Raw genomic sequence first — 144179 nt, 5'->3', positions numbered from 1 at the left:
GCAACATCTGGACGCATTTTCAGTTGTCACAACCACAGGAAAAGAGAGAATGCTACTAGTATCTAATGCACAGAGGCCAAGGATGCTGCTAAACATCCTACAGTGGGGCTCCTGGGTGGCACAGTCCGTTAAGCCTCTGATTCTTGGTTTCTGCTCAGGTCATGATCTCTGGGTCATGAGATCCAGCCCCGCATCAGGCTCTGCACTCAGCATGGAGTCTGCTTGAGATCTCTCTCCCTCTGCCCCTCCCATTCATGCTCCCTTTCTCTAAAATAAATAAATAATTAAAAAAAAAAATCCTACAGTACACAGGACATTCCCCCCAAATTCAGAATTATCCAACCCAAAATGTCAAGTGCTAAAGCTCAGAAAGCCTGCTCCACAGTAAATTTTCCTCACTGAAATTCCTGTGTGGTTTCTTTCTTCTCATTGTACCCTGACTGATGAAGAGGGTGCAAAAGAAATGAAGGCAGATAAATTAAATTAGATCTTGGTCGCTTTCATCACCAGGCTTTTGTCTTACCAGCTCTATCTTGTCTAGAGAACCCTGCTTTTTATTATTATTTGATATTGCTGAGGAAGTCAGGAAAAACACAAGTGCTGGAGGCTGGAAGGAGAAATCCGGGAAAATTTTTTTTAAATTTAGCTTGGCATGGAATTCCTTACTGATGAATGGGGAACACATCCTTTGTGAACTCCAACAGCTACACCCTGCCAAAGACAGGGAACAGTGGGTAAGGGCATCGTGAGACGGCAGCTTGTGTACTCATTAACAAAGAGAGTTTAACGTGAAATACTAGAAAATAATAAATTCAAGAAATCTAAAAGATCATTCAAAATCACCTCCTATTAGAGTGGGAAAGGCCTTAAAAGACCACCAATCCAGTGGTACCCAAACTAGGAGGAAAATCTGCGTCATCTGGGGTTTTCCAAAGAATATAGCATCAGGGGCCCCATCACATAATGATAATATTAGAGCTTCTGGGAGGTAATAGAGTCCAACTCCTTCATGTTAGACAGGCCCATTGCTGGCCTTTATGAAAGGCAGCCTGTGCACCAGGCACATGACTTGGCAGGTGGAAAATCTGGGTTTTAGTCCCCCTACCTCCTCAGCCAAATTTACTTGTGCAGTGCACAACCTGCATAACTATACATGGGCACTGTAATGTGCAAAATGGAAAAATTGAGACCCACAGGATTCAATTTCATTCTTGTGCTAATTTTTTCTCTGACCCATTCATTCACTCAACTATCACTTATTGAGCATTTGATATGCCAAGCTCTCTGGAAATAAGATGAATAAGACATGGCTCCTGTACTTAGGGAATAGGCAGTGCATCTGGAAGATAACTTTAACACAATGCTTTTGTTTATGTTATTGCATCTCATTTTCCAACAACACGGAGAGATAGGTACTAGTAGTAGTATCCCTGTTATACAGGTTGAGAACCAGAGGATGAGAGACATGTTCAACATCACACACAAAATCCAGTCCTGAGATGCAACCAGAGCCCAAGCCCTCAAACTCCAGTGCAGTTTGTTCCTTTATATAATGTCGCCTGCTCGAGGAAGCCACAGTGGTGCCCTGTACCCCAGCCTCACATGCAGTCTATCCCCCAAATGTGGGCTATCAAGAGTCATTTTCAGGGCGCCTGGGTGGCTCAGTCGTTAAGAGTCATTTTCTTCCCTAATCCACATCCTTGGGCTTTCTTCCTGATTGGGGATACCTGGGAGGTGGGCATCACTGAGAGCAGATGCCCTCTCAGTTCCAGTGACTGCATTTAAGAATGAATGAAATTTCAGGGCAAGGTGGAAAGATATGAAGGTAGTGAATGTGTGTCCCGTTCATGGAAAACATACCCAGTGTTAATCCGTCCTCTAACAAATTTTTTTTTCTTCATGACACTAATCACTAGGTGACTCTAATGCCTAACTGTGGATTTGCTTTTATCACTAAACTGTCAGCTCTTTGAGATGTGCCTGTCTTGTTCAGTTCCATACTCCCAGAAGGAGGATAGTGTCTGACTCATAGCAAACAACGGCTGAACAAATGAAGAAATGAAGGAACGAACGTATTTTATAGAACCTATCCAGTCAGGTCAGCCAAACCATTTTCTGATTTAGGAGAAAAGGCAAAAGCAATGTAGTTTTGTAAATTTCAACAAAAAGCCCATAAAACCCGCTAGCTTTAATAATGCAAACTTATTTGTCAGGAAATGTGAGCGTTTCCTTTCCAAACCTGTACTTTTATAGTTAAGACTTTTTTTTTTTTTGCTTCACTGTCAGTAAAGAAATTTTCTAACCATGGCACAAACCAGTTTATGGTCTGTTTCTTTTTATGTGGATGGTTAAAAAACAAACAAACAAAACAAAACCTCATCATTCTGTGCCATTCTAGTGGTCCAGAATAAACTGTCCAAATCAAATGTGGACAGCACGAATATCACACTAGTGATGTCATACAGAGTCACAAATACTAGAGCTGGCAGAAATCACTAAGTACGTGTGTCAGTCTCCTCTTCTTAAATATGCAAGGAACTGCCAGCCAGGTTGGTTAAGGAAATCACTGAAAACCACGTGGCAAGTTGTACTTGCTCAGTTGTACCCAGAAGGCTCATTTCCTTGGTTGAGGTGTTCACAAATAGAATCACAGCATTGGGCATCGGTGGCACAAACCCACAGCAGTGTGCTTCCATGGAACACAGAGGGAGGAGAGATACGGCCCTAGTTCATCTGCCCTATCTAGTGCCTCTAGTCTCACCACCCAGTTCTGGGAACAAAGCATGGGACTTGAAGCTGAGTGTATCATGTAGATTTGGGTGCAGAACCAACTGCCTCAAAAGTTAGTGGCTTAAAACAAGAAACACGAATTTACCACATGGTTCTAGGAGTTGGCAACTTGGACTGGGTTGAGCTGGGAGGTTCTTCTGGTCTCAGTTCATGAGCGCAACAGCAGTCAGCTGCTGGCTAAGAGGAAGCTCCATTTCTGACGCTGCCTGGGATTCCAGCTAGAGTGATGGGAAGGATTGGGCCACATGCCCGTTATCCTCTGGCAAGCTTGTAAACATGGCAGTGGCAGGATTATGACAAAGAGAAGAAGCACACGACCTGGGCTGAAACTGGCACACCACCCCTTCCACAGCATTCCACTGGTGTGGCAGACCACAAGGCTAGCCTACATTCAAGGAACAAAAGAACAGACTCTACATCAGTGGGAGGAGCTTAAAGTCACACTGCAAAGGCATGGGAACTGGGCAGGAAAGAATGTGTGACTGTTTGGGTTGCCTATGTGGCTCATTTGGTTAAGTGCCTGTCTTTGGCTCAGGTCGTGATCCCAGGGTCCTGGGATTGAGCCCTGCATCGGGCTCCCTGCTCAGTGGGGAGTCTGTTTCTCCCTCCCTCTTCTCCCTCTGTGCTCTCTTTCTCAAATAAATAAAATCTAAAAAAAAAAAAAAAAAAGAAAAAAGAATGTGTGACTGTTTTTGCAATCTCTCACATACCCCTCCCACATGGCCCTAGAGTCTAACATGCTCTCTTCTGCAAGACTCTCAGCCAATCTGTGAGGACACTCATTTGCACCTTTGTTAGGTATAAGCTCATGAACAAATTAGGAATTACTGAGAGGACAGGATATTTAGAATGGAGAGGGTCACCAACCCAGTAGGGGAAGTGGGGCATGCAGAGTCATCTTATATAGTTATGTTGTAGACGTGAAGTCCATACAGCAGTTAAGTGCATGGGTCCTGGAGTCAGCCTGCCTGGGTTTGAATCTCAGAGTGAGATGCACCAGCTACATGACCCTACAAAAATTACTTAACCTTTCTAGACCTCAATTTCCCTGTTTGCAAAATGCAATGACCACAATGGTATTATTAAATAATGCACAGGCTTCACATATAGGAGGAGGTAAATTAACATCTATGATAACTGGCTTAGTATGATTATAACAAAACAAGGAGAGAAGTGTTTTCCCTCCATGCCGCCAGCATTTTTTTCTTAAAGATTTTATTTATTTAATTGAGAGACAAAGAGAGTGCATGAGTGGGGGGGAGGGCAGAGGGAGAGAGAAAAAGATACCCTGCTGAGTGTAGAGCCTGACGCGGGGCTCGATCCCAGGACCCTGAGATCAGGGCCTGAGCCAAAGTCAGATGCTTATCTAACTGAAGCAGTTGGTGCCCCAACAGCCCCAGCATTTTTGTCCTCCGGGTCCAGGCAAAATCTGTTGCCTTGTGGCTATATTGTCCACAAATTGGAGAGTCCCAGGGAGAGGAGAGGTCAATGGCCCAGGCAGGAGTGCAGTCAGATATCCCAACAGGAGAGGATGAAGGAAAAGGTAGCACCCACATCTCCCCCTCGCAGCAACCCTGGAGGTGGCAGGACCAGCCAAGAAGATACAAGTGGAAACGGGGGGGTTCAACCCTAAGCTCTGTGGCATCCAAACTCTCAGAAAAGGGCCCAGGAAAATCCAGCCCCCCAGAGGCTCAGGGGGACCATGACAGCCAGAAGCAATCCCCAAGGGGGGCCTTCCCACAGCTTCCGGACCTTGCGAATTCCGTGGGCTTCTCACACAGCCCCGGAGATGGGGAAGGGCTGCCCTGAAACATAAACCAGGCTGAACTTCTTGCCCTTTCTAACAAGAGGAGAAAGAATCAAGCAAGATTTATTTGATTCAGAAGCACAGAGAAATGTGGATTGTTTCTTGCCCTGCTTCTTTACAATATTGGCCCATGGGTACAATTCACCCTCCCACAGAGCACAAGCTCAGCTAATAAACCCTCAGGCCAGAACACTGGCTGAGGGCTGCGGCGAGGCTCCAAGGCATCTGGGTGTCCTCTACCAGGACCATGGCTGTGCCGCATCCAACACAGGAAGAGAAAACCACGACCCATACATCCCATAGTCCTGCTTCCAGGGGCAGCCTTCTTAGGCCAGCACAGGGACAGGGAAGCTTAGGAGCAACTGGGGGGTCCCGTAGAAGACATGGGTTTAGGGATGAGTAAGTTCAAACCTTAGCTCTGCCACTTGCATACATCTGCCTCCTCTCTGAGCCTCAGTCTCCTCTTCTGTTCAGTCAAGATTGTATCCACATTGCAGGACCATCGTGAGAACTAAATAAGATCATGTATATGAAACACTCGGCGCATATGGGTTTGTGATAAATATTACCAACATCGTCAATAATTTACAGGATCTAAGTAGAAGTGGCGTCTCAGTGCTGATCTCAGCAGACAGAGATCTCTGCCCTCTGCACTCTCCCCACAGAAAATGAGAGTCATCCCTGTCATCACCTTTATTCCTTGGCTTCTGGACCTATCTTCCTAATGAATTGAGCTCCTCAGCACACGTGTTCTCAGGCCTGATTGTACTAGGTGCTCAGTAACTGGTAAAAAAGGGAATAAATGCTGATTTGTCAGTCCAGGATTTAAAGTTCACTGTCCCAAAACCAGACAGAAAACTTTTATTTGGGGATCATCACCACCAACTTCATAGGGTTGTTGTGACGGTCAAAGGAGATGATGTCCAGGATAAGTTTGGCATTACTGTCCTTGGTAGCTCAGAATTTCCCAATAAGTGGTAGCTGTTATCAATTATTAATAATTAATATGTAATGCAATTATTAATATTATGTCATTATTCATATCTATTGCTCGCTCAATTGCCTCCCATTCGCACCTCACCTCCATCCCTTTTGTGAACATTATTAACCTTATGTCCTGGTGTCCAGTACTTATAGATGCATCTTGGGTACACAGAGGTCAAGTAAGATTGACCCACAGCCCCTTGTATCTCAGTTTCCTTATCTAGAAAATAGAGATGATTGTTGGAAACATTAGTCACGGGAGTGCCTAGCACAGCACTCAGAACATGTTCCTCATCAGCATCTTGATGATCTTTTTAAATAATTTCAACTCCTCCACCAGGTAATGCATGCCATGACTCTCTTTTTCACTCATAAGCAAGCCCTCCTCTGTGAGCCATGCTTCTGTGACTCCCTCTTGCCTTTTTTTTTTTTTTTTTTTTGCCCTTTCATTATAAAAACAAGTCATGCTTGGTTGCCAGATAAAACCCAAGCATCACAGTTGATCTATTGCAAGCCTGACAGAATCCAGGCCAGCCATGGAGCAGGACAGGAGGTGCTGAGATCCAATGGGGTCAGCTCTGGAGACAGCAGCTAGGGACCCATTCCAGGTGTCCCTGGGAGGCACCCTGAGCCAGGCCAGGAGCCACCTGGGAAGGTGTGTACCCAAGAAAAGGAAAACAGATGGACTCACTTGGAAATAATCATTTCTGGAAAAGTCTCAGGCTGATGTGACTTCTTTATTTTGCCTGAAGCATCTTTCTGGCCTGGGGCAGTTTTCCAAGCCCTTGAAGGCATATCTAAGCTTTCCTTTGCTTACTGGCTTCTAACAGCATTTCATTCGATTCTCTCAAGATCACCAGTGTGATTTTCCTTTAACTCCAGCTCTCATTTTTGTTTTCCAGGCTTGAGTATGAGTTATGCTCCCTTCCATGCCTGGACCAATCAGTTCCTGACTCCCCTCCCCCAAGTAGCAAGCCCTCCTGCTGAAGCAGGGCTAGGGCCCTCTGCCAAGGGGGGAGCAGCTTTTCACAAGAACTAAATTAAGGCACAACATTCTTTTTCAAAATGAGAAAATCTTCATTAACAAAATGCACACCCTATGTTTTAATTTTCACTCTTAATTGTGAATTTGTTCATGTTAATTGCTCAATAAAACGAAGTAGAGTGGGTCACAGGATGTAGAACCCCGCACTTCCCAGGCTTGCAACACCTAATTATTTCATTTGGTATTCAAACCACAGCCTCTGCACTCAAGATTCTGAGGCCACAAAAACCCACCAGACTAAGCTAATATAAGACACTGGCATCCCCTAGATTCAGTTCCTGAAATTGCATGTTTATTTATGAAGGATATGAAGGATAATTAAATATTTTAACAATTACATTGTGCTTTTTCCATATGCTTTAAATGCTTTACAAGCACCAATTCTTGTAATCCTTGTAATAACTCTATGAGATAGGTATTATTATGATTTGCCACATTTTGCAGATGAGGAAAGCAAAGCACAAAGAAATGGAGTTACTTGTCCAAGGTCACACTGCTACTCAGTGGTAGAACAAGATTTAAATGCGGGCAGGCTGGCTGGCCACAGTGTCTATCTGCATAGCCACGACACTACATTGATACTAGAACTTTCCACTACACTTGGGAAAATGTGAAGGCCACCAGAACACATGGTGAACTCCACCATCTCAAAACATCGAGTTTCAATGACCCCTGCTGGCCAGTCCGAGACAGCACAACCTCAGAGTCAGGTTTAGCTTTGAACCTTGCGGGTCGGTCCCACCTGTTCTTAATCTTGGCTGAGTTTCTTTACCTCTCTAAGTCTCAGCCCGCTGCCATGAGGATCAAAAGGGTAATCCTTGCCAAGCCTTAAAAGCAGTGCTTGGCACACTCTAAGAGTTCAATAAATATTAGCCCCCGTTGTTACTATTATCATTTCGCAGATGAGAACACTGCGGGAAGCAAAGGACTCCCCCAAAGCAAAGCCACAGCTGCTGGCTGCCTCAAGTGGATTCTACTACAGCAGGTGTGGATTCGTTTTGCCACGTGCCCTTCCTGCCCTGCCAGCTGGGATATCTGCTCATTCTAGGGGCACATCAGGGCTCCTGGCCCCCAAGGAACCCCCGAAACCCCACCAGAAACGAAGGCTTTGGAATTCCAGTGGTGCCCCACAAGCCTGTTGCCTGGCAGCTCCTTGTGAAAGCACACGGGTTTGCGGTCACCCGTCAGGCAGTGTGCCGAATCGGTGTTTGTTTATTCCAAGGCAAGAAAGTAAATGCGAACCAGAAAGGGAGAGATGGCCACGAAGGCAAACGAACAGCCAGCAATCGATATAATTAATCTGTTGGAAAGCCAGGCACCAAACTCAAGGGGGTTTGCTGCCAGTTTGAAACATTTATCTTAAAAGCTGAGGCGCACTAGGTCTGCCCAGAGAACAAGTTTGCATTTCAAAGATGCCTTGAGGAGCAGTGGTACCCTGGCCTGCAAACAAGGTCTTTGAAGGTTTGTAATTCCTCAGCTCTGTAAAGGCAGCTTAAGTCTGTCAGAGGTTTCACTGTGTGAGACGGGCAACTTTTCACGTTTCCCACCAGAGACCCCGGGAGTTTCTCCACCCACACGTTTGAGGCAGGCCTGCGGATCATCCTACCACCGGGAGATCAGGGTGTAAGGACGAGACAGAACAGTCACCTTTCCCTCCCGCGTGTATTTCTCCAGGGCTAACTTAGCTTTAGACACAAGAGGCAGTGTCTAGGGCCCACAGCAATGCTTTCAGAGGACCCTGAACATGTTTTAATTCCTTTTAAAAGAAAAAGATAAAAATGAACTTTTAGGTTGTTGAAATGTTTTAATACATGATGTTAATATATATGTTAATATATTTGTCTTTATACTGACATAGTTGGAATATGTGTATGTGTTTGTTTTTTTCTTAATGGAGGAATGGGCTAGTGAAGGAAAAAGTGCCTAGACCCTAGTTTCTCCAAAGGCCAAATGGACATATAAGAAATGATGGTTATAAAGGAGAACGCCTTCAGTTTTAAAATGTTAAAGTGGGGGCACCTGAATGGCTCAGTTGGTTAAGCATCTGCCTTCAGCTCAGGTCATGATTTCAGGGTCCTGGGATCAAGCCTTGCGTCAGGCTCCCTGATCAGCGGGGAGTCTGCTTCTCCTTCTCCCTCTCCCTCTGCCCCTCCCCTTGCTTGTGTGCTCTCTCTCTCTCTCTCTCTCTGTGTCAAATAAATAAAATCTTTTTTAAAAACAAATAAAAAATAAAATGTTAGAGTGAACAGAAAGCAGTGACGTGATGAAGAAATGGCCCTTGGCTACTCAGGGTCAGGGCACCTGCACTGTGAGATGCCCACGGCCACCCCAGAGACTCTGGTCCCCCAAGGTGCACATTCCTAAATGATGAGAATTCGGGGAACTAATAACCATGTTTGGCCCCCCTTCTTTTTGGGGTCTCCTGAAGCAGATACTGTCAGGATACCATCCCTATCCCCAGACCTCTCTACGGGCTCCTGCTGGCCTCTACATGTTAGACGCTGCGTCTCTGCGCTAGAGGAGTTTCTTTTTCTAGAACTGTGGACAGTCAAGCTGCCAGTGTACCCAGCAGGCCAGAGGTGCCGAGGAATTAACACTCCTGGAGCAGCCCTCCTCCAGGGACTCTCGGGAGTCAGTGTATAAATGTCCCAAGTCCCTTACCCCTTGGAGATGGAACCATTGTGAAGTTTGTGTTTGGCACTAGTTTCCAATTGAGCTTCAATCATGCATTGCCATTGCTGGTTTTAATAGTGCACTCAAGGGATTAATACTCAAAATATATGAAGAACTCATACAATTCAAAGGCAAAAAAACAAACCAATTAAAAAATGGGCAGAGGATCTGAATAGACATTCCCCGCCCCCCCCAAAAAAGCACACAGTTAGCCAACAGGTACATGAAAAGACACTCGAGATCACTAATCAGCAGGGAAATGCAAATCAAAATCACCATGAGATATCACCTCACGCTTGTTAGAATGGCTATTATCCAAAGGACAAGAAATCATAGTGTTGGTGAGGATGTGGAGAAAAGAGAACCCTTATGCACTGTCAGTGAGAATGTAAATTAGTGCAGCCACTGTGGGAAACAGTACTGAGGTTCCTCAAAATATTTAAAATAGAACCACCATATGATCCAGCAATTCCACTTCTGGATATTTAGCCAAAGAAAATGAAGACACTAACTCAAAAAGATACTTGCACCCCCATGTCCATTGTGCATTATTTACAATAGCCAAGAGGTGGAAGCAACCTAAGTGTCCATTGACAGGTGACTGGATAAAGAAAATGTGGTACACACACACACACACACACACACACACTATTACTCAGTCTTAAAATATATATATATGAAATCTTGACATTTATAACAACATGAATGGATCTTGAGGGCATTATGCTAAGTAAAAGAAGTCAGAGAAAGACAAATACCATATGATCTCACTTATATGTGGATTAAAAAAACAACAACAACTAAGTTCATAGAAACAGAAAATAGACTGGTGGTTGCCAGAGGTAAGGAGTTGGGGTGGGGGAGGTGGGAAATGGGTGAAGAAAGTCAAAAGGTACAAACTTTCAGTTATAAAATAAGTAAGTCATAGAAACATAATGTACAGCATGGTGACTATCGTTAATAATGCTGTGGTTGCTTATTTGAAAGTTGTTAAGAGAGCAGCTCTTAAGCTCTCATACAAGAAAAAATTTTGCAACTATATATGGTGACAGACGCAAACTAGACCTCTTTTGGAAATCATTTTGCAACATATGCAAATATCAAATCATTATGTTGTACACCTGCAACTAATATAATGTTATGTGTCAATTACATTTCATAAAAAAGAAAATGTCACAATCAGTTGGTTGCCTTCCCTTCCCTGCATCACCTCTCCACCGTCTCTAAACTTTCTTCCTGTGTCCCAGACAAAAACTTGACCTCGAATCCTCAGTTCAGCGTCTGCTTCTGAGAGAACCTGAAGACACCCTCCCTTGCAATCAACCAGTTTATGCTCAAGGCAATGTGACCCACAGGGGAGCACACACAAAGAAGACAGAGCTCACCCAGTCATTCTGTTGCAGTTCACAGCAAGACCTAAATGTCTTTGAAACAGCCTGTGGGGGTTTGCCACACCACCCATCCTCTACACTCTGGAGGATAACAGAGTTTGGAGTCTTATGGAACAGAATGGCATCGTCTGAGGCCTGGGATCTTAGAATTGTGAGCATGTCAGTGGGTCTGCCACCCTTATCTTATATCAAAGATGAATTAAAGGGGTACCTGGCTGGCTCAGTCGGAAGAGCATGCGAATCTTGATCTTGGTGTCATAAGTTCAAGCCCCATGTTGGGTGTAGAGATTACTGGAAAAAAAAATTTTTTTTTTAAAAAGATGACTTAGTACTAGTAAGATAAACTGCCTATTCTTTGCAAACACAAAAGCTTTCCAAGTACTCAACATCTAAACGAGAGGGCATTCAAATATCTTCCTGAGAAAAAGTCACCACCTCACTTACGAGAAAATTCACTTTCCTTCCTCCCTTATGACTGTGGTGGTCAGCTGACCCCTTGTGTGGTGGACTTCTAAATTGATTATATTTTCTTATTTTCTATATTCTTGATGCTCTGGCATTTGAAGCCTTTATCCTGATGAGGATACATCTCCCAGGACTCACTAGTTGCTAGGGCAGCAAACAACTCTCCATAAGTGTAGGTACCTTAAATATGCCCTGTCAACTAATCCCAAGCCTATACTCCCAACTATCTCCTTTATCAAATTCTCACACATCACATCAATATTCTCCCTGCCCCAAATCACCCAAGACAGGTACTCCATAACTAGGGACCACCACTATACTATCTAGTCCTCAATTTACTGAGAGTACCTATCCTGCATCTCCCTATTTCTTCCAGTGAAAACCTCAGTGAAAGTTCTGGACCTTTCCCCCTCTCCTGCCTCCTGACCGATCTGAGTATCCTCCCGTGTGACGCTGCATGGCTTGCTGAGCCTCCTGTTTCTAGACACCTGTGAGTATAAACCTCCTTCTTGACAATCATGCCCACATCTGTACCACACCTGATGAAAACAGATCCCTAGTACAATTTTTAGAACAACCCTATCCAGTGTCAACTTTTATAACTCCGAGAATTGGCCCAAGCACCTGACAATGCTGAGCCAAGCTAGGAAAACCCCCATATTCAAGTGGATTTTTTCCTTTTTAAAGCTTATTTTCCAAAAGCTTTCCCTGACTTAATGTGACAGGACAATTTATTGAGATGGTATATATTTTTTTCCTTCATTCACTTTTTCTCCTGTCCACCCAATTCCCACATGTATTTCCTTGACTTGGAGAATTTTGGAAGAAAGCAGACCCTGGTTAAAGTCAACAGCTTTTCCCCTACTTTGTAAAAATTTAATTAATGGTCATGATTATGCTAGATGTCCCCAAGGGGGAAGGAAGGAACAGGCATTCTGTCTTCAGAGTAGCAAGAAAGATGAAAGAGAAGTTCTCAGATGTACCCAAGAGCTGCAACACCCCAGAGGTGACGGGACATCAGTAGGATCCAACCTCTAGACCAACCTACTGGACCCAACCAGTAGACCCAACCTCAAGCTCCAAGCTTGACAGCAGAGTCCCCAGACTCCAAAGGACCAGAGAGGAGGGACTCGGGGCCACTGAGGAGTAACCAGTGCTTTGGAGCTACCCAAGACCCTCCTGCCACTCAGGACCTTAGAAAGACCCCAGGATAGAAGCCACAATACTCACGAGATAAAACATACCTATACCCTGGGCAGTGGAAGTGTGGAGGGTAATTTAGATTAACTAAATAAAAAAAGAAACTTGATGGGGCATGCCAGAAGGACAGAAGAGCTGTGGCAGGCAAAATAAAGGCCCCCACAAAGACATCCATACTGTAATCCCCAGAAGCTGTGAGTATGTTATGTTACATGGCAAAAGGGACTTGGCAGGTATGATTAAGTTAAAGCTCTTGAGAGAGGGAGTATGATGGACTTAATTGTGCCCCTCCTCAAAATTCATATGTTGAAGCCTTCACCCTCAATGTGTCTGTATTTGGAGAAAGAGCCTATAAGGAGGAATTAAGGTTAAATTAGGCAGGGCCCTGATGTGATAGGATTAGTGCCCATACAAAAGATATCGGGAGGGAGTTCCCATTCTCCCTCTCCCTGCCATGTGAGGATACAGCAAGAAGGGGGCCATCTGCAAGCCAAGAAGAGCACTCTCATCAGGAACCCGATCGGCTAGCACCTTGATCTGATTTCCAGCTTCCAGAACTATTAGAAAACAAATGTCCATTGTTTAAGCCACCAGTCTGTGGTATTTTGTGACAGCAGCTGGAACAGACTAAAGCACGGAGGCTATCTTGGATTATCCAGATGGGCCCAATGAAACACAAGGGTCCTTCTATGTGATAGAGGAAGCAAGAGAGTCAGAGCCAGAGAAGGAAGCAGAAGTCAGAGAGATGGGATTGTTGGCTTTGAGGATGGGAGGAGGCTTCGAGCCAAGGGACGTGGGCAGTCTCTAGATGCCACAAAAGGCAAGGCTAGGGATTCTCTCCCACGGCTTCCAAAAAGGACTCCAGGCAGCCAACTTCTTGATTTTAGCCCAATGAGGCCCATTTTGGACTTCTGACCTCCAGAACTCTAAGATAATAAACTTGCATCATTTTAAGCCATCAAGGCTATGGTAATTTGTTACAAAAGCCATAGGAAATTGATAGAGGAGCCAACCTGAAAGAGCTCCTAGTAGCCAAACATGAAACAATTTGAACATAAATAAATAAATAAATAAATAAATAAATAAATAAATAGCATAGTAATGGATTACAACTCAAAGTATAAAATTAATATATGAATTACAGGAGTCCATACTGATATAAACAACTGAATAAATAAATAAATGGCAAGAAGAGGGAAATCCTCCTTTACAGAATGATTCCAAGTAACAGAAATCGGTAATGCTCCCTCCAGGAGGTGGACCTTAACCAACTCCCTCTGGTAAGTGAGGGCCCCACTCACTGACTGGCTTCCAAAGAACACTGTATGGAAAGGGAAAAAATAGAGAGAGACCTGGCAACATTACCCTCACAGAATGTTCAAGCTTAACTTCACACTAAGTGATCACTTTTGCAACTTAATCACAAGAAATGTCAAACAAACCCAAACTGAGGGGAATCCTACAAAATCTCTGACCAGTACTCTTCAAAACTGTCAATGTCATAAAAAACAAGGGAAGACAGAGAAACTCCGAGCAGAGGAGACTGAGGAGGCACCATGGCCGAACGCAGTATGGTAATCTGGATTGGATCCCAGAACACAAGAAGGCATTCTTGAAAAATTGGCAGCATCTAAATAAAGTCTGCAGCCTCATGAGTAGAGGGAAGGGAAGGAAGGGGAGAGGCAAATGGGTTGTTTTGTCAAACCTGAGTTTGTGGTTATAAAGCTCTACCAGCTACATAAACAACAAGAATGAGAATGAATTATAGTTTACTTTAAAGTACTACTTATAAACTAACACAGAGAGAAAGCTATAGACATGGATATGTAAGTATGCAAGTTATATTTTGTCTACCCTAGGGGCAGTTCATTAACATTTAAAATTATCTACTCAGGAATCCACACCCCAGGGTGGGTGGGGCAGTTAGCATCTGCTGGACTCTATCTAATCAGAGATCCAAACTCTAGAAGCTGCCAGCTCAAGCGCTTCAAACACTTCTATTTAAATCTGCTCTAGAAGATCATTAATTAGCAGATGAGATGTTAGAAAAACTTCTTCACTGATTAAATGAGTGGAGCACAGGGTATGTGGAAGGCTGGAAACACCATGATACAGATACATCCTTGGTAGACACAGGAGAAGCATCTTTTGAGCAGCTGAATAGTTTCTTGTGTCTGGAATCCCATTGGTCCTGTCTGTCTCCCACCTTTGTCTTCTGGACTTTCTTGTCTGTTGATGGATCTGATTAGAAAGTTTAGCTCCCCAGTGATCCATTCATGTGGGGACTTGTCAAAGCACCTAGAAACACAGCAGGCTGTGAGGAGCTCCCAGGACAGTGGAGGGCTGTTTTCATGGCCTCCTGCTTAGTAACCAGTGTGGCAGAGTTTAGAGAGGACATAATAAACCACACAGAAGTGAGGCAGTAAGAGGGAGACCTAGAGCCTCCACTTGCCTCCAGTAATTGGATGCTCCAGATGGTCAATCAAAAAGAGCAGGCAAACTGAATGGTCCAATCAGCTGTTTGCCCCAGGAGGGTTGGAAGGGAGAAAGCAAGGGAAGGGGGAGAGAAAAGAGAAAGGGAATAAAGCTAGAGATGGAGAAAGAAGAGAGAGAGAAGAGGGGAACAGGGGAGGAGGATGGGGGAGGAGAGGAGGGGAGGAAAGAAGGAGGGAAGGAAGGAGGCAGAGGGGATGCAGAGGATGAGCCTTCGAATGGGAAGGGACCAGGGAGAGGAGCAGGTTGAAAAGGGGTACTGACACGGCTACAGACTGGCCTGAATTCTTGGCCAGCAAGGGAGTACGCATCATGTCTGCTGAGCAGCTTTCGCACCCCTTGTCCTCTGCTGCTGCTTCCAGCTTTCTGTTTCCCAGGCACTACTGGCTGCAGGAGGGAAAATTCAGGCCCGTGATAAATCACCCTAGGCAGGAGTGCTAAGACTGACCAATGTTAATAGAGAGGAGCTTAATGGGGCAAAAATAACACACTCCTGTCCCTAACAAAGCCTAGAGTAGGGAGGGAGAAGGAGCCCCCAGCAATAGCACAAGGGAGTCCTCAGTCTTAGAGCCTGAGATATCCAGGCATCCGGCTCCTTAGGAGCACAATTAAGTGTTAGACCAACCGGGGCCCCTTCCTGCCTAGGCCACTGAGCACCCAGGATCTTAACAGCGGAGAGGAGACTAGACACCTCCTTCTAGTTTTTCAGAAAACAGCAGCTGGATTCTCTCCTCCCCCAGGAAGCCTTCCTAGAATGCCCTTCCTTAGTAAATTTCCTCCAGGGGTCTCACACAATTTGCTTTCTATGCTGCTTACATAAAACACTTTCAAGCACTGAGGAAAGCACAGGGATTTAGAGACAATAGCCAAACACTACTACTAAGAACAACAATAATGGGTTGTATATTAATAATGCTGTATATTAAGCACTTACTCTGTGCCACGCTTCACGACAAGCCCTGTCCACATACTGTCTCGGTTAATTTTCTCAACCTAGGAACCTAAGTACTATGAAAATCCCCATGTTAGTGCTGAGGAAAACTGAGTGAACTGAGGCACCCCCCCAACAAGGATCTTTCCCCAGGTCGCAACTAATGGGAAATGTAGCCATGATTCCTACTCTGAATCAGATCCTAGCTCAGCCGCTCACTCTCAGGGTCACCTGGGACAAGGGACTTCAGCTCTCTACACCTGGGTTTCCTCACTGGTTAGGTGTGGGTATTCCATCCACCCAACAGGACTGTAAGGAATGACAAAAACTAACATGCATGATGGGTTGACAGCCTGGGATGGGACAGCCACTTAATAAAAAGTTGTTGAATAAGTAAATAAACATGTCATGCTATTAGCTACCAGAATTGCCTTGTGACATCTCCTGAAATCTTCTCACCCACATTGATTTTTCCAGTCCTCGCCGCTGTGGGTGGCACTGGTCGGGGTGCTGCTCAGCACACATTCCCCAGTGGCCATCGTCATGCTATGTCTTTGGGGGAAGTGATTCTTAACCTCCAAGTCCATGTGTTTGGGGGTGGAGGGGAGAGCAGCATCCATCTTGTTCTCCGCCCCCCCCCCCCCCCCCCCCGCTGCCCCGACCAACCAGAGTCCTCTCTTGAGATTTTTCCAGCAAAATCTAGGGAGGACAAGCCTTCTGCTCTGACTAGGGAGTTCTGAGGGTGAGAGCAGGGGTCTGCTAACAGCTATTTCCCCACAGTACAGAAGGAACCTGAACCAGAAAGAGAAGATAAAGCCTTCATGCAGACAGAGGCACAGACAAAACCTGCCAGCCTGAGTGAGTGCTTGGTCTCAGTTGTCACTGAAGCCAGCCCCATCCTCACCCTTATTGTAGTTTGGTTTCTTGAGCCAAAACAGTCCCCTCTTTGACTGAGCTAGTTTAAAGTTGCATTCCTGTTATTTCCAAACAAAAGGAAGTCAACTAATACAATCACTGAGCTCACGATTCATTCACTTCTTCATTCATTCAACAGATGTCCACTGAGTGCTAAAAATAAGCCACACACTGTGGACACCGTACAGATACTGGGAGAGGCACAGTGAAAGAAGGAAGTAAAGGACACGGGCTATGTTTCTGCTAAATGCAAGAACATATGCTGGGCACATGTAATGCCCTGTTTAAGTATGATGAGAATTCTGCCAAGTAGGTATTCTTGTCCCAATTTTACAGATAATAAAACTGAAGTACAAAGAACGTGTTCACTATTGTGATAACTATTTTTGTCATGAGTTGAGTGTTTACTACATGGCAGGTGTTGTGCTAAATGCTCATATTTACTGATTCACTATATTTTACTGATTCTAAGGGGCCATCACTTAGATGTTAACTGAAAATTTTAAAAAAATGTTACACACTTGATACAGATAAATTGTGTGTTCCCCAAATTCATGTATTAAAGCTCTAACCTCAGAAGGTGACCTTATTTGGAAATAGGGTGACTACAGATGTAATCAGTGAAGTTAATATGAGGTCACACTTGGGTGTGATGGGCCTCTGATCCAATATAACTGGTTTCCAAAGAAGAATGCGCACGGAGAGACAGACACACACAGAGGGAGAACCCAGTGTGAAGGTTGGAGGTAGGATGCTGCAAGCCTAGGAACTCCCAGAAGCTAGGAGAGACTCCCAGAACAGATCCTTCCCTACAGCCTTCAGAGGGAGTATGGCCTTGCCAGTACCTTGATCTTAGATCTTGGGCCTCCAGGACCATGACAGAATAAATTTCTGTTGTTTCAGCCACTCAAGTTTTTGGACTTTGTTACAACAGTCCTAACAAACTAATACCACATTGTTGCTGGGAAGATGCTCTTGAATTATAAGTTGTTAAAATATCGGTCGTCCAATCATGAAATAAGGTAGTTTGGTCTTTGCAACAAACCTACAAGCTATCCCCATTTTACAGATGGAGAAAATGAGGTACTAGATATCTTACCCAAGATTCACATTATGCATTGGTGGAGCCAGGAATGAATGCAATGCTGGATTTTTAAACAGTGTCATATGCTACCTATCAGAGGCCCCCATAGCCACACACACATGCACACATTCACGCACACACACTCCTCTAGATTTGTACTTAGGTCCTCAACTCATAAACCATTTAGAACTACTGACAAAGTTACATCTCCAAATAGGGATGACCATTTGCCCAAGAGGGCCGTTCACTAACTATTCCTTTTCTAACGTCTGTGGCCAAAACCAGTCCAGACTTTGCTCTTTGCTCAGACCAGAGTTGTGTCTGCCAGTTTACATGCTTCCTTGAGTGGTGGAGATTTCCAGGCCATTCCTAGAATTCTAGCCACCATGTATCAAATCAGCATGGACGGTTCCTCAAGGGACCCAGCAGGAATGTTGACAGAGGCCACAGCTTGCCCCCTCTGCACAATGAGTGGGACACAAAATCCCCACAAGGTTTCTGAAGGCTCCCAGATGGCTTAGGGGCCATTTGTGTCATGGTCCGGCAACCCTGTTAAATTCTGGGCATGACTTCCATCCCCTTCATCACATTTCCCGTGTTCTTTTAGTTCTCAAAGGCATCTTGAGGAAAGGGCATCTGTAACACTCCTCAGAGATACTCTCTTTGGTGAGGAATGGGGAAAATGTAAGGACAAATGACGCCAGAGTTTTTGTGTAAGAGTTCATTATAAAGTGCCATGGTTCCATGCAAACAAGGCAGGTCAGAAACTGTCCGTCACCAGCAGGAAGGCTATGTTCCCTGCCGTATCCTTGGTGCCTGGCCGGGAGCCTTGCACACAGCAAGCACTCAATAAACCTCACAGAATTAACAAAGAAAGAAGGATCAAGGATATAAGAAAATAGAAGTCTAAACAGAGAAGCAGGAGACAGAAACAAGCATTCATGAAGCACCTACTACACGATAGGGACTTTCCAGGCAGCTTCCCTTCTTTGAAGGTAACCAACCATTCCAGTTGCCCTCGACTGATTGGGTTCCCAGGATGCAGGACTTTCAGGGCTAAAATCAGGAAAACCCTAGGCGAAGCAGGGCAAGTTGGTCATTCTTCTTATATCATCTCATTTAAACCTCGCAATAATCCTATGACATAGATACCAGGAGCCCCAATTTACAGATGAATAAACTGAGACTCAGGGAGGTAAACTCTTGCCTAAAGCTATATGGAAGGTTGGCCATTTTGGCAAGATTTAAATCAAGATAGGTTTGATTCCAGAGACCAAGCTTACCCAACCAGACCATGACACGAATCCAACTGACTTCATGATTTATTCAAATATCATCCCAGCTTCCAAATACTACAAGGGCAGTAAATCCTGGCTTGCCAACCTTTGAGAACTTGCTAGAATAGAATAGAGCCAGCTTCTGCACCTCACACGATGGAAGTCTTCAATAAATACCTGTTGAATGAATGAACAATCAGTTGGGAAATCTGGGTCCATCTCCTTCCTCCTTGCACTCTACCACCTGCACTGTCACCTGCTCTCTTGGGACTCAGTTTCCCTAAGGTTTTCTGAAATGGAAAGATCTGGAGCCAGCCTTCAAAGGTGGTTGACTCTGGACAAGGAGGAGAGGAGGAAAGAGAGTTCCAAGAGGATAGAATGTCATGAACCAAGGCAGGGAGAAGAGACAGCTGGAGCATGTTCAGGAGGTGTGAGTAAAAAAGAGAATCCGTATCAGAGCAATGGGCCCAAATGGCAGAAGATTCCAGATGTCAGGAGAACGGAGATGACTCCCTGAGGCATAGGAGGAGAGCATTAGACCCCTATTTGTTTAATTTTTCTCATTATTTAAAATTTTTTCTTTTTCTCTACTTATTAATGAAAATAGCATATTACCAAAGGAGAATACATACAATTTATAAGTAACATAAAAATACTAGAAGTTCTCAGGGCTTTTATAGTGGAAGCACAGTCAAAAAAAAAAAAAATGGGAATCACTGCATTTGCTGAAGGGGAGCTTAATATTTTTTAAAAACAGGGAAAATGAAATGGTCAAAGTTTGTACTATCACTTCCTGTTTTCTTGAACTTTACACTCCCCAAAAATCCATTGCACTTTTTCTCCAACTATCCAGTTACTTACTTTGGTATAATGTCTTAAGTTGAACTAGCCACAAATTTATGTTCATTCCAATTATTGGCCAAATACACAGTTGGTTGGGGTTTAATTTGAAGGGTACTAGGCTAGCTCCAACTGGCCAAAAATATTACCCATCCCAGGTGCCAAGGAGATTGAAATTTTCTGCATTTATGATTCTTTTGTGTTTAAACCTGGAAAAAGATATTAAAATAAATTGTTATTTAGAACATGCTGTGTGCCAGTTGTGTGTTAGCCCTGGAATATAAAAAGAGAAAGAGAGAATGAAGAGAAAGAAGGGGGTGGATGAAGGTGGGGAGGTAGATTTCACTGTTTAGGGGGGACACAGTCATGTGAATAATATAACTACAATTCGATGTAATAAGTACCTGATATGTAGTGGGTTTCCAGAAAATAGTATTGACTGAATGAATAGATGAAAAATGAGTTAAAATAAAGGGAAATAAGAAATGTCTTGAAAGCCCAGAGGAGCCGTGCCTGGGTTGGCCTGGGCAGAGCAGGGCAACTCATGAAGCTGGTGGCTGCGGGTGATCCTTGAAGAATGACCCTGCCATGTAGAGGTGATCATGGGACTTCAGGCAGAGGGAACTGTCAATCATCTGGCACCAAAACCTTCATTCTAGTCATCCTAGCAGGATGAGGGGCTGCGACAGGACCAGTTAGGATTGACTGCTGGGACATGTTGGAGGGCAGATGTTTGTTGCCTGACTCTAGAGAGAAGGAGAAACAGAGACACCAAGGTGGCAGACCTGGGGTGTGTTGGGGGACAACATATTGGGAATGGAGAGGTAAGGATGGGGAAAGTAGATCCCAGAAGGAAGAACAAATCTGAGGCTTTGCATTCAGCTTTGACAACTACCATATCGAACCACTAGATGTCACCAAATGCAAAACCCGCTGGAGACTCAAGAGAACAAAGCCAGGAATCTTAATCCTTATGAATTCCTCAGCTCAGCCCCAGCAAAGTCTTAGAGCTAAGGAATACTACACCCAGATCGCTGTAAGTCAAGGAGGACTGATTTTCATTAATGTCGCCAAAGGAGATGCCATAACCTGGTGTCCCAGCATCTCCCTCTCAGGCACACAGTATCTCAGTGAACCCTTAGGACTAGTCCAAAGGGGCAGCACCACAACTCACCCCAATTTACAGGTGAGAACACGGAGAGCCGGACAGGTTCTGACCTACTCGAGTTCACATAGCCAGGAAGTGGCTGAACTAGGATTGAACCCAAGTCTCTCAGACCTTGCATCTGATCTGAACTTGTTCAGGCACACTGGAGTAATTCTTTAATTCATTGACTCCATGATTCTAATATAATTCTTTTTCCTTGACTTTACAACAGCTAATTGGAACAGCTAATAGAGTGGAATGGTAGCCTGATTTACCCCAGAACTTTTTTTAAACTTCTGACATATATTACAATGTTGCACTTCATTTGGGAGGATGAGAGAGGGGTTGTGTGTTTCTGAGCAGCCTATTTAGCGTCTCAATGCTGTTTGGTGTGGAATAGCACTTGTGTGAGGGTATATGTTGTCTGACTCAGGAAATGTATGAAAATGTAGATTGACAGAGAGAAGTGGCATATTTTTTTTTTTAATTTTATTTATTTATTTGAGACAGAGAGAATGAGAGACAGAGAGCATGAGAGGGAGGAGGGTCAGAGGGAGAAGCAGACTCCCTGCTGAGCAGGGAGCCCAATGCGGGACTCGATCCCGGGACTCCAGGATCATGACCTGAGCCGAAGGCAGTCGCTTAACCAACTGAGCCACCCAGGCACCCGAGAGAAGTGGCATATTAAGAAGCCTATCACTCAACCATCAAATGTCGAGGGACAATAATAGTTTGGCATGGAGCGTGGTCCTGCCTGTACCAGAAGAGAAACTGGAAAATCACAGCATTAAAGGAACTTTTGGTGTGCTCATTCCCTCATTCGAACATTTCTCAGGAGCCACAGAAGAGGCCAGGACATGCCCTTGCCCTTACGGCCCATCCCCACAGTGGAGAAGAACTTTAAGTGAATAATCACAGTACAACACATCCAGGGCTATCCAGACACAAAGTGCTAGTGGAGGGGAAAAGAGGACAGAGATGAGAGAAAAGCCATAAGGGAAAATGACTTTATAAACCACTGGATCTGGTTTAAAAGATGAATAGCAATTCAGGTACAGAAGGGAATGCCAGTCAACAGGAAGGGCAGGTGCAAAGGCACAAGGGCACAAGGGCATAAAGAGTTCACAGGATGGCAAAAGCTCTGGTGTGGCTGCTGGGCTGGAAAACTTGGGGAGAGTGGGAAGCTGGAACAGAAGGACACTAGAGAGGGAGGCAAGGGCTAGATCTGATGCCACTAGCCACGAAGCACTTGAAGTTGGGCTGGCCCAAACTGAGATGTGCCACAAGTATAAAATACATAGCAGATTTTGAAGATTCAGTCAGAACAAAGAAAGTAAAATACTTTCTTAATATTTTTATGCTGTTTGCTTGTGGAAATAATATTTGGGATATATTGAGCTAAATATATTAGCTTAATGTATTAACATGAATATCACCTGCTCGTTTTTACTATTTCAATGTGGTTACTAGAAAATTACGATGATATATGTGGCTGGCATTAAAACTCCACTGGACAGTGCTGGGCCCATTCAAGCATGAGAGCATCAAGGGACATCATAAGGGGCATGGGGCTCATCTTGTAGCAGGAGAGAGTCATCAGACGTTTCCAGCAGAGAAGCAATTCAGTACAGTGGATGAGGATTTAGAAACACCCTGGGTGGGTGTAGATGGGCAGAGGAAAGCCGTGGGCTGGGAGGGCACTCGGGGCCATTACAATTTGCTAAATCAGAAATGTTTAGGTCTGAATGAAACAGAGAAAGGAAACTTGGGAGAGCTATTTAGTAGGAAGAAAAATACCTGGCAGGTCCAATTCAGATGACTACCCTGCAAAAAGACAGTCCTTTGGGGAGGAAATTCCTACCCTTCACCAAATCAGAAAATCAAACTCCTTAGCTGATGTAGAGCACAAAGCTGAAAAGATAGCTTTCAGGGCACAGGAGAATACAGTGGGAATGCTTAAGAGAAAGACTTACTCCTCTTTCCTTGTTAAGGATCCAAGAGAAAACTCCAACCTCATTAGGTTCCAGACAACAATACTCAACAGTGTGCTCTTTTATGCATCCCTTCAAGGCTGCTGACAGGAAAAACTGTTGCCATGGAAATGGGCCCAGCCGGGAAGCAGAGTGGGGCAAACACAGACAGTTTCACAGCCTGCTGTGTCCACAAAGCTGACCAGTTGGTAAATATTACACCAGGCACATACCACAGACTCAAAGCAAACAGTAAGTCATCCCAACGCTGTGCTGGAATCGTTCCACAAGGAAATGTTGAACTTGGAAACTGTGTGGCTTGGTTCCCATGTTACAAAGTACCATCTCCCGATACAACAGGGCTGACAACGGGACATCTCAACATTTTGCCATAGTTATGATGAGTATCTTGCAGCATGTGGCCTTCCCAGACTATAAGCACCAGTGGCAAGAGAGATGTCAAGTTATTCTGGAGAGAAGTAGAAAATCAGTGGACAAGTTACCTCCCCCTTTCTAGCAGTCTCAATTATATTTACCTTTAAAATGGGTATTATCTACATGTCACAGGGTCATTGTGAACATTCAATGAGATCAAATAGGTTAATAAATAGCTGTGTAGCTGGTATATAATAGGTGCTTAATAAAAGTTAGTTTCACTTCCCACTAAAGTGTATCCATATAATGTGTGGCATCTAGACCTAAAGATATTCTAGGCATGTTCTGAACACTATATGTAACCATAGGACTATCACCTCCCTCTTTTTAGGCACAATATTTCTGTCATGTAAGCCTAAAGCTGCTTTGACTTTCTCAGTACCTACCACTGAATAAAACAACACTGACTTTTTTTCCTTTTTATTTTTTACATTGACTTCAGCTAAACCACATCTCCTATATTTTTCCCAAATGTAACTGACAAACTGGATTCAAGTTCTGGACTTGTCAACCACCACAGTTAATCCCATTTTATCATATTGAGGCCATAGCTGTCATCTAGCAAGATGGTTTAAAAGCTGTCGTCTGTCCTCAGAGACCTTCCTGTCTGGAACCGCATTTTCCAAAATGTGATCTCTTAACCCCCTGAATTAGAATTGGCTGAGGAGATTGTTTAAAATGCAGGTTCTAAGTGGTAAATGAATTTTATCTATACTAATAAAATTGGATAGTATCTTTGGTTCCTAGGCCCCATCCTAGACTTATCCCATGTGAACATCTGGAAGTGGGGCCCAGAAAACCACATTTTAGCAAACTTCTCAGGCGATATTCAGGACCAATACGATTTGAAAATCAATTCTCCTTCCATTCTTTTTGCATTTCTTAAACTGGTTCTTGGACCACCTATCTTGGAATCTCCTGGATGCCTGTTAAAAATGTGGTTTGTGAACATCACCCACATGTAAGGAATCTTAATCTCTGGACCCAGAAACTAGCAGATGTAACAAGATCTCCAGGTGATTCTTACCTACGCCAAGGTTGAAAATCATTGGCCTGATGAATTATCAACCAGCATGCATAAGAACTGTCTGGAGAGCTTGTTAAAGCCCAGATTCCTGAGTCCGCTTCCAGAGAATCCCAATTCAATAGGTCTGGAGAGGGACCCAAGAATTTATATTTCTAACAGTCTTTCAGGTGATGCTGATGTTGCCAATATACAGATCACACTTTGAGTAACATTGTGTAAAACAGATATTATTCTATATATTTAAAAATATACCTATCTATAGGGCTGCCTGGGTGGCTCAGTCAGTTAAGCATCTGCCTCAGATCATGATCTCAGGGTCCTGAGATCAAGCCCCACATCAGGGTCCCCACTCAGCAGGGAGCCTGCTTCTCCCTCTCCCTCTGCCTGCCACTCCCCCTGCTTGTGCTCTCACTCAAATAAATAAATTTTTAAAAAATATATATATACACCTATCTATAAAAAATCTATTCAGATTCTATTGAAACAAAAATAGCCATGCCTTTGTTTTCAATTGTTAATGTCTTCTAAATTTCTTTTAATCTAGAAAAATGGCCACTATGGATGTTTTGGGGTTGTGTGTTAAATACACATACCTTGACCATTTTAGTCATTTTAAAGTACACAATTCAATGGGTGTTTAGTACATTCACAATGTTGTACAGGAGTCACCACTATCTAGTTCCAGAACTGTTGTATCTCCACAAAAGGAAACCCCATACTCAACAAACAATTACTTTCCATTCCCACGTCCCTTGAGTCCCTTATGACCACTAATCTACTTTTTGTCTCTATGGACTTTTCTACTGTGGACATTTCATATAAATGGAATCACACAATATGTAACATTTTTGTGTCCAGCTTCTTTCATTTAGCAGAATATTCATCTATGTTATCTCATATATCAGTACTTTATTCCTTATTTTGGCTGAGTAATATTGCATTCTATGGATATACCATATTTTATTTATCCATTCATCAGTGGGTGGATATTTCTATTGTTTCTAGCTTTTGGCTAGTATGAATAGTGCTGCTATGAATGCATATGTACAAGTTTTTGTTTGAACATCTGTTACCAATTCTTTTAAGTATATATGTATAAGTGAAACTGCTGGATCATATGATAATTCTGTTTAACTTACTGAGGAACTGCCAAATTATTTTCCATAGGCTGTACCATTTTCCATTCCAACCAACAAGTATAAGAGTTCCAATTTCTCCACATCCTCACCAACACTTACTTTTCCTCTTGTTTTGTTTTGTTTTGTTTTGGCCAACCACTGGGAACAAACTGCTATCTCATTGTGGTTTTGATTTGGTATTTCCCAAACAACTAATGACATTGAGCATCTTCTCATGTGCTTACAACCATTTATGTATCTTCGGAGAAATGTCTATTCAAGTCCTTTGCCCATATTTTAATTGGTTGTCTTTTTGTTGTTGAGTTATAAAAGCTATTTATATATTCTTGATACTAGATCCTAACCAGATACATGATTTTTTTTCAGAGACAGAGATGGTGGAAGGGGAGAGGGAATGAGAGAATCTTAAGCAGCCTCCACACCAGTGCAGAGCCTGATGCAGGGCTTGATCTCACAACCCTGAGATCATGACCTGAGCAGAGATCAAAAGTCAGATGCTTAACCAAATGAGCCACCCAGGTACCCCCAGATACATGATTATTAAATATTTTATCCCATTGTGTTGGCTGACTTTTTACTCTCTTGATAGGCCATACCATTTTGAAGATTAATTAAATTTCAAGATGATGGCAGTACTACAGAAGTTAATAACAGACAAGGGTTTGGAATGTATCCAGTCAAAAGCTCTCCAAAGGAACTGAAGCTCAGAGAGCTACAGTGGCTGTTTCAAGGTCTTCTGGAAACTTACTGGTATTGGAAGGTACTTGGAGAATATTCAGTCCACTTCCCAAAACCCAAAATGCACATGCAAACACATGTACACACATATGATGCCATTTTACATCTGAGATACTAACATCCAACATGCACATGCCAACACATTGACACACATATGTCATTTTATGTCTGGGATGGTAGGGGCACTACAACACACCCATAAAACATTACCTCTTCTCAAAAGTCAAAATGTAATACATCTACAGTGTTTAATGCATTCAGTGTTAAACTTTCAGCACCGGACAATTTTCCACTAAAATTCTGGGGTCAGAGCTTGTAAAGAAAAAGTAAAATAAGTGCTCATTCAGTGGGAATCTGGGATGACTTTATATTAAACACTTCTTATAATTAGGAACTTTTTTTTTTTATAAATTTGTTACCTACTGGGGAAATGGGTTAATAACCATAAAGCAGGCATATCAAATGCAAATAACCACAAGGACCAGACATATAGCATAAAATGTTGAACCCAAAGGAATGGAAGGCAAAAGAGCTGAGTTGCTTATTGTACAACCAAATGTAACTCCTGCCTTGTTGTATTGCCTCTTAAAACACTAGGCATACCAAACAAAATGGCAAGATGAAACACTTCCATTGACTGTGACAGCTGTTACCCAAGCCACCAGTTTATGATTTCTATGTAAAATATTCCTTCCCAGGAACCAAAGATGAAGAAAACAAAGGGAAAATGACCAAGTACTGAATGAGTATCTGTTGGTGTCTGGGGTTGGTCCATTTACTAACCTCAAAGGTGCAGAAGTGGGAAAAGGGTAGAATCAGAGGGTATAATGCTAAGATGCTTACCACAGTATCATCAACCTCAGAGGAGCAACAACCACCTAAAATTATATGTTCATTCATTCCCTATTTCTTTCTCAAAAGGACTTTGGGGAAGCCTCCAACAAAGAGTATAACAAAGTCAGTAAAATAAGTACAGTAATAGTAAATCTAGACAAAGGAAAAGGGGGAAGAGGAAATATGAAACACAGTAGTTCAGATAACATAAAATCTATGAGTAGCATTGAATTTGGCTGTGAGTTTCCTGGCAGATAGGGGTGGGTTAAGGAAACACTACATAATTTTTAGCATCAGGACTAGTGATTCTTCATGAATCCTTAAGAAAGAAAATGGTTTTTTTAATGGCAAATTCCCAAGAACATCCTTAAATAGTTAAAATGTTCCCTAATGGTTTAAACATAAGGATTTGATAAGTGCTGCTAAAAACTGCCAGTTGACCATTAATGCTTTCCTCTACTACTTTGCAGTAGTGAAGCTGATGCAAAACAGACAAACACAAGAAAAAACTGCATGCTGCAGCTAAGAGAAGATCACATTCTGGGAGTCTTGTGGGAGGACTTACAGGGCTCACATGTTCAGCCACACATACCCATCCCCACTAGGGTCATCCTCAAACATCAAGAAGAGTCTACATTACACATCTCTGGGAGTGAAATAATTCCAGAGTTTTAGATAGCTTTCTAGGAAAGGAAAACAGAATGGATAGTCTCCAAGTGAAAGAAGAAAAAGAAAGAAAGAAAGAAAGAAAGAAAGAAAGAAAGAAAGAAAGAAAGAGAAAAAGGAAAGAAGGAAGGAAGGAAGGAAGGAAGAAAGAAAGAAAGGAAGGAAGGAAGGAAGAAAGAAAGAAAGAAAGAAAGAAAGAAAGAAAGAAAGAAAGAAAGAAAGAAAGAAAAGAAGGAAGGAAGGAAGGAAAAGAAAGAGAATGAGAGAGAGAAAGAGGAAAAAAACAAACTCCTCTTTTGGAGAGGAAGAACTGTGCTGAGACATAGAAAAGATAAATCCCTGGAAACAATCCAGTTATATGTTTCCTAGTGAGATGATGTGCCCTGAAGCAATAGGTTGTTCTGTAGCCAATGCTTGGTGAACTAGCAAAGGAAGAGGCTTTCTCCAGAGGGAACTGCTGACTGTGTTAGTTAATAAATCCAACCAACATTGGAAGGTTGTCACACAAATGTATGTGAAAGTGGGAAAGAGGGAAAGTGAAGGTTTAGCAGCAAGAAGTGACCGTGGTCAAGTGGAGTTCTCCATTCTGTGTCTGCTTTCTAATTCCTGGCTTAAAGTTACCAGGTCATAAAGTTTAAGGGATTAACCATTGCATTTATCAAATGTCCTTTATCAGATGCAACAGAAAAGATTCAAGTTAGCTTAAGCAGACAAGGAATTTCCTGATGAATAGGAATCAGAGGAAAACTGGGAGAAACAAAAAGGCTCCAGGAAGCCAGAAACCAGGGCACCTATGAGCATCCAGGTGCAAGCAGTCAGGCCCAGTCTCCACAGGACACAGCATTCTTGATCAACCCAATGATGTGTGCCCTTGCATCATCACTCAGCTAGAGTGAAAGTCCTGGGTGGGAGAGTCTGAGTCAAACAACCCTCCCCTGGCCAGGGAAGGCAGATCACCTTGACCCCTGGTTCTCTAGGGGGGATTTTCCCCTCAGTAGATATTTGGTACTCTCTGGAGATATTTTGGGGCATCAGTAGATTGTCACAACTAGGGATGCTGCTAAATATCCTACAATGCACAGGACATTGTATGTCCTTATGACAAAGAATCCCCCTGCCGCAAACGTCAATAGTGTCAAAGTTGAAAAGCCCTGATCTTGACTGATGGGCCCAACAGGAATATAAAAGGGGTATTTTCTTAACAGAAAGTTGAGGTGCGGGGCGCCTGGGTGGCTCAGTTGGTTAAGCGACTACCATTGGCTCAGGTCATGATCCTGGAGTCCTGGGATCGAGTCCCACATCGGGCTCCCTGCTCGGCAGGGGGTCTGCTTCTCCCTCTGCCCTCTTCCCTCTCGTGCTCTCTGTCTCTCATTCTCTCCCTCTCAAATAAATAAATAAAATCTTTAAAAAAAAAAAAAAAAGAAAGTTGAGGTGTGTAGAGGACATGATCACTGACTGTTCCACTCAGATTCCCCTGAATCCCTTTGGCCAGTTCTGTTTTCCCCCTCCCCAAGCTTTGCTTCTTCCAGCTCCTACCTGCATCTTCCTTCAAAGGACAGTCCTTGGGCTGTTGGGGCCACTTGTAAACTTGACAGCTGGGAGTGCCTGGGAATTTATATCTCTCATGGGCAACTTTTCACTGGGGCTGGTGGGTAGGAAACCCTCTTGTCTCAATCAGATGCCATCTACAGTCCAGAACTGTCCTGGGACCAGGCTGAGGCTGGGACTTTGCTGAGACTGCACATTTGCTTGGCATATCCTCCTGACAGTCCTACTTCCCACTTCCTTAATGGGTTCTCCTGGGAACACTTTCTTAATTACTCATTTGTCCACAAATCTCCTCTCAGGATCTGCCAAAAGGGGAACCTGCCCTAAGATAAGGTGCTATTAACAAAAGAAATGGGGGTGGGGGAAATTGGCAGTCCAAAACAACAGAAATCCACTATAATGATGCAAACTTTTCCTGGGTTTCCAGCTTTCCCCTCACTACAGAACAGATTACTGGGTGGCGCAGGGGTTAAGTGCATGGGCTTTGCAGTCAAGCCTGCATTTGAACCCTGATTCTGCTACTGTATGACTTTGGGTGAATCATTTCCTCAGTTTTTTCTCTTTTCCTTTGTAAAAGGGGCATAATGTTAGGACCTACCTTACAGGGTGGTCTTGAAGATTAACAGGAAAGAATAAGAAGTGTTTATTCTGGCATGGGGTCTTTATGAATACTCATCAAATGCAGATGCTATGATTACTAATAAATGAAGAATCTTTTATTCACTGAAAGCTATTCCTATCAATTAATTACAGCAGAACCAATTCACCTTTAGTGTGAATCCAGAAAATGGGGATTTGTGGAAAGGTGAATCAGACACAATTTGTAATGTAGTGAGTACCTTCAGTTCACTGTTTTTATTCTGAAAGCACTTGGTAACCTTTTGAAAATCAATAAGAGAGAGAGAGACAGAGAGAGAGAAAAAGTACCCCAACCTAGATGGAATTCCATCTAGGGTGGTTTGCAGACCATCTGTGATTAGAATTACATCTTCACAAGCAGAATCAGAGATTTAAGGCTCCAAGGTACTTTCTAATCATTAGCAGGCTGATGTGTTGTAATCATTACTAGTATGTACAGCAAAATCACCACTGCAGCAGAGCATCAGGCATAATCCACACGGATGGCTGGAGCGGGAGCCAACCCACCCAGGTAGGAAGAGAAGATCATAGAGAGAGAGAATTATGATGCTTCACCACAAAAATGAAATGGGGGAAGGCACAGGAGAAACCAAAATGTAGAACCCTGGGGAGCTGAATTGCTAGTTCCTTGTGTAAATTACAGGAGCTGAAGTGCAAGGTTTAGATGAGTGCCTTATGAATGAAATATAAGAGATTACTAGTCTGCAGATAACCAAATTAGATGTTTGCAAGCAGCATAGAAGAGCAAAGGAGAGTAAGCAATCTTCACAGATCTGCAAGCAAAGTCTTTCCAGTGAATTGAAACCAAACAAAGGATATTAACAGCACCCTGGAATGGGGAAAGAAAACAGGTCTCGGGGTGGGCCAGGAAGAAGAGCTCAAACAACTCTTGTTTCTCTGCCTTCTCTGCTGACTGTCTGGAAGTGACATTAGGGGCCTTCAATGAGGTTAAGGAGATACATTCTTCTAAGGCTATGGAACTGCCTGGTACATAGCCACTAGCCACATGTGGCTATTTAAATTTAAATGATCCAAAATTAAATAAAATTTAAAAATCAGTTCTCCTGTCCTATTGACTTCTCTTTTTTTTTTTTTTAAGTAATCTCTACACACAGCGTGGGGCTCAAACTCACAACCCCAAGATCAAGAGTCATATGCTCACAGACTGAGCCAGCCAGGCACCCCCCACCCCCTATTCCATTCATTGGCTTCTAATCCCAGCTCAGTTGAGATAAATCACATCCCCCCAACCTCAGAATCTCATTAGGTAATTAAGAGGAGCTGACAGGGTTTGTGAGATCTCTTACAGCTCCTCTGTTGTCTGTTCTGCAGTCTGTCTTGGAAGAACAACTCAGGAGGAACATGTTTTAAGTGAGGATAGACCTTACATACCTCAATATTTGAAAGCCATGTCTACCTTCAGAGTAGAATTTGTTGCCTCTCTTGGCTCCCAGGGCTCTGCCTCAGCTGCAGTGAGTCCCATCCAAAGTCATGGCCTTCTGGGAGCAGCCCATACCCAGTGACTGAGTGAGGTGGGATAGAAAAGCCTGGCCATTTCTATACTTCATGGACACTCCAATAGGCAGTACTCACTCATGAGCTCCCCTGGATTGAGGGGACTTTGTGGAGCATGCAGGGCAGTTCAGCTTCTCCCTCTGTGGGAGCAATCCCACTTGCTCCCCATCCTTTGCTGTTGACTCCTAACAAACATCATGTGCACCAATAAACATCTCAGGGTCTGCTCCCAGAAAACCCACTCTGTGTCAACATGTATATCAGAGGGGTTGGGCCAATCTGGACAAGTAGAATGAACAGATTGTGTAAAGGTTTGATGATATAATGATAGCAATTAATAGCAATTGTAATAGCTGCTCCAGAAACCCTCCACCCCAACCCGATTTAGGTTTCCATGACTCTTCTCCCAGCGTTAAAGGTGTAAAAATATATAAAGAGACAGGGTGTGTTAGGGTCTGTCTGTCTCTCTCTTACACACACATACACACACACACATGTGAAGTGGGACTTTCTCTGACTTAGCACTTAAAATGTACTAAGAGCTTTACATCTGTTCAACTTTAAACTTTCACAACAAATGTGGAAACCAAGGCTCAGACAAGTGAAGTTACTTTCCCAAGGTCACAAAGTGCATAAGTGTCAGAGTGAGGATTTACACACAGGTAAGCTCCCATGTCTGTGCTCTTGGTCTCTGATGACTCAGAGGCATCAAGAATCCCCACCAGAGCTTATTCAAAGTAAACATGCTATCTACAATCAGCACCCTGACTCCCAGCCATACTGCAAAGAAGCAGAGGATTAAAGGCGTTGTTGGAGAAGACAGAGGGAGGGTAAGAGGGGGATGGAGAAAGGGAAAAGGAAAAAGACAAGGAGGGAAAGACAGACAGAGATGGCTGGAGTTGCCAGTCAGTGGTGCCTCCAAGTAAGGGAAGTGCAACCTTCTGGTTTCCCAAGGTGACACCTGCTCAGGAAATGTCTAAGTCGCTCCTTCCTATGACAGGGAGAACAGAGAATAGAAGAGAGAGATAGTGGCTAAGATTCCTACTGGTTAGGAGCACACCAGTTTCTGCTAGAAGCACTTTTGACCTCAGTTGACTCATTTAATGCCCACAATAGTCCTAGGAGATATGCACTTTCTAATCCCCATTTTGCAGGTGAGAAAAGTAAGGGTTAAAAGATTTGCACACAGTCACACAGCCAGTCAGTGTTCCCCGGAGTTTCCTTTTGAACCAGTTAATTACCTTAAGTTTCCATGATTGGGAACTACCATTGTAGCACACAGTCCAGCCACGCTAGTGCATGGAGGAATGAAAGAAGTGTTGTATTATGAGTTAGGAGATCTGGTTTCTGGTCCCACCTCTGCTCCTAGCAAATTCTGATCTTGGGCAGAATATTCCTATCTCTCAGCCTATATTTCCCATTTATAACATGAAATGATTGCTATAAATGATGAGCTCGTGTAGTAGCAGTAGTAGTAGTAATAGAAGAAGAAGAAGAAGAAGAAGAAGAAGAAGAAGAAGAAGAAGAAGAAGAAGCAGAAGCAGCAGCAATATTAGAGTAGTAGTATAAACAGTAGTTGTAATAACAGAAAAAGTAATAATAGATGCAGTGGTAATAAAAGTAGTAATAGTAGGTTAAAAAAAAGATGGTGGAGGAGTAGGGGACCCTGTTCCAACCGGTCCCTGGAATTGAGCTGGATATCTACCAGACCACTCTGAACACCCATGAAATCAGCCTGAGATGTAAGAAGATGTATCTGGATGTCTACAAACAGAATATAGCAGGCAGTTGATTTCAAGGTATGAAGCAGGGAGCCATGATTCCGCGGGCACATATCAGAAGATAAACGGCAGGGGGAGGGAGCCATGGGAATCCTACACTGCTGGTGAGTGATAGCCTCCTGCCCTGGGGACAGGGCACAGACTCACAGACTGGTAGCGATGGGGAAAGGACTTTAGGGCAGCCCCCCAGACTGAAACCCAGAGTGGCAGGGCCGCGCGTGTGAATTGGGGGCAGCTGGCAGTTTTAGAAGCTCAAAGGGCGGAGATATGCCCCAACCTGGAGGTGAGGACTGGAGTGCTGCTGAGGGGTGCACAACCCAGGATGCTGCAGTTTATAGCAGCACAGACAGAAACAGAGATAGTGTGGCCTGGAGAGCTCACTGAAGAACAGACTGTGATCTCTCTGCTCTGAGGCAGGGTGTTGGAAATGATCTCTTCTGCTCTGATTCTTGGAAGAGACGCAGAAAGCCACCAGAGAAAGCCTCCAGAGAACAAAAGCCCCCCCAAAACTGGTTTTCACTGAACCCATCCCCTGCCAAAGGGAGCAGGGCAACTCTGCCCAAACAGGGTTGCCTGAGTAACAATACGGCAGGCCCCTCGCCCAGATGATAGGCTGGGAGAACAAGAGCCCAACAACCCTAAAGTCCCTATAAAACAGGTGCATCTTGCTTGGGTTGTGGTCAATAATTCGGCCTCCGTACATTCCCTTAACCGCCCCTCAACAGAATGACTAGGAGGAGGAACCCCCAAAATAGGAAAGACTCAGAGACTGTGACTTCTGCCACAGATTTAAAAATGGATACAGATATAACTAAGATGTTGGAGACGGAATTCTGGGTAGCAATTGTGAAGACAATGGTTAGAATGGAGAAATTGATTAATTGCAACATAGAGTCTCTAAGGGCAGAAATGAAAGCTGAACTGGCAGAACTTAAAAATGCTAGTGAGATCCAATCTAATCTAGATAATCTAACAGCTAGGGTAAATGAGGCAGAAGAACGAATTAGTGACCTAGAAGACCAACTGGTAGACAAGAAGGAGAAAGAGGCGGCCAGGGAAAAACAACTCAAAATACATGAAATAAGAATCAGAGAAATAAGTGACACCATGAAACAGTCCAATGTCAGAATTATTGGGATCCCTGAGGGGGTGGAGAGAGAGAGAGGACTAGAAGATGTATTTGAGCAAATCATAGCTGAGAACTCCCTCATCTGGGGAATGAAACAAACATTCATGTCCTAGAGGCAGAGAGAACCCCTCCCAAGATCAAGGAAAACAGGCCAACACCCCAGCATGTAATAGTAAAACTTGCAAATCTTAGAACCAAGGAAACCATCTTAAGGGCAGTTAGGGGGAAGAGATTCCTTACGTACAGAAGGAGGATTATCAGAATAACATCAGACCTATCCACAGAGACCTGGCAAGACATATTCAGGGTACTAAATGAGAAGAACATGCAGCCAAGAATACTTTATCGAACAAGGCTGTCATTTAGAATGGATGGAGAGATGCAGAGCTTCCACGACCAGCAGAAACTGAAAGAATATGTGACCACTAAGCCGGCCCTGCAAGAAATATTAAGTGGGCATTCTATAAAAGGAGAAAGACCCCAAGAGTGATGTAGAACAGAAATTTACAGAGACAATCTATAGAAACAAGGACTTCACAGGAAACATGATGACAATAAATTCATATCTTTCAATAATCACTCTCAATGTGAATGGCCTAAATGCTCTCATAAAACAGCACAGAGTTGCAGATTGGATAAAAAGACAGGACCCATCCATATGCTGTCTACAAGTGACTCATTTTGAACCTAAAGATACATCCAGACTGAAAGTGAAGGGATGAAGATCCATTTTCCATGCCAGCAGACCTCAAAAGAAAGCTAGGGTAGCAATTCTTATATCAGACAAATTAGATTTTAAGCTAAAGTCTGTAGTTAGAGACACAGAAGGACATTATATTATTCTTAAAGGGTCTATCCAACAAGAAGATCTAACAATTGTAAATATCTATGCCCCCAACATGGGAGCAGCAAACTACATAAGCCAACTGTTAACCAAAATAAAGAGTCATATTGATAACAATATGTTAATTGCAGGAGACCTCAATACTCCACTCTCAGCAATAAACAGATCATCTAAGCAGAAAATCAACAAAGAAACAAGAGCTTTGAATGACACACTGGACCAGATGGACCTAATAGATATATACAGAACATTCCACCCTAAAACAACAGAATACTCATTCTTCTCGAGCACACATGGAACTTTCTCCAGAATAGACCACATACTGGGTCACAAATCAGGTCTCAACCGATACCAAAAGATTGAGATGATTTCCTGCATATTCTCAGACCATAATGCTTTAAAACTGGAACTCAATCACAAGAAAAAATTTGGAAGAAATTCAAACACTTGGAAGCTGAAGACCACTCTGCTTAATAATATTTGGGTCAACCAAGAAATCAAACAAGAACTTACACAATTCATGCAAACCAATGAGAACAAAAACACATCAGTCTAAAACCTATGGGATACTGCAAAGGCAGTCTTAAGAGGGAAATACATAGCCATCCAAGCCTCACTCAAAAAAATAGAAAAATCCCGAATTCACCAACTAACTTTACACCTTAAAGAACTAGAGAAAAAGCAACAAACGATGCCTAGGCCACGCATTAGAAGAGCAATAATTAAGATTAGAGCAGAGATCAATGAATTAGAAAGCAGAAACACAGTAGATCAGATCAATGAAACTAGAAGCTGGTTCTTTGAAAGAATTAATAAGATTGATAAACCACTGGCCAGATGTATCCAAAAGAAAAGAAAAGGACCCAAATTAATTAAATTATGAATGAAAGGGAGAGATCATGACTAACACCAATGAAATAGAAGCAATTATTAGAAATTATTATCAACAACTATATGCCAATAAACTGAGCAACCTGGAAGAAATAGATGCCTTCCTGGAAACCTATAAACTACCAAGACTGAAACAGGAAGAAATTGACAACCTGACTAGGCCAATAACCAGTAACAAGATTGAAGCAGTGATCAAAAACCTCCCAAAAAACAAAAGTCCAGGGCCTGATGGATTCCCTGGGGAATTCTACCAAACATTCAAAGAAGAAATAATACCTATTCTCCTGAAGCTGTTTCAAAAAATAGAAACAGAAGGAAAGCTTCCAAACTCATTCTATGAGGCCAGCATTACCTTAATCCCCAAACCAGGCAAAGACCCCACCAAAAAGGAGAATTTCAGACCAATATCCCTGATGAATATGGATTCCAAAATTCTCAACAAAATCCTAGCTAATAGGATCCAACAATACATTAAAAGAATCATGCACCACGACCAAGTGGGATTTATGCCCGGGATGCAATTGTGGTTCAACATCCGCAAATCAATCAATGTGATAGAACACATTAATAAGAGGAGAGAGAAGAACCATATGGTGTTCTCAATTGATGCAGAAAAAGCATTGGACAAAATGCAGCATCTTTCCTGATTAAAACTCTTCAGAGTATCGGGATAGAGGGAACATTCCTCAAGTTCATAAAATCTATCTACGAAAAACCCACAGCAAATATCATTCTCAGTGGGGAAAAGATGAGAGCCTTTCCCTTAAGATCAGGAACACGTCCAGGATGCCCACTCTCACCACTATTGTTCAACATAATACTAGAAGTCCTAGCAAGAGCAGTCAGACAACAAAAAGAAATAAAAGGTATTCAAATTGGCAAAGATTCAAACTCTCTCTCTTCGCAGATGACATGATACTTTATGTGGAAAATCCAAAAGACTCCACCCCCAAATTACTAGAACTCATACAGCAATTCAGTAATGTGGCAGGATACAAAATCGATGCACAGAAATCAGTTGCTTTCTTATACACTAACAATGCAACTGTAGAAAAAGAAATTAGAGAAACAGTTCCATTTACAATAGCACCAAAAACCATAAGATACCTCAGAATAAACCTAACCAAAGAGGTAAAGGATCTATACTCTAGGAACTACAGAACACTCATGAAAGAAATTAACAAGACACAAAAATATGGAAAAACATTCCATGTTCATGGATCGGAAGAATAAACATTTTTAAAATGTCTAAGCTACCCAGAGCAATCTATACCTTCAATGCCATCCCGATCAAAACTCCAATGACTTTTTTCAAAGTGCTAGAACAAATAATCCTAAAATTTGTATAGAAGCAGAGGAAACCCCGAATCACCAAGGAAATGTTGAAAAAGAAAAACAAAGCTGGGGGCATCATGTTGCCTGATTTCAAGCTATATTACAAAGCAGTGCTCACCAAGACAGCATGGTACTGGCACAAAAACAGACATATAGACCAATGGAACAGAATAAAGAGCCCAGATATGGACCCTCAAATCTATGGTCAAATAATCTTCAACAAAGCAGGAAAAAATATGCAATGGAAAAAAGACAGTCTCTTCAATAAATGGTGCTAGGAAAATTGGACAGCCACATGCAGAAGAATGAAACTCGACCATTCTCTAACACCATACACAAAGATAAACTCAAAATGGGTGAAAGACCTCAATGTGAGACAGGAATCCATCAAAATCCTAGAGGAGAACATAGGCAGTAACCTCTTTGACATTGGCCACAGCAACTTCTTTCAAGATACAATTTCAAAGGCTAGTGAAACAAAAGCAAAAATGAACTTTTGGGACTTCATCAAGATAAAAAGCTTCTGCACAGCAAAGGAAACAGTCAACAAAACAGAGGCAACCCACAGAATGTGAGATGATATTTGCAAGTGACACTATAGATAAAGGGCTGGTATGCAAGATGTATAAAGAACTTCTCAAATTTAACACCCAAAAAAAAATAATCAAGTCAAAAAATGGGCAGAAGACATAAACAGACACTTCTCTGAAGAAGACATACAAATGGCTAACAGACATATGAAAAAATGTTCATCATCATTAGCCATCAGGGAAATTCAAATCAAAACCACATTGAGATACCACCTTACACCAGTTAGAATGGCAAAAATTGACAGAGCAAGAAACAACAAATGTTGGAGAGGTTGTGGAGAAAGGGGAACCCTCTTACACTGTTGGTGAGAATGAAAGTTGGTACAGCCACTTTGGAAAACAGTGTGGAAGTGCCTCAAAAAAATTAAAAATAGAGCTACACTATGACCCAGCAATTGCACTACTGGGTATTTACCCCAAAGACACAGATGTAGTGAAAAGAAGGGCCACATGCACCCCAATGTTCATAACAGCAATGTCCACAATAGCCAAACTGTGGAAAGAGCCGAGATGCCTTTCAACAGATGAATGGATAAAAAAGATGTGGTCCATATATACAATGGAATATTACTTAGCCATCAGAAAGGATGAATACCTGACTTTTACATCAACACGGATGGGACCGGAGGAGATTATGCTAAGTGAAATAAGTCAAGCAGAGAAAGTCAATTATCATATGGTTTCACTTATTTGTGGAACATAAGGAATAGCATGGAGGACATTAGGAGAAGGAAGGGGAAAATGAAGGGGGGGATATTGGAGGGAGAGACGAACCATGAGAGACTATGGACTCCGAGAAACAAACTGAGGGTTTTAAAGGGGAGGAGGTTGGGGGGATGGGTTAGCCCAGTGATGGGTATTACGGAGGACACATACTGCATGGAGCACTGGGTGTTATATGAAAACAGTGAATCGTGGATCACTACATCAAAAACTAATGATGTATGATATGGTAACTAACATAACATAATAAAATAAAATTTAATTTAATTTAATAAATAAATAAAATAAAAATTAAGGAAGTAGTAATAGTAATAGAAGTAATGGTGTCAATAAAAGTAGTAAAAGTAATAGCAGTAATAGAGTAGTAGAAGTCATAGTAGTAATAGAAGAAGGAGGAAAAAAGGAGGAGGAAGAGGGAAAAAATAGTAATAGTAGTAATAAAAGAAATAATACTACTAGAAGAAACCACAGTAATAACAGTAGTGTAGAATAGAAGTAGTAGGGGCGCCTGGGTGGCTCAGTTGGTTAAGCAACTGCCTTCGGCTCAGGTCATGATCCTGGAGTCCCGGGATCGAGTCCCGCATCGGGCTCCCTGCTCAGCGAGGAGCCTGCTTCTCCCTCTGACCCTCCCCCCTCTCATGTACTCTCTCTCATTCTCGCTCTCTCAAATGAATAAATAAATCTTTTTAAAAAAAAAAGAATAGAAGTAGTAGTAATAGAGAAGTAATAGAGCTAGTAGTAAAAGAAATATATGGGTAACAGAAGAATTCATAGTAATAGAAGTAGCAGTAGTAATTAAGGAAGTAATAATAGTTAAGGCAGTAGTAATAGCATGGTCACTGAGGAAGAAGAGGAAAGGTGGAGGAGGAGGGATAGACCTTCACTGGTGACTTCCCATGTGCAAGGCACTCTGCCAAGTATGCCGTGCATACTAACTCCTCACATCTCTCTTGTTAGATGGCTACCTGTCATGATGCCCATTTACAAATGGGAAAACTGAGATTTGGAGATGTCAACCTGGGCAAGGTGGAGGTAGATTCTGGACCATGATGAGTGCCCCCACCAGGCCAGGCTGCCTTTGTAACCCCCCACTCCCCCATGCACTGCTCCAGAGCTTTTTGGCTCATAGAGTCCTCATTCCCAAAGTCTTGTTACGTCTAATGATCTGAACCCCCTGTACTCTGAATTAGAAGGAAACTTGAGGCTAATTTCCTTCAGATAAGGTTCTTTATAAATATTTTCCATGGAATGCCCTCTTTGCTTTGTTTGAAAGATCAGCGTGAGACTGGTTGTCACCCAATATTCTGTTGACATTTCCTTTAAAAGAACATAACATACATTCTTGGGCTAGACTCAAACATTCTTACATTTGGGACTTTTTAAATACTATTTATGGAAAAACATAATCATTGGAAATGCTAGGTGGAAGCCCTGGGTTCTTTCTTCCTCTATAATGAAGGGCATAAAATGTCAGCCCTCTACAATTCTAGAATTACTCATGTCTCCATCCCCAGCCCTCAGGACTGGCACAAAGCTTCACAGTAATCATAATTGAGAACATAATTGAGCACCTAGTATATTATGGATGCTGAGTAAAACATTTTATCTACATTCGTTTCTACTCTCACCATAACCTCATGAGATAGGGTGTTGCCATCAGCCCCATTTTACAGATGGTAAAACTAAAGTTCCCAAGCATTAAGAAAATCTCCCAAGGTCACAAGTAAATGACAGAGGAGAGATCTTAAACAAGGATCTGTCTGAATCCAAACCAGGACTCCCAGATTGACTAGGAGTAACGAAATAACCAGCTAAGGAGATTTAAGTAACTACAGAAGGACTGAACGTTTATTCAGCAAGTGACCCACCAAAAAAACATCCTGAAAGGCCACTGGAAGTACTCACCTAAGTAAGATGGGGCAGGAGAGCTCTGTGAACATCTTCACAGTCATTCATTCATTCATTGTTTATTCAACAAGCATATACTGATCATTTGGAACACAGAGCAAAGCCCTAGGAACTGGGGATACAATGGGAATCAAGATGGACACAGTCCCTGCCCTCCTGGGAGCTCACAGTTGAGGAGCAAACAGCAAGTCAATAGGCAAGTACAATGGTAGAAATGAAATGCTTAGGTTAACACAAAGGAACCCTAGTAATCTGCAAGGGTACCCTGATACAGCCTAGGGGGAGAGAGAGTATAGTCAAAGAAAATTTCTTGGTAGAGGTGACATTAAACTGCTATTAGAAGGACAGACATGGGGTGCCTGAGGGCTCAGTTGGTTAAGCATCTGACTCTTGATTTTGACTCAGGTCATGATCTCGGGTCATGAGATCGAGCCCCATGTCAGGTTCCGTGCTGAGCCTGGAGCCTGCTGGAGAGTCTCTCTCTCCCCCTGCCCCTCCCCCCACCCCACTCTACCCCCTTGCCCCTGCTCTAGCATGCATATACTCTCTCTCTCTAAAAAAAAAAAAAGAAGGACAAACAGAAGTCAGTCAGGTGACTGAGGTTGGCTATGGAAACAGTAGAAAGAATAGGCAGAGAGAATGTATCAGTATTTACTGAGCAACTGCATCTGTTAGATTCCTTTTGATTGTGAACAACAGAAAACCCAATCCAGTCTTAACTAATAAGGGAATTTATTATTTCACATATGAGGAAGTTCAAAGGACACAGACTGAGTTAATTCAGTAGCTCAGTGATGTCACCAAGTACCAGATTTTTTCCTCACGTTTTTGTTCTGCCATTGTCTTGCTACAGTTCCTGGTGTCTCATACAGAAATAATAACCATCAGAAGAAAAGAGGCTCTTCTAGCCATGTTTTTATTCCTAAAAGAGCCCCCTCTCCCAGAAGATTTCCCTTCACACATCACTGAACAGAAATTGGTGAAATGCCCCTTTTAATTAGGCCAAAATTTGATTTAAAAAACAGAGAAGAGAAAGAGAACTGCTTGAACTAAATCGACCATGGGGAATGGAAAAAGTGTTACCACACCTGACCCATAGCTCTATGGGAAGGGTAAATGTAAACTATTAGAGGTTCTGCCTGCCAGGAAAAGTGGGGGTGGGTGAGAAATGGATATGGGTCATTGCTCCCAAGGCAATGTGTCTGGCATACAGTAGGGGCTCCATAAATGTCTTCTGAATGAGGAAAAGGAAAAACCAAGTTGGGATGGGTACAAGAGGTGGAGCAATATAGTGGCTATGGATACATATTCAACACAACTCTTTGAGTTGCAAAAAACAGACACCCAATTCAACCTAGTTTCAGAGAAGAATAAATTATATTTATTGGTTCACATGATTGAGAAGTCTGAGATTATACTGGCTTCAGGACATGGATGCATCTAAGTATTCAAGAAATATTTTCAAGAATCTGTCTCAGTTTCTCCCTTGACCAGGCTTTTTGCAAGATAGACAACAGGAGCTGCAAGCCCAAATGCTCCCAGCTCAATAGCCCCCCCATGAGAAAAGGTGCTTTTACCCCCATCTTTCAACACCAGTCCTTGATCTGACACTCAGTAACCTGGCTCAGATCACATGTCCATGCCTGACTCAATTCCTGTGGCTGTGAGGGGGCTGATTGGTTGGCTCTGGGTCACATGGCCATCAGGAATGAGTCACATGACCACCCCATGGGCAGGGGAAGGAGGAGGAGGGCACTTACTCGGAAGTAAGGAGCAGAAGGGGACATGGAAGTTGAGCAGGCATAGGACAAGGGAGGGGATGGAGGCTGGGAAAAGGATGTGACTTTCCATTGTTTCCTCATAGCTTCTACCTGCTTTTTCTTGGGTAAATAGGAAATAATTGAACAGCCTGTACATCTCAATTTTCCTGCTAAACAATAAAAATTACTTCCAAGAAACATTCCAAACCAAGAGCAGGGTGGGTAGATGGGAAAAGAAGTTCATGTTTAATTAATGGAAACAGACAGTCTTCAAATGATCCCAATGGTAAAACCTCATTTAACGTAGGTTTAGAAAGGGAACACTCTGGAGATTATTAATGGAGTTTTGTTTTTCATGGCTACAGTGAAAATAAAGGGGGAAGCATAATTGGTGCTATTTGGTTAAAATTTGGCAATTTGCTCACTGGCAGAACTGTTCAGATGGGAAAGGGTGGAAACAGGGCCCAGGCAGAACAAACAAAGCAAGCACATCTTAACAATGCACGGCCTAAATAACATTCCAGGCTGCCTGTCCGTTTGGGAAGGGATTTGGGTTGAACATGTGAGTGGTTTCTATGTAATTTGGAACCCATAATACATTAGGAACATTTCCAAAATGGGGCCCTCCTGCATGAACCTGTTGGAGGCAAACATCACGGCCCCCTAGGGTGATCACATGACAAACATAAGCGCACACTGGAATGTAGGTTTGGTTGCGATGTATTCTTTGGCCCAGTTTTCCCACCATAGGCCTTTGCCCTTGCTTATCTCCCCACCTGGAATGCCCTTCCCCATGGCTCATGCTTGGTCTTCAGATATCAACTTAAAGGTCACCTCGTCAGAGGGGCCTAACCCATGATCTATTTCTCATGGTACTACTTAAATTCTCAGCATCTCACTAGCTGATATGTATGATATGTGGTTTGTTGGGATATTCATAGATTCATTTAATGTCTGTCTCAAGGATAGCCCCATATAGACAGGGCCCCTGTCTATTTTGGTTGCCAGTATATGGCCAGTGCCTCCACCAGAGACTGGCACAACATTGGCACTCAAATATTCTTTTAAAAGATTTTATTTATTTATTTGACAGAGAGAGGGACAGCAAGAAAGGGAACACAAGCAGGGGCAGTGAGAGAGGGAGAAGCAGACTTCCCACTGAGCAGGGAGCCTGGCGTGGGACTTGATCCCAGGACTCTGGGATAATGACCCAAGCCAAAGGCAGATGCTTAACAACTTAGCCATCCAGGTGCCCTGGCACTCAAATATTTGTTAAAAAGATGAAATGGTTATCTTTGGCCCCTTCCCCCAAAACTTAGCCCAGATAAGGACCATAACAGACTCCCTGCAACTCTATCCTTGTATGCCTCCAAACCCTTGCAGAGTTTCCTTCTAGTGGAGTCATGCTCTTCCCCATTGTTACACCCTTAGGTAACCTAATGAACTTCATTCATTCTTCAGGGTCTCAACCAGTGTCATCTTCTTTCCATAACTTGCCACAACCCCCACCTCAGCCCATGACAGAGTCAGTTCTGCTCCTACTCCATCCCCACCATCAGTGCTCCTGCTCCTCTCTGATCTCACTGCAGAAGGTGAGGTTACAGAAAGAGCACCAACTCAGAATCAGACAGTTTGAATCCTGGCTCCAACAATTATTGGCTATGCGTGCTCAGGAAATGTTTAGCTTTTCTGGGCCTCAGTTTCCTCATCTGAAAAATAGAAATCATAATAGCATCAATTAACACAATTCCTGGGAAAACTAAATGAGATCACATACATAAACAATGTCCAGCCCCAGCACCTCACATCATTGTTTTAGAGTTCTAGCAGTAATCACAGCTATTTGTGGATCTGTGTATACTATAGCTTGTGAATTCTTCAGGGGAGGGATGACATGCTGCTGTTCTTTGTATTCTTTTGTCCTGTGTGTTGCCTTGAACATAGTAGGTGCTCAATTAATGTTTGTCCAATTAAATTGGATGCCATTCCAACATGACCCAGGCATTTGAGTGGCTTCTGTACCCCCTTTCTCCTGGACCTGCAGCTATCCAGAGAAAGCAAACCCATATGCCTCATGTGTTAAGCAAAACTTTAAGAAGAAACATCGCCAGCCATGAGAAAATAGTCATACCCCACATTCCCACACCAGACAGAATTGTTTTCTATCAACTGTCTAGTCTGTACTCTGCCCTTCTAACCCAGGTTTATTAATGTGAGCAATCAAGAGGTTACTAAGAGTAATTGCATGCAACAAGCAGGAAATAACATTTGGTTGGTATCTGAGTGTCTGGTCTCTGAAATGGTTGCCTCTTCACACTCAATCCTCAAGTGAAGGTCTGTTTCCCCCAAAAGTTGTTCAGAAAATACAAGACTTACTATCCTAACCTTTTGCTGCCTAAAATTGCCAGTCCTTCCCTTGTTCAACCTCAGAGACTGTGTCCACTTTAAGATCCCACCCACAGGGCCACAGAGGAGCCAGACATGCCAACAAAATATTATTTGCTTCCCTGGTTTCTGGTGCATTCGACAGAAGCCTTCAGCTCCCAGAGTCCCAACACTGCAAATTCCTGTCCCAACCCGTAACTTCACTACTTACCCTGGCACCAATCATTTTCTCAGACACATAAGGTGGCTCCAGCACCTCATTCCAAGTTCTGACTATGCTTTCTTTTTTCCAACATTGTGAATGTGCTTCTTTTTAAAATATATTTTTCTTGGAAAGATCTGTATGTCCTATTACCGTCTTTCATACTTTGCCGGAGCATAATATGCCCCTTGAAAAGTCAACCACAACTGATCAAACGGTTTTAATGCATACATTTAACAGGAAGGCAATGAGATATTCTATATTATTCAAAGATGGTAGTGGTGTTGGGAGGGAAAGGCGGTGATGGGCATGAGGTCACAGATATGCCATCTGGGACCATTCTTTATTCAGCAAGTTGTCATTTACTTGGAATATTTCCTCCATTCCATAGATTTTAGGCATGCTTTCTTGTTCAAAGGGAAAAATGGAAGGAATAGGTCATTGAGACCTTTCATTTTTCTCATTCTTGTCATATAAACATGAAGAAACTGCCCTCTCTAAAAATGCTGCTAAGTTAGGGCAGCCCAGGGATATTTCAAGCCTGCATTCTGGCCATTTCTCTGTTTTATGTGGCTTCCTGTTCTCACATCTGATGAAAATAGTTCTTTCCATGGCAACACCACACAGAGAGATATGGCAGGGTTTTTTTTTTTTTTTTTTAAGCAATACTGTTTATCTTGAAACTGAACAGAATTCTCCTTTTTCTCTCACTCCACAATCACACCAGTGTTGGCAGGCTCTCTTGAGGTCATGTGAGGACACCTTAGCCATCTTTATCAAGGGATTGCAGTTCTTTCTCTAGTCCCCCATAGGACATTGATCCTGTGTACTAATAAATAGTTTTTAACTTTGAGTGCTGAAGTCCAAGTTCTTAGTTTGATGTTCAAGGCCATTTTCACAATAGGTCTTGCCTGCTTCTACATTTTCATAACCTAACACTGCCTACATTTTATTTTACATGCTAACAACACTGAGGTGCTAATATGGGACCCAAATGCACCTGAACTTCCATGGCCAGCCTGCCATTCTATCACAGTCAAGTTCAACATATCAGTTCCTCCCAACACACACATACTTACACGCACATATACATAAATATATAGACACTCAAATCTATTACCTATAGCAGTCAAACAATAAAGCTGAATTATACTGAAGGTCTGTATAGAAAGACTGAAAAAGGGATTACTCTGTGTTATTTGGCCCTTAAAATTCCTTTCAAAATATTTCCTCAAGATTCCTTTCCCCATTATAACTGTCAACAGTATCTCTACTTTATGCAAAAACTATTCTCCAACTGAGGTTAATTCTTTCTCCTCACCCCACACTCAGCTCAAATATCTACTGAACAAAATAAGAGTCAGGCAGCTAGCTGAGAGGTTTCAGTGAAGTCAGATTATTAGGCAAACCCTGATAACCCAGCAGGCTTGGTAAGTCCAAGAATGGAAAAGTTGGGTGCTTGGTGGAGCCTAATTCACTCACTATATAGAGTTTACAAATGAATCATGCAGCTCTGAATCCCTGAGTGCACATGCTGCTCCCCTTTCCTGGAATGCCCTTCCCATACTGCCTATCTAATGAACCCCTTAAGGCTTTAAGACCCAAGTCAAGAATTCCCACTTATGAGAAATCTTGGTGATTCCGGACATGTTTCTTCATCCAAAGGGAAAAATGAAAGTCCAAAACTGACCACTCTGACTTAGCACTCTTACATGATCCTTGGGTTTTTCACTTGCTGGCACATCACTTTGCCCTATTATACCATAAATTCCTTAAAGGGGAAGTTTTCCTATCTGAATTTCAGCTCAGCACAGTGCCTGGTACATAGTATAAAACTCAGTAAATGTTTGCCAGATGGTATTTTATTTTTACCACATACCTGAGAGTTAGGTAGAGTGGGTGTACATATTAACAGGTATTACTGGGGAAACTCCTTTTCCTTTCTAAACCACAGGGTATGTTGTATGAATGTTCTAATGACTTTCTGTGCATTAACTCATTCAGTCATCATGAGAATCGTATGAAGTAAATTTACTACCATCATCTGTATTTTTCAGATATTGAAGATTAAATTCCCCTTCAGTAGATTTTACTGTTCAAAATAGTTGTTTTCTACCCTGAAGTGTTCTTCTTGTAGGTGAATTGTATGCTCAGGCATGGTTATGTGACTAGCTTTGTCCTATGAAAAGTAAGAAGTGATGTGTGTCATTTCCAAAGCTTTAAGAACCAGCACATACTTTGCCTCATCTCGTTTCCCTCTGCCCTATGAGCAGCTTCTGCTCCATCACCCTGGGTCCTAGAGTAAAGATGATATGGAACAGAAATGCAGCTGGCCTATGTGGCCATATAGCATAGCAATAAATAAAACTTTGTTCTTGTAAGCCACTGAGATTTAAGGGTCATTTGATTACCTCAGAATAACCTAGCCTAAGCTGACTAATGAAGGCCACAAACCTGGTCTTTTTTCAATGTTCTCATGGTAGTGAGTGAGATTAACATCCATCTATCCACACAAGCCATGAATCTGGACTTCATCTCTGGCACCTCCTTTCCTTTCCCCCAAAAGAACAAATTAAAATTTTTTAAATTTCCAAGTCTTGCCAATGAACCTTCCTAAATCTCCCCAGAGTGGAGTTGCCTCCTGTGCTCTCTTTATCTGCAATATCACCATCTTAGGCCAAACCACCATCATCTCTCCCCTTGACAGCTTAAATGATATATCTGAACTCCCCAACCCCGCACTCAACCTGCCTTTTCCTCCCTCCATTCTTTCCTCCACAGATGCTCTGTTACAGTGACAACAGTGATCACGTTACCATGGTGCTTAAAAATCTTCAGTGCTTTCCCGTTGTTCTCAGGAGACTGAGCAGTATCTTTAACTTGGCGTCAAGTACCTCCATGATCTGGTTCTTGCTCAGCTCTCCAGTATCACCTCATCCTACCCTCTCTTAAACTCAATGATCCAACTACTCTGATCTTCCTTCCACTCTTACAAGCCATATTATCTTCAAACTTCAGGCCTTGCATATGCTGTTCCTTCTACCTTGAGTTCTCTCTCCACTACACACCATCATTCTCCATCTCACTACTAAAATGCTACTTCCCTGGGGAAGCCTGCCATGACCCTCATAACTGAGTCAAGCCCCTTAATTAAATGCTTTCATTGGCTCACATACTTCTCTTCCATAATATTTTTCAAAGTTGCAATTTTAGATAGAATTGTTTTATGAAGTTGCCTCCCCAACTAGACCATAAGCTTTGCATTAATAAGAATCATGCCTGGACACCCAACAATTCCTGAAACATGGCAGATGACCAAACAATATTTGATGACTGAAGCAATGATTGAATAAGTGAATAAAGTCTTTTTTCATTTGGATATTCTAGGGCTCCTAGTAACGCTTGAGAAATACATTGGATTGCTATCCCCTTCAGCAAAAATTAAAGACAACCCTCCCCATTCAATTTGTTGGGTCAGAAAACTCAAGGTAACAGAATAGTAATATTTTTGTCAGTGTTTACAAAGGTAATTTCACATGTAATCTCATCCACTTGGGCACCTTGGCCATGCAGATAAAAAGTTAAGTGTAGGATTGCTCTGGACTCGGGCCCTGGACCTAAAGCAAATAAGAGGAATGTGAGTACTGACAAATAGGGCTTGGACTCTTCAGTCTCAAAGTTAAGTTGGTCATCAGCTAAAATGGACTGTTTGTCTTCTAGAATGTGTACAGATGGTGACCAGAATGGAGCACTGGCTGACATTTTCCCTTAACAACTGGCCAGGGCTTTGGGCATCCCAGGGACATGGTCTGAGCAGTTTCATATAAACAGTACCAGGGGCCCATAGTGAGGCCCCTGTGTTTTTCTAGGCCACTGATCATGACACTGGCGGTGCCACTGTTCTTACTGATGGTGGTCAGAAGGAGAAGGGCTGGGCCAGCTGACAAGAGATGCTCCATGACTGGCAAGGCTCTCTTTGTTACTTCACAGAGTTCCAACTTGCATTCTAGAAAACAGCCTCATTGACATTCACAGGCAGGGGAGTCCAAGTATGAACCAATTCTGGTTCATTCTCTTGGATTCAAATCCCAGCATAGCCACTCACTAGTGATGTATAATTGGGCAAGTTACTGCATTGCTCTGAGTCTTAGCATCTTCATCTGTCAAATGGAGAACAGAGGAGGGAGAATTCTTTCTACCTCTGGAAGATTAAATAATACAATGCATATGAAGCACCTAGAATATAGTAAGTACTCAACAAACATCCACATCTTCTCTCAATCACTAATCCTTCCTTCAAGTATGTTCAGAGTCAAATCCTCAGCTTTTATCTTTATAAACTAAGAGTGATTCTCTGAACCTCATACTCTTATCCTCTCTTTAATGGAAAGGACAAAATAGTTTACTTCCTTTAGAAGTATGACAATTGGGGGTAAACTTTGTGAAAACCAGTGGAACATTATAACATTATTATATAACATTATATATAAATACTAAGAAACCTCTCTCCTTCTGTTATAGAAGTAATGCTATCCATGTCTGCATCTTCTTGGGTGCCTCTCAGGGGCCAGGCACTGAAGTGAGTGATTTGCATCCCTGCTAGCCATATGAGCTTGGGTAAATTATCTAGCCATGCCTCTACTGTGTCTACTGTAGAATAAGGATGATATTAACACTTCCATCATAGGGTTGCTTTGAAGATTAAGTAAAATACTCTATTTCACGTTGAATAACTTGGGACTGTATGCATATTAAGTGTTCAGTAAATGGTAGATATTGCTTTCATTCATGAGCCTGCTGGAGCCAATCACGTTGTGTCCCAAGAGCAGATTATGTGCATTCTTCCCAACTCTGTGCTTAGGGACATCACAGAGATAACCTGAAATCAGCTATAGTGGACATATTTAAAACAGAGTCACCAGAAAATACTACAAATAATGGCTTTTTATTTTCAGATTTAGTTATTATCTATTTACAAACATGCCACTCCAATCATTCTTTCTGTTTTACTCATGAAGGACATTATGCTTCTGGAGAGGTTAAAGGACTTACCCAAGGCCACACAGCCATTAAAAAGCAGAGTTGAGGGTTAAATTAGGTCCATCTGATACCAAATCCCATGTTTTTTTTCTTCTACAATAAATGTGTTGACATTTAAAGTAAAGGAAGAGGAAACAATGCTGATTTTTAATGGGGTTCCTTACACATCATGAGGGCCTTAAAATCAAAATACCTAACTATTGTTTTTAAATTGTCAAACATCTTTATGGCATTTACTTTTATTCTTTAACAGCTCTTCACAAGTATTAATTCATTAAATCCTAGTAACACCCTATTAGATCGCTTTTATTGTCATACCACTTTACAGATGAGGTAACTGAGGCAGCTAAGTAACTCGTTCAGGGTCATGTAGCAAAGCAGATTCAAATGCAAATATGCTACTGTCATCTGTGTTCTTAGCTATGATGCTAGGCTGCACATCTATGTTAACAAGAAGCCTTTGCTTCATGCTTCAGCACAAACTCTGCTCCACTCCTTTGCCCTGGGAACTTAGTAGCATTTTTTTCTTTACTCCTTGAATCACAGAGAAAATATTTATGAATGCCCTACAATTGCACCATGGGGGCAGAAGTCATTTTGCACAAGGGCCCAGCATGTGGAATTCTTCAGCCAGCAAAATTACAATTATTTCATGAGGCTCCACTCTGGAGCAATCCCTCGTGCTGCTGAGACTTGGTGGCTGGAGGCCCTGAGAGGGCAACCTGAGGTGGTACATCAGAAAGATCTAGATTACCTTTTGGAATTTTCAAACATTTGCAAAAAAAAGAAATGGATCATTTTTGATTCAAGGAATGATTTCTTTTCCTAGTGAACAACTAAAGGGTGTTGGACTCCCATGTTTAGGAGGTAAATAAAGCAATTCCATATATGTTCCAATTCCAATCACTTCTCCCCAATCCCCCTGCTGTGACCTTAGCCCAAACTGGTTGTATCACTGCCTGGAAAACTGTGGCAGACTCCTAATGGGTCTCCTCGCTTCCACCCATGCTGCCCTAAACTCTGTTCTCCATAAAGTGACCACAGTGAGCCTCATAAAGTATAAATTACATTACCTAACATCTCTACTGAAGCCCCCCCCAGTGGCTGCCCATCACATAAAAACCAAACCCAAACTCCTTGCCATGACCCAGAAGACCCTGCAAGATCAGCCCTCAGCCTATGTCCTCAACCTCATCTCCTACCATCTCCAGCCAATGGGCTTTCCTGCAGTTGCTTAAATAGGCCAAATTATTTTTAACCTCCGGGCCTTTGTACATGCTGTTCCCCCACCTTGAATTTTTTTCTGCCCAAATGGTAACATGGTTGCCTCCTTGCCATCATTCCAGGCTCAACTCAATACCACTTCCTTAGAAAGCCTTCTTGACTGCCCTGTTTAAAACACTGTTCTGACATGTTCTGTTTATGTTTTATTTCCTTCATAGCACCTGTTGCTAGCCTATGCGTTTCTTTATTTAGTTGTTATTGTCTCTCTCTCCTAGCTAAAATGTAAACTGCATGAGAGCAGAGACTCTGTTAAGTTCACGACTGTCTCTCCAGTGCCTGAAACAGTGCCCAGTACCTTTCAGGTGTTCAGTCAGTATTTGTCGAGTGAACTAATAATAAGTGATGAAAATAAATTATGCAATGATGATGACAGCCATTCAGTGTCGGACAGTCTTGGAGTTCCTTTCTCGAATGGGAGGGTTGTTGGAAAAATGTCCTGTGGTGACAGAAATGAATAGAGGAAGAGGTTTCCAGAACTGAATGACATCCCATCGGAGGTCCTCAGAACAGCAAAGTGATTTTGAAGACCAAGAGGTACCTATCATTCTGCCTGTACTACATCTTCAGATTGGCCAGAGGGTGTGAAAGACAGACACTCCTGCTAGTCATGCCTTTGGTAATTGTTGTGGGACATGGAACTTGCTTCTAACCAACTGAATATGGTAAAGGCAATGGGGTCTCACTTCTGTCATTGCACTGCATTATATAAGATTCCATCTCAGGATCCTTGAGTGGGAAAGGCTCTCTCTCTACTGCTGGCTGCCATGTTGTGAGAAGGTCTATGGAGAGGACCATCTGGCAAGCAACTTCAGGTGGCCTCTGGAGCTGAGAGTGGCCCCAACTGAAAAGCAGTGAGAAAAATGGGACCCCCGTCCCACAATCACAACAGCTGAGTTCTGCCAACAACCTACAGGAAGTCAGAAGTGGTTATTTCCAGTTGAGCCTCTGATGAGGTCACAGCCCTAGCTAATACCTGGATTCTGGCTGATAAGACTCTGAGCAAGGGATCTAGCTAAGCTGTTCCCAAACTCCAAACCACAGAAACAATGAAGTAATTAACATTTATGTTGTTTTAAGTCACTAAGTTTATGGTAAATTATTACACAGCAATAGAAAACTAATACAGAGGAGATTAAAGTCATTCATTCATTTACAGAAAGACCCCTTCACTAAAGATATCTATACTAAGGCTACGTCAGAAGCAATGAGAATTTATAGAACCCTGCAATCAAGAAAATAAAGAACCTGATTCTTTTATTTGCCATTTCAGAGACAGTCAAGATTTGTTAACCAATGGTCAATATGGTTGTGATGTCCCCTCATACTAGCATTAAGTTCAGCAAAATGTCCCTTTGGACTTGTCTTCTGGAGAGGCAGGAGTAAAAAGAGTCAGGAAGACTTGCACCACTCCCCAGCCAGGCTTGGGGGAAAAAGTCCCAAGGGATGGGGTGTGTAGAACTGAGAAGAGAACATAACAGGCTGAGCCCCTGGGACCTGTACAACATGGGCCCCCACATGTAGAGAGGGCTTAGCAATAAAGGAGCCACTGGTGGCCCCAGTGCAGCAGCTCCCTTCTCTTTCATCTCTGTCTCTCTCTGGAACCCAGCTATAAACATCTTCAAACCATTAATTTACTCAGGCAGGAGCTGAAGGGCATGCTGGAACACCCATAATCTTGACCTCCTGGCACTTTAGTCCACTAGTTGAGCTGGTCCTACTGGGAGTTTTTGATGATGCTGGACAGCACTAGCCCTGGGTTGAATTCTGAGAGTGAGCTGGGTTTTAGGTCTAACCACTTCCCAAACTCCTGGGCAAGGTGCGTGACACATCAGTTATGGTCTCAAAGGGAACATCTTCATTCTTCACAAGTTTTTAAAGTCAGTGCCTTGTGATGGCTGCCACCAGACACCAAACACATTTTTTAAGTGAAAGTACAATATGTAGCACATATGCAAAAGCAAACAAACAAACAAACAAACCATCAAAGAATATTGTCTAGGAAGACCCACATACTTCCTAGAATATCATCTTCATATCAACTGGTGATCTCTATGCAAAACATGGAGTGCTTTTCTCCTGGAGGTTATGACCCAGCCGCCACGCTGTGACTGGCGTGTCTGGTATGCACGCTCCAGCCACTCATACACTGGGTTCTCTCATCTATGAGCAAGGAGACGGGTAACAAAGGTCAAGGTGCCATAAAGCAGAAAGTTGAAGAGCTGTCTGGGAAGAAAAAAAGGGTGCAGAATCAAGAGGGAAATGAATGGGAATAAAGGAATAAAGGTGATGGAATAGGATTGGCATGGAATCGAGAGAGTAGGCTACGCCAACCTTAGGCAAGACTGTCACTAATGAATATTGGCTTGCCTTCAGTAAAACCAATTTCCTTTGGGCAGCAGTTTACCAAGTATGGTTCCTATAGGAACAGCATCGGCATTGCCTAGAATTTGTTGAAAATAAAATTCTCGGGCCCTGCCCCAGACCTACTGCATCAGAAATTCTGGCAGTAGAGCCTAACAATCTGTATTAACAAGCTTCCCGGGGAATTATGATAAACTAAATTTTGAGAACCGCTGCTATTGGGTATCCAGTGTCCTCACACTGTCTCCAGGTTTCAAATCACGGACCATCTAGAGAATAACTGGGCTTTGTCTATATTCTTCTCACCTCCTCTCATGGAATTGTATGAGCCCTATCTGCTAGGCCCTCCCATGACTGCTCTCCCTGCACTAAGCCACCTAATTCATATTCAGGTGTTAAGCGTTGTCATAGATTGAATTATTGGTCCCAATTCTTCACCTTTCCCTGTATTTGGTAACCTCGGCCATGAAGCCATGTAGTTCCTCCACACACACACAAAAGACTGTATAACCCTATCTCTTTTCTTTAGGCTTGGTCACGGATTTGGCCAGCAGGATATTAGCAGACATGATGCATGTAGGGGCTTGAAATGGGCTTGTGCAGTTGAGCTTATCCTCTGACAGCTCTGCCATCCCTATGAAATGAGCTTTCCTAGGAATGCACCACCCCCTCAGCCTGCTCCCAGAAGGAACCCATGAGGAGCAGAGCCAAACCAGCCACGTAAACCAATGCACAGATCTATGAGTAAAATAAATACTCATTGTTGTACACCACAAGATTCTGGGTTTATTTGTTACCCAGTGATAGCTAACCAGTACATTGAGCATCAGTGATGCTAGTCTCCTGGGTGATCTATTTTCCCTACAACATGAGCCTACTGAAATCCCAATGTCTTATGGCAGAAGGCCTTGTAAGGAGACAGCAAGAAATATAGTCATCCACTCTCATCCACAGTTTGAGTTACTCATGGTAAACTGTAGTATAGAAGCAGATAATCCTCTCTCTGACATATCATCAGAAACTTAGTAGTGGCCTAATGCCATATCACAATGCCTACACCATTTACTTCATCTCATCATGTAGGCATTTTACCATCTCACATCATCACAAGAAGAGTAAGTCCAATAAAAGGTAATTTGAGAGAAAAAGAGACCACAGTCACATAACTTCTATTACAGTAAGTTGTTGCAATGGTTCTACTGTATTATGAATTACTGTTGCTCTTACTGTACCTAATTCATAAATTAAATTTTAATCACAAGTATGTATGTATAGGAAAAAACATAGTATTGAACCTTACATCTGCTATCTGCAGTTTCAGGCATCCACTGGGTCTTGGAACATATGCCTGGCAGATAAGGGGGGACTATGGTATATTTTAAGGGGGATCACTTTGGGGGATAGGGAGCTCTGCTTCTCTCAAGCTGACTGAGTAGGGCTATGACACTACTAGGTCAGACAATGGGAGAGACACAGGATAGGGTGTTCTGAAATGAGATAGAAAGGACAGACGAGAACAAGTTGGATGGACAAGAGACATCAGATTAGAAGAGAAGGAAGTAACCGGCAATAAGCATCATGTTATACCCTCACTATCTCCCAGCCCTGAGGCCCCCAAAGGGAATCTGCAGGTCTCAGCTCCAGGCAAATCTATCTTCACTCATTCCTGCTTCTGATCCTGCTGCCCCACTGTCTGCCTCTCACTTAGCAAGTCTGAGAGGCAGCAGCGCTGGGATGAGAAGCAGCATCCTCTCAGTGGGAGGCAGCTGGGGACTATTTGTATTGAGTGAATTATTCGCTCTAGAAGCCGAGTACTCCCACCCAAGCTCTCATACTGCAATTAATTATCCCCGGAGTGCTCTCCCAGGTGGGGTCACGGCCGCGAAATGCCACCCAGGCTTTGCCCTCAGAGCTGCCTGGGAACTGAAACAGTGAGAGAGGAGGCTTGTGTAAGGTGCAGCCCCGGCTGTGCAGGGAAAGCTGGGGTTACCCTGGTCAATGGCATGCAGCTTCCCTCGGTAGCGGATGACACTTGCTACAGGCATGACAGAAGCATTTGTTCTACATGTCAAATCCTGTCACAAGGGGAAATAATTTAATGAGCACTTTCTGGGTAACCAGCGGTGGGGATCTGGCGGTTTTCAGCACTGAATGACAGTATCTGTTGTGCAACACCCTCTCTTCAGAAGCCCAGTGAGTTCAGCTGCACCATACCTACATCAGGCGCCCCTCCTCCGCAAAGGGATGTGGGCTGGCCCCAGCTTCTCAGACAGAAAGGGAGGGAGAAGCTAGTGCCCCAACTGAGCACTTGGTTTATGCCAGGCGTTGTGTCAAATGTTTACATAAATCACCTTAATTCACCTACTAACTCTCAAGGTGGCCTCATCATCCCCATTTTGCAGATAAGAATAGTAAAACTCAGGGAGTCAAGTCCCCATAGTTGTTGAGTGGACAGCCAGGGTTGGAATCCAGACTCAGAAGCCAGCAGTTGCATTCTTGCCATAACACAATATAGGGTCTTGGTCATTTTATTGTCACTTTATTATTAACTTACTGAGAATAAAGACTTGGTCTGTTCTTTCCCTGGGCTAAGTTTCCTCACATTGTGTCATCTAGTCTTCTCAATGCTAATGTTATCCTCATTTTACAGATAAAAAAGTAAAGCTCAGAGAGGTTAAGGAACTTGCCTAAGATCACACAGCTAATAAGCAGTAGAGCCAAGATTTGAACACAAGTCTGATTCCAGAGTCTGAATCTTTGATCAGGTGCCAATTCCTTAGGTTGTGGATGTCTATACATTACAGCCCAATCATGCCAGCTGAGAAGTGGTTACCAGTCAGGAAAAGAGCTCTCTAAAGAACATAGATTTCTCAAAGTCACAGGAGACAGTCTAGACCTCTTTGAGACATATGACCTTGCTAACATCTGTGTCCATGGCAGCCCTGGGCTTTAAAAATACTTTGGTAATGAACCCTACCCCCTCACACAACTGCCCTGACCCAGCCTTTGGAGCTCACCTTTGGAAACATCAAGAATGAAAGCAATGACAACAGTGGATCTGAATGAGCGTCTATAAAAGTAAGTCACTTCTTGGATGAGAAACAGTATTAAAAATGTATTCCAAAGGGTCACATTTCCCCAGGCTGAAAATATCCAAAAGTGGAGATAAGAGAGATAAATGGGAAGAAACAGAAAGAACATGTTCTATGATAGTTTTCCCCTCATTAATCCTAATTTTTCATGAGCTTGGAGAGACGCAGGAGTTTCCATGTGGACATACCAGGGGCTCCCTACCTGAGCTCATATCCTAATAAATCAGGTTTTATTTCTAAAAATCTGCTTTTTCTGTTTGGTTTATTTCTAAAAACCTGCTTTTTCTGTTTGGTTTGGGTTGGTTTTGCCTATCCTCTCTTCTGGGAGCATCATCCTAATGCTCCTGGAGGGGAACTACCATCTCCCACTTGTGTTCCAGGGTTCAGGAGAGGAGAACTCTAGTCCCAGTCCCAAGGACATCTGATGTATGTAATCCCGGTCTCACCAGTGGACATGTTTTGTTGCCCTGGCCACAGGGATTGGTTCAGGACCTGCTCACAGCTCAGTCTGGGCCACTCAAAGAGAGTTTAAGGCTTCTGGGAGGACTACTGGGAAGGGCAGCCCTCCCCTCCCTCTGTGCCTGCAGCTGCAGGAGGGGACAGAGGGAGGCTGTGACGAGGACCCTGCCTGAGAGGGAAGCTAGGAGGTGGGCGTGTGGGTGCCTCCCGACGATTTGAACCTCTTTTGCCAGAGGAACAGGTATAACCTCAGTTTTCCCTGTGTGGCCAGATTGGTGCTGTAAGAAACACACAGTTTGGTTCTTTGAAAGTGGCTACCAAGAAATTGTAATCCTAACTAATATAATATTAACGAGTAGAATCCAGGAGAGAGGCACAAATGGCCACTCCCTATATCCTAGGGCACCGGACTGGGAGTCTAATATTAACCCTGTACCTCCTATGTCCCACACTCTGGGCCAAACTTTTCTTACTTTGAGGGCAACCATACTTGCTTCTATCCAAGTGGTCCTTCTTCCTGGAATACATCTCTCTGCTTATTTCTATTGAGTGCACTCCTACCATCCTGCAAACCCCCCCATCACCTCCTCCTCTAGAGTTAGGAGTTACCTCCTCCAGGCTCCCACAGAACCAGCCCACATCTCTGTGGTCACTTCTACCGTATTTCCTTGTTTTGTATCTGCCTGTATGGTGATTTTTTTTTTTATTACCAAATTAAGAGATGTCCAATGTTTAAAAAAAAAAACTCACAATACATGAAGAAATGAGATAAAAAGTGAGATAAATTCCCGTGTCTCTCCTGGAGGTAAACATCATGAACACTCATGAATCCATTCAGACACTTTTGATTGCACTATGATAAAATGTCCTCCCAGGACATGTGAACTCTCCTAAGACAGGGATTCGGCTTCACTCATTCTGCAGTGGTACTGTGGGGCCATTCAGCCTGGGTTCCAGCCCTGGCTCAAACATTTACTGGTCTGTGACCTGGGACAAGTTAATTCAAGTCTCTGCACCTCACTTTCTTCATCTGTAAAATGGGGCTTGTAGTTGTCATCTATCTCACCGGGTTCTTGTGAGCATTAAGTGAGTTAATATATTTAAAGCGCTTACACAGAGCCCAGCACAGGGTGAGTGCTGTGTAAATGTGAACCAGTTCTACTGCTGGTCTCTATCTCCAGTGTCTAGCCCTAAATAAAAAGTTCTGAGTAAATGTGCATTTTTCTGCAGTATGCACACAGTTAGATGGACTCTAGTAATCCAGCCCTTTGTTCCTCAGGGAGGCTTCTGGCACTTTCTCGCTGACATTTCCTCCCCTTCCTAGGATCCACCCTCATCACCACCACTATTTATTGAGCTTGAATTATGGGCCAGGGCATATCTTATCTCATCTTACCCTCCCAATATTCCTATTTAAAAAAGTATTCATCAGAGTTCATAATAGCATTATTCACTATGGCCAAAACATGGAAGCAATCCAAAATGTGAAAAAACTTGGTTGAAATTCCAACTAGTTAAAGGCATGGAACTCAAGCCTGTCTGACACCTAAGTACATTATCTGCCCAGTGTGCCTGGTGCATTGGAAGTGACTAATAACTATTTGATGGATGGACAAGATAATAGAAAGCTATCATGACGATATTTTCCCTTCTACTATGTTTAATCATGGCCTCCTGGAGACACAGATGGCCAACAATAATCAAGGAAGAGTAAGAAAGATGTTAGTACCATCTTTGTTCCCTCCAGGCCCCCGAAATCCCAAAGCAAGCAAAATCCTTGGAGCTGCTAGTCAGACACAATTTTCTGAGACCACGCACACCACACTGTGGACTGTAGTACAAAGTGGAGTGCGGGCAGGTGGGGGACAGTCCCTCCCCAGTACATCAGCCACATGGCTTCTTAAAAGCAATGAGGATCAAAACAAGGGAGGGGCACCAGGGTGCCTCAGTCGCTTGAGCATCTGACTCTTGGTTTCAGCTCAGGTCATGATCTCAGGATCATGGGATCGAGCCCTGCGACAGGCTCCACACTCAGCAGGCAGTCTGCTTGAGATTCTCTCTCCCTCTCCCTCTGCTCCTTCTCCCACCCCTCTTTCAAATAAATAAATCTTTTTAAAAAAATTGGAGATAGTCCACAGAGCTTTGCTGGAAGAAATGTTGTCACTGCACACATGAAGAAAGTAAGGCCCAAGACATAGGGACTAATTCAATGCCTTCCACCCCACTGGTGGGGTAGCAAGGACAGAACCAGACCTCACATTCCACATCCACAGACTCGACAACAAGAAGACAGTGTAGGGGCGCCTGGGTGGCTCAGTCGTTAAGCGTCTGCCTTCAGCTTGGGTCATGATCTCAGAGTCCTGGGATTGAGCCCCACAATCGGGCTCCCTGCTTGGCGGGAAGACTTCTCCCTCTCCCACTCCTCCTGCTTGTGTTCCTGCTCTTGCTATCTCTCTCTCTGTGTCAAATAAAGAAATAAAATGTTTAAAAAAAAAAGAAGACACTGTAGGCCTGGAACCCTCAATATATACCAGGTCAAACCAGTCCACCATGAATAGCTATATGGTCTTGAGCACGTCACTTACTCTCTAGGACACTCAGTTTCTCCATTGATAAAATGCAGATATTCTTTTATTTGGATTAGTAACAAGAACATAAGAAAAAAAAACCCAAAATTTAGTAAGCAAAATACAGCCAATGCAATAGGAAAAGTAGGCATAAGAAACAAAAAATTCACAAAAGAGGAAACAGAGCCAAAAAAAGATATATGAATTGATGTTCAATATCGTTAGTGATCAAGGAAACGCAAATCGAAGCCACAATGGGAGACAAATTTTTTATGTCTATTAGCTTGGATAAAAATTTTAAATCTGACCATTCCAAACATTGCATTGGACAGAATCTGAAGGCTCTCTCATACATTGCCAGTAAGTGTGCAACCTGGTGCAACCATTCAGAAAAACTGAGACACATAAGCTTGTTCAAAGGCCACACTGTTAACAAGAGCAAAAGGCTGGCAACCACCCAAAAACTCATGAGTAGAAGAGTGAATGAATGAACTGTGGGACATTCCCACAGTGCGATCTTCCAGAGCCGTCACTATGGATAAACTACACAGAAGTGTACAATGTGGCTGGATCTCAGCAAGGTATTACACCGAAATTGTGCCAAGTATGGTAAGTAGCCTTTTATATAAAGTGAAAACAACTGGGGCGCCTGGGTGGCTCAGTTGGTTGGGCGACTGCCTTCGGCTCAGGTCATGATCCTGGAGTCCCGGGATCGAGTCCCGTATCGGGCTCCCTGCTCGGCGGGGAGTCTGCTTCTCCCTCTGACCCTCCCCCATCTCATGTGCTCTCTCTCATTCTCTCTCTCAAATAAATAAATAAAATCTTTAAAAATAAAAAATAAAAAAAAAATAATAAAGTGAAAACAACTAAAATGAAGTAGACACATATATCTTTATAACACACATAAATACAATACAATTATATAGAGGAAAGCCAGAGAGTAGTAGAGATGGGGTTCAGGACAATCGTTGCCTCTGGTGGGTGGCAGGGATGAAATGGGAGAGGGAGCTATATGCATAGATGTGAGTCTGTGTCAATGTCTGAGCTTTCGTTCTAACTCCAGGGTCATTAGTGTTCGTGGCATTATTAAAATGTGTGATTCTGAGCGTGTGTCACGAACCCGGAGTCACTGTCTGTCCATTTAATTCTGTGAAGCTGAAGAGCACTGGTGACAACAAGGATTCCTTCTCAGTGGACTTGCTGTGAGGATTCCGAATGCACGGCCCAGATTCTGGGCACCTGCACCGTAACATTTGACTTCTGGGAGGTGGTGGTTACGTGTACATGTGGCTCAAAAACAGCTTAGAGGGAGCTCAAGAAAACAAAATTCACTCCAACTCCCTCTGCCTTGTGCTTCCACTGATTTTGTGAATCAATGCAATCTCCCCATCCTCTAGGATGTCTTGCCTTTAAAGATCACACAGCTCTTGTCGGGTAGGTAACAAGATCCTGTCACTTCCAAAATCTTCAGCCAATGTTCTTTGAAGAGTAGCCTCTTCAGAGTGCTGGCACGATCTTGCACTTGAACCACCTTCCCTTCAGAAGGGACTCTCAGAGTTGGGTCTCTGGCCCTGTCCTCCTGAAGGATTTCATGTGGCCGGGACTTTGGTTTAAAAGAAAAACTGGCTTTCAGCAGAGGGGGACATAGGGGTACCTTATTGACACTGCTCTCTCCCCCAGCAGTAGGTAAGAGTTTTCTTTTTCCTCCCACACAACACAAGGAACAGAGAAGTCATTTAAGCCTCATAAATACTGGCAGGCTCAAAAAGCAAGTCACCAGTGGTAAAAACAAGTCTCTGTTTCCTTTGGCTAATCTGAAAATCCAGTCATATTTTCAGATAAGAAGGTAAACAGAGGGTGGAGGAGATTAAGGAGGTCTGTCTTAGGCTAGTATCTTTATAGAGAGACTGCGAGAAGAAAACACTACTGGAGTTTTTCCCTTTCAGGGAAAAGGGTAGTAGCCAAGCGCATAAGAACCCCCAAACCTGGGAGTGTGGCAGAAGTAGGCACTTCTCTCTGCACCTTCAAGAAAGGAAAAACCAGAACACCAGTGAATAGGGTACCAGACAGACTTGCACCAGATCCCAGTCTCAGGGGTTAGAGGAAGGGAACAGGGTAGAAAAGGAAATCGGTAGAGTCTGTAGTCTGTAGAGCTGCCTCCATCCACTACTTGGATAGAATGTCTGCCTGGAGAGGTAACAAGTCCCCCATCTCTTCAAAAAAAAAAAAAAAAATAGGTTAAGGTCCGTTAAGCATCTGCCTTTGGCTCAGGTCATGATCCCAGGGTCCTGGAATCGAGTCCCCGCATCGGGCTCCCTGCTCCGCGGGAAGCCTGCTTCTCCCTCTCCCGCTCCCCCTGCTTGTGTTCCCTCTGTCGCTGTGTCTCTCTCTGTCAAATAAATAAATCTTTAAAAAAAAAAAAAAATCCATACCTTGTGGTAAGCCTCTCTTAGCAAGGATGCTGAGGAATATTCTCCAGATGGTAGAACCAGATCAGAAAGCTGAAGCTGGGGAGGTAGGGAAGACAGGACAGAAACCCTCTGAAACTACAGGCAGAAGTTGGCATAACTCAAGAGGTAAGAGGTTCACGGGTTCACGGCTTCCATAAGATTCTCAAAGAAACATGTGACTCTATGAAAGATAATGAACCAATCTCAGTCTGATGGGGCAACCCTGAAATGCTCCCCCCGGCCCCCTGTCCTTAGCCTAGAGAAAAAGGTGTTCACTGTGGCCCTGGACACCAGCTTCATAAAAGGCTTCTGCTGCCCTTGACTTCAAGAATTTCCATGTTGCTGATATCTCGACCTCATTGTGTTGACTTCGGTCTCTAAGGTAAACAAAGCTTTACAGGGGAAATGTTTGGACCTAGAGATTCCTGTTTGTTCCAAGTTTGGACTAATGGCCGGAATAATGAGCATTTCTATTCATTTCCTTTTAAAGTGCCGCTGATAATGTAGCTAAGTGGACAGTCCCAAACCATTCCTATTGGTCAATTACCAAAAACAGTTTCTGAAATATAATCGATACTTCCCACCCCTGTGGAATTTCACCTGGAGGAAATGCCAAGAACTGTACCTCTATGGAGGCCCCAAGATCTCAAGGGGAAAAGCAAAGAGAGAAGGGGAACAGAGGGAAGGTTAGAAAGGAAGAGAGTGACAAAGAGCAGTGGCTAATCTGAATGGCTAATCTCCACCCTTATTATGGCCTATCACAAAATTCAGCCTTTTAAGTACATTAGCTCATTAAGCCCTTTTGACAGCCCTGTGAGAAAGATTTTATTTATCCCATTTTATTTTTTTTTAAAGATTTATTTATTTATTTGAGAAAGAGACAGAGCACGCGTATTGAGTGCAGGGTGGAGTGGTGGAAAGGGGCAGAGGGAGAGGGAGAGAGAATCTCAAGCAGACTCAGCACTGGGTTCGAGCCCAATGCAGGGCTCAATCTCATGACCCTGAGATCACGACCTGAGCTGAAATCAAGAGTCAGACGCTTAACTAACTGAGCCACCCAGGTGCCCCCATTTACCTCATTTTAAAGAGAAGAAAACTGAGGCCCAGAGACTTGTCCAAGGTCACACAGCTGAGGTGTGACCGAGCTGGGATTTATACTAAAACCTGTGTTTAACCACTGGTTTGCACTGCCTCTCTTTATGTCACAATTCTGTTCCTCTTTCTCTTTACCGTGTGTATCCTTCGCCACCATGGGAGGATGGTTTGAGTTAAACTGTGACACAGGCCTGGGGAGGGAAGAGAAATCAAGCCTATGAAATAAGGAACTCATGGTGGTTCAATCTGGGTGGGTTGTAGACTATAAAAGCTAGAGATGGAGGAGGAATTTTGTGGGTAGGCCAGTGAGTTTGACCAGGGCAGGGTTTGAAGTGGAGGAAGAGCGTGGCCGGGACTATGTGTTGGAAACAGCACGATGATGTGGCGTGCCAACCCTCATGGGCCCCCAGCAAGACAGACAGTGCTGCGTTACGGAAGCCGTCTGGCCCACGGCATTCCCGGAAGGGGCGAGCCTGGCAAACCTCAACCTCACAACCCAGTCTGGGAAGCTGGCCCCTGTTGGGTTTGGCAAGGAGGCATTTATGAGCTCAGCAGGAGAGAATGCAGAGTGTCACCAGTTTCAAGAGGAAAAGAGCCTGCTGCACCAAGATGACTTGGCAGTGTGTCTGGCTACCTTTGTTTCTGACACGTGTGGTATCACATCCAAACTCATCATCAGGCTCATCCTTGGCACATGGGGGCTTACAGCTCTGAAAATGATCTCTGTGGATCTTGTTATTCCAAGTGTTTTCCAGAGACCAGCCGTGTCAACATCACCTGGGAGCTCATCAGAAATGCAGAATCTCAGGCTCCACCCCGGCCTGCTAAATCAGAATCTTTAAAGTCTGAGAAGCACTATCCTAGAATCTTCCCCCACCTAGGATCAGAATCTCTGGAGCCACATTTCTCAAATCTGCCTGACATAGAAGCTCCCCCAGGTGAGGCAGATACAGGCTGAAGTTTGAGAACCAGTACAAGAAACCTTTGAAATGTCTTAAGGACATCAATGGGGCATTTAAACTGCATCTTTCAGGTGCCTCCCCAACCCAGAAAATTCCCTCTGAGACAGCATGGAAAATACCATCTGTTGATTTGCGATCCATGTACTTCTAAAAAAGGATTCGTGACAGATTATGAACAGAGCAGGTGGTCAGCAAAGCAGCATAACAGAATGGATTGCAGGGAAACTCCACAAGCCCACAACCCACTAAGTCTCTTTCTCCACATATGGGGTATTATAGAGCCTAAAATCCCACTGTTGGGTTATCCCTGTGCTTCTTTTTAAAATTATGAGTTCCCCTTGGAGGAAAAGGCCTTCTTACATTTAGACTAAGTTGTTGATGACTTTTTAAAGCCTGCTTTCCTGATGGCAATCTGTCAGCAAGTCCTGGCATTCTACCTCCAAAGAAAATCGCGAATGTTCTACTTCTCTCCACCTCCGTGGGGCCAGTGTCTCGGTTGCATGGCTGCCAAGAACTTCCCAGTCTTTTTATTCTTACTTCTGTCCCCTCTGATCTCTGTTCCACCTAGCTCTCAAAGCAGTCACCAAAGGATGGAAATCTCATCAGGTCATATCCCAGCCTAAAGCCAAAAACTGCCTGTATCAGTTTCCTTTGGCTTCTGTAAATTACCACAAACGTGGTGGCTTAAAACAACAAAAATTTATTACCTCACAGTTCTGGAGACCAGAAGTTCAAAATCTGTATCACTGGGTTAAAATCAGCACATCAGCAGGGCCACCCTCCCCCTGGAGGCTCTGGAGGACAATCTGTTCTTTGCCTCTTCCAGCTTGGCAAGGCAGCCAGGCTTCTTCGGCTTGGGGCCACATCACTCCAGCCTCTGCCTCCATGGTCACACTGCCTTGTCCTCCTCTGTCTGTCCACTCTCCCTCTTGATAGGGATACATGTGATGGCACCTAGGACCCTGGGTAGTCCAGGATAATCTCCCCATCTCAAGATCCTGAATTTAATCACATCTGTAAAGTCCTTTTTGGTCCTATCAGGTAACATGGACAGTTCCCGGATGACGATGTGGCTATTTCTGGGGATCATCAATCCACTGCACTTGATTAAATCCAAAGTCTGTACTGTGGCCCCTAAAGTCCCATGTGAGCTGTCCCCTACCCAACTTTTGGACCCTATTCTGCTCCCCTTTCCTCTTTTTCCAGCCCGCCCCTCCAGTCTGCTTTCAGATCTTCAAGTATGTTCCTGCCACAGAGCCTTTGCTCGTGCTGTTTCCTTTGCATGCAGTGCTACCACTCTTGGCCCCATTTTCTGAATGAATGGATGGATGAATAAATGAATGAATGTCTTATTCCTAAAAACTCAGGAAACAAAATGGTGGGAAAAGTAGAAACAGCAGCATGGGTAGAAATTAACTGCACCTACCTCTCAATTTTGCCCAGAAAGTTGTTTGGCTAAAGATGCTTCTACCTCCCCTTTTCCCAGTTGCCAAACACCTCAAAATATCCCTAGCTCTTAGGCACCTGTAGGCTCCCTAGAAAGGAGCTGTTTTAGGTAGTTGTAGCCAAGTTGGAAAGTTGGAACTGGGTAGCGATAGAAATAATGCCACATGGAAACATCCCCTCTCTCCTCTTTCTTGAAGAAATGGGACAGTCCAAGGTATACGAAGCTATTTGGACTTCCAGCAACAATTTTGATGGTGTTTCTTCTTCTAGTGGTCAATGAATTCTCATTATTGATTTTAGTGGCAAGTTTACAAAGGCCACTGCTAATGGCTGCATCCTGCCCTGGAGACAGTATGCCTGCCAATGGTTAAATGACCTTTAATTATCTCCTGACTCTGAGAGAAGATCTATCATTAAATGAAATTTCTTGCACACTATTATGATGAAAATGTAAATCGAAGTTCTTTCTGCCCCAGGAAGGAGTTTGAGTTCTGTACAGTTATATAAATCAACAAGAGTCACCACATTTTAGGGAGTGGGTGGTCTAGAGTGATCAACACACTTTCTCCCAGTTTTCCTGCGTCTTTTTCCACTAGCACTTTAAATCCTGAATCCTGGGAAACCCCTTAGTCTCAGATACACTGGGACTACTGGTTGCCCTAGTAGTTGCTAACAGGCTTATCCCTAACACTTGAAGGAGCCAGGGCAAAAGGGTAGAAGTGGAGGCTCACGAGATATGTGTCTAAATAATCAGAAGTTATAAATCAAGCTAATGCACTGCCTAATAAAAATATGTTCTATCCTCCTACCATGACAAATGTCTTCAAAACAACCTAGAAGGCTGGATTTTAGTTCCAAGCTCTTGGACTCCCCTCTGGCTTCTGGCCTGTCTCCACCTTCTCTTCCCACTCCTAGCTCTGCCCCACACCCCAAGGGGTCTTGCCCAAATAAGTACAGATACTCAAACTCCATCCACACCCCATTAACAACCACCTCTTGGTTTCCCCCTGGGGCCTAGGGGCAGACTGTTACAAGGTCCATTCTTAGAGGAGAATGGCCCTTGGGCTGAGTTCCACTCTGTTCTAGAAATGGGATTCAAGAAGAGAATTCTGGGGTCCATGGAACCTAAGCCTAGCCTGGAAGGGATGGGTGGTCAGGGGACCAGGACCAGAGTGGAATCCACAGGACAGGAGCCACTCTTGCCTGAGTCTAAAGGCAGCACTGGAAGTCACCAGTCTCTAGAGTCCCCATGAAATTAGAAACCATAGGATAAACTTTTTTTTTAAAGATTTTGTCAGAGAGATAGAGAGAGAGAGAGAGCACGCACACACAAGCAGGGGGAGCAGCAGAGAGAGAAGCAGACCTTCCACTAGCAGGGAGTCCAATGGAGGACTCGATCCCGGGACTCCACGATCATGACCTGAGCCGAAGGCAGTCACCCAACCAAGGATAATTTCTAATTTCCAAATACACCACCAGGTTCTTGTGGGCAGAGGTTAGAGTTGTTCAACCCAGAGAAATAGAAGTGTGAAAAAAATGTTAGAGATGCCCAAGACTGTTCCTAGAAAGAACTGAGGTCCTCACTAGAGAACACAAAATTATAGTACAGCAGGGTAAAGAAGTCATGTAGCAAAGAGCAATCTCTCTTACCTGGAGACTGACAAGAAAAGTGTCCGCCAGAGAGAGGAGACTGGGAGCTTGAATGTCATCCTCCAGAGTCCATGCTAATGCAGGATTTCTGTTTTCCTTCAGGGGATTTATTCTGATAGATGATGCAGATGGTGGTCCCAGGATCAGTAGGTTACTAGTACTGCAGGCTGCAAACGACTTGTGTCCTCTTGCAGCCTAGTTCACAAGAGTGTAGTGAGTACCAGGCTGCCAGTATTACATAAGTAACAGCACAGAGGTGATATGACGATATGAGATGGAGAAAAAGATCAGGAAGGTAGAAAATACTGATGTCTTGGTTAAAAGCATCATGTCAAATAAGTTGGGTTTAGATAATACCTCTGCGATTTACTATCAGTGAGACTATAAGTGAGTTACTTCACATATTTAAGCCTTGATTTTAATTCCTAAGCAAAATCAGGATCTAAATATTATATGTGGGGGCACCTGGGTGGCTCAGTCAGTTAAGCATCTGCCTTCAGCCCAGGTCATGATCCCGGGGTCCTGGAATCGAGCCCCACGTTGGGCTCCCTGCTCGATGGGGAGCCTGCTTCTCCCTCTCCCTCTGCTCTTCCCCCTGCTTGTGCTCTCTCTCGCTCACCCTCTCTCTCAAATAAATAAATAAATTTTTAAAAATAAATAAATAATAAATATACTACATGTGACTGGTATGCAGAATAATTGAGATAAAGCATATAAGGAATTCAACCAGTATTTGTAACATTCTAAATCCCGCTTCCTGGTGGGAAGAGAAGTGCCGGTTGTGGTGGTGCTGGTGGCAGCTGCAGTACGCACAAGCAGAGTAGTACTGCTTGGTGTCAAGAGGTACCATTGCGGGCGCCTGGGTGGCTCAGTTGGTTAAGCGACTGCCTTCGGCTCAGGTCATGATCCTGGAGTCCTGGGATCGAGTCCCGCATCGGGCTCCCTGCTCGGCGGGGAGTCTGCTTCTCCCTCTGCCCCTCCCCCCTCTCATGTGCTCTCTCTCATTCTCTCTCTCAAATAAATAAATAAAATCTTTAAAAAAAAAAAAAAAGAGGTACCATTGCATACCAATATGGGATATAGGCAGATAAGCTGGATTCTGAGGCTTGTGGTTCTTGAGCCTAGAAAGGAGATTCTTTTTTTTTTCTTTTAAAGATTTTATTTATTTATTTGAGAGAGAGAATGAGAGACAGAGAGCATGAGAGGGAGGAGGGTCAGAGGGAGAAGCAGACTCCCCGCCGAGCAGGGAGCCCGATGCGGGACTCGATCCCAGGACTCCAGGATCATGACCTGAGCCAAAGGCAGTCGCTTAACCAACTGAGCCACCCAGGTGCCCTAGAAAGGAGATTCTTTGATGATAATGAAGACATCGGGTAAAAGCATCCCTTTGAATAAGGAGATGATGTATGGACTAGACCCGGGGTAACTGCAGAATACCAAGCAGAACTGACAGCTGAACACATGGAAACCTGACGCACTCGTGCCTTCATTGAGAATACATGGCACCAACTCAGCAAGTGCCAATGAGCACAGAATCATCTCTAACCACGTGGGGGACGCCATGGGAAGCTGCTGAGGGAGCTCACCGTTGTATTCATAGTTGCACAGACTCAAGTTGAGTCATCACAGAAACTGAGTAGTATCTCAAGTGATAGAAGACGGATCACTCACGGGCAAGCCTGAATCACCACCACCACGAGCAACTATCCTCATTCCTGGCCAAACTTAGGTACTACTCAATGTGTACATGAATCATGTCTAAATTAAGCACAAAGATTTCCAAACTGTCTCAACATGATCTAACATCTGGGCAGGAGATATTTATTACTGAGGTGGAGGAGGGGATATAAGGAGAGAGAAAAAAATAGAGAAGGCTATGTTCTCTAAGAAAACTATTTTCTTTTGAAATATGGAACTATTTTTGCAAAAATGACTGACTCACTTTATTTTTTTAATCACCGAAAAGGAAAGCGAGCGTGTGTAATGGATTGCTTTACACTAAATAAAGACATCATGTGGATATTAGGTTTTCTAATTCGGTTTTATATTATTCTAACTGCATTTAAAATGTACATGCAAGAATAAGATTGATTTGTTTCCGGATTGGATTGCCTAAGCTCTTTTTGCTGTTACAAATAACTTCCCGCAAAGTTTCTCATGCTTTCTGGGATGCAGGAACATAGTTTTCCCCATGATGCTCCCTGACCTGGTCACCCCAAGTTCTTGCTCTTTTTCCCATGGGCTGTGAGGCTCACTGCAGAGCTCTTGATTCTTTGGGAGTACATTAGGAAGGTCCAAAGGCTCTCTTTGCCCTGACTTCTCAGATTTTCCACTTCCTGGACACATCGTTGCGGGGGAAACTTTCATGGTTATTACCATGACTGTATAATCAGACAGACCAGGGTTCAACTCCTGGCGCTGCAACTTCACCCTATGTGACTACAGACAAGCTGTTTATCCTTTTTGAGCCTCAACTTCCTCGTCTGTGAAATGGGGATACTTAAGAGTCCCTAACTCAGGAAAGATTAAGTGTGACCATCTTTGTAAAGGACTTGGCTCAGTGGCTGGCTACATGGCAAGAGCTCCACGCATATCAGTGCTTATTCTTTCTAATGGATGAGTGTTTGGAGTTATGTATTTAGACACCCAGGAAGTTAAGCCATTGGGATCTGACGTTTTAGGTAATAGAAAACTGTGATCTCCAGCCAAACTGAACTTCTTTTGCCTTGGCCCATGCTTTTCCTATCATAATGCTCCCCATTCATCACCTTTTGTTGTAATTGCTTGTTTAACATCTGTTTTTCCCAGGAGAGTAGATTCTGTGAACCTTTTTTCACTGTTGCATGTCTCACACCCAGCAGAGCTCTTGGTACAGAAAAAGATGTCCAATAGGTATTCGTTGAATGACTGAAAGACTGAACATCCAAAGGACCAATGAAGTGACAGACTGAATAACTGCTAGAACCACAGGCCAAATGACTGAATGACCACCTGAGTGATTTAATGAATGAAGGAATGAACGAATGAATGAATGATTGAGATTGGTCATCTAAATTCAACTGGATATAAAAATATTGTCCTAACATGACAACAGACTAGACTACTAAACACAGGATTTTAACTTGGAAAAGCAGGGTATTTAGGGGGATATATAATACTTTGAATATCTTAGAATTCAGTTCTTCCCCCACCCCTATCAATGATAGGATGGGTGATAATACCCTACTGGAAAACATTACTCATTCCATACTCACATGGCCCTCAAATTTCACATCCCTCCCACCCTCCATCATGATCCAGAATCTGCTTGACAGTTTCTGGCCTCAGTGTGTCTATCTATGTCAGATGACATCATGGCCCAACCATGTGTCTTGGGCTGTGAGAACAACTTAGGGAATCAACAGGAAGCCCCAGATCTTTCAATGCCTAATTTCTGATAACTAAGAATCTTTCCTGAAATCTCCCATCCACCCCTTTCTTCTTGGTGAGCTCATCTAGTCTTTCCAGAAAGGCCGATCAGTGGCAAGGCATTGCTGGACTTCGTCAGGGGGATTTGGTGTCTTCATACCTTGTTCATCAGCCACAGGACACATTCATCTTTCAAACGTACTGGAATTCTGCCCATGAATGTCTGAACATTCTGCTGCAATCCCAAAGGACCTCTTAGAATGTACATGTTTAGCCACAGAATATCCAAAATGGTTTTTTTTTAAAGATTTTATTTATTTATTCATGAGAGACACAGAGAGAGAGAGAGAGAGGCAGAGGGAGAAGCAGGCTCCCAAGGAGCAGGGAGCCCGATGTGGGACTCGATCCCAGGACCCTGGGATCATGACCTGAGCCGAAGGCAGACGCTTAACCATCTGAGCCACCAGGGCGCCCCACCAAAATGTTTTTAAATTAAAACCTGACTTGAATGAACATACTTAAAATGACCATGGAATGGTATTTTGACTATCCTATCTTCCTCCTAAGAATCTTGTGATTGTAACAAAATCAATGGAACACTCATTTAATGCCATTTTCCTGGTGTAACGGGGGGTGGGGAAAGCTCCCATTTCCAGACTGATGAAAGCCTTAAAGGTCACTAGGAAGATTTTCTAAGAAAACCGAGCATGGTGGCTACTCTCCTGGAAATTAATAAATAATAATTATACAGCTACTGCCTCTTCTCCATGCTGGGCAAGAGATTGCATACTTTCTATACATCAGCACATTTAATCTGCCTGGGGGTACTATAATATTGGTATTACTGCTTCCATTTTACAGATAGGTAAGTTGAGGTTCCCAGTAGGTGCCCATGGAGGTATTTGAACCAAATGTGCCTGACTTCAAAGCTGATGCTCTTACCCCTCCACAGGTTGCAACATTGCTCCTGAGAAAGGGAAAGCATGCCTGCTGACAAAGAGGAATGGAATAATGGAATATAATTTAGGCAGGATAAAATAGTACCTAAAGTCTGGAGGGGAGAAGACCTTGTGAACATATGAACAACAGTTTTCTAATAGATCAACTGTCATCATATGAGAAAGGGAGAGCCCTTCAAATGGATTTCAGAGGCTGGAAAGAACAGGCAGGTGACAGCTCTAGGAAGACAGATGTCAGCCAAAGTAACACAGAACCTTCTAACAAGGAGAGATGTACAAAACTGCTAGATCGGTCTGGTGAAAGAATGAGTTCTTGAACACGGAAAGCATCCAAGCAGAGGGTACGTGCCACAGCAGTGGATGGGATACCTTTGAGGTCCTGGCCCTCTGTCTGCTTTGGGTAGATGCCCACTAATCATGTGAGAAGTTTACCCATGCCTGCACCTAATCACCATCTGCCACAAGCATGCAAGTAAAACAATGTCGGCAGAAACAGTCTCATGTAAGTTTCATCTCCCAGAGGCTAGAGGAAGGAATAGTGGGGTACTCTGAATCTCTTTGTGATAAACAAGGAAGAACTGGGGGGACATTGAAACGAAGAGAAATCTTGTGAGAGGAAGGAAACCATGGGTATTACTTTGTGCCAAGCAATGGGTTGGGTGCTTCACACGTGCCACCCTCTGGAAGTAGGGCTGATCATTTCCATCTTATAGCTAAAACAGTCTAAGAGAAAAGTTAATTTGCTCATGGCCACATAGCTAATAATTAATATAACCAGGGCCCAAACTCAGATATGTCTGACTTCAAAACCTTCAACCTTTTCTCAACAGTTTGCTGCCAAACCCAGTGAGGGAGGTCCGGCAGGGTGCTGAGAGAAGGTGCTTAGGTCAGGTGGATTTTGATGGGCAGAAGAGGAGTAAGGAGGCTGCAGCATGAAGTAAAACACAAGAGTGTAGGTCAGAATGCGATGCTCAGACAGGCAATTTAATCACTGAGCAAAGGCAGGTAACAGAGAGGAAGCGGATCAAGCCAGACATCATCTCCTCCACAATGCATCCTACTTTTAGCCTTGAACCCAAGCCACAGAACTGGTTCCAAACTATGAGTGATGCAAGTTCATAAATAGGACCTCAGACATTTTAATCTGAACAAAACCCACATATGTCAACTTTGCCCCTAAAGGTAATATACAAAAGCAACTACATCATTTTTCCCCATGATTTCAATATCCCATGAGGAGATGTTACCAGGTAATGCAGGTTCATAAGGCTATGGAAAATTAAAATGCCAAGATGGCTAACAGAATGGAAAATGTGATAATGAGAGAAGATGATGATGATGTCTTTTACTGTATTGATTTTTATCTCCGGTCTCCTAGGAAACAGGGGTGCTACAATGCTTCCCCCAATCCCTGGCTCTTTAACCCTAATAGGTTGAACAGGTCTGATCTTCCCCCATTATCTAGTATATACAAAGTTATTCCAAAATAGAATTTTGTCCTAAATGGTCCCCATAATTAGGTTGTTGAGGAACACCTACAATTAGACCACAGGTGTTAGGTGTCTGTGTGTGTAGTGAGGGGGGCAGAGGTTTATTTCTATCAGAGGGATCCAGACCCTATCCTATAAGGAATTAAATGTGATTAGCGTGCCCTGGCACATGATGCCAAGGAAATGATTACTGGGGCTTTAGCTGGTGTCCTGTACTTCTCATCAGTACCATCTCTGGAGTTTGACACATGTGGGTCCAAATTCCTGCTCTGTAACCAGCTACGTGACCTTGGGATGATTACTTAACATCCCTAGGGCTCAGTCTGCTGTTCTGTAAAGTGGGAATAAGACCACTTGCCTCAGGAAGGTGCTGGGAGGATGCAATAAAATTGCCCCTGGAAAGAGCCGGGCAGTCATGTTGGTGGTAGCTCAGAAATGGCATTTGGTACCAATTATCCTGAGCATGTCCCTTGAAGCTGGACAATCCCCTCTTGGATAGGCCACTGTCAATCCACCACCCAACCTGTCCAAGCTAGTCCACCCCTCCCACGATCCCCCTCCCCCAAAGATCAAGATCATTCTTAAACTAGGAACTTGGAGCTGCAATATTGCCCCTCTATCCTGTTCAAGATATTTTGTTTTTAGTAAGCCATAGCAACACCTCACTCACACTGGGCCATGTAGAACACAAGTATTTTGGTACATTTTGGCTGCAAAGTACACGCAGGTCAGTAAATTACAATGATTCAAGAGGGTCCACCTTAGCAAATTGCTCCAAGTTCCCCAGTGTCTCACATTCAAGCCTCATCCCCAAAGATGCAAGACTAGATTCATGTCAGCTGGAACCCTGGCATGGGAACAGAACATTTGGAAGGGCCATCAGGTTTCGGCCAAACTTTTGCATATGACCCCACATTCACTCCTCACAGTGAGCCCCATTTTGACAAAGGAGAAGACTGAGGCACAAGGGATTTATATACCTAAAGTCACTTTCAATGGCTGAAGAACTCCATGGTCAGCCGGCAGACCTGCCCTAGGGAAGGTCCCCAAATTTCTGTCTTGTTTCTCCCAGTACCTCTAACCGGTTTTCCTATTCTAATTAATTGCCAAGCCCCAAATCATTTTAACTACTTCACATGCAAAAAGCAGAAAAAACTCCATGAGAAACCCACAGGGCGCTCTATATCTCAACAATCCTGCAAAGGCCAACTGAGATCATCTCTAAAACACACTTTGTTTCTGTATGGGTCAGGGTCCTGGCTAGAAACACTTGAAGGAGTAACCGGATGAAGTTTAATAAAGGCACTATCAATGAAGAAGAAAACGGGGTTCAATGGACCCACATGAGGAGAAGAAGCGCCCTGAGGCTAGTGACAGCAGGAAGCAGAGACCATCCCCAGGCCTGAAGGGACCATGGGAGAGAGCTATACCCAGGCTCACAGGAGCTGTACCTAGAGGTAGAAGAACATGACTACCACCTCTAAAACCCCGGCCAAGAGGGAGGAAGAGGAAAGATTAAATATACTCACCCCTCATCTCCTACCAGAGTCTCCTGCTCCCCGGAAGACAGCAAAGGGGCCCAAGTAGGGAGGGAGTCCTGTGTCAGTCAGCCTACCAGGCACAGAACTGGAGGAGGAGAGCAAAGAGTGGATCTGGAGGGAAACACAGAAAACATCCAGAATAATCCCAAAACGTAAGAAACCCTGTCTCCCCTTCTGGTCCAAGCTAAGCCCTTATTATAAAGCCAGGCATCTCGTGAGTGATCCCAGTTGGATTTGGATCCTAACTAAGCAGTAACTCTTTATACTCTTGTTGACCTGGCAAAGAACAGAATGGCTCCATTGCACCAAGTAGGATATATATCTGATACTCAGAGAAAATTGATCACTTGCTCCTAGTAAATAATAATACATTTGAGTTGCAAGTGGCCTTAGAGATAATAGCCAGCCACAACATTTTAACATAGCTAGGATCAAAATGTAGGGCTCTGGACTCCTGATCCAGTGCTCCTTCACAATGGATAGAGTTTCCTCATGTCCTTCATCGTCCCTGTTAAAGCTAGGCTATAAGGCAGGAGAATGCTTGGGTCTAACAACCAAGTTTTGTTTTTATCCAGATGTTTTGGCCTTATAGGCAAAGCCTTTCTTGATCTAGGAAGCCATCCAAAAATCTGGAGAAAATTAGATAGTTATTCTAAAATTAAAGTTACTGTAAGAATGACAGGAAAGAAACCAAAAAAATGTAAGTTGTGAACAATTCTTATATACATGGTATGAATGATGGTCCAAGTTGATACAAATTAAAACATATAAGTGGTTTGGGGCATATTTATATCAACTAATATATATTAAAATATACTATATGCTTCAGGGATTATTTGTATCAATTAATACACACCAAAATATATTAGGTGATTCATGGGTTATTCACATATACCTACTCTTTAAATGTTGAGTATTTTAATGAATACAATATATCTAAAAAGTCATAACCAAATAGAAGCCAATCCTTATGTTTGCATACTAAAACAACCAAGCCACACTTGCTACAATGTAACAATAAAAGTATCGTCATTGGGAGCCATGATTACTGGAGATTTCCTAAAGTGTCTGACATGAAGCCAAAAGATCTAGGTTCAAGGTTTGCTTGGCTTCTTTCTAGCTTTGTGACTTTGGGCAAATCACTTGTCTTTCCCAGTGCACTGCCTGAAACAGAGTAGACCAGACATGTAGTTATTGGTTCTCAGACCCTCAGTCTTTCCACCTGATAATGAGGGATTGTTAGTTACGAGCTAGGTCTCTATTAGTACCCCTTGGGTGTCCTTGCTGTGAATTAAATAGTAAATCAGATACTGTCATCCTCCCCCACACACTTAAAACTCTGTAACTGCTCTGTCCAATATGATAGCCACTGGCCACAAATGACTACTAAGCATTTGTAATATGTTTGATCTCAAGAGAGGTGTACTGCAAGTGTAAAGCACATACCAGATTTCAAAGAGATAACACCAAAAAAAAGAATGTAAAATACCTCAATAATGCTGTATATCAATCACACGTAGAAATGACAACATTTGAGATATATTGGGTTAACTAAAATATATTATAAATAGTTCACCTGTTTCCTTTTACTTTTTCTAATGTATCTATTAGAAATTTTTATATGACATATTTGGCACACCTTATGTCTCAGCTGGAAAGTATTCATCTATAATTCCCCACTGTTCTCAAAAAAGAACTTAGCCTCCATAGAAGGGTCCAATGTGATCTAGTCACTGCCTACTCCTCATGTCCCCTTATGCATTCTCCCTGTCCTTAATTACCCTCCAGCCACAGGAACCTATGATCCCTCAGACATAGAAAGCCTGTACCCACCTTAGGGTCTTTGCACTCATGACTCCATCCTTCTGAAATGTTCTTTCCATGGCGACTCTATTCATAGCTGACTCATTTTTCTCCTTCAGGTCTCAGCTCACATGACCCCTTCAGTCAGGCCTTTACTGGACCACCTGATGTGAATGGACCACATATGGAATCTCTCCTCCATACTTCCTCCAAGGCACTCACTGCCATCCTCAATTACCTTATCTAATTACCTGTTCCCTTGTTTAATGCCTGTCTCCCTCCACTAGAATAGAAGCTGTGTGAGGGCAGGAACCTTTCCTGTCTTATTCATGGTCTGTCATATCCTCAGCTGGGCTTCCTAACCCGTTGTAGTTCTCAGTTCAATGTTTGTTGAATGAGTGAATGAATGAATGAATGAATGAACGAATAATGAAAAGGGCATGAGACACAGAGTCAAAAATCCCAGTTAGGACAAACCCACTGATAATGACAATAACAACAATACCATCTTCCTTCAAGTGCATACTTTTTTCCCTGTAGTCAATCCCTAAAATTCATTTGGGAGGTAGTGTGGTACAGTTGAAAGGACACAGTTTGGAGTTAGAAGTCCTGAGTTCGAATTTTAGCTCTGCCACTTACTGACTGTGTGACCCTGGATAGAGCCCTTGACTGTCCCAAATCTCCACTTTCTCCCAGAAAAATAATTAGAATTATTATGGAATAATTAGAATTATTCTGTGATTGTCCCGTAGTTCAAGTAAGAGAAGAGATTTGTCAACCGGAGAGCCCCAGTGACATTTATTAGACCAAGACATTCTTGACGGGGAAGGATTCTTTTATTTACCTGGGGTGTACCCAGCACCCAGCTGGCTTGGCTAAGGCAGGTGCCCCAAAACTACTTGGTGGATGAATGAAGCTTCTAATAAGCCCTAGCACCACAAAGCCATGAGCCTTGGGAAAATCAGATCTGTCACTGTTCCAACCTAGAAAAGAGAGCCCATTTTCTTCCAAAGAGAAGCAAAAGGATCTCAGTGCTAGAATGAAGCTAAGATATAATGGCCATATCTCTTCCATTTTCCAGAATGTCCCAAATCATAATAGTCTGTCTAGCTGTCCAGCCAAGATTCTGACTATAGGTCCCCTGGAACATCTGGCTCAAGAGTAGTGTTCAGAGTCAGAGTGAGCATCTTTAGCCAGGGAAAGAATAAGTACTAGCAGGGACTGGGGGTCACCTTTCCAGCCACAACAGGTAATTCTCCAGAAAAAAGAGACTGGGCCACTCCAAGCAGTAGCTCCTGATTCTCACATTCTGAGAAATAGCCACAATATCTGCCTCCTTAACTGACACAGGGGCCAAGGGTAAAAATAAGGAGGGAAAGGGGGTCATGAGTTTGGAGATATTCAGTGTTAAAGTTAGTAAAATTGGAATTATTCCATGGAACAATAATTTCTCAAGACGGGGCAAGAAGGGTGGCTGGGAAGGGAGTGAGAAATGACTTCACTGGGAAGGCTTCCGCCCAGTTTGCAAGGGATAAAGCATGTCTTTGTTATTCTCTGGCTTCTGTTCCTATAACTCTGGAATATAAAGGCTTCTGGCATGACATCCCAGTTCAGCACTCTTGTTCCTAGGATCTGCTACTGAATGGGCTATTCACATGGAAACCTCTTCCAGGCCAGGCTTCTGTTGGCCACCGTTTATTTACACACTGGTTTAATGTGCAGCCCACCTTAGATGTTTGGGCAAAAGAGACCAAGGTATAGCATTGCACCATCTCTTCCTAAGTCCTGCCTGCCTGCTCACTACTGATTAAAAGCCAGAACCCAGCCTGCATTCATTCAACACACATGTTCCGAGTGTCTATCACATGCTAGGTGTTGGGGCTACAGCTGGGAGCAAGCAAAACAAACATCAATTATAGCAGATCCATGAGAGAAGAAAAGGGGAATCACACACAGAAGGCCCTTTCCAGGAATGTAAAAAAGGAATCATAATCTGGGATGATTGGTCAAGATTTGGGATGGGTGGGGATGATGATGTGTTAAGAACCAAAATGGAGGAGGCTTTAAAGTACCTCCAATTAGAGAGAAAGCCCTAGAATGTGACCTGCAGTTCCCCCACCCCCCCAAATCAGTCATATGAAATACTTTGAGACCCCCTCCCCTTCAGTCTCCCTGCAACTTAGTTTTATGGTAGCCCACTTGAGCCCTAGTTTCTGGCAGGGGGTACTGCCAGCGTGAGTTACAGGACTGAAAACCTCATAACAGAGCAGTATTCTCCCCAGGGTAAAAAAGGGCTGGGGTTTAGTCCTCTGTCCGGGTAGGGAAGAAAATGCCTCTGGGACCCCAGGTCTGTGGAACTGGCTCAGTAGAGATGTGGATTTACAGGCACACAACATGGCATAGTGAGGGAAGACTTTGTTCATATTGTCCTATAGGACTTGTTATGTTAGATGTTGCCAGACACTTCACCCCAAGGATGTGAGAAATCCACAGATGGAATCTTGCTTGTCCAGATCTCCATAGCCCAATTTATGGAGTTTAACTAGAATTTCCTAGTTTATGGCTTCTTGTCATCCTGTGCCCCTTCTCCCCTGGTAAGTTCTCACTCTCACTAACTCAGATTTAAAGCCTTGCCGAAGAGTTCAACTTTGGACCAGTTACCCTCTCTAAGCCTATGTCCTCATCTACCAAGTGCAAGTGATAATCACCATCATCATCATCATCACGGTAACACCACCACCCAAGGTAATTCTGAAACTAGAAAGAGGTACATCTCAGTGCTTATAAAATCAGGACTGTATTCTCCTCGCTGAACTGGGAGGATTTACACAAAGCAAGTTATGAAAGACAGATTAATAATTTACAGATATTAATTGAAAAAAAAATCCTAACTCACGGGGTTCTCACCTCCTGTGTGGTGATTGGAGGACTTGCCCCGGTTTGGGAAAGTTAGCGGGCCCCGCACCCGCCTAGGACAAGGCAGAAAGGGTGGGAAGGGGAACACGGCTCAGCACTTATTTTTGGACCCAGCTCACTAAAAATACCTCAGCCTTCCTGTTTGATCACTCTCCCTTCTGACCTGAATGGATCGCGGGGGCGCAGCGGCCCTCCCCACCCTCTGCCCGTTGTCCTTTAAAGGAGAAGGGCGTGGGGACGGATTCCTGCCGCTCGCTCGAGGGACAGATGTAAGCCGCCAGGGCAGGCAGGGGCCGCGGCCGCACTGACGTCAGAGCAGCGCTCGCGCCGCCGCAGCCGCCCGGCCCGGCCCAGGCCGCCCGGAGGGGGGGGGGGAGCCGCGCGCTGCCATTGGCTGGCCGAGCGCGAGCGCCCGCGAGGATTGGCTGGCGCGGTTTTAGAGGGAGTCCCGCTCTCCAATTAAAGGACCCCGCGGCGCCGGGCTGCGCGCAGAGCTCCCCCTGGGCCCGCGAACTTGGCCCTTCAGCCAGCGCTGTCCCCGCTGCGCGCCCTCGCGCCTCTGCCCGAGAAGCCAGGCGCTGTTCCTGCACCACAGAAGATGGCAAAGGTGGCTAAGGACCTCAAGCAAGGAGTTCAAAAGGTGAGCTACGATCTTTCTGTACTTACCCACATTCTTCCTTTTCCCCGTGTCCCTCCCCCAGGTTGCGCGGATACTTACCTCAACGTAAGGAGCAGGAAACTCATTAAATTCCAAGACTTCCCAGAAAACAGAATAGTTGGGGATACATATTTGAACTAACAGGCACACCCCCCAAAAAAACTTACTCTTAAAAGCCATTGTGTAAAGTATTTGCAAAGAAATTTAGTTCTTCGATGATGCTAATTAAAATTTAAATAAAGTAAAACTTTTTTTTTAATAGTAATCCTATTGTCTGTAGGGGGGGAAAAAAAAACCCTCCCTACCCCCCTCCCTTTCCCCTCCCAGGATTGAGGAGAAGGTTGGGGGGAGGGTAATATTTACTCATAAGGAATCTCCCCTCTTGCTGTCATCCTAGTGTTTTGTTTTTCACACACACGCACCAGTTTCTTTAGTTGGTGATGTTGGCAATGGCAGCAGTTCCAGCACATGGGAACTAATTTCTGTCCCCAGGGTCTGCACGTTTCCCTTTTAGGAAGGGCTGGCCAGGAGCCCAGAAGGTCACGGGTGAATTACTGCAGGAGGGGCCTGCAGCTGTGCCTGTAGCTCCAACACCCACCAGCTACTTACCTGGATGTAGCTGGGAGAGGGCGCAGGCCAGGCTTAGAGGACAAGTGAGCTGGAAGGGAGCAGAGACACAGTCTAAGCCAATGGAGAACTGAAGTCCAGGATTATAGAGCGTTGGTTCCAGCAGGTAGCAGAGCATAAGGAAAGCCTTAGGCACTGAAACCCTGGCCCTACCACTTTTTAGCTGCACTGTTTTGACCAATTCACTTTTCTGTGCCTCCATTTCCTTGTCTCCAGTTTTGGAGATGAGAGACCCCACTTCTCTCCCAGCAGCAGTAACAAGCAGTAGTACCCTGTGGGTTAATCTCCCAAAGCCGTCATTTTTAAACTCTTGCAGGGCGAAGTCCTCCTTAGACCTCTGCCATTACCTGTGGAGTAGACTGAGAGGCAAAAAAAAAAAAAAAAAGGAAAGGAGGGAGGGAGGAAGAAAGGCAAGGAGGGAGGGAGGAAGGAAGGCAAGGAGGGAGGGAGGAAGGAAGGCAAGGAGGGAGGGAGGAAGGAAGGCAAGGAGGGAGGGAGGAAGGAAGGCAAGGAGGGAGGGAGGAAGGAAGGCAAGGAGGGAGGGAGGAAGGAAGGCAAGGAGGGAGGGAGGAAGGAAGGCAAGGAGGGAGGGAGGAAGGCAAGGAGGGAGGGAGGAAGGAAGGCAAGGAGGGAGGGAGGAAGGAAGGCAAGGAGGGAGGGAGGAAGGAAGGCAAGGAGGGAGGGAGGAAGGAAGGCAAGGAGGGAGGGAGGAAGGAAGGCAAGGAGGGAGGGAGGAAGGAAGGAAAGGAGGGAGTAGGGAAGAAGGAAGGAAGGAAAGGAGGGAGGAAGGAAGGAAGAAAACAAAAACCCCAAACATATGTCAGAATCAAAATAAAAATGCAAGCCACATGACTTAGAGGCACAGAGTTCATGCATCTGATTTATAGCTGCACCATTACACAGCTGACCTTCCCCAGACTCCCACACAGAGTCCAGCGGACCCTTCTGAATGTGTACACCAAGTCAGACTTAATCAGTGCATCTCTCTGGAATGTACCATGTCCCATCACATTTGCCAGAATATTTGGAGAATCAAGTCCTCTCTCCTTCTATGGAATTCTCCTAACACTTTAGACCTTGGTATGCTACCTGTTAATTTCTACCTAGTAGCAAGTCGTGCATGCACCACTTTTATTTCTTTACACATCTTCCTAAACTCCTTGAAGACAAACCTTTCTGGTTCATCTCTGTTCCAACACAGCATACCATACACAGCAGGACTCAATAAACTTACCAGTGAACCACTGAATATCCGTCCAGCTAAGACCATAGTGTTCGCGGACAGTACATTTTGTACATGAATGTTTTTTAACTTGTAGCACCAGGATATTTGTGTGTCTGAACTGCCTCCCCAAATTCAGCTGAGGTAAAAGAGTTTAGAGCTAAAGGGGCAGAGCCCCGTGGTCCTCTAGAAAGTCAGATGATTTGGGTGTGGTTTTACTACAAGCTGACTGATAATGTGTGAAGTAAGACCCAGTACATGGAAACCCTCCTCTTTGCTGAGGGCCAAAGCCATCACTTGGAGGAAGCCTTGTTTTTATTTTCCTTTGCATCGGAGAGTGTGATTATCCAGATTAGAGGTGGAACACGTTCCCCTTCTTGTCACCCTCTAGTGCCAACTTCCTTGGCCTGCAAAGGGTTTATTTTCCATTTAGATCCAATTACAGGCTTAGAGAAAGAATGTGGTGGGTAGAGATGAAAGGGTAGATTTTTTTTTTTTTTTTAACTTCTTGGGACTGTGGCAATGAGGAGGACAATCACCACTATGTAGATTAACCAATGTCTTCAACTCAAAAAGTCAAGGGAAGGGAAGGGAGTGGGGGAGAAACTCTCCTTGCTGAACGTTATAATAGTGATTAAACACCGTGTCATACCAACAGCATGCTGAAAAGATTTTATTGCATATTTACTCTTTAAATCTGCAGCACTGGGAGGTTTTATAACATTTGGCTTCAGCATGCATAATCACACTTAGGCATTTTGAAACGATTTCATAGACTCTTGGAGCTGCAAGGGACCTATTTACAAAATGAGAAATGGTTTAAAATGGCATACAAACTGTCTCTACTGCCCTAACCCCAAGGGGAAGTGGGGTATGAGGAATCCCTAGCAGCTGGAAAGTCATGAAAAGGTCTTCAAGAGAACATAACATCCAAACCCTGGAGTAGCCTTAGAGATTGTCTAACCAATCCCAGACGAACTGAGTGGCTCACCGTGGATCACATACCTAGTTAGTGGCAGAGCTTAGAAATAGTTACCTGCCTCCTCTCATCTGTGCTAAATTAAATGCTGCCAATGGCCGCTCTTGAGCCATCATTTGTTTTTCTACTGGGAAAGAGAAGGTTTCCTAGCACAGAGAGTTCCCTGAGAATAGTCAGCATTCCTTGGTAATAAAGGGCTTTGAAGGCCAAATGCCATTTCTTTTGGTGAAATCAACCACTACTGCAGATTTGTTCTTCTATTGTTTTTTAAGCGTATTTAAGAATACTGGTACTACTGTTCTTGTAACCAGATCAAGGTTCATACCCCAGCTCTAACACTTACTACCACTTACAGCTAAGTAGTACACACGTACGCATCCTCTTGGGTACTACCTAATTAACTTCTGAGTCTGTGTCCTTATCTGAAAATTGGAGAGACAGTAGCAGCATCTACCTCCCAAGGCATCTGTTATCATTAAATGAGATAATGTATACAAAGGCTCAGCCCAGAAGGTCTCAAATAGAGTTAGTTATTATTATTGGTGGCAATGGTATATTTTGATGGGTGTGTGAATGCTGAAAGGAGTCTTTTGGTGAATGAAGGACATACTTTTCTTTCTGACTATCCCATCTGAAGAGCAGCTAATTTTCATTCAGCTGAACCAAAGCGAGTTGCTCAGTCTCGATAAGCTGAACGTTGATCTCCTCTTCATTCCACCCCAGCAGATACAAAATCTGCTTACATGGAGCAGAGATTACCATCATTTCACTCTGGAGTCATAGAATTTTAGGCCTGGAAGGGGACATGGGGCTCTTTTCACTTTTTAGGCAAGGAAACAGGCCCAGAGGGGTCAAGCTCCTTATCTGAGATTGCTAAGAAGATGTGCTGAAGCCGATTTAGGCTCTGCAATAATACAGGCCCGCTGGCTGCCAAGGAGCCACTTGCAGGAATTTAGAAAGGACCAGGACAAAGAGATCTAAGAGCAGTTCACTGTGGACTGTGCATGTGCCATGGACTGGCTCCAAAGGGTTCTCCTTTTCAGCCCTCAACGCAATGTCAAAGGAGCATTAATTGATGGTTCTAAGTGCATTGCCAGGTTCAGCTGGGCGTCTCCCCACACCCTTGTCTGCATCCCCTCCCTCTTGGCTTTCCTGTCCTCCAGCTTCATCCTCCCCTCTGTCCTCAGCCCTTCCTGCTTTCACCTCCAGTTCCTGCAGCATGCAACACGGCTGGCACGCTGCCTGAGTGAGCCGATCCAATGTAAACATGCTCCTCGAGAATTGTCGCTGGCTCCCTCAATCTTAAAAATATATTAAGCTGTCACTTAAAGACCGTAATAGCCAAGGCACTGGAGACATGCCCATAGGTGTATAAGCAAGTTGGCCCAAAAGAGAGGATTATTTTAGAAGAAAGAAAGAAATTATCCAAGTCCTTCTTAAAGGATCTCCGAAAACAGATGCTGAAGCCATTACTTTGTACATTGCAGATGCCTGTCCTATCGTGCCGACGTGTGTGATTATGTGGGGTTGGGGGGCTGATGATTGACTTTCACCAGTGCATCTACCACCTGGGCTGATGGGAGGCAGAGAAAGGCTTAATCACAGACCATCTCTAGGCTTTACTCTCAGCCCTCTAGGCTCCAAAACCTTCTCCTAGCCAGGGCCTACCCACCATTCTGTAAGCAGAACAGTGGGAAAAGGACTTTGGTATTCCCCCTCTGAAGGGCCTGTAGTTTGATCTTCTCTCCATGTTAATTGGCCAAAGGTAATAAAGAAGAAAAAGAATAAGCTGAGTCCAGCAAAAGCTGGGGACCAGGAAGGAGGGACATTGACATAGGCTCACATGTGTATCATTCTTTCCCACCCCCATGCCCACCACTTCTGGTGAGGATAAGGTAAGGAGCAAAGTGAGGGGATAATTCCTCCAGCAACCCACTGGGGTCATCGGGGCTCCAGAAGAAGTATTCGATTTGACTTTGACTTTGGAAAGAATCATTATTTTCTTTCCAACTTGCACATTCAAAATAGTGTGTGAATAATAAAGTGGAAATCTGGCATGATGAGTATAGACCTTGGGTGTTCTTATCTCCCCAGTGTTCATCCAACACCATCGAAACATGGATTGGGAGAAAAGTTTTCTGGCAAGGGTTGAGTCATTCTAATAACTGCAGGCATTTATTTATCAGGTGACTTTGGACAGGTCGCTTTTCCCAGGAAGTGGCAGACCTTGGATGAGAACCATTCTTCATTTTCCCTCCAGCCCACTGACCTTTCCTATACACCATGCTATCTCCCAAATAACAAGTGATTCTGGAAAAACAGACCTAAAACTCTTCCACTCAAAGTAGAATTGTGGAACAGTTTTTCAGGACATCCAGAAGGGAGAGACAACTGTTGTTCTTTAAGTGGCTTCATTTGGAAGTACCCCCACCCATACACACACACACACACCCTTTCACTTGCTATCAGGAGGAGGATTTGGCTGGCAGCTGCCATGATCTTGCCAAGTACAGGGCCACCAACCGATTCTACAGGAGTCCCTCGAGATTATGATATTTCTATAACCTTACATGGAACATTCAAGATGTCCTAAACCCATTTTTGGAGCTTTGTACATATCAATGGCCTGAATCTGCAGAAGCTCTAGAAATGCTTTCTATAAAGCTTTTATAGAAAACATCAAACAAGAAGTTGGGCCTCATATGTGCACTGAGACTCTTTCAGTGGCCAAAAATTAAACTTGGTATCTAGGCCTAAATATCTGATGTGGAAATTTGATGGTGGTTTCACAAAAACAGAAACAATAAAACAATTACAAAGCTTTGTCAAACTTCCAGATCAACTCTTCACTCATTGCCTGCTCTTTTATATGCGAAGCAAACCCTTTTACATTTTTTTCTCAGAAGGGACATGTTTGGTCTTCCTTTTATCATTTGTTTGGACTCTTGTCCCCTAAGAACTCTACAGGGAGACTCATCCATTCTCTGCTAGCATAGATAAATTCGAGGAAAGACCGAAGAGAGGAAGGGAAGACCTCTCTTGAGTGCATGCAGGGCGCTTGACATTTCTCACATCCCATTTAGCCTTAAGGACTACCATGAAAAAAATGTGACTGTACTTTCTCCACATGAGTAAATTAAGACTAAGTTTAAGTGATCATATGATGGCAGGTTAAGAACTCAAACCCAATCTTCTCTGATGCCAAGCCTTAAGCTCTTTCCACTCTAAGAAAAAATAAGAAGGCTTTCCTCAGAAGTAGCAGTCTGGTAGAGAGGAGCTCTGATTATCACTGTGTGCTTCACTCAGAGATCAAGGTCTCTCTACACATTAATAGTCTGATTCAGGAATTGCCCAGCATTTGCCAAATGTTACCAGGCATTTGTACCTCTCTGGTATCTCTTGGTCACTAGTAGGTGTACACTGTCACCCACAACAAGTCAAAGCCATTTCCAGGTATAGAACAAGGGCTTTCTAGATTTCGCCTGGTTTCTGGTTTTCTAGAAGTCTGATTGAACTCTCAAGGGAGGAGGCTGGTAGACAGACAGTCTAAGGAAGCATACAACAGTATCCTAAAATTACTGAAGAAGCAGTGACCCTTGACCAAAAAAATAAAAATTAAAATAAAGAAATCCTAGAGATCCCAGTCCCAGAGCTTCCAGGAAATTCTAGCCTGGGGATAAGCTTGGCCTCTGGAATGTGTATCTCTACATGCCTGGTCAGCCTGACTCATGGTCTACCCAATAACATGTGAATCAGGACCAAGCAAAACACTGCCAAGCCCCCACCAGGACATGCTTTAAAAGGAAATAAGATTGCTGAGGGGGAAAAAAGCAAAGCCTCCATTTGGCAAGCCACTCTTTCGAAGGACAAAGGAGTACTAGGGTCCAGCCCATGGCGGCTGTTTAAAATCCACATGATCTGTTTATAGATTTTTTTTTCTCCTGTTTTAAAACATTAGATTCTTTATAAAATTAATCTTTGGAGAAAAATGCAAATGAATCATTACTTAAAAGAGCTGAGCAGAATCTAGGGATCGTCTTGGTCAGTCCCTTTGTGTTGCAGTTGGGACATGGGGGAGAAATAGCATATCCAAAATTTACATGAGATATAACTGAAAGATGCATTGATTCACAGCATCTTTTATGAATTCGGGAGAAAAGGGTATATTTTATGTTCTGTCACTTCCATGCTCAGAGTACTCTAATTTCATGTCAACCTCATACCTTCAAACTTCAGAAGGTCAGGTGAATGTTTAGAGATAGAACGATGAGATTTAGAGGCCAATTGAGAAGTGGTTAAACACATAGCCTTTGCAAGCATGGAGATCTAGATGTGACTCGTGGTTCTGCCATTTGCTAGGTCTGCAACCTCTGCCAAGTTGCTTTTCCTCTCTGGACCTCTGGTTCCCCATTTGAGAAAGAGAGTTAACAACAGTTCTATATCTAAACAATAGTTAATGAGATAAAGCACGTCAAGTGCCTGGATGCCTAGTAAGTGCTCAAAAAATACTTTCTCTTGCTTCCTGGTATCCTCTCTCCTCAGTACAGCCCAGAAATCCCATAGGTAGTTAAGCGTTGGAGCATGGAAAACCAAGTTCAGCTTACCTACGTCATGTCACATGTGGCTTCTAAGATATCAGATTGCAGGACCTTCTCTTTGTAGCTAAACTTAGACTTAGCCATAAATATACTCAGGCTGCATCATATGCAAAATTGTGACAATGGCAACAATTTGCTTTGGGTGGCTGGTTGCTACACTTCTAAAAAGCTGCCCTTCCCTTGCCTGAGACCAGTCGTTGGCCCGTTGTGTGACCTTCGATAGGCATTTACCCTCACCAAGCCTCAGATGTCTTGCTTATAAATCAAGGTAAGAGTCACTCATTTCTTCATTTAGCAAATATTTATTCAACACCTGTCACGTGCCAGGCATTGTGCTGAATACAAGATAATGAATAAGAAAGTTTTGGTCCCTGCCATGTAAACTTGAGTCTGGTGAAATTCATTTCTGAGAAAGGTAAGATAAAGGCCAAATCATGTCAGTGTTCTATGATTCTGTGTATTCCTTGACCATCTGGATTGCATGTGCATGCACACTACACACTTAATTCTTCTTCTTTGCTACCCACCCTCTTATTTCCCAGCAATGCACACACCTGAGCCTCATCCAACCCCAGTCATTTCTACAGTGTAACAGAGGAATGAGTGTGATAGTTCCCCAGTTTTTGCATTTTTTAAAGATTTATTTATTTGAGAGGGAGAGAGCAAGTGAGGGGAGGGGCAGAGGCAGAGGGGGAAGCAGACTCCCTGCTGAGCAGGGAGCCTGATGTGGAACGGAGCCTAAGGCAGACACTTAAACCGACTGAGCCACCCAGGCACGCCTCAGTTATTGCATTTTAAATAGGGTCTTCAGGGACGAAAAAGTCTGAGGCGGGGGGAGGGGGGGGCCACTGGCAGCTCTCAGGTACTTCTGGTAACCAGCAGCCCCTTCAGCTGCCTTGCAGACATGGTGGTGGACAAACTGTCCATGCTCAGCCTATGTCCTCAGAGGCAGCCCAACACCCCAGGCTTGTCCTTCATGGTGTTGATGGCAGGGGCACCAAAGGACAGGAGCACGGAGAAAGGGCTCTTGGCTGACTAACACCCCTAGAACCTGCCCTTAAGAAGACAGCATCTATTTGGGCTGTATGACTAAGTGGCATGTCCAGGTACTGATTCATGAGGCTGACTAGCAAGGTGACTGGCCTGGCTAATCCATTGGCTGGAAGAAGTGGAGGGAGAGTGGAGCCCAGCCCTGCCCTCATCCTGGAGGAGAGCCATCCACCTGCCGAGGCATTCCTGTGCTCCCCATGCAGCCCTGGCACTGTGGCTAGCTGGTGTCCTTGTTAAGGGGATCTGGCCATAACGGGGGGAAGGGTCAGCATTTGGGGGCTTATTTTAGAGGAAGTCAAGGGAATTTTTAAAATCCTGTTAGCAGATAGAGGAGACATTTTTAACCAGGGATCTGTGGACAGAATTAAGGGTATCAAGGAATGTAAATGAAGAAAAACTACACCCTTGTATACCCAGCCTCTAACTGATTCAGCATTTCCTTCAATTATGATTGAAGTCAAAAGCCCTGAAAGCTTAGCAACCCCTTGACTTTTTTTTTTTTTAACCAAATAAAGCTATTGTACAAGACATTTACATTAGAAAAAGATAGCTGGATATAGGCCCTGTGTCCTTGATACCAATGGAAATCTGATACATTCATATCCTATTCCAGCTGAGATAGATGTCTAATGTACCATTTATATTTGCCCATGTTCTGAATTAACAATAAATCCACTGCTAAGTCTTGTTAATTAACTTAATAAAGGCAAGTATATTACTAAATCATAGGTCTGTTTTTATATATTGGTACTATATCAGTAATAGTGGTTTCTTCTGTAATCCTACATATTTCATGCATTTAAAACATTGTTCTGAGAAGGGATGCTTTCATGTCAGACAACCAAAAGAGCCCAAATATATTAAAACCTCTGTCAAAATAAAGCTTTAACAGTATTCTATACACAAATCTGTGCATATATAAACACACATCCATGCATACAGCTGTAGTGGATTGAGATCTGAGGCTCCTGGAGCAGACAAACTGGGTTTATATTCCAGCCCGGCCACTCATTTCCTATTATCTTGGACAAGTCACATTACCTCTGAGCCTCAGTTTCTTCAGTAAAATGGGCCTAAAAGTTGTTGTCCTCAACAATAATCTGTTAAGTTCAGGGCACCTGAGTGACTCAGTCGGTTAAGCATCTGCCTTTGGCTCAGGTCATGATCTCAGGGTCCTGGGATCAAGCCCCATATTGGGCTCCCTGCTCAGCGGAGAGCCTGCTTCCCCTCTCCCTCTCCTGCTCTCTCTCTCTCTCTCTCTGTCAAATAAATCAATAAAATATTTTAAAAAAATTTTTTAAATGGATAACTTTATTAAAAAATAATAATCTGTTAAGTTCTTAGCACAGTACTTGAGAAATAATGTTGCATGTTAAACAAGAGTTACCATCACTATGAAAGAGCTCATGAGAGCGAAATGATAAAGAGAATAAAAACATTACTTTGATGAAACTTATCCACTTCTAATTTGGCACACCTTAAGAAGTTAGTTCGTGCAAACATATATGCAATTATTGTATGCCAGGGACTAAGGGACTAAGCTGATCAGTGGAAAAGTAGAAGGAAAAGAGTCTCAAAAGCTGATGGTTTCGTAAAAGGAACAGCCAGTGCGGCCATCAGAGAACAGTGTCTGAAGACCTTGGTCAGAGATACAAGTGTGGAACTGAGGAAATCAGAAGAGGCAGTACTTAACCCCACCTGGGAGGTCAGAGAAGGCTTACCCAGGAGATGACATCTGAGCTGAGTGTTGAGAGACAAGGATAAATGAGCTGTTAGAATCAGGTCATGGTCCAGCTTTATGCTTTCCAAGTCTGGCATGTATATTCTCCATCCTACCTGACTTCTAACTTGGGGAATATCCTCCATCTTGAACTGTGGAGAAATACATTTCCACGTATCCATCCATCCCCACATATGTGTCTTTTATTTTCTCATCTGAGGACTTCCCTTTTGCCTCTCAACCAGAACACTTGGGAGTGATGAGGGTAGCCCTGCCAAACTGGCACACAGAAAGCTTTATGACAGCAACTTGAGACTCTCCCAGTTCCAGCAGAGGAAATCCAGCCAACTCAACCCCCCTTGAGTTTGAATTTTTGCAGGAAGATTTAGGTTCAGATAACTGAGAATATGCAGTATCAATGGGAAGAAAGGAACACACACACACACCCTATGAAATTCAGCACACTGCACGTGTGAGCAGACCATGAAAACAATCCAGAGTGCCACAGGGTGCATTTGTGTGCCCCAGCTTTTATTCACCTTTAAACTCTGACGCCATAAATGATACTTAGAGGAAAACTTCCAACTAGGAATGTGAAAGAAAATCAACCTTTTGAAATATGGAACTTGTTTAACAAGATCCAGAATCTTACATCAAAACAATTCCTTTTGTACAGTTCTTCAGATTTCTCACTTGGCCTGACAATGTGGGTTCCTCGTTGCCATGTGTTAGAGCAGGTGAGGCATCGAAATGAAAAACACATGGTTTGGATGTCAAAATGTCACTGGGATGATTGTTCTTGATTTTTGTCAGTTGTATATGGTATGTTAAAAAAAAAAAAATTCCCAGATGATTCCCTCTCAGTTATCTGGAAAATGAAGTTATGGGGATCATGCCTGTGTTTGCAAGGACCTGAAAAGAGGCGAAGTTTGATGGAAATGCTGTGTTTCCTTGAGTCTCTCTTCCTACACAGCCGACAGGCCCAAACAGCCCATGGGGAGAGACACCCTCTAATAAGATTCATGCCATCTAGAATGGCTGTCGTCACCCGCCTCTGCACCTTTCCTTGGACTCAGCCCAGGGCTGGGGCCATCACAAGAGAAATCATCATATGCTTATTTGAATAATGCTTGTACTGTGTATTTCAGCAATTACAATTGATTTTTAAGAGGTAGAAAGGGCTTCAGAGTTTCCCTAGGTCATCCTCCTTATTTAACAAACAAGGAAACAGATCTTGCAGGTCAGGTGACTTGCTCAAGGTCACAGAGCTAGTTAGTAGAAGAGCAGGGGCAAGAATTTGAGGTATCATAGCATTTCAGGTCCAGAAAGACTTTTAAAACTTTATTCTGTTCAACCATCCCATCCTTAGACTTAAACATGAGATGAATTGGACAGGACAGCCAGATGCTCTGAGAATACCACTGACCAGCATGCACAGCTCCTGAAGATACCTATTTTTTGAACCCCTCTAAATATTAGTTCTACCTTATTGTGAGCTAAAATCTCTCTCTCTGCAACTTTTTCCCATTGCTTCTGTTTCCCTAGCTCCTCAGTTCAAGGATGCAATTACCACTTTTTTCTAATGTTCCAGTTCTGGTAACAGACCAAGTCCTACATATTGTTCAGGATTAAGATCAAAGCATCTGTTTCCTGGGTTAGTTCCTGCCTTCTGGGAAACCCACTGTCAGCTTTTAGCTGAGTGAGATGGCCAACAGACTGCTCCCAGTTTTTGTTTTGATGTGAGTTTGGTGACTTGTGCCACCTTCTCCATCCGACAGCATATTTACCTCTCCTTCTAATCTCACCCAGTTGGGAAGGTCACTTCTATGCCACCAAACTATCCTATTTCTTGGAGGAGAGCTTTTACAGTAAAAAACATGGCAAAAGAGAAGGGGATAGGCAGCCCTAAAGCACTAAGAACTCCAAACCCACATCATAAATACTCATGAAAAATCAGCACTGGTCCACATATAAAGTACCCGATTTATAAAGGGCAGGAGGCAGGGGGAGATGATAAGTAATCAGAGAAGACTAAGAAGAAAACCTTGATAAACAGAGGTAATATCTTAAAATATTTGCAAAGTTGTCATAGTTTATTACTATGTGGAATGCTAGAGCGGTAAGAGAGTAATGTAAGTTTTATATCCTGGTGACTTTTCCATCTGGAGGGAATGCTCAAAAAATAAATATGAAGGCTGGTCACCAAAACCAACTTGCTTTCATTAAAAGATGCCACTAAGAAAGTAAAAGACAATCCACAAAGACAAAATATTCATGGTACATATATCTGACAAAGGATTATATCCAGAATAATAAATAACTCCTTTAAATCAATTCTTAAAAAGCAGTCCAATTTAAAAAAGAAAACAGCTGGAGATTTGAACAGGCATATCACAGAAGATGTCTAAATGGCTACTAAGTGTAGGGAAAAATATTCAACCTTATTACTCATCAGAAAAACATAAAGGCACAGTCAGATAGCATTGCACACCCAGAAGAGTAATAAAATTAAATACTGACAATAGCAAGTGTTGATAAGGATGTGGAGCAGCTAGAATTCATACGTTGCCAGGAAGAATGCAAAGTGATACAACCACTTTGCTGGGGCACCTGGGTGGCTCATTGGGTTAAGCGTCTGACTCTTAGTTTGGCTTGACACATGATCTCATGCATCATGAGACTGAGCCCTGTGTGGGGCTCTGCACTCAGTGGAGAGTCTTGAGGATTCTCTCCCTCTGCCCTTCCTCCCATGCACATGCATGAGTGTGCACACTCTCTCTCTCAAATCTTTATAAAAAAATTTTTTAAAAGATACAACCACTTTGGGAAACTGGTAGAGACAAAGAATCCTGAGGGGGTAGAAAGATGTAGAGAGAACATGAGGGCAAAGGACAGAAGACAGACATGGAATAGAGTAAGTGAGACCAGCACCCCTCAGTGGGATCCTCACCCATGTGGCTTAATCTAAAACCTTCTAACCTATGGACCAAGATGAGAACTGGCATGATAGGAGTGGGGCCAGAGGCATGGGAGGTAGACTCTTTGGCAGATATAGGAAGAATCGGGAGATGAAAAGGAAATGAAAGTGAGAGGGTTGGGGAAGGCACCATCCCAAACCAGATTCTGAATTTTTAATGTCTGGTCCCAAGTTTTATTATCGTCCTGCAGACTCGCCTACAAAAGGATTGACTTTAGGATGGTGGATGAGCCAAGCCTTGATTTGTTTCCTTCCTTCAAACGACTGACTTGAACCTTCATCTGACCCTTGAGGCCCCCCTCTTTCTGGCTGGAAGTCTCTTGAAAACAAACTCCAGTGATTTCCATGGTCTGGGGAGGCAGTTGGCTCAGGTCTCTGGATAACAGCAGCCGCATCTCAGGAGAGTTGGCCCTCCTGAGAGACAAGAGCCAGCGGGACGACTGAAAATTGGCTGAAGTTTAGTCCAAACCACTCATAGCTCAGACCCATATCGACTTTAAGTTTCTAGTCCTTGATGAATATTTATACCAAAATAGGGCCAGTGGAAAAGTTCCATCTGTGTGGATTTTAAGAGTTTTGCCTTCCCTCAGCCACATTGACCAAACTCAGGAAAGTAGCAGAATCATTGCCAAGTACATGCTCTTTGAAGTACAAGAAATTCTGAGAAGGCCCTGGACCCATCATATTTCTTCTCATCCTGAAAACTTAGATTTGGCACTCCTTTTTTTAAAAAAGTACTTAATATCACCACCTCTCAGTGCTTTAGAATTTTAACCTAGGCCTGGACACCAGGAACACTCTTGAAAGAGTGGATAAGTCTCTTCAAAGTTTTGCTGGGTGAAATTGCTTTGCTGGTTGATACTTTTCCCATCTTTCTAAAATCTGGATGGTCCCATTAATCACTTTAACTCACCTCTTTGCTTTGCTAGTTGACAAATGGCCCCAAATTTTCTCTTCAGTTTTATTAGTCACTCCATACTCCTCAGAAGTGAAAACGCAAAATATTTCATTAAGTTCTGCCCTTGATATGAGGTACTAAAATAGCAGTTCTGCCCTTGCACGAGGCATATTAACTGCACTTACCAAGCACAGGCCATGGGCCAGGCACTGTGCTACATAGTTTTTTCCTAATGTTTATAGAAATCTCGTTTTACACATGAGTAAGATTCAGAGAGATTAAGTAAATTGCCTTGGTGACATAGCTAGATGAACATGAATTAAATGGAGAAAATTCAATCCACAGCTCTCTCTCTTCCCTCTATGCCATTTCTTATCTATATATAACATGTTTCCAGGGTTTCAGAAAGATGGGCCATGATAGAGAGTAGCCCTCAGGCTCATACCTTTTAAAAGACAACGGTATTAGCTAGAATTTAATGATGTTTCATATTTGTCATATTTTTTATGGTTACCTTCTGTTTAAATACATTTTAGGGAAAGTTTTTTTTTCAAGAAATAAGTTTTTTTAGTGATTTGTTTAAAGAAAAATAATCACACAGATGATATATTGAGGACAGAATTCATGAACGAGGAACATAGGGTTTCATAAAGATCTAATATTCAATTATCCCTAATCTCTATAGCACTTGACAATTTTCTCAACATCTTATATGCGGTGTCATATTTCATTCTCACAACAGCCCCATGAAGCTGGTAGGAATTATGATCCATTTTAAAGGTTAAAAAAAAATCAAGGTTCAGAGAGCAGAAACTGCTCACCAGGGTCACACGGGTAATGATAAAGTAGCCAGGGCTTGGGTTCAACTCCTCCAGCTCCAGCATGAACAGTGCTCCCCCAGTGCCCCGCCAGCAAATCATTTCAAGGGCAGGAGTGGATAAAGGGATATTTCAAAGCAATGAGCCAAGACCAGAAATGCCATAGAAAGTCTACAGAGCTTAGCGATTCTCAAGGGCTGGCTTGAGTTTTCACAGTTTCCCAGTGCTTGAATATATTCTGTTTCATGGAGAAGCCTGCGGTTTCTACTTTCTGAGTTGCTCTAGAGAAGTCTGATTATTCTCTCTCTGGTGAGTCACCTTCCAGAAGTTTCAGAAAATGGCTCTCCCATCTAGGGAGCATCTCCTACCTTTGGGGATACACCACAGAAGGGATGGCACCAACTAGAAATGGGCCCCTCCAAGAGGAAAAGCTGATTTCTGTCCAAGAAGAACATTTCTTTCCTTGTCTACTTGCTTTGAACAACTGACCAGAATTCAGACCATAGGTCTGGGTCACTGGAAGGGCAGTAATACTATAAACAGGGGAGAACCAGTGGGTTTGGTGGCAAAGAAGGTGAGATGGCAGTTCCATCATCAGTCTACCCACAAAAAAATTCCAGGAGCTGAAAAAACTGCAAACTGAGAGCCATAGAGAATAGCTGAGGCCATTTGAATAGATTGATGCATAAGAGAGAAGCATGTTGAGAATCAAGAGGAGGTAAGAACCAGTGCTAGAACCTTAGAGGGGAGGAGGGAGCCATTGAGGAGGGCCAAGATGGGTGGGGGCAACCAGGAGAGGCTAGAATCCCGGAAACTACAGGAAATCAGCATGATTCTTGTTTTTCCGACTCTTCCCGCAGGCATCAGCCTCGGATGAAGGATAGCTATTATGCATTAGCTTTTCACATAACATGGAAGAAGTGTTGATCGAAGGCAAAAGTGAAAGTGTTATGATAGAAGCTAGTCAAACACATGTTCACTGAGGAGCTATATGTGCGAGGAGTATCTGAGGCACTGGTAGAGCAATAAACTCAATACACGGGGACCCTGCCCCCATAGAGCTTATAGACTAGCAGGAAAGAATGTCATTAAAGAGTTATATTCAGGATTGAATAATTACAATCGTGATGGGTACTACAAAGCGGTACAAAATGTAGGGGTTTCTAAGACCGTGTGAGAGGGGTACCTGAAGGACAAATAGAAGTCGGGTGAACGGAGAGAGAAATGTTCGAAGCAGAAAGCACTGCGTATGGCCAGGCTCAGAGGAATGTGGCATCTTTCCTGGGGCATATGGTTAAATGAATATCCTAAAATTATTCAAGAGATAATTTTCTGAAAGTGACTTGGCTTCTGTAGTTCTGATTTTGCATTTTAATTGTGTTAGATGAGCTGCAAAAGGTGAGTCCTTGAAAATGAATTATTTGCAAAGTGAATGACCATCTGCTAATTTCTGTTTCATAAAACTAGGCTTAGAAAAACTTGACCTAAATACTCCCCAGGGTGTTTTCATTTCTAAGAATCTATGATTTCCTTGTGTCAGATTTTCTTAAACATGGAATTCCACTATATAAAGTTACATACAACTAGTTCATTAGGGAGAGGGGAAATCAAGGAAAGGATGAAATATTTGAAAATGTATTTAGTGTTAGTTTGAATAACATGATGATAGGGATGCCTGGGTGGCTCAGTGGGTTAAGCGTCTGCCTGCGGCTCAGGTCATCCAAGGGTCCTGGGATCGAGTTCCACATGAGGCTCCTTGCTCAGCGGGGAGCCTGCTTCTCCCTCTCCCTCTGCCTCTGCCCCCTGCTTGTGCTCACCCTCTCTCTCTCTGACAAATAAAAAAAATTTAAAAAGAAAAATATATGATAGCGAAGAAAAAGAAGAGGGAAGTCATTTATAAGAAGGATATCAAAGCTGGCTGAAGGAAATATGTGTGTGTGTGTGTGTCTCAAGGCTTCCACTGTCATAAGTTAACCTAAGAATTTACATGTAGAGATTCCCAGCAGGAATCATTTGCATAAGCAAAGGCTCCAGACTTTTAATAACACTGCTATATTTTTACATGGCACACTTCCTATTACGATATTAAGATTCAGATAAGCAAGATTAAAAATTCTCCAGCTTGGTTTGCTAAGTCTCTCCATTTCCAAAATTAACTCCAGTAAATGTGTGTTATCCTTAGATCAGTAATGCTGCAAGAATTCAGACACGTACACACACACACACACACACCAAATTAACATCCTTATAGGAAGATATTCTTAAGACATTAGAGTGCTAGGATGGTGATTAACATAACATAATAATTTTTAAAAAGACATTAGGGCGCTAAAATCAGGGGTCTTATAAAACTGGGGCAGTATAATAAGTTCAGCATTGCCAGCCTCAAGCTGTCAGTCTTATCCTTGAGGAGGAGTCTGCTAAAGGCTGAAACCTAAGAACCATGAAACCAATTAGATTTTAATTTCCAAGTATGGCCTGAAGGTATTAGGCCTGGGGACACCAACCGCCTGTTCTCATTTAGGAGATGGGGGAGGGGAGAATAAAGAAATCCTACAAAGACTTTATTTTCTTTTATCTTAACTTCCCTCAAACCACTTGGTAAATCTCTGATAAAATTCCCAAGGGGGTTGGATAACTTCTGGCTCATAGCGAGACCAGTGGCTTTACTTACATCTTCCCAAGAACCGGCAGGGCCTATCCATGAAAGAAAAAAGACAAGTTTTAAAAAGATAGCATTGGAGCCTCTGGAAACAGTTTGGCAAGAAATGCCGTGCCCCACTCTTGCTCTATGGGAATCCCTTTCACAGTCAATGAAAACAGTGCCCACACTTTGGGAACCTAGTGGTCTCAAAAGATCCCTAGGAAGTCTGGACGTGGGGAGAGGTAGGAGGACCCTCCTTACACTGTCTATTTCAAATAAGCAGGGCACCCCTCAAATAATGGCCTTTCTTGTCTAAAAACAGGTAATTCTCAAAAACAGGAGGGAATGGTTTCATCAGTCTGCATTTGTGCAATTCGCTATTCATGGTAGCCTGGGCAGCGTCTGTAGCCAGTTCAAAGGGAGCTGGTGTCAAAGGAAAATAGTAGTTCAGTCCTAAAAATCTTATCGCTTCAGTCCAGCAGGGCCCCTTATACATAAAATTTGTGGACCTGCTCTGGATTCAACCATGCGGACCCATCAGCTGTCAGCAAGAAGCTGGCGGCACGGAGGCTGGTTTCCTCTCTCCCTCGCTCACCATCATTTTTGCTCTGGCAAAAGAATGTTAAACAAAGGAGTCAGAGTCCTGAGCAGGGCCTGATGATTTCCTGCATTTTCCATGCACTGCCATCACACGGATGCCATCAGCCTGCCATCAATCGCTCAATTTAGGATTTGGAACTTTCTGCCTTGTTCCATACTCCTCTTTTTCAAAGTGACCCCAGCCTCCTCACCTTTGAAAGATAAGAGCTATTCTACGAATATTTCAAGGCTACCCACCTTCAAGGGCTCTGGCCACTGCCAAGTGGGAAAGGAGCCCAGCCATGTGAATTGTCCCATGGAATTGTTAGAGCTCCTCCGTCCAAAGGTCCCTTGCATCAGGCCTTTCCAAGAGCCACAAACCCTTGGAAAATGTACTGATTTGAGTCTTATGGCTTCTTTGCCTATTTTTTAAGAAAGTGCTAAAAATACAAAAGAGTAAAATTACCAAAAAGGCAGATGGAAAGAAAAAGGGGTAGATAATCCCCTATCTCGGCTAGCGGAGCACTCACAGTGTCTGCTCCATTATGCCAAGTAATGATGTGGTAGGAGGTAGACATTACTAACAGACTCAGCCAGCCAGGCCTGCCAACGGGGGCATGTATGATTGCGGATAGCTCGTTCTAATCGGGGGATATTCAGGATGCAGCCGGTTAAGGATGGGCTCAGCTGTTGCCCAAAGGCAGGCTTCCGTGTGCCTACTCAGTTCATGGCCCTGGGTCTGTGCATCCCTGCTTTTCTGGAACCAGCCTCAAGTCAGTGAAGGTTGGCTGAAAGAAGAAGAGGGAGGGATTGGTAGGGAGGCTAGAGCAGGGTCTTAAACAGAGAAACCTTTCATTTCATATTTCCCTTTCCACATATGGATTTGCTTTTCTACTCAGTTTTCATAGCTACATTAACCCTTTTTGTTCACACATTATGTGAATCTTGGGAACCTCCAATAATTTCCTTCCCTGGAGGGGAAGACAGAACCAAACAAATGATGACAAGTATAGAATTGTTCCATAGAAGGTTGTGTGTGTGTGCATGTGTGTGGATGTGTGCACATGTGTGTGTGCCTGCATGTGGATGGGTATGTAACAGGTCCTACATGGTGGTTAGGAGTTTCTAGGGGAAAGGAGAGAGGAGAGCTTCCTAAAGAAGCAATAGGAGGAACTGGCCAGTGGTTTCCAGAACTTCCCCAGGGGCATTGTACAGCAAGGAGCCTGAACAGAGGGATTGAGACCCATTTCAGGGACAGCTGGGTGGGGGAGACATGGGAGCAACGGGCCTCTTTCACCACCCCAAAGGGGCTGCGACCACCAGCCATTCTGCTAACCTCTCACACACTCTAGAGCAGCATGCGCTGAGATTCTGTGAATTTGTTTCTCCTTGCTGGCTGCCCTGATTTCAACTTAATTTTACCTGTGAAATGTGATGTGTTGAGAGAGGAAGAATAGTAAGGAGAACATGGTGTATTTTGCCCCAAACACAAGTTCTCCTAGAGTCAAGCCTGGTCAAACTATCTTGACAGAGAGAAGGGGGCAGGGGGGGGTGGGGAACATTTCTTATAGACAGTAAAAAGTATTCTTTTATTGGGCATTTGTTCAAAACTTTGCTTGGGACACCAGATACTCCTAACATCATGGGCTAAATCCATCAGACCAACTCTGTCAACCACAGCTGGCCCATGGAATCAATTTAGTACACACAAACCATTTAATAGGAAAGATAATCGAATCTGTACCCTGAAATACTGACAACTCAAGCATTTCTGCCATCAGCTCATCACCCACCAAATGTTTTCCTTTTCTGTTGCTTTAAATAGGTCTTTAAAAACAAAAAAGGAAAAAGAGCAAGTTTTCCATTCGTAGAATTCTGAGTACGAGATCAGTTGGGCTCATCTCAATTTGTTTAGTCTGTGCATTTTTATCCTTATTACACAATTCAGGAAAAGGATATCTAAGTTGAAGTGATTTCCTTACATCTGTGCTTGTCCAGACAGAAGACTAGAAATGCCCAAGGAGCAACCCTGGGGTAGAACCAGTAGATTCGGACACGTACCCACACATACATGCACCTACATCTGTACACATGTCCATATACACACACAGTCCCCTGAAGAACATTTGTGCCCCCAGATATGACTTCTGATATAGACAAGGTCTTTGTTGCTGCCCTTGTGAGACTTACTGTGGTTTTAGGAGGCACTTTATCCTAAGTTGTTTCCATGGCAATCTGCATGGCATTAGAGCATAAGTCAGTCAGTACAGAATGAAAATTTGAACAAGACCACCAGCAGCCAGGTCTGCACACTCCTCTGACTGGCGTACCATATTCTGAGCCAGCCATCTGAAGGCCAGGTGGGATAAAAGATAGAACCCTCCAAGAATGGGGCTACAGACCCCGCATTTCATCTCCTATTTGGGGGAACAGGGTTTTCTTGGCCACAAACTGAAGCCCTGGCTTGAGGCTTCCCCGGCAAGAGTACAAGCATCAACAGGGAGGGGAGTGAGCCAGAAGCCAGAAGACGAACACAGAGCAATAGTTGTGCCTAAGATTGGAGGGAGTAAGATGGGGAACACCCATTTTACATGAAAAGAAAATAAATATACATTATGGAGAATAGGATGCCCAAAGTCACCCGAATGTAAGAGCAGACAGATTGGAAAGAGTCTGTGTTGTTCAGCCCGCATCCCTGGGCTCCTGGGCCCCAGTCTCTACCTCTGGTAGCATGTAGGACATGTCCCAGGGAGGGTTTGTGTTGAGGAAGGGCAGCACATGACAGTTATTGTACTAGTTAGTGTACTGATTCCATTACTCTGTTAAGATTTTGTAAGGCTGTTTGGCAACTTATTCTTTCAATCATTGGGGAGCTTCAAAAAAATGGAAGAAGTCCAGACCTTGTCAAGACCATGGGGTTTTTGAATGGGAAAGTGAATGTAAGGCTCTCATTGTACTTCCCAGCCAGGTCACTCTCCAAAGGGATCACATTTCTTAAGGCGAGGGGGGCGGGGGACCACTTTCCATGGTGCAGCATGTGACCATCTGACCATCTGGGCCTTAGGTGTCTTGGGCACCTCTGTCTGGCAGGACCTCTCAGTCCCTGCTTGGGCTGGGGAGGACCACCCCTGACCTCAGGCCTAGCAAAGGGTCTCAACATCAGTGTGAGTCCCTGAGGGAGCCAGCCAGCCAGTGAAATTTAGAAGCAGAGGAAGAGCTGTGGTCTCCCTTTTGTCTGGCTGTTAAGAGCGTTCCTGCATTGGGCATGAAAACCTGTGAGGCGGGCTTGTGCCAGGGAGGAAGGGACCAGAATGAAATAATGCAAGTCAGGCATGCTGTTAAAAACTCCCCTTGTAGGGCACCTGGGTGGCTCAGTTGTTAAGCGCCTGCCTTCAGCTCAGGTCATGATCCCAGGGTCCTGGGATCGAGTCCCACATCGGGCTCCCTGCTCAGCGGGAAACCTGCTTCTCCCTCTCCCCCTGCTTATGTTCCCTCTCTTGCTGTGTCTCTGTTGAAAAATAAATAAAATCTTAAAAAAAAAAAAAAAAAAACTCCCCTTGTAGGGAATGGTGGTCTGGAAATAGAATGTGGGAGGAGAGGTCGAACCAATGAGCTGAGAACCTCAGGGTCCATGTTGTAGTTGCTGAGGGTACAATGGGGAGACCCAGCTGTTCCCAAACTTGTCTGAACATTAGCAGAGAGAACCTCTAAAATGACTACAGCCTGTGGCCAGTCCCCAGAGATTGTGGCTAAATTGCTCCAGCATGCAGCCTGGAAGTGGTTAAATCTCCCCAGGTGATTCTAATGTGCAGACAGTTTGGGAACCGCTGATGTAGCCCCTTGCTCCTTAAAGTGTGGTCCCCGGACCGGCAGCAGCAGCTTTCGCTGGGAGGTCGGTAGAACTATGGAATATCAGGCTCACCCCAGCCTTGTGAGACCAGAATCTTCCTATTAACTAGAGCCTGGCTGATCTTTATGCTAATCAGAGTGTCTGCTTAATTTGAGAAATGCTTCCTCCAAACACACGCAGACCAGGCCAAATCCCCCTACTAAAGTACAAACTCATGGCACACTCTTTTTCTAATTCCTGGCGCCAATTATATTTGTAATTCTACAGTTATAGGAGTTCCTTGAGAAATAAGTATAAGTGCCCTAAAATATCTGGGAAAGGCTTCTTGGCATCACTGCATTGGTTTTTAAAATGGAGATCCAGGATTCAGAGAGACCTGGGTTCAAATCTAAGCTCCAGGACCTTAATTTGACCTCTTTGAATAGTCTTAATTCGGGAGACCAACTCATCGTGGTTGGTCCAGAGCTTTCCTTGTTTCAGTACTAAAGTCCTACATTCAGGCTCTGATTCAGTCTCAGACCAACCAAGACAATCAGTTTCCTTTCGGTTACTTTATCCACAGCCCGGGGATAAAGGATCAGTGGTTCTCAGACTTCAATTGTGCATCCAAATCACCTGGAGGGCTTGAACAGCAATGGCTGGGGCCTACACAGAGTATCTGTGTCAGTGGGTCTGGGGTGAAAACTGAGCATTTGCACTACTAACAAGTTCTGAGGTGCTGCTCAGGGACCACACCTTGAGAGCTACCACAAGACCCCTACCTCAAAGAGGTGGTGTAAGATTTGCCTGAGCTCAGGCATAGCACACTGACTAGAAAACTGTAGAGCCTAGTACTCATTACAGCTATTAATTATTTTTCTTATGGAAAAGATGGGACTTGAGCTGGTCCCTAAAGAGTGGGTGGGAGTGATGCTCTCTGAGGTTTAGATGAGCATGTGCAGAATCCCCAGTGTGTATTTAGAAGTGTAAGAAGCTCAGGTGGTTGGAAAGAGAATCTGGGTAGAGGTAGTAGATGATATGGAAGGAGAAATAGATACATTTGGCCTGGTGAGGTGGACCACATCATGGGAGCCCCATGACATCTAACACTCAACAATGCTTATTCCTTTAAAGGCAGCTCAATACAACTTCAAAATGAGATGGGTGCTAGTATCCTTAATATAAACAAACTATTACGAGTTGGGAATAAACCCAGAAATGACTTGCTGCTTGGTTATTATGGTTTTCTTCTTTTTTTAAGTGGTAGCAGTTTCTAGAAGACAGTTTTCAGCATGCTGTCCGCCAAGCCATTATCTGTCCAGTCATCAGCAGGCCTGGGGTTGGAGTGCAAGCTGCAGCTCCCTGGTCTGGTACTAAGTGCACATGACCTCTTGTCCTTCACTTGGGCTTCCAGGGAGGGAAGCCAGTGTCTTGGTGCTTTTCTGCCGTAGGCATTGCCTGTGGTTCTGACTCACTTTCTCTTCTGGCCACTGCCTCTCCAGCTGTCCCTGAGGCCTGTCCATTGCCTGAACATCTGTACTTTAGTTTATTTAGCAGAACTGGGTTGGATGGTAGAAATCTTGGGACCAAGGTGATCGTGGCCTTGTCCTGCTGCCCCCAACCCTAACCTGGGACCTCCCACTCCTACAGACACACTGTCCCGTCTGTTTGGATCCAACTGGCCTGATGCCCAGAGTCAAGGCTAGACTCGGAGGAGGCTGTCTGAGGTCTGGAGACTCCTGGTGTGGTAGGAAATCATAGGATCTGGATTCCAAAGACATGAGTGTGAATTATGTCCTGAGCAGCAGGAAATCCCATTAGTTCTATGAGCGTGTGTTTTTTTTTCATGAGCCAAATGCAAAATGTCTACATCCTAAGGTTGTTGGAAAAACCAAGTGAGATAAGGAATGTAAATACACTTTGTAAACTGTCAAGTGCTGTACCCTTAGCAGAAAGTACCACAGCAGATTAGATGAGAGCACAGCTCTGAAGGAAGACCCACCTGGTTTCACTTCCAGGCTCCACCACTCACTAGCTATTGGATCCTGAAAGAGAGGCTTAACCTCTCTGGGCCTGCTTCCTCATCTGAAAATGAAGTCACTAAAAGTACCTCTCATCAAGCAAAAATATTATGAAATGCTTGGCATATGCCCAGGACATAAGGTGTACTCAATAAATGTTAGCTACAGTCGGAATCATTAAGAAAGCTATTACATTTTTGCTTCAAGCCCAGTACAGATGAGGGTAGAGTGAGGAGACCCCCCGCCCCCCTTCCCCATAGGAGCTCCAGTCTAGAGCATTCTGAATGGACAAGGTGCTTCTCTCTCAGACTGTCGTGCATCCTCTGTTGATTAGGAATAATGATTATACTTCACAGGGTTGTCAAGTGTCCAGGAAGAGAATGCTTAAGTAAGTAAAATCACTCCATGGAGGGGCGCCTGGGTGGCTCAGTCGTTAAGCGTCTGCCTTCGGCTCAGGTCATGGTCCCAGGGTCCTGGGATCGAGCCCCGCATCGGGCTCCCTGCTCAGTGGGAAGCCTGCTTCTCCCTCTCCCACTCCCCCTGCTTGTGTTCCCTCTCTCGCTGTCTCTCTCCGTCAAATAAATAAATAAAATCTTAAAAAAAAAAAAAATCACTCCATGGATTGTCAAGCTGTTCACATTTTGGAGTTGGTGACAGCTGTAGAGGAGTTTCTGAGATCATTGTTTTCTGTTCATGATGGCAGTTCTCTTCCAGACCTTCTCGTAAGTTCATCTCACTCCACCCTCCACTGCCTTCGCTCCACCTTCTCTCCTTGGTGGGGAGGAAAGGGTTTGTTTTCAAGCAGCAAATCATGTTGGCTAATAATCTTTAATGACACATATGCCTAGAGAGTTTACCTGTAGACGAGTCAGAGTGACTGACCTGGAATAGAATTTATTGTCAATATTCAGAACACCCTAGCTCAGAAAGCAAACCCACGGATGGTCAGGAGGGCATATGATGGTCTGAAGATAGAATTTCCAGAAACGTAAAATCATGACTGTTATAAAAATAAAATAAAACTCAGCAAAGATTTTATTCAACTCATTAGTTAATGAAGTAATCAGCAAGATATTTAGACCAGTTCAAAAAGCATTTGAGGGGCTGGGTATTTATAGGAAATTTAATGTTTGGACAAGATTGATGGGTTAGGTACATAACTAGCTAATAGGACAATAACCATAACCTTCAGGTTATCTATTTTTAAAAAGGTTATCTATTTTAAAAAAGATAAAAACTCCTTATATTTGTATCTTTACCAGACAAAAATCTCCAAGTTAACATGTAGCTTCACCAAGTCTGGGAGTACAGCAAAGTAAATAAGTCTAGATAATCCTTGAGGGGACTATCGCCACCATATGCCACTGAGAGGACCTGCCACCTACTTTTCTGCCTTATGCCCAAGTTTTGGGTAATTTTTTTAACAATGGTAAATATTTTACTTTACAAACAACCTTTTAATCTGACTTGATGCTCACAACAGCCCTATGGAGGCAAAAAGGGGCAGGGAAAACCCATTTTGCAGAGGAGGAAACCGAGTTACATATGGGAGGAGAATTCCCATTGTCTAACCCCGAGTCCCACATTCGTTCCTAAACTCCATGTTGCATTTCTTCTTTTCCCTTCTTCATTTCTGTCCTACCTTGTTCTTGGTGACATTTTCCCCCCTGTAAGACTTCCCCTGGGGGTTCACCTGAAGGAGATGATCAAAGGGGGGAGGAGGCCCTGTTGCTCCCCAGCCCTTGCATCCCCAGGGTTCCTGGCCTGAGCTAAGACCTTTTAAGTTCCTGATGCGATTCAGTTCCACAACATCCTACTCTCCCAAGCCAAAGAAAATTGTCAAAACAGGTTATCTCCCCTCAGGAAAAATGATAGCATAGATGCTACATTCCAGGAACTCATTTTTTTAAAGTGATGGCTCCTTTTAAGCTCTTCTGTTTTCAGCTACTGTGAGCCGCCACTATGCCATCTTTCATCCAGGACAGAGTCCACATCAGAGAAACCTACTGTTTATAAACCAGAATATCTTGTCTGAAACACTGCTTCTGGTTGATGTTTTCCTCTTCTCAATAAACAGGATCATCATTTTCTGTGTCTGACACAGCCGGGTCTGTCTGGCTCCTGGATGAATGACATGCAGGGGACAAATGGCTATTTATTGTGTTAAGCAGTCGGCCAGGAAACTGGCTGCAAGTGTGGCCTGATGGCCCAAATCTGCTTCTTCCTTGCAAGGCCATTTATTTTTCTCTCCCACGGATTTCTGTCGCCATGGAAACTGTCCCACTAGCAGGATGGAGACTAAGGCCAACTCTGCTTCCTGCACTTAGTCAGAGAGGCAACACTGACACGAAGCAAAGGCAACAGTAAGAAAGTATATGAGGTGTGGAGTTAGAAAGTAGTTCCTCTAAAGTTCCCTAGGATTCTGAAGCTGGAAAAGGAATTTTTTTTTTTTTTTTTTTAAGAACATCTGATTCAGGGTCTCTCAGACCATTTACACAAGGGGTGCTGACAAGGAGAACAAACATCCAGTGCATAATATGTGCATGCCAAGCCCTTTCCTTGTAGCAACCCATTTAACCTTCCCAGTAGCTCCGCTATGCACGTTGGTTCTTACTATCTCCACGACCCAGAGGGAGAAACTGGAGACTCTGCAAGTCCAGTCACTTGCCCAAGTCCAGCAGAAGAAAAGAACAGATTTAGGTCTAAAAATTCAGACCTTGTGACCCCAAAGCCTGGACCTCTCCACTTGAAAGAGCTGGGCTAGCACCTCAGAGGCTCCGAAAGCCATGTCACATCCAGTGTCCACCATTTTTATTTGATCATGTAATTGTTCCCACCCCCAGCCATCAACGACCCCTTTGCAACATCTCACAGAATGAGGATTCTGTGGAACAGGATTCTGGCAGTCTCGATCCAGGCCAGTTTTCTCATCTTACAGAGGAGCAACTTGGGCTGGGGAAGGAAATGAGTTGCCTCTAGCTGCACAGCTAATAAATGTCAGAGCCCGCACCACAGAGTCAGCGCCCTGCCCCACGGGCCGTGCTCTGCTGTGCTCTGCAGCCTCACATCACTATTTCTAAGCAAACCCTGAGCCGGCAGCCCAGCTCTCCGGCCAAGCATCAGGACTAATCCCCTTATAGGATGACTGTTAAATCAGCCACTCATTAGAAGAACAGCAGTGCCCGCACGCAGGGTGCTTTGCCACTTACGAAATGCTTCCACATAGCTCTTCTGTTTCCAGGCTTTGCTGCCTCTGGGTCTTTCTAAAATGATCCAACAACGAAGCCTTATTCATAAGCTGTATACCTTCCAAAATAACCATTGGCTCCCTCAAACATGAAGCGTGAAAGGATCACTGTGTTTCAACTGGTAGAATCCAAGGTGACAAGAGGCAGAAGCAGTGAGAGGTGGAGGTTTGCAAGGTGTTCGATGCCAGGGTTTTAGAGAACAAAGTTCTACCTGTGAAGGAAAGCTCCCCAGCTTCGGACGAGGAGTTGATGGTGAGCATCTTCTTGTCTTTCTTTGTTAACAAGAAGCTAGCACTGACCAGGCACAAATGTGAACATGCTCTCTATCAAATGTGTGCAGCATGGCGCTTACTCCGCAGAGTTGTGAATGTGCATGAGAACAGCGCAGTCCGAGAGGACATGGTGTGAACAGCAGCTGTCCAGTGAGAGATAGGGAGCTAGGTGTCACTGTGGGAAGATCTGAGGTACAGAAGAGAAATATTGTGAAGAATGAGTGTGTCTTCTCATGTACTTCTTTGAATTCTAACCGTAACGATGAGGACAGTCTCCCATGTTCCACTGCTTGTTTTTTCCCCACTTAAAAGCAAAGAGAGTAAAGGAGTAATGCTCAGATTGCAACATCCCACCCATCACGTCCTCTCGTATCTTTTTGCCCTTACACATTTTCTCCCTTCTCCTTTCTGCCTGCTCATTTTGCCTAACCCCCATCCAGAGTCACCTCCTCTAAGAAGCCTCCCTGGACTTCCCGTACAGGTTTATTCACACCTTCCTCTGTGCGCCTAAAGTCTGTGTGCAAAATAACAGCAGCTACCAGTTTTTAGTACCCAGTGTGAGCGGGCACTTTACATACATTATCTTTGTACCCATTTGACAAGTAAGGAGACTGAAGCCCAGTGTGTCCAAGGCCAGGATGGCTGTTGAGTCACGATGCTGGGTTTGGAATCCAGGTCTCCCAGGCTCCAAAGTCCATGCCTTTCTGCTATATAACAGGCAGCTTCCTCTGCCTCAAACTTACCCCTGGAGACTGAAGCCCAGTGTGTCCAAGGCCAGGATGGCTGTTGAGTCACGATGCTGGGTTTGGAATCCAGGTCTCCCAGGCTCCAAAGTCCATGCCTTTCTGCTATATAACAGGCAGCTTCCTCTGCCTCAAACTTACCCCTGGAGACTGAAGCCCAGTGTGTCCAAGGCCAGGATGGCTGTTGAGTCACGATGCTGGGTTTGGAATCCAGGTCTCCCAGGCTCCAAAGTCCATGCCTTTCTGCTATATAACAGGCAGCTTCCTCTGCCTCAAACTTACCCCTTCCAGAAGCAGGTGATAAGTATGTGCTTCTTCATCTCCCTCTAGTCTGTGAGTACCTCTAGGGCACACCCGAGTCCTATGATGTATCCCTGTGCCTGACATGTGCTAAATAAATGGTTAGATGAATCAATAATCTGTTGAATGAGGAGCATATCCCTTTATCTTATGAGTTGATGAAGCCTTGTTCGTGATAAAACCATAATACACGTGCATTAACTGTAGCAAGTCATCCCCACCCCCGATGGAGAGTTAGGTAAGTTTCTCAGCCAGCAGATCCATACACTATCCCCTTCTTCTTCAATTTTAATGTAATACAAATCTCCTGGAATTTCACGGAAGTGCATATTCTGAATCAGAAGGTCTGGGGCAGGACCTGAGGGGCCGTGTTTCTGGCAAGCTTCCCGCCGAGGCTGCTGATTTGAAGACCCCATTGGAGAGCCAGCTGGGTCTCAACACAGTAGCAGCACAGCTGGTGACGAAGAATAAAACCTGTCCTGTGTGTTGTTTTCCTTCCAAAGGACCACCAGACTTCAAATGCTCCTGGTTTTCCGTGTTTTAGCAAAATATTTAAGTTATGCTTTGAGCTATAAACATTTGGCAACATGAACATTTGTTTGTGCCTGTAGCTTTGGTTTAATCACACCCTATCAATAAATCACAATAAAGGAGGGAGAGGAGGCACTCGCTGGAAGATTCCATTCCAGTGACAAGTGGACCTACCAGGGGAGCTGGTGAATATGGAGGAAGGAGGAGATGATCCCTCACAGCAGGGGGTTTCCAACGGAGCCCTGGTGGCTGGCTGGCAACAGCACCGAAAGCCCCCGCCTCATTCCATTTTTATTGGGAAGGGCCCCACCCTTCCACACTTGCCAGCCCTATGGCCACTTTCCCGGCTGGTCTTCTCCATTCTTGGTAAACAGTAACTGATGCCTTATTCATCTCGAGCCCTTTGAACCCCACACAATCCCTTTGCTGGCATGCCAAGTCTTTTAGAGGTCAAGCGATCCCCGGTCCAAGCTTTTGGAAGGAAAACACCCTCTTTTCTGTCTCCTTTTCCAGATGTCCCTGGGCCAGCAGCAGTCAGCAAGAGGTGTGCCTTGTTTGAAATGCAAGGGGACGTGTTCAGGCTTCGAGCCACATCCATGGAGGTAACAGAATTTGTCAGGAGAGGCTCTGCCTGCTTTCATTTCTTGGCTGTCCTTTCTGGGAACCACTGGTCATTCTGCTCTGCTGGGACTGCTTAAGATGCATGCATTTCAGGGAGGACTTGGTCTGGAGTGAATGCACTCCTGCTTTGCCTAATTCAGAAATGACAGAGAGGCCTTGGGAGCCAAGATGAGAAAGGAGTTTAGTGCTTCACACACCATTTCGAGGCGAGGATCACCAAGCTCCGCCCACCAAGGCCGCACTGGGAAGATGTGAGCAGTTGTTAGTCGGTGCCCGGTCCTCTCTGGATTGCTGTATCCGGGGCTTGGTGCATGCGGTTGATCTCCCCATACTGTGTAATCGCCCCTGTTTTGATCTGAGTGCCCCTGGGCCCGAAATAAAAGTCACTGTGTCCACAGGACTTAAAAACCAGGCTGTGGTGCATTCATACCCACAAGGGAGGGCTGTAAGATCCAGCTGGACTCTGAAAACCAGAGGTAGGGCCGCCCCACCACACAACTCCCGGGCGCTACTACATGGATGGCACCCACTGGAGGTGTGCAGTGCACAGCCTGTGTGACTGTCCCGGTAGCCCTGGGAGAGAGAGGCTAACCTCTGTAGGGCACGAGAGCACAGAGGGAGTTTCTGTCTCTTCTGCCAGAGGGTTTCCTTGGGCACTCAGTGGGGGAGCACAGTTTGGGAGGTATTTGTCTCAGAGTTGTTGACTTCCATTGTGAGATGGCAATTGCAAAAACATTTATTGAGCTGAACCAAGTCTTTTACATTTAAATGCTGAAGTAACCCTGAGCAGTAGGTAGTAGTTTCTCCATTTTGCAGGTCAGAAAACTGAGAGTGGGTAGCAGCAGACATCCAGTACATGGCAGCATTCAAACTTGGGTCTTCGTGAACCCCACCCCCATGCTCTCAACCTCTCGGCAGTACTGTGGGTCATGAGCCTTTGAAGCACAAGACTGTTCCTTAACTCCGTTCCCTGACAGTTCTTGACCTCACAGGAGCTCATGTGGTCTTCTGGATGCAGGGGACCTTCAAGGTCGTCCAAACCCCACTCTGTCCCCCACACAAATTCCTCCCAAAGCGAACACACTCCCCATTGGGGGAACGCCCCACACATCTATTTTGGCCACTCGAGCTCTTTCTGGTCTTGAGCAGAGTCAGCTTCCCTAGGCTTTCGTCCCCTGGTCCTGAATCTGCCATCAGGGTGTCACAGAAAAATGCTGACTCCTCATCAGCTCTCCAAAAACAGCTGGGATGCCTCCTTTTAGAATCCTTAGGGCAGGGGGTAATGTTCCCTGAATGCACCCACCGACTCAGTTCAATAATGTTTTCCCCTCTCAAGGATCAGTCCCTTGCTGCCTGTTGTCTGACATCTGAAAAGGTTCATTCAACATATTTTGTCTGGTTTTCTAGCTGTTTATGGCAGGATGGCAATTCTGGGCCCTGTTCTTCTGGGCTATAAGCAGGAATGTCAGCACGGTTTTAATCCCCACATTCCCCCCGCCATTCTACAAAGGACTTGAACATCAAGTAAATTGATCCTTGAGAAATGCAGATTGTAGCTTCAGGTCCCAAATATCAAGTGTTGTCTTTGGTTGGAATAACTTTAACGGGGACCTAAATTCAAGCCATACTGGAGCCAGGAGGTCCCAGAAACTTAGAGGGGGAAACCACGTGAAAGCATTTTTATGCTCCATTTCTCATACTTTCAGTAGTTTGAAAGATATTTTAATGACCCAAGTGACAGCCGGCCTGCTTTAATGAGCAAGTCCCCCAACTAATAATCATAGGACAAATTCATGTGCTGACTCAGCTTGAAAAAACACTTCCCTTCTGTAAGCCTCACCTTTCCTGTCTGAAAAATGGGAACGTTGGAGCCCATGTGCTCTAGGCTCCACTTCTGGCTTTACAGTCCATAGTTTCAGGCAAGCTGTCTGTAATCAAACTAGTGACATGGTTAGCAGAATTAGCATGGTAATTAGTATCAGTGGCAGATGGTAGAATTACTTGGAGAGAAGGGTACAGAGAGAAGGCAAGAGCAGACTTTCTTGAAAACAGACGGGGAGGCTCCCCTGGCGGTCTGCAGCTTCCTGCTTCCCTGATGGACATGTCAGGTTCCCTGGCCTTCTGAGCTATCCTCAGGAGGCTGACCCACCCTTCAGGGCAGGGGGACACACACGTCCAGGACTCCAGGCTTTTCAGAGAGAGCCAGAAAGTCTCTTCCTTGCAGGCAGACATTCTTTTTTTATATTATCATAATCCTAATCGCTTTTTTTTTTAATGCACACTGACTTCAGTGAGTGGAGAAGAACCCCAGGGAACCCCTGAGGGAAGCCTTCAGGGGACATGGTATGACAAATGGGAGACAGACCACTGGCTCTTCAGATCACCCATTTTCACATTCTTCGGGGTCGTTCTTTGGATTCTCCCAGCATCCTCATTGCGGCACCCCCTCTGAGGAGGTCCTGTCTCCATGCTGGTGTACGTGGCCAGTGTTAGCTCTGCCTCTTCTCCCTGGGGCAGTGGGATCTTCACAGATGACTCTGCCCAAAGAGCTGGGCTTCCTGTGCTTTTTGAGAGACCAGAGAAAGTCAACCAGAGCTGCTTAAGTTCCTGAAAGGCACCGACTAAGGATTCTGGCACTTTGATGGGCATCCAGATCCCCCTTTGAACAGGATTACAAGTACCCCTCCCCAGATCCCACTCCGGACCCATGGAATCTGACTAGCTGGAGCCAGGGTGGGGCATCTCCAAGTCTACCGAGCTCCCCAGGTGATTTAGATGTGCAGCAAAGTTTGAAAACCAAGGGTCAGCTACCTTTCTGTAAACAGCCTGTTCATAAACATTTTCGGTTTGGCAGGCCATATGGTCTCTGGCACAACTAGTCAACTTGGCCCTCGTAGCGTGAAACCATCCATAGGCAATATGTAAATGAATGAATGTGATTATGTTCCCATAAATCTCTATTTCAGGACACTGAAATTCAAATTTCATATCATTTTCCTGTGTCAGTAATCTTCTTTTGATCTTTTTTTCCAACCATGTCACAATGTAAAAACTTTTCTTACTTCACAGGCTGTACAAAAATAGGGGATGGGCCAGACTCAGCCAATGGAATGTAGTATGCCAACTCCTGATGTAACTATCTCACTGTCAGATAAGAAACTTGACCATGGGGTGTGTTGGGCTAGTGTTCAGGCTGAGATTAGAGTCCAAGGCTTTGCCTTTTCCAGCATTGCAGGTAGCCCAGGACAGACTGTAGAAATAGCCATTTTAATACCACTGAGGCTCTTTCTGGGTGTGTCTGTGTCCCCTTCAGTCTGGGTGCCTGGAAAGAGTGGAGTTGGTCTAAGGGGTATCTTCTTCATCTATAGAATTGCAGCAACAGTGCCTGGCAACATGATGGTATGAATAAAGGGAGAAAGAACATTGACACAGTTTCAGAGAATATCTCATATCCGTCAGCATTTTCCATTTCAAACTGTTTTGCATTCGCTGCATCTCTAATAGCATCCTGAGAGTCTCATTAACCAAAAAAGCAAATGGCAGCTTCCCCACCCAGCTCCATGCATGGAAGGCCTTGGGGCTCAGAGGATCTCGTGGGGCGCCAGGCTTTCCCTCACTTCCTTCCTCTTCCTCCTCCCACTTCCTCCTATGCTGTTGTCACTCCCCACGTGTAAACCAGTGGTGCTACCCCCTACCCTAGAGAAACAGTCTCCTTCATGCCTGGCTCATAAAAGGGAGAGGCGAGAGAATATTTATTATGAATAAAGTGCCCCAATTCTGTAAAATGAGCAACCCCTTCTTATGAGAACAAAAAGAAAAGACTTCTTGTTTTTGCCCTGCATCATCTTCAGGGTCATATTCCATTTGGAAGTACTGGAATTATCCTTGAGATCATCGATTTTACCATTTCTCAAATTGTAGCCCACTGCATGTGAACTTGGACTGCAAGCTTCTCTTCAGATAACACTGGAAATGCTGCATTCTCCCCGCCTTAAAGTCACACTGTACATCAGTGCATTAAAAACAAGAATCAGCCTTGCACTGGAGAAATATGTCTAACTTCCTGTAACCCTCTGTCTCCCACACTTATCACCCTGAGCCTTTTTCCACGTGCCCCATACTTACAGGCTGGGGGAAACTGGTCCAGACCAGCAGAACCATCCCAGAGCATATGCAGCCCTCACAGGGCCCAACCTTATTCTCTGTTACAGTGTGCATCTGATTTTCTCTCCCTCTCTCACCCCAACTGTAGGCTCCTAGAAGGTTGCAGTGGGACGTCCCTCATTAGACAAGGGTTTCTCAACCTCAGCACTATTGACATTTTGGACAGGATAATTCTTTGTTGTGGAGGGGGCTGTCCTCTGTATTACAGATGTTTAGCAGCATCCCTGGCCTCTACCCTATAGAAGCCAGTAGCACCCCATTATGACAGTGACAGTCAAAAGTGTCTTCAGACGTTGCCACTTGCCTCCTGGGGGTGTGACCTTAGTTTAGAACTACTGATGGAAGGGACACCTGGGTGGCTCAGTCAGTTAAGCGTCTGCCTTCAGCTCAGGTCATGATCCCGGGGTCCTGGGATCGAGCCCCGCATCGGGCTCCCTACTCCGCGGGGAGCCTGCTTCTCCACTGCCTGCCACAATCTCTCTGTCTCTCTGTCAAATGAATAAATTAAAAAATCTTAAAAAAAAAAAACTACTGATGGATAGAAAGGAGGATTCCTTCAGGCATGCCTGGCTGTGAGGCACTCCTGCTTCTGCGGTGGCAGCTCTCCTGCTCGGTCCTGCCTCACCCCTGTTGCAGGTCTTGACGTTGCTCACTTTACTTAACAAGTTCTCAAATCTCATGCATGAGAGCAGCTGAGATACAGCAGGCCTCAGGTGTCAGGCCGGAAAGGGAGGGAAGCGGTCTTCCTCTATACCGGGAACACTCTGGATTTTGAAACCTTAACAGCATGGCACAAAGCAGCCAGATGCTTTAGTTTTTAATTGTCAGACAGAAGCATCAGGCTTTCGAGTGAATTTGATGCTTCCCCAGGATGCTTTTCCTTCTCTCAGCCTCACCACAAAGCCTTGCCAGTGAACATCAATCTCTCCAGCCCACGGGGTTTTCTGAGCTCATTCCCTTCCCCCCTGGGTCCTATCCACCCATTCCTTGAAGAAAATTTTCAGCTGTATTCTAACTTCACTATGGTTGCTAAAGAGTTGAAAGCTGCTAAAGTTCCAAGGCTCATGAATCTTGGGAGATAATTTCAATAATTCCTTAGAGCAGAGGTCAGCAATTTTTTTTTTTTACAAAGGACCAGATCGTGGATATTTTAGGCTCTGTGGGTCACACAGTCTCTGTTGCAATTATTCAAGTCTGCCGTTGTAGCCCAAATGCATCCACAGACAATATGTAAGTGAATGAGCATGGCTGTGTTCCAATAAAACATTATTTACACAAGGAGGTTGTGGGCCGGGTTCAGCCCACAGGTCATAAAGACTCCTGCTTTTGAGCATCTCTAATGAATGAAACAGCCTTTGCTGTCACACCCAAAGTGAGTAAAAATGTGCTGTTCTTTTTACCAGCAAAAGTCACATCCTACATTCCCTACAGATAGACTGATAGTTTCCCAAATGCAGTTCCCAATCCCAGAGGCCTTTTGATCTCAGGTTACCATTTGTCTTGCTGCCAACCCTTCCAAGTTACTAAAGTCGAACCTTGAACTTGCTTTCAAAAAGGCAGATGCTACCAGCAGGAGACTCTGCTCTTCTTCTCTGGAGGTTGATCTCACATGTCCCAATTAACCTCTCACCCCAGGAAAATATGCAAGTCATGCAAATGCAGCCACGAAGACCACTGCTTCAGCTCTGAGCTGGAAGACGATCGGAAAATTGGCCGCTTGCTGATGGACTCCAAGTATTCCACCCTCACGGCCCGGGTGAAAGGTGGGGATGGCATCCGGATTTATAAGAGGAATCGGATGATCATGACCAATCCCATTGCCACTGGGAAAGATCCCACCTTTGACACCATCACCTATGAGTGGGCCCCTCCTGGAGTCACCCAGAAACTGGTAAGGCAGCTTCCTCCAACCAAGTGGTTGTTTTCCTATCCTTGTACATGTTCGTCATGCCTGAATGTCAAAGATGAGGTAAGAAGAGGGCGAGATTATAGAAATGATAGGAACAGCTCTAGTTCTGAACCTCCTCCTGCCTCGCTATGTGATCTTGAAGTGAAAATTCCCTGGGCCTTGGTTTTCCTCATCCACGAAACGGATAAAAGTGTCTCTATGAATTCCAAGGCCCTTCCAGCTCTAGTCCAGGGTCGTCCATGGTTCCTTATGGGCTCCCCACTTCTGAACAAAGGATGGTTTATCATTCCAAACTCTCAGAGTGCTTGTCTTCATGTGTGAGATGTTCATTTCCCCTCAAAGTGGCCTGGGATATACCCATTGCAGGCCTGTGGGGGAGCAGAGAAACAGTTCTATCCCCTCTCCAACAGCAGAGGCCTCTTGGGCTTGGAAGGGAGAACCAAACTAGCTTTACACAACCCCAGGGAAGAGGCACCCAGAGAAGGACAAGGTCACACCCTGGCCACCCAACTACAAAGACCCATAACAAGTCTCCATGCACAGGCCTCAGCCCAGACCATTAAATCAGAAGCTCTAGATTGCAGGATCGCCATCACCAGACATGGGCATTTAACTCCTCAGGTAATCCCACATGCAGCCACCTTCAAGACCCAGCGGACCAGACCAGTACCCCTCAAATTTCAGCAAGCATATACGTCATCTGGACAGCTTGCTGAAATATATCCAGTAAGCTTGGAGCTGGTCCTGAGACTCTGCGCTCCTGACACTCTCCCAGGTGATGCCGATCCTGCTGGCCCCCAGACCTCACCTGGAATAGCAAGGGCCTAGGTGATTTCCACAAGTCAATGAGATTAAAAAGGTCCTACAGTTTTAGAGATGCAAGCCTGGCATTTTAATTAAATCTCTTCTGGGGAAAAAGGAAAGTCTTCAGAGTCCTACATGGTCATATCCCCACAGGCTCCTCCCACAGCTCCGGCTATGACCCCTCACTCATTACCTTACAGTGCCCTGACCTTCCTCTTTCCTGCTCTGGAACGCTCTAGGCTTTTGCGCTCCTCAGGGACTTTGCACTTGCTGTTCCCTCTACTTGAAATATCCTTTTCCTGCTCTTTGCATGGCTGGGTCTTTCTGACAGTCAGGTCCCAGACAGGCCTTCCCTAACCACCCAATCTACAGCAGATGCCACCTACCCTCCAGCTACATTTTTTCTCTCTCAGTTCTCCAGTGTTTCTTTAGAAGCTTTGATTGCAAGGTATCTTATGTGCAACTTTGCTTAGTTATCATCTCTCTCACTGGAGTGAAACGAGGCCCACAAGGGCAGACACCATGCCTGTCCTGTGCAGCATCCTATCCAGCACCTTGCACCATGCAGGACACATAGTAGGTTTGATGAGTATTTGTGCTATATCACCCTTCTGGCCACATGTGGTCCATGGACTGACACTGCCACAAAATCCTGTGATTGGCCCACAACGAGAGGTACAGAAATTGAGAAGAAATGCTGGGGAAATTTAGTAGCAATTGACATCCAGGCATGTGATCAGAGACCTCCTCTCACTGAAGAGAATTCCACTGTGGTCAGACTCACGTGGAAATCTCAATGTGGCATGAGCTACATTCTCATCTCATGCAGTGAGCCCAGAAATCATTCTGCAATAGGTGGAAAAATCAAACAAACAAAAAAAAACTGATCCTTCACCATAGAGAGTCTGAGCAGCACAGTTCTAGGCTGTAGCTTAAGTGGGGGAAAGGAGGGGGACTCCCTTCTAGATCAAGTGGAGATTGGCAAGATGCTTTTTTAAAAGCTATACTTTTTGAAGACATATTTTAAAATAATATGTCAGCATTTGTGAGCTCAGCCACCCTGTGAAATAGGACTTATTTTACGTGTAAGGAAACACAGCATGGTTAATTGGCCTTCGCCAGTTGGAGGGGCTAGGCAGGGGCATATCCGGGCCACAGAGGGTGATGTCCAACAATAGCAGTGCTGGGACACACCGGGCGGCTCTGCATGCAGGTCTGCCTCCAGCGCCCAGGTCTGGGTAAGCCATCAAGCAGGTCTCCAAGATGTCAGTGGAAACTAAAGCAAGCAGCTCGTAAAAGAGCTGGCTGTGGGCGTCAGGAACTGGCTGGTGAAAACCCCAAGCGCTTCGGCCCCAGACTAATCAGAGGAAGGCATCGTCAGGCTATGATTAATGCTGACTCATAAAACCACATGGTATAAAGGGCCCTCTGTCTGCCCCCCATCTGGCCTGCCTGAGCAAGTTGCCTTTCTGAGATTGGACAGTTCTCTCTTCCCATTCACCCTCCCAACGTTTTTTTTTAATTACCAAGTGATCAGGACTGATTATATTTTGGAAATGGGACTGGATCTTGCTGTCATCCTTCCCAACCAGAATGAAAAACAGAAAAATTCTTAAGCCTTTGAAGACTAGTCACAATAAACCTAATGGCTAATATTTATTGAGTACTTACCTGTGCCAAGCACTATGCTAAGAGCTGTACATGCATGGTCTCATCTAATTTTCCAACACTGTTAGGGATGGACTATGACTACACTTATCCACAGAGGGGGATGCTGAGGCTCCAAGAAGTGACACAACTAGCCAACTGTCCCATAGCTGGCTTAAATGGCAGAGCCAGGCCTTGGACTCGGGCCTCCCTCACTCCAAAGCTTAGGCTCTTCCCTACCAAGCCAGGCCAGGAGAACCAGACAGGTAGGAGGAGAGGCAGAAAGAAGCAGGTATCTTGGATTAGCACTTTTAAGGGAATAAGAATTTCTAAGAATAGGGAGGGACTTGGGCAAATCTTTGAAGGCTATCCAGGATTTGGGAGGAGGCAAGGAGGAAAAGATGAAGGGAACCAGCATCCATTGAGCATTCTGGATGGATGGATAGATAGATAGACAGACAGACATATAGATATATCATCAACACCTCACCACTCCCTACGTGCATAATAACCCCATTTTACAGGGGAGCAAACAGAGGCTTTTGAGGAGGCTCTGCAGGTGTGGCACTCATACCTCATCCTGTACTCCCATACCCATGGCAAACACTGCTGGTCAGTCAGGGCACTGTCTCTCACAGAGCCCTCATTGGGCCTCAGAATCCTCCTCAATACAGCACTCCGAGTAGCCACTATTGACTGGGATTGACATGTACCATGAAGCCCACTGACCGTCCTTGCCTGACAGCTGGAGAAGCAGAAAGAATAGGCAGGATCAGGTCTTCCGATTCCAGAGTCCATGCCCTTTCTACTGCCCAACCCTGGGAATAAAGCACCTTTCTTTCCCACTTTCCTCTCTGCCCTTTGATTCCTCTCCTGATAAAGCCCGATTCTGGGAACCTCTTCACCCAGGATGTCCCAGCCAGACAGCAGAGCACCAAATGACTCAGAAAGGTCCTCGTGAAAAACTTGAAACCTAAGCCAACCTTTCCAGCTGCTCCGAGAAAAGGCTTCTTGCTAAAGGTTTGGGGAACATGACCTTAATCAGCTTCCTGGAGAGATTCCTGAGAGATTCTCTTACAAGCTCTGAGCGGCACAGGCAGCTGACTCTGACCCAGCCCTCTGTCCCCATCATCCCCTTCCCAAGCCCACGCCAACCAATGTGGTTGTCTGAACGGCAGACTCTGATACCCTCCCCAGGGTCAGTGAGCAGAGTCTGCCGCAGGTGTGTCAGTCGGCTGCTGGGGCCAGCCAGACAGGGCCAGCCAGACAAGGCAAGCCAGGCGGGGCCAGCCATCACAGAACACACGCCAGGGGCAGCGGGATGCTTCGGTGCCCAGCTGGGGCTTTGAGCTGCGACAGGAACACTGGGTTCCTGGGGAAGGAACACTCCCTGTCTCCAGGGCCCTGCCCAGGAATCCTTTAACTCTGCGGGCCACAAACACCTGTGGCCAGGACAGAGCCAGGAAAGGACACTGAATGCAGGATCGACAAGCAGGTGGCCAGCACCTGCAGAGAGCCACTGCTGCAGGACTTCTATGGCAGTGTTTATTGTAACGCAAAACAGGGAGGGATACCTGCTGTTGAAGGCCGAGTCACAGACATATCCAGGGACTGGGGGATGGTGGCCCTAAGCAGTGCTTACACAGCCTCCTCACCCTGCCCAAGACCAAAGGAAATTCCCTTAGAGATTGGAGGAAATCGTTTTCTCTTGGCAAATCATTCATCTTCTAGAGAAGTCATAGACACATGGTTGAGACCCAAGCTGCTGAGTACCAAACTGTCTCGACTACAGACGAGTCGTGGGAGCTTCAGGAGATTCCTTCTCTGTGCCTCAGTGTTTCGAGGGGTAATATTAATTCCTTCCTCCTAGGGGTTCTGTGAGAATTAGATGGGTTAGCATGGGTCAGGCACCTAGAAGGGTGCCCGGATCATAGGCACCACCATGCCTTCAACCACTCAACCTGGGGGGGGTCAGCAGCCTCTGTAGGAGAAGAGGTTACGCTCCGCTCCCATGAGCTCCATCAGCCATGCAACTGGAACTGCTTCAGCACTTGGAATGAATGAGGTGATGGCCGAGTCTGGGTGCTCATTCTGGCACAGTGAGCAATGCTCTTGTTTCTACTTCTCCAAAATCCTTCCTTAGATCCTGGGAGCAGGGCAGGCCCCAGCACAAAATTGGAATGGCTGTGATAGGTATTTGCCCCCCACAGCCCATCTCATTGGCCTTAACCCGTCTCCCCAGGGCCCTGTGCCCTGCCCCAGCCTGTAGGCTGCTGGTCTGCTGCTTTCCCTGTCCTCTGAGGGTCACATCCTGTCCCGCCACCCACTGTCCCCAGAGAGGCCCCAATCCTCAGATGTCCGGCTTCACACTCACCCAGGAGGACCTGTAAAAGTGCTCACTTCTAGGCCCCTCACAGACTCCCAAATCAGAGTCACAGTGTCATCCAGTGATTCTTATGCACTCCAAAGTGTGAGACTAGATTCTTCACACCTACCTGCCTGGCATGGTCGTGTTGGAAGCCCCCTGCAATTTCATACTGACCCAGAGAAAAACCACATCCCCCCTGCCTTCCCCAGAGTCAGGACTCAGCCCTTTCCAGACACGCAGTCAGCTGAGTGGCCCCCTTGTGCTTGTTCTTCCATGTGTGGGGACTCAGGGTCTTGGCCTCTTGGGCCAACCAGAATCCATGGACTCCTTGAGCCACTTTCCTGACCTGTAGACTTGGGTTGGTGCTACCGCTTCTCTCTCATAGTTGAGGTAAGGACTGAGTGAGGTCACCACAGAATTCTCACAGGGGTCAGGACCCTGAAGATCATGCAGTCTGTCTACCCCAAACTTTGCAAATGATGAAACTGAGGCCCAGGGGGTTTGGGTGCTTTCTCAGTCTTATACAGAGGACAACAGCAGGGCAGGAGCTACAACCCCACATTTTCTGACACCCCAGGACTCTGTCCACCACCTAGGCCATCTCCTGTATCTGGCAAAGCACCTGGAAAAGTGCTGGGGACTGTGCAGATGAAGGGATAGTAACAGGGTATGCCATGAGCCCACAGAGCCAGAAGAAGCCTCAGCCAGATGTTCCAGGATCTAGGACGGAGCCCCCTAGGGGGCATCCACAGCTGTCACTCACTTCATGAGTCCCATGGGAACGCGGGTCACCTGCCTCTCCCTTCTCCAAAACTGCTCTCATCCGGAATGCATTTATTATGAAACTCAACAAACCAGGCTCTGGACTAGTACACCCCTCCCTCTACTTCCTCACCCCTACTCCCCAACATCAGGCAACAACAAGGGGGTGTCATTATGAATTGCTATATATATGACTTTCCATGTTGATTCACACAATTCAGTTCCAAAATGAGTCCAGCCCCAAGTGATGGGATATGGGGCAGGCAGGTTCCAAGAGGGTTAATAAGGAAACAGCCACCTGGGCAGTGGGAATCAAGCAACCTAGTGGGGGTGTCAGGGTCACAGTCAGGGGCAAGCCCAGACGCCAAGAACAGTTGTCAAGGAAAACAATTTGCCTTTCACACTTTCTCATGCTGTCTGGCCTTGACCTTTATCTCCCCCTAATCTCCCCATCCCTGGCAGCCACCCAAGTATAAGATTACTGTTCACTTAAAAAAAAAAAAAAAAGCCAAATTGGACAGTTATCTATGGACATATTAATATTCAGATGGTTATCAGTCATACTGATGTGGAAATGTTATTACCTTGAGACCTTGTCAATTCTATTAGAAGGTGCCTTTGCCTGTTTTTAAATTAATAAACCATGAAATACCTTATGCCTATAATGATTTAATTATACTTTTCTAAGAAAAGCAATTTTAAGCTAGATTGACTTTTTTTTTTTAATTAGGAGCATTGCCATGAGGTGAGTGAAGTAAAAATGTTCAGTGTTGAAGGAAACCAAACCTGTATCTCAAAGTCCGTGAATCTAAAATGAACACTGACTTAAAGTACACCATTCTCATCCAGAAACTTATTTAGGCCTCTCTGGGGTGTTGCCAGATTCACAACATTGCGGCCTTGACCGTCCTCAGGTTCTGCAGAAAACCCGAAGAAGCTGGAAACTTTGCCCGTTCCAGATCTCTGCGTGGGTGCCTGCAAATCACAGTTGCTTTATCTCCTCCCCACTAGGGCCTGCAGTACATGGAGCTCATCCCGAAGGAGAAGCAGCCAGTGACAGGCACCGAGGGTGCCTATTACCGCCGCCGCCAGCTCATGCACCAGCTCCCCATCTATGACCAGGACCCCTCTCGCTGCCGTGGACTTCTGGAGAATGAGGTGAAAGTGATGGAAGAATTTGTCAAGCAGTACAAGAACGAGGCGCTGGGCGTGGGAGAGGTGGCCCTCCCTGGGCAGGGGGGCTTGCCCAAGGAGGAGGGGAAGCAGCCGGAAAAGCCAGAGGGCACGGAGACCATGGCCCCAACCACCAACGGCAGCATCGGCGACCCATCCAAAGAATACGTAAGTCTCTCCCCGGCCTCCCGGTGTGGCTGAAACCACCAGGCTCGGGGCTTGCGCGGTTGGGGCCCCAGCTCCAGGCTTTTCCCCTCATTCATGCATCCATTCATGTGTTCATCCCGCCAGCAGCTATGTGGTGCTCATTTACTCTGGGCTAGGCACTGTCTGCGGAAAATAACACACGATCACCGTGCTTGAGAGGCTCATCGTCCAGGGGAGGTCCCAGACTACCAAACTGTCACAGCTTAGAGAAAGGGCATCAAACCTTGGCTGGGGTGAGGGTCAGCTTGGAGGAGGAGCTGGGGCCCAGCCTGGCCTGGAAAGAATAACCAGGATGTATCCAAGTCTTCAGGCTTGGCAGGGAAGCCCTGTGCCACCTTATAGAGATGAGCATGTACAAAAGTTCCAGAGAGCACGGTGGAGCCAGAGGCCTGAGCAGAGTCCCATGTGACTGAAAGCACGGTGTGCTGGGGGGGTGTGGGGACACGAGGCTGGCCAGGTCAGCAGGGGCACGCTTCCTAAAGCGGCAAGCCATCCATTCGTCCCTTGAGTATTGACTAGCCTGTACTCTCCGCCAAGCCCCAGGAAATCAAACAGGCAGAAGACCCTGTCCCCACATAGGAAAATAGCAGGGATTTGGACATCCCTCTGAGGGCCACGGGGAGCTATGGCAGGCTGTCGGTGGGAGGCGTCACAGGATCTGAGCTGTGCTTTGGTAGCATCCTCGAGTAGCGTGTAGAAGATATGCTGTAAAGGAGTGAGCTCCTGGGGGCTGTTTGAGAAAAATTGCAGAAGCCAGAGTGTCTCGTGGATTGGTTTGCCTGAATCTGCCCCACAGGAGGTAAGAGGACTAGCTTGAGACAGGTGCCACCAAGGACTGGTGTTTACTGTTTCCTGGCCTCTGGCCCCCTTCTACCTTTTGCCCTCTGCCCCTATCAGCCAACTGGCCTCAACTGCCTCTATTTGGGATTTGGAGATAAATGTCCCAATACAGGGAGCCCTCAAGCAAATTACCTGCCTTGCTGCTAACAGGCTGGCAGGCACCTGTGTGAGCCAGACATCCCAGGGAGATGGCAGCCCCAGTGATGCTGTCACTACATTCAGAGAGGGCCAGGCTCCTTCTTCCCTGCAGTGACTCAAACTTGTCATCCAAAACCTGCATCCTGTACGTCCAATCTCCATGTGTTGGCCCATTCATCTGGGATTGCCATCCAGTGAACTATGGCCTCACACTGTTAATCTGGAACTTTTTTTTTAAAGATTTTATTTATTTATTTATTTGAGAGAGAGCACAAGCAGCGGGGGGAGAGGGCGGGGGGGATGAGGCAGAGGGAGAGGCAGAAGCAGACTCCCCACTGAGTAGGGAGCCCAATGGGGGACTTGATCGAGGACCCCAAGATCACGACCTCAGACGCTTAACTGACTGAGCCACCCAGGCGCCCCTAATCTGAGAACTTTAAGACAAAAAACAAAATTTATTTTCCCTACCACAAATTTGGAAATATGTTGAAAAGACCTATTTTTTCAGGAAGAATACATGTCCCAGCAACTTAAAAAAAATTTAGATCAGTTACCATGTTTCATAAATTAGTCTCCTCTCCATCCAGCTCTCTATCCAAATAGTCATCGGTCCTTAAAGCATAAATACCACCTAATTCCAAGTTGGAGGGCGATCTCTTTAAGTCATTGTGACACTTCCCAATTGCCATTCCCAGGAGAGATATGCTGATCTGAGAATGTATTTTATCCTCTACTCAGCCCCACATATTTGCACAGCAGGGAAGTGGGGCAAAGGTGGCCTGAGATGCCGGGTCTCTACCTACCGTTAACTTTAGGAAGTAGTTGTGACAGTTTGGAAGTATATAAACAACAAGATCAGACAATGAACAGGGAATTTGAAGGAAGCCAGTATTGGTTGGGCTGGGCTGGCTGGGGAAGACGGCCTTCTCCTTCCTTACCCTAACCCCAATCTTGCTTAGATAATTAGTCATGTAATTAGTGGATTCAGGTCTGTATGTCATGTATGTATGTCACCTCTAGGTGCTGCTGGCTTGTCTTTTTCATCTCTGTATCTTCAGCAGGTGCCACTGATAGAATAGTAGATGCTCAATAAATATGTGAACCAGGAATGAATGAACAAATGGATGAATAAGTGAGTGTTCTAACTAAATAGAGCCTCGAACGATGGAGACAATCTAGATGGCCATATTGCCCAGGAGGATGATGGGATTCAAGTTCACATTTATTAAGCACCTGCTCTGTGCCAGATACCTGTCCACTCTTTCAAGGTCTTTGTTTAATTCACACAATTGCCTAGTGGGGTGAATTTCACCAAACCCATTTTACAGGTGTGGAATCAGAGATTCAGAGATGGTAGGTAACTTTTCCAAGGTCCCATAGTTTCTAAGGAGTAGAACCTGGATCCGATACTTGTCCTACTATGTGATGCAGAGTTATAAAACCCTGCTTATGATCTGTTCCAGGAAGAAAAAAGGCTGGGTGCTTATTTATAACTCCCTGTTTATCTCCTTGAATCCAGGGAGCAAATCCTATAAAGGCAGCTAGATAGACAAAGAATATAGATAGGGTGTCCCCAGCAACCCCAAACTTAGTTGTGGATGTATGCTCCCTGCACTGCTCTGCCTTAGCCCAGTGAGTAGCCGCATTAAGTGGACATGGGTGCTGGCCATCCTGTGTGCTTTGCCTTCTATTTCTCATAAAAGGGCAGTGTAGGACAGTTTACCAGAGCCAGGCATCAGGCAGGAATCCTGATTTTTGCTCCACTGATGAGGATAATGAACTCTGCCAGAAGTGGCTAGGGCGTTCAATTTGAGAACCCAGATGTGGGGAGGAAATTGTAGAACTCAGACTGACACCCCAAATCCAAGTGGTGATTTAGGGGAAAAAATGGAAGCAAAAGGAAGGACACATGAAACCTATTTTCCTAGAACTATATTGGTGACATAGTATGGTTTATCATCCAAAGAATGATCATTATTACTATCGTTAGCAGCTATGTGTGGCAGGCTTTCTCTGAATCAAGGGTAGCGCTAAGCACTAGAGTATCTGATTTAAAGCTCCCAACCACCCAAGAACTTAAAAAGAAAAGCTGTGGGATTTGAACCAACCTGTCAGACCCCAAGTCCATCTTTTCTGTTGCCCAAAGCTTGTTCCTTGGAAAACTAATGGATATTAGGCCATAAAGGGGTTACATGGCCATGTAAGTTTAGGAGACATGAGAGTGACCAAAACTACATGGGTTTCTTTGTGGTAGGATTTTCTGAGAGCCTCTGGTAGGCTGTGGCAATGGTTCTCAAACTTAAATCACCCAGAAGACTGGTTAAAATCCAGGGGGCTGGGCCCCACCCCAGAGCTCCTGCTTAGTAGGGGCAGGTGGGGCCAGAGACTCAGCTTTTCTACTGAGCACCCAGGTTGATGCTGGCGCTGGTCTGGGGGCCACCCTTTGAGAACCACTGCTAAGGAGTATAAAAATAATTTTATATATAAGCTCAGGAAAAATGATATCGCCAAACTGGCATATGGTGAGGATCGAAGAGATGACAACACAGGCATTTTCTAGATGTATTTGGCCTCCTGGCTTAGGGAGTCCAGCTTTGAGGACACTGCACAGCACTCTCCCAGTCCCCATTCCCCACTGAATGGTCCATGGGGAGTTCTGGAAACCCAGAACTGCTTTATACACTGCTTTATACCCCACGCAACCACACTACTCAGCAGCCTGAGGCCACAAGCCCCCTTTCCTCCGCACTGCAGTCAGCCTACACGGCAGGCAGTTCTCCAGTGAACTCGCTTGGCTCCGTCAAGCTGCTGTCCGCCTGTTACCATGGTGTCCTTCCTCAGAGAGCTTGGGAGGGGCCTGAAGCCAGCAACAGCTGAGTCAGACCCTGGAGTCCTCCTCACCAAGCCCATCCACCAAAATGTGCTCAGAGGAAAGGGTTATCCAAGACCCGAGGAACACTATTGCCAGAAGCCTTTTCCAAATCGCCCATGTGGAAATGCCCCCAGGGGCTGAGTTAGGGGTGAGGCCATAGAACAGTGGGTGGGCCAGACGGCTGGGGGGAAGAGCACCCTCTGAGCCCAACTCCCCCGTGTGGCTGGGCCTTCGGGGTTATTCAGATCTGAGTCCAGCTCACAGATGTGCACCCCAGCTTTCCAGCTCCGGGCCCACACTCAGGCCCCCCTGACGGGACAGGGGAACATCACATCAGCCGAGGCACGTCTGAGGAGTGAACCCAAGAGCTGTGGCTGCCCTTGCCTACCTCAGAGCAACCCTCTTCAAAAGCATCATTATTAAATTGAGGTTAAGAGATGCAGGACACCTGGGAAATGCTGTCAGAGGTATCTGTCTTCATGAGGAGACACCGCAGTAGAAAAATCCCAAGGGCTAACAGTCCCTGTCACCCGAAGTGTGCCCTCTGAATCAGTGAGGCCAATTAAAAACCCAAAATATCTCACCTCCCTCTTTTACTTGCCCCATGTGTATATGCTGGCAAGGAAGGGGGGCAGGTGGGAGGGAAACTGTTAATGTCTTCGAACCCTCAGCAGGCTCATTCATGTCTTCGAACTCTCCTAACAACTAGCAGGAGAGGTAGGGGTTGTTACACCCATTTCGCAGATGTGGAACCTGATGCAGAGAGAGGTTAAGAGGCTTGCTGATAAGAGGTGGGGCTGGGACTCCCATCCCAGGTCCTTGTGTGTCACCAGCCCTGAGGAGTATGAGCAGCCCTGGGGTGGGACCAACACCACAAAGGTGTGCTCATTTATGTTTGTTTGCTGGATGAGCAGCAGTGTTTGGAGTCACCCACAGCCCAATCCAGTGAAGAATCTGGGGGCCTCTTGTCTGCATGCCAAGAACAATGGAAGGACTTGCCCACTGCACCCCAGTCTCACCCACCATGAGTTCTCCTGGGTTTGGAGGGCTTCAGAGGGCTCCATGGCCAGGGAACTGCCAACTGCAGCAACCTGGAACATTCGCTCCAGAATGGATAAGCTCCATATCGACTTTCCAGGCCCTCTGCTCCCCACCTCTCCCACCTAGATGGAACCTATGAGCGCCTGGGCCGCGAGGGCAATGACCTCAGTGCTCTGATTGTTAACAGCCCCACCAAACCATTTCCCCGCCTTTAGAATGCTTACTTGCTTGATATTTTCTCAGAAATGAAATATACGGATTTCCTGGGCGTGGAATTTCCGCCTCTCCCTACACCCCAAACTTGTAACTGAAGGAAGGGGAAAGAAAGCCAGAACATAGCACTCGGAGTAATCCCCACCCTTTAGTGTTTATCATCCCTGCCGGTGCCCCCCACCCAGCCCCTTCCCCTCAGCACCCCTCCCACCGAGGTCTGCCTCTCAGATGGAAACTTACAGCAGCTGGCTGCTCAGCCCGACTCCTGCCCCAACAAGGGACATATTTGTGGGCAAGGGACTTCCAAACCTTTGTGCAGCAGATGTTTGGCTTGTGGGCTCAGCAGGCTGGCTTTCCTGCCAGCCCCTCTCTGGGAATTTGAAACCAGTGCCCCACCCCCGTATCCTGAACCCTGTCTGAGCTGGAGAACCCAGGCCAAAAGGCCCAGGAAATCACCATGGTTACCAAGCTTCTCAACATCTGCCTCCCTCCTTCTTTACAATGGAGATATTTTAATGACATTAAAGGGATTTTTTTTTTCCACAGAAAATTCCCTTTATCCCATTTTTTATGCTATAAATACTTTTCCATGTTGCCACATAGGCTTCACAAGCATCTTTTTTTTTTTTCTTTTTTTTCTGGAGTGGGCTGCATCATATTCCATTGACTAAAACAGGAGCTGGCAAATTTTTCCTGTAAAAGGCAGATGGTGAATATTTTAGGCTTTGCAAGCCATACGGTCTCTGTCACAACTACTCGCTCTGGCCCTGTGGCCCTAACGCAGCCATAGACCATAGATGGGATCTAAACCAATGACTATGGCCGTGTGCCAATAAAACTTTATTTGCAAAAACAAGTGGTGGGCAGGATTTGGCCCACAGATGTAGTTTGCTCACCCCAGAACTCGAACCACTATAAAAGATGGTTACTAGCTTTTTATGAATTACTTTGATTTTATCCAACTTTATTTTGCCATTATATAGGTTAATAGGATGACGATGATGATGATGATGTCGGCTGCTATCCCTTGACTATCTAGATTGTGCCCCGGCACTATGCCAATGGCGTCACATAGTTGTTGTTTTTTGTTTTTTTTTTTACTGAATCCTAAGAATTCTCCTACAAAATCTAATTTCCCCTTTTCTAGTCATCTAGCTTGTGAGTGGTTAAGCCAGAACTGGAACTAAGGCCTGCCTTACCCCAAGCCCCACAAAGACTCCAGTGAATGGAAGCTTCTATTTCCTCAGCAACCACGCAGCTGCAGGCACTTCGCACAGCCATTGCAACAGAGACGATCCCATGTGAGGGATCCTTTGGCGGGAAGCCAGTCCTTGCCTATACACTCATCAAAGCTGGATTTGAGAACACCCCGGGCTGATGGCCTCTCTTCCGAGGGTAGCATTTATGAAGCCTTCCTGGCTCCGTGTTCCCCCTTTATCAGATAACCAGTGAGGAGGGAGAGTCAGTTAGAAATGCCTAACATGTTACCTTGCTCAGCAGAGAGCCCCAGATTCAATAATCTGCCCCAAGAAGGAGCATGAGGTGAAATGGCTGGTCCAACAACAGTGACCACTGTATGTAAAGCATCTCCCATGAGCCAGGGCCTGCCCTATGTTCCTAATGACGAAACTGAGGCTCAGAGAGGTGGGTGACTTGTCTGAGGGCTCACTGATGAAGAAGCAATGGCACGGCTCTCATTCCAAAGCCCATCACCCTAACCACGGCACCCAGCCTGCCCAATCTGTCCTGTGAGGAATCTCAGGAAGATGACAGGGTTGGGGGAACAGAACGCAAGAGTCTAAAGATGCCAGAAATGACACTGGGCCAAAAAAGGAAAGAAAAATAAGAAAAAAAAAAAAAAAAAACCTCTGGAATACACGAGGCTGCAAAGATGGTGAATAATCACCATAAGAGGAAATGGGGAGATGCTGTTTATAAATAAATTGTTGAGTATTTGTGTTGGAAAGAACCCAGCGCCTGAATTCAAGGCCCTTGTGTTAATATTTACTGTATTGTAATAGTGAGATTTTCACAAGGCACTCTGAGTTTAGACTGAGTAGGCCTTTGGAAAAGAGCCTTCCAGAAAAGAACAGAATGACTGGGACAGAACTTCTGGCAACTCCAAGAGAGAGATTATTGCTGGTTCAGAGGGTTCTCCATATCTGTTGATCATTCTCTGAAGGCCAACACAACTCCATCCTTAGAGACAGTTCTTTGGCCACGTAACCCTTGGCCACTGTCCCTAACCTACTGTTGCCTAAAACACTTTGTGTCTCAGTTACTCCCATTTCAGAAGCCTTAATGATTCTGTTTGCCCACATTGGGTGTTCTTGTCATCTAATGCTAAATATCAAACCACCCCAAGGTATAGAGGCTTAAAAAAATAACATCTGCCCTGCTCACAAATCGGCAATCGGGCAGGGTTCAGTGGCAGATATCTTATCTCTGCCCATGTGGCATCATTTGGAACAGCTTGTAGGCTGGGAGCTGGAGGCTTGTGAAGCTCGTTGTCTCACTGGTCTGTGGCTTCGATGCTAGGAAGACACAACCAGCTGGGCTGGACCAGGCAGGAAGGGGCTCCTTGGGCCTCTTCCCCTCTCTCTGTGTGGCTTCTCCACAGGGTTGCCCTCACAAAGAGGTCTCGGGATTCCTTTCCTGCCTGCCCAGGGCTCCCAACGTGTGTATAGAGAGAGAGATCCCAGTGGAAGAGACTGTGTTGTCTTTTTTACGACCTACCTCAGGAATCGGTAACATCCCTCCCACTACATTCTGTTCAACAGAAGCAAGTCATTAAGGAGGGTCAACAATCAGAAGAAGGGACTTAGACATCCATGGGTTGGAGGAGTGTCCAAGAATTTGCCAACATTTCCACACACCATGACCAAGGGAACCTCAACCCTACGGGGTCTTAGCTCCCGAGGCAGCAACATCTAAAGTGTTTCTCAGCTTTCTCCAAGCAGGTGTTTTAACACTTGACAAAGGCCCAAAGTACAGAATTTTCAAACCCTTTCATTTAGACCCTTTTCATTCAGAATCTCTCACCATTTGAACAGGGACAGGGCCAAACTTCAGTGGCACAAGGAGAAACTTCACCTTTGTTCCACCAATGAAAGATTTGTGCCACACCTCCTCCCTTCAAGGGGGAAATAGTCTGCAAATTAAGCTATGTGTCAAATGTTAGAAAGATTCTCAAGGGCAAGCTCTGATTTTAGATGGTTGAGAGTATGAATAAGAACCAATTGATAGGATAGCGATAAGTGTTCTTCTCAATGCCTTTTAACATAGTCCCAAGGGACTTTTACTTGGCCACAGTATCTCCTTCATAGGGAAAGTAGTCTGAGAATGACCACACTGGGCTTTCTTAAAAATTGTCTAGAATTTAAGCATCCCAGGAATTCAAATTGGCTTTTGGGGTGTAACCGAACTAAATTGGTGGTATCATTTCTGCTGAGCTTATTTTTAAGGTCATTTTTAAACACTCTATGATAGTGGTTCTCAAACTGAGTCCCCTGACCACACCAGCATCCCCGGGAGCTTGCGGATTCCTGTACTTCATCCCAGACCTGTCTGAATCAGACACTCTGGGTGTGGGGCCCAATGTCTGTTTTAACAAGCCCTCTAGGGGGTGCCAGGGCAGACTCAGGCCTGAGAACCCACTGTCTTACAGGGGGTGGTTTGGGAGAAGGGACTGACTGTAGCTGAGTCTGGGGTAGTGATTGACAATGCAGTTCACGCAACTCTACGCTCTGGCTGTGCACAGATGGAAAAAATGGAGATGGGGAAAAACCAAAGCTCATTGATGGGAGGAATAACCTCCTTTCAATATGCGTGATCGTGGTATTACGGAAAGAAACCCCAGGCCTCCAAACCAAAAGCACATCCTGCCTTCAACATGTCTTTGTCATCTTGGGAAAGTGACTTAACCCCTCTGAGCCACAGGCCTCTCCTCTATAAAGAGGACTGGAGTAGGGACAACAGGAGATTTTAGCTACCTATTATTGAGCCCTTATAAAGTCCATTAACTCTATTATCTCATTTAATCCCAAGAACAACTGTATGATGTTAATATTATTAGAGTCCTCATTTGATGGGTAAAAAAAACTAAAGCACAGAGAGGTTGGGTAACTTGCCCAAGGTCACATAGCTAGCCCCACTCTCAGCCACCCGCTGCAATTTAGAAATTGTCAACTTCAGTACCAAGGTTGTAGGAGAATAAGTTTGTGCAGAGAAAGGCAAGGCCAGGATCATAGGAACCAAGCAAGCTAAGCATTCTGACTCTTGGTTGCCAGCCTGCCCCTCGTGACTGAGGGGCCACCAGGCTGACAGAACCGGGACACTGTCAGATCTATCCTTTGAGATGACAGGGAAAGGAGCACAGAAAATCAGAGGCCTGAGGAGGAAATTGGTTCCTGACACATACTGACCGGGCTCATTACCCGGACATCTTGTTTTCATAAAATGGCAGTGACACTGTTTGCTTTGAAAAGGGCAGTCTCCTGGTAGTAACGAGGCCATAAGTCAGGGATGCCGGGGGAACAATGAAGGAAGGGACACTCCTCATTGAGGGAGGCCCTTGAGACAGCGCTTTCAGACATGGCGGGGACCAAGCTCTGCGGGCACGGATTATTCTCTCTTCCTTCCCCCTACACGCTGCTGCCACCACTGGAATTATCTCACCATAGCGCGAACCAAATGAGTGCCCCCAGCCTCAAGAACCAGTAATGGTTCCCCATTACCTCCAGAAGTCGCAACCATAACCTGGGCTCATGGCCCCCAGACTACCTCCCTGACCTCCCATCCCTCTGTTTCCTTCTGTGGGGTGTGGGTGCCTTCCAGTGCTCCCCAGATGCATCCAGGTGCATTTGTATCCCTTTCCCTGCTTCCATGTTAAGCAACGTCTGGGAAATCTGGAGTCGGGAGCCCCACCGGTGTATCACAGTGATTCCCAACTGGGTGTTTGGTGGATTGACACTAAGTCCCTTCCGCGCGGGAGGAAAAGGGCTGGAAATTTCATCCCGTGAAATACAGAAAGCCAGCCAGACAGAAAACTCACTTGGTGCTCATACAGCACTTGCCAAAGAGTTTACACTTCCCAGATGTGCCGAAGGGATGGTGAAAATAAATGAATGATGATTCATCACTTGTTTTTGGTTTAGACCCTCTGATGAGCTCCATGGGAGCTGGGACTCAGTCATGTGCAGGGGAACAGGGTTTTCATTGTGGTGAAGGACTCACACCATTCATTCGTGGGGGCATAACTGAAACAGGTCTAGCACATTCTAAGGACCATCGTCAGGCAGTCTGGATCAATTAGCCAAACACATTTTTTATCTAGCCATTCATTCAACAACTACTGTGCTTAGGGATTCCTGTCAGTACATGGGCGTTCCTCGTCATTTGGCTTTCTCTCCCTACTTATCATCATCATAACTTTTATTTCCTCTTTGTATACAAGAATATATATTAAGTATGTAATTCAAGTCTATAACTTAAGAATGCCAAGTGTTTAGGCTCTTAACATATGCCTACTCATCTTTGCATGGCAAAATAATATTTCTGTTTGGGCTGACCTATAATTGATGCTTAGTCAGATCGAGTACTCATCTAAAGCCAGGCTCTGCAAACATTTTCTATGGAGGGCCAGGTGGTAAATATTTCAGGTGTTGTAGGCCAAGAGCCAAAACTGATGATATCATGTAGGTACTTTATGTAACAAGAGAGAAAACAAATTTCCACTGAGTTTTCTGTTTCTGAAATTCAAGATCTAATAATATCATTAAGCATAGGTTTTTGTAATACGGGTTATATTGGTCAGCTCGGGCTGTCATAACAGAATGCCACAGACTGGGTGGCTTAAATAACAGAAATTTATTTTCTCATCGTTCTGGAGGCTACGTGTCCAAGATCAAAGTGCCGGTGCAATAGGTTTCTGATAAAGCCTCTCCTCCTGGCTTGTACATAGCTGCCTTCCCAATGTGTCTTCACACAACATTTCCTCTGTGCGTGCACAGAATGGGAGAGAGGGGGATTGGTCTCTCTTATTCTTATAAGGACACCAGTCCTATCTGACTAGGGCCCCACCCTTATGACCTCATTTAACCTTAATAACCTGCTAAAAGGCCCTATGGCCAAATACAGTCACATTGGGAGTTAGGACTTGAACATAGGAATCTGGGGTGGGGAGGGACATAATTCAGTCCATAATATAGGTCCACTAATGAGAAAAATGGAATTCTTTTTTGGGAGAAAACATTTCACTGAACTGGAGTTCAAATGTAAAATCCATTCTTAGCTGGTGGATCTTACGGGTCCAGGCAGCAGCAGGGTTTGGCCATGGTTGCAGTTTGCTGGCGGCTACACACAGTGCAGTAGAAAGAACCTTGGCTTCCAGGTCAGGCTTGGCCCCTGTTCAAATCCCATCTTTGCCTCCTGTCAGCTGTACATTACTGAGTAGCCACTGAATCTCTCTAAACCTCAGTTTTTCTATGTCTGGAGGGAAATAATGATTTCCTTAAAAGGGAGCTAAATTAGGAGGGGAAGTAACTTTCCAGGGTTTCTGTAAGGGGTATTAGTAAGGCGTGCACAATCCTGAGCATAGTGCTGGACTTAAGGAAATGAGAGCACCATCATCTGCATCAGCATCACCAGAGTTGTGAGGAGCCAGAAATAACTCCAAAATGACTCAAAAGATTTGACGGGTTAAGTATGTACTCTGGATAGTATGTCATGAGAATGGCGATTAACCTCTGTGGTTTTCCTCCCAACATTATCATGACAACAACATCAGATCCCAGTTGAGGGACATGCTACAAAACACATGACCAGTACTTTTCCAAACTGTCAAGGTTATCAAAAACAAGGGAAGTCTAGGGGTGCCTGGAAGCTCAGTCAGTTGAGTGTTTGACTCTTGGTTTTGGTTCAGGTCATGATCTCAGGGTCATGAGATAGAGCCCTGCATCTGGTTCCTCGCAAAGCATGGAGCCTGCTTGGGATTCTCTCTCTCCCCCTCCCTCTGCCCCCCCACCTCCACAGTCATGCTTGCTCTCTCGCTCCCTCCAAAAAAAAAAAAAAAGGGGGGGGGGGAAGTCTGAGAAGTCACAGCCAAGAGGAGCCTAAGGAGATGAGGACTAAATGTAATGTATCCTGGAATAGAAAAAGAACATTAGGTAAAATCTAAGAACATCTAAATAAAGTTGGGACTTTAGTTAATATTTACATATCAACATTGGTTAATTAATTGTGACAAGTATATCATATTACTCTAAGACATTAAGAACAGAGGAAATTGAGGTGTGGAGTATATGAGAGCTCTCTGTACTATCTTCACAAGTTTTCTGTAAATCTAGAACTCTTCTAAAACTTAAAGTTCATTAAAAATAATTATATATGGGTAAATGGGTAAAAGATCCATTCAAAGTACAAGGCGGTCCTGGATTTTAATGTAACCAGGATGAAAGGTTGATTGATATGGTTCAGACTCCACATTGACTTTTGAGAAACTACCACCTGTCCAGTTTTGGGATAGAATAAGGAAGAATCTCCATAGTTATCTGAAAAGCCTATTAAAATACTCTTCCATTCCTTTAACCAACTTCATACCAGTGTGAGGTCAGATTTTCTTCATATATTTCAAAGAAAACCACATAATGCAAGAGATAAGGAGCTACAGCAATTATGAGAATCCCGCAGTCCTCTATTGAGCTAGTCAGTAAAGAGATTTACAAAAATATAAAGCAGTGCCTCTCTTCTCACTAAATTTTTCAGCTTGGGAAAACAGTTATTTTTAATTGTGAATATTTATGTTAACATGTCGGTTTATTATATTTAAATGAATTAATCATTTTTTATTCAGTTTTAATTTTTCTTATGGTAAATCTCAACAGCTATTATGCATATGAGCAAAAACTCTTTGGGGTTCTTAATAATTTGTTAGAATATAGAGGGTCCTGAGGATAAAAAGTTTGAGACTCCCTGAGCTAAACAACTACTTTATTTAGTCCTCACAACAATCTACTAGGTAGGCAATATTATTATCCCACTTTGAAGGTGAGAAAACTGAAGAACAGAGAGGTACAGTAAGCTGGAGGGCCCTCAGGAAGTAGAGAGACGAGTGGAAACTCGAACTCATGTCACAGTGTTCTCCTGACCATCTTGTGTCCCTGGTGCCCTCCTTGCCTTCTAGGTCTGTGAGTTCTGCAAGGGAGCGGCCCCCGCCGACAGCCCTGTGGTCTACTCAGACAGGGCAGGCTACGGCAAGCAGTGGCACCCCACCTGCTTTGTGTGTGTCAAGTGCTCTGAGCCGCTGGTGGACCTCATCTACTTCTGGAAGGACGGCGCGCCCTGGTGTGGCCGCCATTACTGCGAGAGCCTGCGGCCCCGGTGCTCTGGCTGCGATGAGGTGAGAGTCGGGGCAGGGGGGTGCTGGGCAGTGGGGAGGGTACTCCCACTACTGTGGGAGAGGACCCAGAGGCCAAGGTGAGTGTGGCTCCATTGAGGACGTGATCCACAGATAGGAAAACTGAGGCTCAGAGCTCGCGTCCTGCCCTCGGCCTCTGTTTCCTCCTTTGCAAAGGGGGGCAGAAATTAGTTCACGCTCATGGGGTCGTTCGGGATGGGTCAGACACATCATTCTTGTCAGGTCTTATCCTTGGCACAATGCCTGGCACTTACTAAGTGCTCGGAAGAACACTCTGGGGGGAGCGGCGGGTGCCAGAAAGCAGACTGCCCACATTCAAACCTGGCTCTGCACGATTAGTGGTGTGGTTACCTAACTTCTGTGCCTCAGTTTACCACTCATAAAATGGGAGGAAAATAGGCCCATCCCAAGGGGTTGCTATGAGGATTAAATGAGATAATGCATGAAAACGCTTGGCACAGGGTCTGACCAAGGAATTAATAAATAGGAGCTACTAGTAGTCTTATAAGGTAATACGATAGGACATGATATAATACTAAAACATTAACTTAATACAATAGAGATGCCATGAAAGGGGTTTGACTCTCCAATATGAGTTCAGGCTAGAGGAACTCTAAGGTATATTAACAGTGACAATGATAATTATGATAATGGTAACTCCTGTCTGCATGCCTGTGATGACAGGAAACTCACTACCTTCATCGTTGGCACATATGAGGGTTAGAAATGTCGTCTTCATTTTGAGCCAGTATCTGCCTCCCCCCTCCTCCTACCTTCCACATGTTCCTCTCCTAGTTAAAGCCCTACAAATGTCTTACCTAATAACTGTGTGTTCGAGAGAGGTTAAGAGGGGAAAGGACTGTCGGCAGGCCTGCCCCACAACCTCATTTTTTTTTTTTAAGATTTTTTATTTGAGAGAGAGAGAGAGAGAGAGAGCGTGTGCATGAGCTGGGGGAGGGGCAGAGGGAGAGGGAGAAGCAGACTCCCCCCTGAGCAGGGAGGGCTCGATCCCAGGACCCTGAGATCATGACCTGAGCTGAAGTCAGACACTTAACTGACTGAGCCACTCAGGCGCCCCACCACAACCTCAGTTTTGTGAGGACCCCAGTATACTTAGAGTCGCAACACTCCATCCATTATTAAGGACTTACAATGGGTCAGCCATTTCCTCCATACTTGGTAGGTGACGTGCCATTTACATCTCACAGCGGTCTCTTAGGGAGAGACCATCATTATCTCCATTCTACATTTGAGAAGAGAACAGCTCAGAGAGGTCGATGACAGTCCCGTGGCCTCGGCTGTGTCTCAGTCACTACGCCAGGTACTTCATATGTAGTAACACATGTAGCACTCATAAAACCCTGTGGGATGGGTTGGTTTTATGTCCCCATTCCATAGATATGGAAACTGAGGCACAGAAAGATGAAGTGATTTGCAGCTGGCTCCCCCCAAATCATAAAATGCATTTAAATGCTGTTCTGCTCTCCTCAGGGATTCCTGAGCATATATATACATATATACATATTCCAAAGTGTTACTTTATTCCAAGCCCACGTGACCCTGTGTGACCTTGCTGTTGAAGACTGGCCATTGGCCCTTAGCTGTGGTTGGGCGGTCTTCACTGGGGTATGTAATCCCATCTCAGAACACAACTGGGCTTTGGACTGGATCCAAAGAGTATTCTGGATGCTAGATAAGTAAAACGTGCCTGTGGCAGAGAATGTTTTTTTTTCCATCTAAGAAGCTAAGATGCAATCATGACCTGTGCCAAATACTGTACTTACTGCCTAAGATTTAGGTCAGAATCCTCCACTGATGCATTTAAAAGTCAAGACGAGAATGGGAGAGGAGGAACCACCATCTACAAGTTGTCCTCCATGCACTGTCTCTACTAGGGACAGAACCCAAGTCATGCATTTCCTCTGCTCCCCAGATCATATTCTCGGAGGACTACCAGCGCGTGGAAGACCTGGCCTGGCACCGAAAGCACTTTGTCTGTGAGGGCTGTGAGCAGCAGCTGAGCGGCCGGGCGTACATCGTCACCAAGGGGCAGCTTCTGTGCCCGACTTGCAGCAAGTCCAAGCGCTCCTGAAGGGCTGCCCATCCACAGCCGGAACCCACAGGATCCCACCCAGAAGGAAGGCCAGGTGTGCTGAGGCCATCCTAAGGGTCTGATGTGCCAGCAGCAAGCAACAAAAACAGTGATATGTCAGTGGGGAGATATATATATACATACACACACACACACACACACATACATATATTCTAGGTTGGGTGGTGGTAGATCCTTGAGGGTCAATAGTTTCAAAGCCAGCAATGTTCTGAGAAGTCTTAGAATGGAGTTTTGTTGTTGTTGTTGTTGTTGTTGTTTCCCAACTACCAACTAAAGACACGGCTGGCATCCTGCAAGGGATCTCTAGGAGTTTCCCAGAATACAGTTCTGGGTGATCAGATTACGTAGCTGTAGAATGTGCGTGCTTTCTCATGAACGTAGGGGCTCCTCCCAGAGCAGGCTGGGACCCCAACAATCATTTGTGGCTCCTTTTCAAATGGAATTTGAAGTTTAAATAAAAAACCTTTTTTGGCATGATAAACGTATCAATAAAAGTTTTATGAAGTCCACATATGCCCCGGTGTAGTTATTTACACCGTGGCAGAGATTTCACGGTGTCCGGTGAGCTCTGTGACCCTGAGCGCTATATGGCAGGAGACACCCTAAGTGCTGCTGTGCCTCTTTGTCAACTGGATCTCATCAGATTTCTTTGAGAGTGTAGGTCCTCCAGGCCGAACCCCCGCCCCCCAGTTCTAGGAAGCCCCAGATCCGTGATAGAACATGTCGTGTTTCCTGCTACACCGAAGAGCAGCGTCCGGGAGCTGGTCAGCTGCCCTCACAGGTAATGAGGGAACTCCTCCGGGAGTAAGACCAGGTGGAGTGCTGGGGAGCAGCCACGCAGAGCCACCTGAGCTCAGCCAAAGGGTGCCCCAGGGGACACGGTGACCAGTGTGGGCAGTCTTGAAGAAATATGGGATGTTTATGAGAAATCTCTTTGCTTTTAAATGTTGCCAACTGAACCCTGAATGAGCCAAATAGAATTGGTCTTTGGGCCAGATTTCCTCTCTTTTTATGGCCTCTCTGAGCATTGGTAGCTCCCAGATTAGTTTCCTTTCCACGACTTCTAAGAAAAGGAATCTCTTTTTCTATGGGGGGATCCAAAGACAAAAAAGACATGAATCTTACGAGCTCACAGCCCAGTCACCCGTGGCTTTTGTTCATTCTTAAACTTCCCTTCTGTTGCCAAGTTTCTTTCATTTCCCCACCCGAATTTCACTATGCTCATCTCTCACCTACAATACCCCAGCTTTGCACGTTCGACCAAAGGTATTGCAATTGCCTGGTGGTTTTCTGTTTCCAGTTCCTGTCTCCAGCCACTTGTTCCCAGTCATGTCCGTCTCCCCAGAGAGAAGCTTTGCAGGTGTCCTCTTCCTTCCCCACCCTCTATGGCTCCCCAGTGTCTCAAGTTAAGAACCAAGACCTCCCCGACATTTAGATCTTTCCAAAATCTGGCTTAATTGTCTTTCTGGCCTTGGAACTCTGTTTCTCTTGATTTCCATTTCCCTATTCCTCCTAGACATTCACCAACTGCCTTTGATCAAGCCCTCTTCTGTGCTTTTGCTAGTTTTGTGCTGGTTTCTTGAAGACCAACACTATCTGTTGAAATTCTGTCTGTCCTATAAGATGCTTCTCAAGCATAACCTGCTTCTCAATCCCTTCCCAGAGGCACCAATGGAATATTCATTCATTCATTCACTGGCTCACTAATTCATTCTGCAAATAGCCACTGGGCATTACAGAGTTCCATTACCCATGCTGAGTACAGGAGATAAAGTGTTCACAGAAAGAACAGTGCCCCCTCTCCCTGCCCCCTGGACTTTACAGTCTGTGGGGGAGATGGGCCTTAGGCAAATATTCCTACAAGTCAATGTAAAATTACAGAAAGGGGAGGTACATGTATCTATAAAGCATATGAAAGAGATTGGACCTAATCAGGGAGGTCAGGAGAGGTGCTCCTGGAAAAGTGATACTTGAACTGAGATCTAAAAGGTAAGTAAACTCTGAGCAGGCCAAAAGGAAAAGGAAGATGGTTAAGCATGGATGCATGGATGGCATGTGCAAAGGCCCTGTGACTGAAGTAACAGCAGTTTATTCAATACCTATTTACTCGTGTTGGAAATACAGTGGTGACTGTATCCCCCATGGGTGGGATTGAAAGAAGGCTAGTGTGGTGCATACAGAAAGGGAGGATGGGTGTGAGACACAAGAGGTGCACCAATTTTGTGGGCCACAGAAAAGACCAGTCTGTCCTAAGAGCAATGGGGAGCTTTCAGAGAATTTTAAGCAGTGGTGGTAATGACTAGACAGATTATTGGATATATGCTCTCTCTTCTGTTGAAACCCCAGCATGATGCCTGACTAATTTTGTCCTGGTTTTTTTGTCCACACCACTGTGGGTAGAGTGATGTCGCCCAAATGACCCCACCAGATACCACCCAGAGCATGCTCCTGCCATCCCCTTGTCTACTAATGACACCCAACGCTTGTACTTGGAACAGTAAATCCTCTCTGACACTCCTCTCCCATCAGACGGGTCACTCAGCACGGTCTTTTCTCTCCTGTCATCGCTTTCCCTCCATCCCCGAGGCCATATTTCACCTTGAACATTTTCTGCCCAGACTGACAGTCGTCTAGTGAGTCTCCCTACCACGAACTTACCCCTCTCCACACTGCCCAGATGAACTGCTCAGAAACACAGGCCTCCTCTAAAACAGTCAAGGGCTCCCCGTTGCACACCCAGAAGAAAGTCAAAACTTCTTAGCCTTACAATCAAGCTTCCTAATTTCCCTGGCCCCCAACCACCTTGCTTCCTGCTCCCCACTCCGAAGCCAGGTGAACAGCTTGCCTGGCCCTAGACATGCTCCGGGCTTTCCCTACCTCTGCACCATCACTCAGACTGCTCTCTTTCCCCAGAGTTCCCACACTCCGCTCAATGGCTGCCTCGTCTGTGGAACCGCCACAGCTGAGGGGCATTCCGTAGCAGAACCGGAAGGTGGTATGCTTTAAAAGCCTACAGTGTTCCCTTGTGCCTGATTTTATCCCCCATTCAGCCAAAAGAAGAGCCGCCATTGCCATTATTCCCATTCTCTAGGAAGCCTTCCCTGGCCTCACCACCCTCTGGGGTGTTTTAGGTTCATCTGGGCTCTGAGAGTATCCCAGGCACTCCGCCATCATTGACTGATGCTACTGCGCTATAATTACTAGTTGGTGAAAGGCTCCCACAATGAACTTTTTTTTTTTTTAAGATTTTATTTATTTGTCAGAGAGTGAGAGAGAGAGAGAGCACAAGCCGGGGGTGGGGGGGAGGGGGAAGGGGCAGAGGGAGAAGCAGGCTCCCCACTGAGCAAGGAGCCCAATGCAGGACTCCATCCCAGGGCCCCAAGATCATGACCTGAGCCGAAGGCAGATGCTTAACTGACTGAGCCACCCAGGCGTTCCCCACCCCACCCCACCCCACCCCCATGAACTTCTTGAGAGGATAGTCTCACTATCTTTGGTTCCCCAATCCTTACAATAGCACCCAACAACTAAATGCAAGGACAAACAGCCTAGGGCTCTTGCAGGACTCACTGTTGCCAGCAGCCCTGGGCTCCAAAAGGAAACTGTATGTGACTCGGGCCTGGCCAATGGGCTTCTCCACTGGGGAGCTGCTTAGAATAATGGAAAGAGATGCTCTGGAAGAAACAGCCCTGCTTTCTTTTCCCCACCCCTTTGGATATAATTTCAAACTTGCCAAAAAAAGTTTCAGGATGAGAACAAAGAACTTTTCTTCTTGAACCATGTGAGGGTGTGGCTGACACAATGCCCCATCACTCCAGAGTATTTTAGTGTATAATTCCCATGAACAAAAACATTGTACTACATAACCACAAAACCACCATCAAAGTCAGAAATTAACACTATACCATCAAATCTCAGATTCACCAATTGTACCAATAATATCTTTTACTACAAAAAGATCCAGTCCAGGATCATGCAGTCCATTTAGTATCTTATCTCTTGGGTGTTCTGTAATTTGGAAGTGTTTCTCGTTCTTTCCTTGACATTTATGACCTCAACATCTAAGAAGGCCACTTATTGAGTAGAATGTCCATCAAATTGGGTTTGTCTGATATCCTCTCATAATTAGATTCAGGTTATGCATTTTGGTAGGGGGGAAATGCCATGAAAGAGAGGTTGTTTACTTTTCATTGTGCCCTAACAGATGACACAAGATTTGCATTTGTGTTATTAGGTGTTGATATTAATTTTCAACACTTGATTAAGCCAGGTTTTTCCTTTGTTAAGTTACTCTTTTCCCCTTTGTATTAAATGAGGATCTTGAGGGAAGGTGCAGGCCTATCTTGGAGATAGTGTGGGTTCAGTTCCACCTCACTGCAATAAAGTGAATATCACCCATTAAGTGAGGCAAATGAATTTTTTGGTTTCCCAGTGCATATAAAAATTATGTTTACACTATACCATAGTCTATTAAGTGTGCAATAGCATTATGTCTAAAAAACAATGTACATACCTTAAATTAAAAAATACTGTTGCTAAAAAATGAGAACCATCATCTGAGCTTCTAGCAAGTCATAATCAGTGATCAGAGATCACCACAACATAATAATAATGGAAAAATTTGAAATATTAAGGAAATTACCAAAAGGTGACACCAAGACATGAAGAGAGCAAATGTTGTCAGAAAAAAAATGGCACGGACGGATTTGCTCAGTAGAGAGCTGCCACAAACCTTTGATTTATAAAAAACAAAAACAAAACAAAAAAACATAGTATCTGTGAAATGCAATAAAACGAGATATGCTTGTATTTGATACTATGTTAATATCCTGTTCCTCATCAGCATGCCACCCACTGCTTCTAAGTATCCATTGATGTTTCTTGACTGAATTAATTTCTATGATAGCTGCCAAATGTTGATTTTTCTAATCGAGTCATCCCTTCTATATGTATTAGTTAGCATTCTACTATAAGGAAAAGCTCTCTCTTCTATTTATTTATTCCCTTATTTATATCAGTTTGGAGATATAGATTGCTATTTTATTAAATCTCTTATAAGCTAACACTATCATTATTGATTTTGATGCTCAATAACTTATAATCTAATACTATCATTATTTATTTGGATGTTCAAATTGTCCCAAATTTAGCCAAAGAACGCTCTTTTAAACTGGCTATTGTCCTTTTGACATGTCACCATCATTCTTTACACGCAGTTTTAACATTCCAGCACAATTAGGAGTTTGCAGCTCATCTTGTATTTTCTTTACCCCAGCTTTGTAGTCAGCCGTTTCTCAAGGAGGTCCCTCTTCTTGAGTGGGGTGCAGTTGGGTTGGAACTCCTGGTGCCATCTTAGAACCTTGAGGAGACAAGCTGACCAAGCCAGTAAGCTGAGGATGATGGACCTGAGAGTCAAACAGAGCCTAGGTACTTGGTTATGTCATCCAGCCGGTGAACACACCCCTGGGCTTCTTGTTACATGAGACAATACATTTCGTTATTCTTTATGCAGGGTGAGACATTTCCTCCATGTGGGACATATTTCCTCATCAT

The 144179-nt window shown here is 44.7% G+C and overlaps 1 protein-coding gene and 1 long non-coding RNA gene across 3 annotated transcripts; one reads left to right on the top strand and one right to left on the bottom strand.

Moving 5' to 3' along the window:
- Positions 1–42119: 42119 nt before the first annotated feature.
- LOC123833602 (uncharacterized) lies at positions 42120–81265 on the bottom strand. Its single transcript, XR_008505109.2, has 5 exons — positions 80892–81265; positions 76739–76872; positions 74894–75016; positions 67508–67702; positions 42120–44223 (listed from the first exon to the last, which is right to left on the bottom strand). It is a non-coding gene; the product is annotated as an uncharacterized LOC123833602 (long non-coding RNA).
- On the top strand, positions 80102–139135 carry LMCD1 (LIM and cysteine rich domains 1). Of its 2 annotated transcripts, XM_045861928.3 has the most exons (6): positions 80102–80264; positions 109852–109940; positions 115759–116014; positions 122625–122954; positions 136280–136495; positions 138447–139135. In XM_045861928.3, exons 1-6 carry the CDS (start codon positions 80223–80225, stop codon positions 138603–138605), a joined length of 1092 nt encoding a protein of 363 aa, XP_045717884.1. In that variant the 5' UTR covers positions 80102–80222; the 3' UTR covers positions 138606–139135. The 2 variants fall into 2 exon arrangements, with proteins under 2 accessions (XP_045717884.1, XP_064449298.1); XM_064593228.1 differs by lacking the exon at positions 109852–109940 and having other exon boundaries at positions 80110–80264.
- Positions 139136–144179: the final 5044 nt, after the last annotated feature.

This window comes from Mirounga angustirostris, unplaced genomic scaffold (genome assembly GCF_029215605.1).
Source record: "Mirounga angustirostris isolate CCGP_5_RB_7025 unplaced genomic scaffold, mMirAng1.0.hap1 SCAF_1, whole genome shotgun sequence".
NCBI lineage: Eukaryota > Metazoa > Chordata > Mammalia > Carnivora > Phocidae > Mirounga > Mirounga angustirostris.
Note: the sequence above shows the minus strand (reverse complement) of the source record. Positions and strands in the feature narration are given on the sequence as shown.

Bases quoted from the DNA above. Each gene is read 5' to 3' on its own strand.
- LMCD1 (XM_045861928.3), top strand. From the start codon at position 80,223: ATGGCAAAGGTGGCTAAGGACCTCAAGCAAGGAGTTCAAAAG. The intron at 116,015-122,624 runs GTAAGGCAGCTT...CCTCCCCACTAG, and splicing joins CTGGAGTCACCCAGAAACTG to GGCCTGCAGTACATGGAGCT. The intron at 122,955-136,279 runs GTAAGTCTCTCC...CTTGCCTTCTAG, and splicing joins GCGACCCATCCAAAGAATAC to GTCTGTGAGTTCTGCAAGGG.